Here is a 144,179-nt window from a genome sequence, read left to right on the forward strand (position 1 = left end):
GTATTTGTCTGCAGACACAGTACTCTGTGTGATCTCCAGCTATCAGCTGTGTGAGCCAAAGATGGCCTCATTTGAAGCAAGGAGGTTTTCCATTTGCACAAAAGGTTGGTGAATTCCCCCTCCCATATGTAGAACAGATCATTTTGTGTGCAGTTAAATACAAACTGGATTCTGGACAATAGGTATAAATATTAAAGCATAATTAAAACTACTACCATATTAAAATATAGTTAACCTTAAAACACTTTGAAACATCTGGTAAAAGACTACTGATAATTTACCTCAAAAACAGGGAGGGAAGCAATGTATCTAGTCCCAAATCCCTTGCCTTTAGCAGGTTATCAGCTGCTGAAAAGCTGCTAAAACAAAGAAGTGATTGCCTGCCAGCAAAAGCATAATTAGAAGGCAGCCATCCTAGCCTCTTTTGATAAGAGTTCCAAAGCCTGGAAACTGTTGCAGGAAAGATCCATCCTGTGTCCTTATGAGGGTAGCAGGTACCACAATAAGGGCCCTCCTGAAGATCTTAAAGCATAGGCTTTGAGATCTGTATGGGAGAAAGCAGCCATTCAGACAAGGCTTTGTTTGTGTTTATATTAAAAACGTTTATGTAAAATATGTTCTGTCAGCCCTGATTGCAACATAAGTACCTGGAAAGACTAACCATCTTTCTCTCAATATTCAAACCTTTGTCACATTTCATGCATTAATGAAACAAAGAAAGGTTACCACTAGAGCTATTAGGCATCAGGACAGCAGTTTCCCCTCAGTAAAAGAACAGGGAATGAGGGTGGGGGTGTAGCATAGTGATCGGTCCTCCTCAGTTGGCAGCTTTCAGTCTTGGGTGGCCACACAGTGATGGAGAAAACACTGGCTGGCTATTTTTAAGTCAGTGGAAATTCTTTCTTCCCCACATCCTGACAGCACATATTTGGTGGGGGGGGGGGTACAGTACTTCCTTGTCAAAGTACAACAATGCTGCCCTCTAGTGGCACACTGGTCATGTAGTTAATACGGAAGTTTAATTCTCCTCTGCCATTACCAAACATAGCGTATTGCTGGTCACCTGAATGTTCTTGTGTGCTTCTTACGAGGACGCTTCTTGTATATTCTGAAGTTATGTGGTACCAAGGAACAAAATTGGCATAAACATTCACCAACTATACATGCTTATTCAGACTGCATGTGGGACAGACATACAGAAGAATGTACATGTAGTTGTCACCAGCAACATACGGTTGAAAGTAATCTCTGAATAAAAGTATTCTTATTTGTCTGGGCCGGGTGCCATCGCCCTCCTAGGACAGCTACATTTTCTCTGGCTCTGTTCCAGGGTTTTTAGCAACAACCTCTTCCTGTGCCAATAAAACTTCCACATTCAATATTATGGTTTGTTTCAAACTAAAGGGACGTGGTGGCGCTGTGGGCTAAACCGCAGAAGCCTGTGCTGCAGGGTCAGAAGACCAAGCAGTCGTAAGATCAAATCCATGCGACGGAGTGAGCTCCCGTCGCTTGTCCCAGCTCCCGCCAACCTAGCGGTTCGAAAGCATGCAAATACAAGTAAATAAATAGGGACCACTTCGGTGGGAAGGTAACAGCGTTCCGTGTCTAAGTCGCACTGGCCATATGACCACGGAAGATTGTCTTCGGACAAACGCTGGCTCTATGGCTTGGAAACGGGGATGACCACCGCCCCCTAGAGTCGAACACGACTGGACAAAAATTGTCAAGGGGAACCTTTACCTTTACCTTTCAAACTATTGATAAAAGTGCAGAGAGAGCCACTGGGATTGCTTTTAGGCGTTTCTGCATGCAAGGCAAATGCTCTGCTACTGAGCTATGGCCTGTCCCCTTGGACCACAGCCTCAGCTAGGGGCCTGGGACAACTGATTTGTGCCCTGAGTCAGATTGAAATTTGCTGGAGCCCTAAATGAGATCATGATACCTCATAATATGAGGCCCTAAACAGTAATGTACTTAGCCAATACATCCATTTGGTAATATGCATTCCTCCAAAAGAAAAAAAAGACTATGTACATTCCAAGACTGTGCTCCCTCCTTTGTTTTGTTCTTCCCTACTCTCTGCTTGATCTCTATTACCTTCCTACACCATCATTAGGCTTGCTACATTATCAGTTGGCTGGGTGTTGGCTGGATTTTAAACAAGCCACCCAGTGCCTGTTTAGTCTCTCAGATTCTGAGGGTTTTTCCCCCTCTTTTTAATATAAGTCTCTAGCCAGTGGTTCCCAACCTTGGGTCCCCAGATATTCTTCGACTAAAACTCCCAGAAGCCTTCACCATTAGCTGTGCTGGCTAGGATTTCTGGGAGCTGTAGTCCAAGAATGCCTAGGGATCCAAGGTTGGGAGCCACTGCATCTTGCCTGTACAGAACCAGAAACATAAGACAAAACATACATGTAAGTAGCCAATGAGTGACACTAGGCATAAGTAAGAGCAGCAAATAGGTAAGTAAACCAAAGATTATGGGTAAATGTTATCATTGTGAGAATGTCTAATCCTTGTAGAGCTGCTTACAAACAGATAATCCTGAGCAATGAATGCTGACTGGGGAGTTATGGGAGATGTAGTCAAAAAGGAACTTTTCCAAACTATATATATGGATCTTACTGCATTTCCTGTTTTGGCTGGATATTAGTCAATGACTTTTGAGATTCTACACTTCTGCTTCTGTGATTCTGTCAGTTTGATTCTGAGACCTTCCAGAAATGTAAATTCTATTTTCTGTTCCATGGGCTTCTGGGAGTTTAGCTAGGAATTTAGTTAGTGCTACACAGAGAAACAGAAGGGGCAAAAGCATGGGGTGGGAGAGAGAGTAAAAATTATTTTAATTGTTCAAAAAACCTCTGGTTTATGAATGTGGGATATTGTGCTTCTGCAGCCAGGAAATGGCCCAATATTGCTGCACAATATTGGGCCTGCGTTCCCAGCAGGAAAAAAGATGCCAAGCTCTACACAGCAAACGGCAGCTTCAGTGTTGATAACACCAATGGCAGCAGTCAAGGTGGTCTACAGTGGTGGTCCCCAACCTTTTGGAACTGTGGACAAGTTGGGGGGGCACCCCTGCACTCATGACGTGTGGCATATTTGCTGGTGGGCATGGAGCGCTTCTATGCATGCATGGATGGGTGTGGTGCGCTTGTGGGGTGCACATGCCCACAAGCATGCCACACCCACCTGCAAGTGCGCCATGCCTGTCCACGCCCACACCTTCCACACCATGTAACGGGGAGGCGGGAGATCCATCTCCGTGGCCCCATCCTGCGAAGCTCAAGGACCGGCACGGGCTGTGGACTGGTGGTTGGGGACCCTGGTCTACAGAATACCCTCTTCTGCTCATTCACACTTGTTGGAAAACAACTCTGACAATTGCTTTATGTTTGAGTGAAAGGTGGGTAACTGATGAAAAAAAGGAGTCAGCTACTGGGATTTTCCCTTGTGTGGTGTGGCTTTGTGAATGGGAGTGGTGCTGGGGGACACCTGTTCAACAGCTTGACCATTTGCCTGTAGAGTGTCTCAGGGTGGCATAATTCCCCATACAATTTCTCATATACGTGAAAAACCTGAAAGAGGCTGTCCAGAATTTTGTGGTCTGGTACCATCAGTATACTGATGACACCCAACTCCATCTGCTTTTTACGATTTCCCAGGAGGCCCTTTGTGCAAATGTCCCCAAATCTGGCACAGAGCAAGAGCAGACCTCTGCTACATCCGTGGCAAATTTGGTGCTGATCTAAGGTCTGTAGTTAGAATTTTTTTGTTTGGGAGTTAGGATAGGTTTCATAGTTAGAATCAGTTAATCGAAATAGTTAGGTTTCACAGTTAAATTTTTTTTGTTTGGGACACTTCTACTTTTTGATTTGCTTTACAGAATGTTGAATGCGGCCAATGCATGATATATTGGTACCCTAATTAAAAGTCTGTGCTTGTTAACATTATTTAGCACAGAGGTCTCCAAACTACGGTCTGCGGGCCACATCCAGACCACCTTGCCTTATCTAGCCAGGTGTGCATGCATCTTCCTGAAAAATGTGAGCATATATGATGAGGCCCTCCCACTGAAAAGTTTGGAGACTGCTGGTTTAGCATATGATTGTTGTGAATATAAAATTTCTGGAGAGATGAAAAAATATTAAGTAAATTGCCATGTCCTTTGTTAAGAACCAACTCAATATGTATCGTCTTTAGTGTACAACACTTTGAATGGCTTACTTAAATATATATCCTACTAAAATCCTTACTGTTACTGTTACATGCCATCAAGTCAGAACTAACTGATAATGACCGTGATGGGGGTTTAAACGTAAGTGAGATATATAAGGAATGGTTTTACCAGTCCCACACCTCCAGTGAGTTTCCATGGCTGAGTGAGAATTTAAAAAGTATACTTTCAAGCTCCATGAATCTCATTCCATGCTACAGTATGACTCATAGCAGTGAAACAAAATGGCAGTAGGCATAGGGACTTAGAAAGGATGTACCACATTGGGTTGGAACTTGCTTCTGTGTTAAGTCAAAGATAACTAAAATGTTTTTATGCTATTTTCTAGTAATAATGAAATATTTGATCTGTAACTGAAGAAAATGACAGATTGTATTTTCCCGGTTTCTGCAATTTCTCCTCAGTTCCCCTTGCATTTCCCCCCTGAAAAACAGATGACAGCATGGCAGTCGGGATTTCTGTGGATTCTCATGGCTCTAGAGCAGTGATCCAGAACTCCCAGTCCATGGCCCAGTGCTGGTCCATGGACTTCCTTGAACTGGGACAAGGATCTCTGCCCCTGCACGCACGCACGCACGCACGCACGACTTGTGGAGGAGCGTGTTGGAGTCACAAAGGGGTGTGTTGCGGTCACCAAAGGGCGTGTTGCACTTGCACACGTGCACGCAAGCGCGACACCCCCCTGCAAGCGCAGGGGTGCCCCCCAGCACACAGAGCTCACACCACCTAACCGGTCCATGGTCCCAAAAAAGTTGGGGACTGCTACTCTAGAGGGTGAGGTTTTTTCCCCTGACAGAATGACCGTGATCTCACAAGTACAGTGGTGCCTCAACTTACAAATGTCCCGACAAATGACCATTTCGAGTTATTTGCAGCTCTGGCTGCAAAATTTTGCTTTGACTTGCAGCCGGAGCTTCCAGTTACAAACAGAAAAAGGCAGGGAAAAAAGGCAGGGAATTCAAATTGCTAACTGTTAGTAGGCAAAGAGCTCTTTGAGCTTCTTTGTAGCTCTTTCACCCCAGCAGTTAGAGTGAGTGTGATCAGAGGAGGTTTGGGACTGCCTGGTAAGGTAAGGTGCTGCTTTCTGCTTTTAAAAAACTGTTCTGGGTGGGTTTTGCAGTGTGGTTTTGGGCTGGGTGGTAAGATTATGTTTCTATGCTGTGATGGGTCTTGCAGGGTTTGTTTTTTTTGGTTGCTGTTTTTCCCATTTCCGATGGGTCTTGCACTGTTTGCTTTCTGGGTCCCCCCCCCATTTCAAATGGGTCTCGCAGGGTTCGTTTGCTTTTTGGGGTTTTATTTCCCATTTCCGATGGTTCTTGTGGGATTTGTTTGCTTTTTGGGTTCCTCCCCATTTCCGATGGGTCTTGCGGGGTTTGTTTGCTTTTTGGGTTTTCCCCCTATTTCCGATGGGTCTTGCAGGGCTTGTTTGCTTTTGGTTTTTTTCCCCCATTTCCAATGGGTCTTGTGGGGTTTGTTTGCTTTCTGCTTTGCTTTTTTTGCATTTCCGATGGGTCTTGCATGGTTTGTTTGCTTTCTCCCCTCCTTCGGCTGGAATGGATTAATCGCGTTTCCAATGAGTCTTACAATGTTGTGGTTTTTCTGGGTGATTAATTGCATTTCAATGCATTCCTAATGGGAAATGGTGCTTCGACTTACAACCATTTTGAGTTACGACTGGAGTTCCAGAACCAATTAAGTTCGTAAGTTGAGGCACCACTGTAAATCATAAGTCCACATTTGGCAAAATGTCATTATTTATATACACAAGAAATGTAGTGTACAAGTTGCTTTGGCTGGGTCTCCTCTTTCCATTTTCTGCTGAAACTGCCTTGTACAGTATATTTGGCTGAGAGGTTGGCCCAAGAACATTAAATAAACTTTGTGACTAAGGAGATCTGAATTAGGGTCTCGCTGTTCCAAATCCAACATCACACTCTGCTCAGATCACTAGTTGCTGTATGAATGGTGTCGAGGCTGAAATACCCAGGTAGACAAACAATGCAGCAATTAATGTCCTTAACCTGCACAATATAGAAAAACCCGTATTATTTTATATAATGCTCTATTATGCAAAGACTACCTAACATTATGTTAACCAAGCTGCCTGGATCTGGAGAACTAGCGTTCGGCAAGCCAATCAATTCTTGCCGTCTTGTTTTTGCGATCCATTCTGCTCACTTTCCCATCTTTTTTCCTCCTTCCGTAGGCGGAGATGGTAGTAACCACTTTTCCGATTTCTGCAGTTGCGTGACGAAACATCATCAGACCCTGCTTCTCCAACAGGGACTGCAATGACGTGGGCGAACTTCATTTGTCAAACTGGCCCGCCGCTGTGACAAGCACGGAAACCCTGCCAGAAGACGGGGGGGGGGGGAGAGAGGGAGAGAAAGAGAGCGAACTAGCCAGCTTTCCCTCTTCGCGCCAGCAGTATCCACATCCCGGGCTTTCACTCCCAATTTTCTGCTCCACTTCTGTTGTCGGCGCGCTCGCGCTCGTCCCCGCCCCCACGTACCCGCCCAGCCTGTTCCGGCTGCCGCCTCACAGCGCCCCCTGGCGCCCATCCGCCCGAAAACTCGCCGTCGCCCAGCGCTCCGCAGGCAAGGCGGGTTGGGGGGGGGGTGTTGTTTTTCCGGCGTCCATTTTAGGCACGCTGTGGGGCCGAGGAGGGGGCCGCCACTGCTGCTTGTTTAGGGAGGGCCGGCAGCGTTGCTGGCAGTGACCTACGTCGAGGCCCAAGCTGGAGCCCTTGTTGCGCGGGGCCAGTGTGTGACGCCGCTAACCTGCGTCCTCCTTCCTTCCCGAGTCTGGCCCGGGTCTTGTCCTGAGGGAGAAAGAGTTCGCAGCGGGCAGAGATGGGCGCCGGTGGCCCCGCCGCCGCCTCTCGGAAGCCCTCCTCTTCGCCTCGCCGCTCCTGAGCCTGCTCTTCCTATCCGTCCCGGTCTTTCTCACAGGCGACCCCGATGGAGAGCCCGGCGGCGGCGGCGGCGGTGGCTGGGCCGCCCGTCACCCTGATCATCAAAGCGCCCAACCAGAAGTACACCGACCAGACGATCAGCTGCTTCCTCGACTGGACCGTGGGCAAGCTAAAGTGCCACCTCTCCAGAGTGTACCCCAGCAAGCCGGTGAGCCCCGCGACCCCCTTTCCCAGGCACTCGATCCCCTCCCCCGAGGACCGGAGGCTGAGGGGCAGCCAGCTGCCTTTCCTCTGCCCGGCTGGTTGGGGGGGGGGTGGTCTCAGAGCCCTACTAGAGGCCTCCCGGGTGGTCATCTTTGCCTCCTCCCTCCCTCCGACCCGGGCCTAGAGAAGGCCACTTCCGAAATGCTGTTCCCCTTTTGTTTTTCTTGGCCTGCTTTATTTAACTGGCCCGCCTGACACACGCAAACCGGGCAAGAGACTTGACACCTCCAACCCCCCCCCCCCAATCTTTGTACTTAGGAAGGCCTCCGTTGCGAAAGGTCTGCATTGAAGGCACGGCAAAATAAAAACGCTGTACACAGTACAGCCACTATTGTAAATACTTCCCATATGTCTCCGTCTTGTAATAGTAATTCTCGAGAAAATGAAGCCCTGAGGTTCTTCTAATCTGAAACCATAGCAAACAAGTAGGCCTTCTTTTTCTTTCTTCTCGTGGCAAAATCTCACTTCTCCACGGTGTACTCTCTCCAGCAATGAGATTGCCATTGAGGCCCTGGCCTTCAGAGACCAGCCCCTCTGCCCTAACTCTTGCTGCTAAGCTTGTGTATCCTTTCTTTTTTAAGTGGCAGTTACAGGTCTGTAAGGTGTCCCTGTAAGTTACTGCCTTTGCATGACATTATACTAAATACTGTAACTTCTCTCTCCCACTCTTACACATATAGACATCTTTGTCATTCTTTCAGAATTCTAGTTCACCAGTTAAAAAGTGAAGGCTATGTCCAAAGATATCTACATCTGTGCCTGAAATGTTTCAACTTAAAAATCCAGTGTGAATGCAACACTTGCATGTTCACAAATATGTTTTGTATATGTACATTTATCAGAAAGTTGAGATTTCCTGCAGGTTATGTTGCTTGGATATACAGTTGGCAACAGGCTCAGGTTTGATTCTGCACATTGTGCAGAATAGTCCCGAAGCATTGGTATAATCAAGAGATTATATTAGACTGCAGATAACCATTTGAGTGGCACTGGGATAAGCCAGTGACACTTTCCTGAGTGTAACACCTCACTGAACTGTCCTTGTAAGAATCCTTCATTTTTCTCTCTTTTGAAAATCTTAACTTTACTAATCAAAGCAAGGAATGCTTTAACTGTCACATCACATCCTGCTGTAGTATATATGACATATATAATATACAGTTGTGTTCAAAATTATTCAACCCCCACTGAAATTGAATGTTTTGGCCATTTTGACATTGATTTTGATCATTCAGTCATCTTGCTTACATTTACATGAAAGAGGCACTTGTGGGTCAGAGAAATATAACCTTAAGTTTATAATGAAATAACCACAAATGTCTTTTCTGTGCTCACATCATTATTAGTTTTTATTCAACCCCCAAGTGACATTCAATCTTAGTACTTAGTACAACATCCTTTTACAGTTATAACAGCTTTTAAACGTGAAGCATAGCTTGACACAAGTGTCTTGCAGCGATCTACGGGTATCTTCGCCCATTCTTCATGGGCAAAAGCCTCCAGTTCAGTCAAATTCTTAGGCTTGCGCACTGCAACTGCTTTCTTTAAGTCCCACCAGAGGTTCTCAATCGGATTTAAGTCTGGTGACTGCGATGGCCACTCCAAAATGTTCCAGCCTTTCCTCTGCAACCATGCTCTAGTGGACTTGGAGGTATGCTTGGGATCATTGTCCTGTTGAAAGGTCCAACGTCTCCCAAGCCTCAGGTGTGTGACGGACTGCATCACATTTTCATCCAATATCTCCTGGTACTGAAGAGAATTCATGGTACCTTGTACACGCTGAAGCTTCCCTGTACCTGCAGAAGCAAAACAGCCCCAAAGCATTATTGACCCTCCGCCATGCTTCACAGTAGGCAAGGTGTTCTTTTCGTCATATGCCTTGTTCTTCCTCCTCCAAACATAGCGTTGATCCATGGGCCCAAACAGTTCTAATTTTGTTTCATCAGTCCACAGAACACTATCCCACAACTTTTGTGGTTTGCCCACATGACTTTTGGCATACTGCAGTCGATTCTTCTTATTCTTGGGAGACAGCAAGGGGGTGCGCCTGGGGGTTCTGGCATGGAGACCTTCATTACGCAGTGTGCGCCTTATTGTCTGAGCTGAAACTTCTATACCCACATCTGACAAATCTTTTTTCAGTTCCTCAGCAGTCACACGGGGACTTTTCACCACTCTACGCTTTAGGTAGCGCACAGCAGTCGAAGTCAGCATCTTCTTTCTTCCACGACCAGGTAGCATTTCAACAGTGCCCTTTGCCTTGAATTTGTGAATGATGCTTCCTATGGTGTCTCTTGGTATGTTTAACTTCTTTGCAATCTTCTTATAGCCATTGCCCTTCCTGTGAAGACAAATCACCTCTTCTCTTGTCTTCCTGGACCATTCTCTTGACTTCACCATGTTTGTAACCACACCAGTAAATGTCTAGAAGGAGCTGAGTATCACAGTCATTTTAAAGCTGCCTAATTGGTGCTTATTATGCTTGATTGGTGCTCGGTGACATCCACAGGTGTTTTCAATACCTGATCGAAAACACCTGAATGAACCTCTCTTCTTCAGAGTGGTAGTCTTTAAGGGATTGAATAATTGTGGCAATGAAGAAACCACAAAAGAAACATTTACTACTGTATTACATAAACAATTGATGTTATTTTAGTTGCATTTGGTTCTTTAAAACGTCTTTATAGGATTTCATTCTGAATACAATTCCAAATGTACACTATAGTCCCTAAACCCCTTTACAGCATTGGGGGTTGAATAATTTTGAACACAACTGTATATGACATTGTATATATTAGCATAGGCACCTGCTCCTTATTGTCTGTACTAAAATCTTGACTCTACAAGAAGCTGAATACCTTACCCCTGATATCTCTCTCTCTATCCTGACACTTCATTGGTCACACTCCACTATTACTGTCAAATGTGAATGTAAAAGCGAATGTCAAATATTTTTAGTTCTTAACAGATTACACACACATCTTCATACAGTTCTACTTGCTCTGTAAAGAAATAAGATAAAGAAATAAGATCCTTTGACATTGTGGAGTGGAAGGACGGTGGGTTTAACCTAAACCAAGAAAGGAAGCTAGTTTTTACACATCTGAAATGTTCAGTATTTTTCAGTTAAATTTTATATAGCACACAGTGATCAAAATCCTGTTGCTTAGCATAGTGAATTGCACTAGAGTAGGCTTATTGAATTAATGGAGATTTAATGAGTCAACTGTTGATTCAAATGGGCCCACTCTATAACTGCAGTTATGCTAAGGTATATAGCAGAGCAGGCCCATTTGAATGACATAGTTGTAGAGCGGAAAAAAGTGTTACACCAAAACAAAACAAAAAACTAGTAGCACAAAACTTCAAAATAATTACAGTGGTGCCTCGCACAGCGAGGTTAATCCGTTCCGGATTAACCCTCGCTGTGTGAAACATCGCTGTACAGAAGTAAAAAGGCCATTGAAACGCAGAACGAGGGCGCGAAAATGGCTGCGATCAGCTGTCCGGCGGGTCCAAAATGGCTGCCGGAACAGCCGAAAGGGGCCGGGGCGCAGCGTTTTCGCGCCCTTGGTAAGCAAGGGGAGCGCGCAAAAATGCTGCCGGAAGCTCCGAAATGGCTGCGCGCAGCGTTTTCGCGCCCTCCCCTTGCTTACCAAGGGCGCGAAAATGCTGCGCCCCGGCCCCTTTCGGCTGTTCCGGCGGCCATTTTGAAGCCGTGGAACAGCTGATTGTCGGGTCGCAAAGCGAAGGTCGGTAAGCGAGCAGCTTACCGACCTTCGCTCTGCGATTTCCCGCCTATAAAAAAATGGCCTCGTAGAGCGAATTCATCGCTCTACGAGGCGCCCGTTCTGCGAGGCACCACTGTATATCAAAAGTGCTCCCTGCCCCAGGACCATTAGAGATATAACAGATTCTCCTCCAAAGAAGTATAGGACTTCAGTGTGCATATACATTCATGATGATTTTTGGAACTGTATCATGGCTAAAAGTAATATGGTCACTAGTTGTATATTTGTAGATTAAATGTAAACGTCGAACTTTAATAGATAAAGTGTTCTTTAAATATAAACTATGGGTGGTAGGAATTCAAGTTAATTCTTCTTCATCTCCAAATGTTGTTTGCAATTTTAATACGGTACAGCTGGGGGGGAAAAGATGAATTCTTCCTTTGTTCCATCTCTTTAGTCTACAAAGGATCAGAGGCTGGTGTATTCTGGCAGATTGCTTCCTGATCACCTGCAGTTGAAAGATATTCTCAGAAAAGTAAGCCTTATTTTAACAATGCAGAATTGCTGCTTATAAAACCCTCCACAAATGTTGAAGAAATCTCTATAAAATCCTTTAAAGTACACTGACTATTACTGTGGTAGAATGGAGTAGTTCAAATATGTGCAACTGTTTAAAGAAAAATTAATAAAATATATTTTGTTGTAGTGTAAAAATTAAACGTTAATTATCTGCATGGCGACAATCATGGTTATGAGGTTGTGGCTACTGTATTGAGCATGTCTGCAAACTGGAAATAGGCTTACATTATAAATTAAGGAAAGGGACAATAAGGCTGAGGAGGGCAACATAACTGACTACTTGCTTCTTATCAGTTGGCTGAAGAACAGCTCACTTTGGATCGGGGGAAAAACATGCAAGTGGTCATGAAAGGAAGATGTGCCCTGTTTCCCCGAAAATAAGACCTAACCTGAAAATAAGTCCTAGTATGATTTTTCAGGATGCTTGTAATATAAGCCCTACCTCAAGAATAAGCCCCAGTTAAGTGAAACCCTGCCCTCCATCATTGTGCAGCAACCAGAAGAAGATGACATGACTATTTGAATAAATGTAGATTGTTGTACATGAAAAAAATATAAAACATCCCCTGAAAATAAGCTTTAATGCGTTTTTTGGAGCAAAAATTAATATAAGACCCTGTCTTATTTTTGGGGAAACACGGTATATAATTTAATATGGACATTTATAAAACATAATTGGGAGCATTTGGAACTTCATGTTGAAGATTGATCTGAATGGAGGGAATTCTATGCTGGGAGAAAACCTATAGTATGTTAACTGTGTCCTAGAAAAAAAACTTTTATTCTGCAAAGATCATCATAAAGCAGATCCTTTTATATCCATAGAACAGCAGTACTTATCTTACACTGACCAAAATTCTGTTGTGCAACTATGCACGTGCAACTTGAGGTTGTGTATGGTAGCAGCATAAGTGCTGTAGTGGAAGTGCTATCCCCAGAGTACTTCTGCTGTTACATTGGGCAGTTGGTCATGTCTGGGACATGTGACTGAGTAATTCCAAAGCACAATTACTTGTTAAGCGTAATGCCCAGCTCATTTACACTGGTGTAACTTTACATTGCATCAGCATGAACAGGATACTGGCCGGTGTGTTCATGTTGAATTCGAGCATATCCCTTCATTCGTAGATAGTCTGAAGATAATAGGATGGCCAAAAACATGGCTGAAGCTGTGTTTTAGAATTTCTGTGAGTATGAAAGGAGTATACAAAAACTGCTTTTCTGAATATTATTTGACACAGTAGTATAGTTTGAAAAGTTTTGTCTGCAGAGTTTAAGCAGACATATTCTAGGAAAAGAAGACTGCCTTGAGGCATTGAAGACTTTTGGAAGGAGCAGTTTATGCACACAGTTTCTTCTTGAACTCTTTAGATAGAAAACTTATGCTGTAGATAAATGTGTGGAACGATCCTCACTGTTAGAAAAGAGACACTAGATGTCATGTTAGAAGAGTTTGGAGGGGTTACTTTGAAAGCTTTGTTTTCTTACAGGCAAACAAAAAAATTGCAAAAAAGTCGTGTTTGTGATACAGTTTCTTACACTCAAGTAGGCTTCATGTTGCCTGATAAGGCTAGGGGGTACTCTGAACTCATGAGACAGTTCTCAGAGCTGATACACAGGGGGAGCCCTTGTTTATATTTATGGTGTTACACTTAAGGAGAAGAATTATATAAGGTTGTCTGAATATGCAATCCTTTCACAAACAGTAACAATTAGAGATGGGGGTATTTGTATATGAATATCTCCCCACAGGTGCAGATAACCTGTGGGCCGGACTGACCACTCACAATTTCACCGCTGCGGCGGACTCCAGACTCCCTTCCTATCACTCTGGAGTTTGCAATGAATTTGCCACTCTTCAGCCTGGGAGAGAGGCTCGTCATCCTGCCTTCTGCCAGGAGTGGCTAATCCATTGCAAGCTATGGAGCTATAGGAAGATAGTCTGGAGCCCATGACAGTGGCAGAATTTTGAGTTTGCGATGGATTAGCCAGTCCTGGCAGGAGGCAGGATGACAAGCCTCTCTGCCAGGTGGAAGAGTGGCTAATCCACAGTGAGCTCAAGAGCAATAGGAAGGGGGTCTGGAGTCCATGGCAGCGACGGAATTGTGGGTGGTCATTATCTGCACCTGTGGGGGGATATTTGTATACAAATACCCCCAGCTCTAGTAACAATTATTACAGCAGTATTGTGAGTCAGTCAGTAGTCATTATGTGAAATAAATGAGTGGTTTTGGCAGTTTTGAATATCTTTGTCTCCTGTGTATTATGACATGCTGGTGTCATTCAAGAATACAATATGGTATTCATATTGTATTCCTGAACGACTAGTGGAAAGAAGGGGTTCTATGATATGAAAATTGGTAATCTGGATAGATAGGAGGGCCTGGCATGGGGTCACGAAGAGTCGGACACGACTGAATGACTAAACGAACGAATCTGGATTGGGGCTAAACTGAAGCATTGCAGGCAAGTGTCGGTCATATTCTAGGTATTAGCCTCACTCTACAGCTGAGTTCACAATGTTGGTTGGTGGTTTAGAAGTGCACAAATACTCCTGAGACACACAGGCATTGAGAAGCAGTCATTCCAAATTCCATACTAAATTATGCAATCTAGGGGAATGCCCCGCATGGATAGGAAGTAATATCTTACACTCTGACCACTGTCCTGAGCTTTGTGCTGCAGTTTGATCTCTGAAATGCTATTTAGTTGGAATTCCTGTGCGGTATGTGGAAGATGACGTATATGCACAAATGCAAGTGTTGATTTCAGATGCTGAGAGCAAAGCTCAGATGAGTAATAGAAAGGATCTTTGGCTTGGGGGAATTCCTAATGACTAAAGCATCCCTCTGTTCCTACAGAGGAGGCTGATATTTAAGGATATGTTTATACATTTTAACAAGAGAATTGTATTTTGGCAGTAAATGAAGTTATATTATTCTGCTTCAGAAAAAAAAGTATACTTGAGCACAAGTTGAACAGGAGCATCTGTGGCATTCATCTATAATTGTATGGTTTCTGACAGAAAACCTGCTGAAATAACTCATTTTTATTTTAGCAAGATGAATATCATATGGTTCATCTAGTATGTTCTTCACGTACACCTCCGAGTTCTCCAAAACCTGACAGCATTAGAGAAAACCATGATTCATCACCCTCTAGTAGCATCTCGGTGAGTTGTCTTTGTGTAAGATGTAATCATTTGGAGCTCTGTAAACAAATACTGCTTTAGTTTATAAATCCTGACAGTAATACTTCCATTACTACTTATTTCAGTACATGTTACAGATTATGGTCTAAGTAGAGTTGCTGGTCTCAACGAGAGCAGACACATTGGCTGAAATACTGTTGCTTAGCATAGTAAGTTGATGTAGAGTAGGCCTATTAAATTGGTGAAGTTTTGGAGAGTTAATGCCTCTAAATCCCATTAATTCAGATGGGTCTGTTTTAGCATAATACGTCTCAACTAAAGTAGACCCATTTGTATCAGTGGAAGAAGTTGGAGAAGTTGACTCACCAAATCACAATTGATTCAGTGGACCTATTCTAGTTCAACTCACTATGCTGAGCAACTGGACTTCGGCCATTTGTTGTAACTCAGCACTTAACTGAATCAAGTTGATTCAGTGTGTCTGTGCTAGTTGGACTGAGCAATTGGATTCAGGCTTATAATGACTTTTAGAATGATAGTAGCAGGCAAGGGAGAGAGAACTTGTGAATGTCATGGTATAGGCAGAGACTACTTTGTTCTTTATTTGTTATATTCAAAACAATCACATTGTTAGTTTTGGAGCTGTGATTTTGTTTTTCAGTTCAGTGTTTGACTTCTGAATAGTGACAAATCTAGTCCAGTAAGTGTTGTGTGTAGGAAGAAAAAAACATGTATATTATTAGTCAGAGTAAGGTTTTCTGGCTTCAGATGTAACTAGAATCCAGGGTGGATTGGTAGTGCGGGATAGGATACTGATTTTTAAAAAACTCATTCAAAATATTTTTTAGCATAAAATGTGAAAATCTTTCTACATTGGATGGGAATTAATAATCACATTTTATTTTAAGAGTTCAGAATGTTCAAGGTCAACAACTCCTCCCTCATCTCAAGAACCATTACATACAAACGTGAGCAGTAGCTCCAGTGGTGTCAGACATCGTAACCTTCCACAAGCACAAAGCAATCCAATGCAAAGCCATCCATTCTCATATGTGATGCAAGGGTAAGTATAAAATACTGTAAAATGTAAATAATATACAAAATGTAGATAATTTTATTAATTTTATTATTGTTTGAGTTTTATGTAATCATTGCTTTATTTTTAATAAGTGTTGAAAGGTTATGTTTGGCGGCTGAAACATTAAAGTAGTGAATAGCAATCAAGTTAGAAAAAATGCCCTTGGATAGAAATGTGCCCCCAAAAGATGCTGAGGCTAAACACCTGGGTGTCATTAGTTACAATGAGCATATGTAATAGAGTTTGAAATTTGTAGGAGGAAGGAGCTTATATTATTGTGTTCTTCTATGTTTTATATGATTCATTTCTTTTTCATTATTTCTGTCATGTTCTTGGAATCCTGGGTTGAGTGATATTCTAATTATCTAGTGCTTTCATCACCATCTGATAGACACCCATTTAAAGACTTATTTGTTCCATCTTAGTTTATATAAACACCACATATCAAAGGCAGTGATTCAATAAATGTTTTTTGTTCATTTTGTACCAGACTGGGGGGAAAAAGAAAGAAAGACAAAAATGTTTTTGCTTCTTTGAGAGAGCGGGGGGGGGGGGGGATTTGAACTTTGTTGGAATTGGTGTTGCATTGTCTTCTTCCTTTTTATCTTTTCATCAATTTGATTTAATTTTAGACATCTATGTTCTTTGCTTGCATTTTTCTATGGCAGATTTCAGATTGATAATGAGGAGGGATTGTCTGGAAATATTCTGGTGTACTCTGGTTTGTAATTGGGAAAATACTCTTTGAGAAAAATTTGAACAGCTGCGATTCTTAGGAAATAGATCCCATTCAATAATGTCAATCTGACATTTCTGTCAAAGCCTAAAAATGTAGAAAAATATTTTTTGCCAGTGTACCGTCTTAAAAATTATGAGAATATTGAGGATCCTTTAACATATGTTCTAATCTAAGTGACAAAATTTGTCAGTTTGCAAAGTATGTCAAAATGCTACTGTTGTGTTCTATATGGCCCAGAATCCTGTACCCTTTTGACTCTTGCATAAAGGAAACCAGATAAATCTTTGCTGCTTACTGACATGCTGTTTGCATTATCTGGGCATATGCTCCATTGTGCAGTTAGGTACACACCCAACAATGCAACCAAACCTCTTTAATGAGTAGTGATTTTGTGCTTATATGTTTTTCCTTACTCAAGTATAAATTGGCAATAGGATTCTGGCTATGGTTGTAAAAGAAATTGATACAGTACTTCAAAGCTTTATTGAAATTAAAACTGACATAAAAAAACAAAAATGGCTTTGTTTTGTTATCCAGTCTATGAAACCACATTCTTTAGTTCTCAAGCTAATTAATCTCAAATAAGTACCTGATTCAGTACACATGTGCAACACTGCATATTTCCTTCGTATAGATGGATTTAATTTTGTAAATAAATGTTAGTACATCTTATTATTATTATTATTATTATTATTATTATTATTATTATTATTATTATTATTATTATTATTATTATTATTATTATTATTATTATTATTATTATTATTATTATTATTATTATTATTACCACCACCGCCATCATCATCATCATATTTGCAAATTTATATTCCCTGGTAGCTGTGAGAATTCCTTAAAGGGGCCTTCCTCTCTATTGTATTGTGCTGCATATTCCCCAAAGTTTAAAAAAATGGCCTTAGATAATCTGAGCAAGGACCATGCTATAACAGATTATGTCATCCTTTAATGTGTTTCTAAGGTGACAGGCATTTTTTCTATGCAAGGAAAAATATTTTAAGTCTCTGCAGGTAACATAAAGGAGATCAGCCATGTTTCTGTTATTTGTATGACAGAATTTTTGTTACCTCTATTTTCCCTTAATTCCTTCATCTTTCTCCAAGTCCCTTACTCTTAGTACATAGATGAATCAGCAAGGTCTCCTGTGACATCCTGCAGCAGCCAATTTTCTTCTGAGATTGAATTGTGGTCTGATGCAATACAGTTGCATCAACTCATGTTGTTGATACTGTAAATAGTCTGTGTTGTTGCCATTGAAGATAACATAGGCTATTTCCATTCTGAAGGATCTTTCCAATATACTCAATATACTCTGCAAGCAGTATATCATGTTAGTGCCTTCTAAAATTGTTTTAGTACACAACTTTGTTAACTGAATATTTTTTGCTGGACAAGTTGCTGTAGATTTAAAACATTTTAAATTAGTGTAACATCACACACAGAGTGATTATCTTAATATACTTATTTGTCAGTTTCTTCTATTGCAAAGTGGTACAACAGGATAACTGGTACTAGACAAGGAATTTTTTTTATAAAAGAGTCCTACTCCTAGAAGTTTCCTAGAATTTCTCCAGGCAGAATTATGGAAGTTGCAGCCAAAAAAGAAAGTTCAGAGACTAGCTTTTTTCATATCCATCAGTTACTGTATCACCATGTTTCTCTGTTTGGAACAAAACGGAAACTGTCTAATGCAATGCTTCATGAGGGAGGGGATAGTCCCACTGCACAGTAGGTTCTGTAGAAGGGGCTGGAGTCTATCTGGTACAATAAGGCACAGTAAGTACAGTAAGATCCCCTTATCCACGGGATCAGTATCCACTGATTCACTTACCGTGGTCTGAAAATTTTAAAAACATGAAAAGAAAAAATCCAGAACAATTTAATTTATTTATTTATTTGATTTTTACCCCGCCCCTCTAGACAACGTACTATCATATGTACTATCAGAACTAGCTACTGGAGAGAGACCATGCTATGAATACTTGCTAATGAAGAATACATAGCATAATCTCTGGCACCCTCTAGCCCCCAGTTCTGTTAATGCATATGAAAATAATGTTTTTCTGGTTTTCCTTTTACCATGCTATATGTGTGTGTTTGCTATTATTCACAGTTTTCAGTATCCATGGGGGCATGGAACAAATCCCCAGTGGATAAGGGTATCCTACTGTAGTACTTTAGGCAAGATTATATGAGGCCCACATCTTAAGCATACATAAAAGCTGTCTTGAGTGCAGCCCTCTGCTCTGAAGGAAAATGGCAGTGAATGACTATGTGAGTACTTTCATTCCCAGAGTCAACCGTGATACTTTGAAAGAAATAGATAAATGACATTTTGTAGAGATCTTTCCTCTAGGAAACCTGTATTGGTATTGTTGTTGGACTTGTTGCAATACTAGACTTCTGCATGGTTACAAATTACTTAGAATAGGATTTTCAAAATAAAAAATTCTACAGTAAACTGAGGGATATAAAACCACCAGAAAGATCCATGAGGCAAAAATGCTATATGTAAAGCAGTCTAATTACATTATGTCAATTAAGTGAGAACCAATCATGTAATCTGCCCCAATTCTCTTTAGCAATGTAGGTAACCAATTTTCTGGGCAAGAGGTGCCAGCTGGAATTCCGGTGTATCCTTCTTTCAGCCCTCTACAGATGATATGGTGGCAACAGATGTATGTGCGTCAATATTATATGCAATAGTAAGTACAAATGGTGATTTAATTCACTTATTTTAGTTGGTATTAAAATAGCAGGGTGGTGACTAAGACACATAATACTTATGGTTATTCATCATCACCATAGGTCATGACGACTACAGTTAATGGGAGATTCAGGCCAAAACATTTGTAAGGGTGCGACCACATTAGTGAAAAAATGTGGAAAATACTACGTGTTTGGGATAGGCAGATAATGCATTTTTAATGACCACATGACACAAAAGCAAATGTGAATCAGCCGGAGTCTCTCCCTACCCCACATCTGTAGTTTTTGCCTCCACCTTTGGGATTTCTATTTATTATTTTTTTACCATCAGATCCACTTGTATCAGTTCAGGTGGTGTGATAGCTTGAAATAATGCAGAAAAGTGTGATTCTTTGGTCTCTGCTTTTCCCTTTTAGGCAGAATATGCCAATTTTTTTTAATAGCATGATGCATGTGCTGTTATGGTAGGGCATCTAGATGATAACTACAATTAAGAGAAAGAAGAGGAAATGAGAAGAGGAAATTGCCACACTGCCCTTGTTTATAGCTTATTAAGTAGTTCTGTAGCTGAGCTATGGTAACAAGCTGAAAACAAGGCTGTTCTGCATTGCAGCTTCACAGCAATTGAATTTGCATTTCTCTCTGTGTATAGTTGCACTCTTAAGAGTAGACTTCTCAAATCCTGCTTGTTTCTACTTTAAAATGAAGGGATGTTTGTAGCTTCTATGTTACTATGTTCATCATTTCAGGAATGTAATTTGATCAACTCAGGCTTTATTGGCTAAGGTTGATGGGAACTGCATTCCACCAAAATATGGAAGACAAGTTGCTCATGCCAGGTGGAGGTCTTTCTTACCAGGTTTTTTTACATATAATTCATTATGTGTGATGAAGTTTTTAATGTATAATGATCATGAGTAACCTTATTTATACAGGATATATCAACTGATAATTGTAAAGTCTATTTGAAAATATGCATGAAAATAGTTTTTCAGACACTCTTAAATATTTATATTACAGTCAAGCTGCAGTTTCAGCCCAGGCAGTACCCAGCACTGAATCGGCTAGTCCTCCAGCTCCACAGCCCACAAATTCTGAGCGTGCACCAGCAAATGAGCCCCCAGTAGCACCAAATGTAATCCCACAAGAGAACAGACCTGCAAATCAGAATGTCCAGATGAATGCTCAAGGAGGTCCAGTAATGAATGAGGAGGACTTCAATCGAGATTGGCTAGACTGGATGTATACATTCTCCAGAGCTGCTATTCTCCTTAGCATTGTATATTTTTATTCCTCTTTCAGTCGGTTTGTGATGGTGATGGGAGCCATGTTATTAGTTTATCTGTAAGTAAATGCTACTTATTTACATACAGAAGTTATTTGTAAATTGAAAATATTTCAGAATAGGGCTGTTTGAAGACTTCCCTAATCTGCACCTTGCAGATCAATGCATAGATTTGAAGGATGTAGGTGGATTAGTCCACAGTTCTACTTAGTTTGACAATTAATTGTTCCATTGATTTCTCTAAGTCTACATTAATTATAATTACAGTGGTGCCTCACTTGACGATAATTCGTTCCATTCAAATCGCTGTTAAGCAAAATCCTCGTCAAGTGAAATTAAAAAACCCATTGAAATGCATTGAAAACCAGTTCAGTGCATTCCAATGGGAGAAATACCTGCTCGTTTTGCGAAGATCCTCCATAGGGCGGCCATTTTCCGGTGCCTGTAAAGCGAGGAATCTGTCCTAAAGCACAGTGGGGAGCCATTTTGCACAGCGGACAGTCATTTTAGAGCGGCCGATCAGCTGTTTTAAAATCGTTGTCTAGCGAAGAATCGGTTCCCAGAGCAGGAGACCGATCATCGTTAAGCGATTTGCAATCGCAAAAACTTCATCGTAAAGCGGTTTTGTCATTTAACAAGGCACCACTGTAGATCTGAATTTAGGTCTTTGTGAAGAGAGTATCAGTTACACAATCAGTTTAATAATGGTGCTATTTAGGTTTTTTTTGGCCAGTACTATTGTCTGTTTATCTAAATGAAAATAGAACATTTCAGTGTTTCTGCATTCTTTTATGAAGAAATACCATTGAACATTATTTTAATGAGATAAAGTCTACTGGTACGTTTTCATTAGTCAACTTAAAACATATTTGGGAACAATGGCAGTGCAGTAGTGACTCACAAGACATAATTACATGAAGTTTAATTGATCTTTAAAGAGAAGAACTGACAGAAGTATTTGGTTTCTATGAGTACTTATCCTTTGCTGATTGCAAGAACATTCTATCAATAGTTCAGTGTGTTTCACAAGAGTAGGATCTTAAACAGCTTTCTTAAAATTCCTACAAGTTTTCTTAAACCATGCAGTTTTGTATGAGATCAGATTGGAATCTCTCTTGTTAATCTCAATTTAGTGAATACAGGCATCTGTTTTGGGCAGTTCTTTTCAATTAATTTTGTGCATGTGTGTGTTGTTAGACACCAAGCTGGGTGGTTCCCATTCAGGCAAGAAGCAGTCCAGCAGCCTGCAGCAAACAATGTGGACATGAATCATGATGGGCAAAATGTAAATAATGCTGGACTTGAAGAGATGGTAAGTGAATGCAAGAGCAGAAGTGGTTTACAGTTTAGGATGTGCTTACTGCTGTTAATTAAAATTGAAGTCCTTAGGTTAAGTGGTGAATGTGGGTTCTGATTAGAGATGGGCATGAACCAGGGTGGTTTTTGGCTACCCATGAACCACGAACTACCCTGAACCCCAGGGAAAAAAAACTGGTTCAGGGGTTTTCTGGTTCATGCCTGGTGGAGAGGAACCTAATGTTTCCATCCCTCTGCATTGTCTCTGAAGATGGTGGCGACGAAGGAAGAAGGCAGCAGGACCTGATAGGGAAGCACAGGGGGCATCTGTTTTGCCTAAGTAAAATGAAGCTCCAAGAGAAAAAGGTTCAGTATTTCATTTCATTTCTGCAAAATAGCTTGCACAAACTGAACCATAAACCAGATGGGCAGGATATAAATCAAATAAATAAATCAAATAAATAAAATATACTAAGCAACAGGACTTTGAATAATGTATTTTCCATCTTGAAGCAATGGGTTTGTTGTCCTGTGCCTTGTTATATTTATTTGTCTAGTCATATCATCCTCCAATGCAGTACAGGCAGTTACTTCCTCCAGGTTGCCAGTTTTATCATTCCTTAAGAATGTTCAAGCTGTTCTAGCACCATGATGGTTTCTGCTTCTTCAGTGCTGATATTGTAGCAAATAAATAAGCCTACTTTATTTTTATTTATTTATTTATTTATTATTAGATTTTTATCCCGCACCTTCTAGACAAAGTCTACTCAGGGCGGCTTACATAAAATCATTCATAAGACAATATACATATACAGTTAAAACAACAATTTAAATTAACAAGACTAACATTGGTCAAGATGGGAAGAAATAAAACAAAAAAGAAAAATCAAGTATTTATAGGAGGGAAGGCCTGCTTAAAGAGCCAGGTCTTTAATTGGCTCTTAAAAACACCCAGCGAGGGTGTCAGGCGAATCTCTGATGGCAATCTGTTCCAAAGTCGAGGGGCCACTGCCGAGAAGGCCCGATTTCTTGTTCTTTCTTTTCGGACCTCTCTCGGCGTTAGGCCCCTCAACTGTCTTTCCTGGCTGTGACGAGCGACTTTAGTAGATCTAGATGGGAGAAGGGGTTCTGCTAAGTATTGAGGTCCTAAACCGTTTAGGGCTTTATAGGTCATCATTAACACTTTGAAATCAATGTGGAATCGAATGGGCAGCCAATGCAATGCAGCCTAAATGGGAGAGATGTGCTGGTATTTTCTCGCTCCACTAAGTAGTCTGGCTGCCACATTCTGCACCATTTGAAGCTTCTACATCAATCTCAAAGGTAGCCCCACATAGAGCGCATTGCAGTGGTCTAATCTTGAGATTACAAGCGCATGGACCAGAGTGGCGAGGGCTCCACCATCAAGATAGGTGGGGTATAAAATAAATAAATAAAGATAGGGATTCAGCTGGGCAATCCGCCACAGATGGTAATAAGCGGAGTGGACCACCTGAGTTTCCATGGTGATTGCCGGGTCCAGATTTACCCCCAAGCTGTGAACCTCACTCTTCATGGCGAGAGTCACCCCTCAAAAGATAGGGAGTTTCCCAAGCCGCTAATGGAGGGGCCATCCACCCTCAAGACCTCCGTCTTGTCCGGGTTCAGCCTCAACCCATTCTCCTGCATCAATTGCAGTAGGGCCTCCAGACAACGCTGAAGAGACAGAACGGCATCCACTGAAGTAGGTGAAAAGGAGATGTAGAGCTGCGTGTCGTCAGCTTATTGATGGCACGAAGCCCCACGCCCCCTGATAACTCCACCCAGTGGCCTCATATAGATGTTAAACAGCATTGGGGAGATGATCGACCCCTGCAGAACCCCACAATTGAGACTCCACGGGGCCGAAACACTCTCCCCAAGCTGTACTCTCTGAGGATGGTCCTCCAAGAAGGATTGAAGCCAGGCAAGAGCCAGACCACCGATTCCCAGCTCGGGGAACCTCCCCAGGAGGATACCGTGGTCGATGGTATCGAAGGCGGCTGAGATGTCAAGGAGGACAAACAAGGACATTTTTCGCCTGTCAGCCTCCCTCAATAGGTCATCCAACAGTGCGACCACTGCCGTTTCTGTGCCACAGCGCGGCCTGAAGCCCGACTGGAAGGGATCCAGTTCATTGGTTTCATCCAAAAGAGCCTGAAGCTGTTCAGCCACCCCCCTCTCCACCACTTTATTGAGGAAGGAAACATTGGCGACAGGCCTATAATTGCCAATATCGTCGGCCACCAAATTAGGTTTCTTCCTAATGGGCCTAATGTGTGTGTCTCCTTGAGGGCAAGAGGGACCTTGCCGTCCTGGAGAGACCCATTAATTATCGCTGTAGCCCATTCTGTTGTTATAGGCCTGGCTGCTTTGATTAGCCAGGACGGGCAAGGGTCAAGAGAGGAAGTGGTGGCCCGACAGCGATCAAGCGCTTAACGAGAGAATTTATTTTAGGAGAGGAGTGTGTTTTAAGTAGGCCCCTCCCAAACTATAACCATTTATTAACAATCACCAGTGGTAGACCAAATTTTTTGGTGAAATAATCCAAGCTTCTCTGAGCTAGATTGTGACATAAACCCATCCTTTTGAAAGCTCTTCTCTTCAGAATAGATAGAATATTGGCAATATGTGCCAGTTTTAAGTTTCTATATCCATACTATATACTGCTTGGAGAATAGAGTGAAGATACTATATATCTTGCAGGCAGTGGCACTGTATAATAAATCCTTTAATATTGTAAGTGTCTTGGATTTCATTACTTAAGATCTTTTTGTTGTTTTTAAGGAGCGTCTTATGGATGACGGGATTGATGAAGACAGTGGAGAAGATGCCATTGATGTCAATGCAGAACAACATCCAGGATTTATGGCTTCTGCTTGGTCCTTCATCACCACCTTCTTTACATCCCTCATCCCTGAAGGGCCTCCACAAGTTGGCAACTAATAAAAGAGGAACCACCAGCAGAGAAATAGTAGAGCAGCTATGCTTTGACTCTTGGGGGTGTTTTAAATACAGTGCAATTTCAAAAAAGATTTATAATGTAAACTTTCTGATAATGATGTATAAAAATGTGTATTGTTTCCTTTTCAGCTTTCTCTTGCTTACCAATATTTTCAGCAAATGTGAACTACAAAATACTTTTTAAAAACTTCTTTGAAGAAGAAAATGTTAAAATATTGGTCTTCCATGTTTTTGTTTTAATTATGTTAACACTGAAACAAAAGCTTGTAGTTTGTATGTAATGTCATCTCTTTAAAAAGCTGTTAAATTACAGATGTCATGAATAGTATTTCAGAAACAAGAGCCTTCATACTAAAATGGAACCTGTGTAGGAATCTTTGTATGTGTGTGTGTTTTAAAACTTACTTAAAACCAAATTGACACCACAGTTTTAAGACTGTGGTAACACAGCTGTCCCAGTGACATGCATCTCCCTCCACCCCACGTCAAGCACACTTATAATAAGCAGCTCTTCAAAGGGGATAGCCAGTGATGGGGCACACTGCAAGCAGTTTAATACATGCTTTATCTTTTAAAAAAACATGCTGGGAAGTGCGGACACATGTGACTACTTTTTTTAATTTAAAAAACTATAGCAAAAAGAATATACCTTCTTTTGAATCCTTTGGTATTTCTCTACATTGCAGTTGGTGACTTGAGCAGGTCTGGGGACCTGTCCCCCAGTTGCTATGGAGCATATGCTCACTGAATATTTGTTCTGTTTTTTAAACTGAAATACTGTAACTAGAGGTTTATTTCTGTGTTTTGTTTTGCCTTTTCGTCCAAACCTGCATACATTTTCACTAAAGCTGCCTTGACTTTACAGAACTGATTTTTCTGGTTTTGCATTAATATGGATAATTTTTAATGAGTGTGGTCTCTTGCTGGTACTGGAATGTATCGACACATTGGACACCATAAGCCTTATGGTCACTGTTCTTTGTGGAAAGGCTGGGAGCCTGCAACTAAAGTAACTAAGGTATCGGGGATTTGGATTGTGTGATATACCTTTTAATTGCTATTGCTGTGATTGGGACTGTCAACAGCACTTTTTTGTTTTGTTTTGTTGGTATTAAAGGCTCCCAAATGATCCCCCAGGTTGAAAGGAATCCTGAGGGAACCCTGGAGCCTGGGTGTGAAATAGGAAGCTGAATGAGCAATAAAGCCCATGGCTGATGGCACTGTCAGCTTGTAGCAGCGTAACTTTAGTCAAGGAATTTGGCCTAAATGTATAGCTTAGTATCGGATATTGTGGATAACTATCAACAGAGGTTGGTAAATTAGAGAAAGTTTATGAAAATGGAATCTTGATATAAAGTACAATGAAAAATTGGAAGAATGTGATAGGTGTATCCTAAAGAAGAGGTGGAGGATGTTGATAGAGCTGACAGTTCCAGATTCTTAAAAGAGTTCCATGAGAAACTGTAACTTTATACTTTTACAATTAAGATCTCGAAGTATAAATTCCCGTGTAGTCAAAATATTATCAATACAAAACATCATGTCAGGCCTGGAGGAACTTCAATGTTTGCAGTTCAAAAAAATCTTCAGAGGGAGAAAACCTGAAGCAAGGATAACCTAAAATAGCCTCAGTGAGTATAACATGCTGACAGATTACTATGTAAAACAAATGACAATACTAATAGAAGTATTCTAGAAGAGGGTGTGTAGGTGGTGGAAACCACAGGATATTTTATTATATTGCACCTTGTTGCATCCAGAGGGCACAGCAGTAAGTTGCCAATGCCTAGAATATAGATTATCCTGGAATTCCTCAGCAAGTAGAAATTTGATGAACACATGTTTGAAAGTACATGTATCGTACCTTTTGCTACTGTGACTTTTCTGATGAGGGCACACTCAACACCAAACCTGTGTTTGCTGGCTTTATTTGTGAGGTCACTTACCCTTCTCTTGGATCTGCCATCTTTCTAAATGACCAATTTACATGTAACTGACAAAATCCATCTCTGGATTCCTCACCATCTTTTATCCCCTTCATAGAAGCCATTGTGAATTGTCCATCATATTGAGGAAGCACCACTGAGGTGAAAAAGGGCTTAAATATTACTTTGATTTAGGTCAACCCTCATGGAATGAATTTTCTTCTTAAGTTGCATTTGGGGGAAATAAAATACATCATATGTTCCTGTAGAAGGTGAGTAGCTAAATATATAGAGTTATCAAGAAAGCACTGCAAGAGAAAAGGATTAAGCATCCTCTCTAAGCATCACTCCCATAGGCTGCTTTGATCTAGCCTATGCCACATCTGGGTTTGGCAATGTATGAAGAGTGAATATCATATATGCCACTAGATGGAGCAATGGGCACATATATCACCAGTGAAAAAGGACACTGAATGCAAAAATAAGTAATACCTTTATAGAGCACTGCGTGGGACGTGGTGGCGCTGTGGGCTAAACCGCAGAAGCCTATGCTGCAGGGTCAGAAGACCAAGCAGTCGTAAGATCGAATCCACGCGACGGAGTGAGTGCCCGTTGCTTGTCCCAGCTCCCGCCAACCTAGCGGTTCGAAAACATGCAAATGCGAGTAGATAAATAGGTACCATCTCGGTGGGAAGGTAAACAGCGTTCCGTGTCTAAATCACACTGGCCATGTGACCACGGAAAGATTGTCTTCGGACAAACGCTGGCTCTATGGCTTGAAGAGTGGGATGAGCGCCGCCCCCTAGAGTCGGACACGACTGGACAAAAATTGTCAAGGGGAACCTTTACCTTTACCTTTATAGAGCACTAAAAATCATCATAACATTCATGAGCTTTCCTAGATTAAAACACCACTTCAGGTTTGTACCAGTGTGAAGAACTTAAGGTCCAAATGCTCATGGCATGATGGGGTTTGCCCAGCACTTTGCTCTTAAACGTAAACTCCAAAAAGTTCTTGGCAGAGTGGAAATTGCCAGGCATGTCTCTCTTGGATGTAATTCCAGAGACTGGTTGCTGTTTTATGGTTACAGCTTAGACAATTCGTGGATTGAGTGTAACAACCCAATTCTCCAAACAGAAGCACAGGCCATGAATGGAAGATTTTATTCTCTGTAGATGTTTTTAATGATCAGGAGAGTGAAATACTGGTGGTGGTGATCAGTTCTTGTGAACAAAGAAGAGAAAATCAGGAAGAAAACATGCAAAGGTGTTCAATGCTCAAATTTTCTTTAGCCACTTCAAATACCACTTTTTATTTTTAATTCACTAGAGGTTTGCCCAGATGTTTCAAGTGAAATGAAAATTATTACTAAACTAAAAGGTTGTTTCATACTCAAAATCCTGTCTTGATTGTTCATATCTTAGTAAACTAAATTTCTGTAAGTTGGTTGAGAATTGCTAACACTTATTTTCCCCAGGATGCTTGAAAGAGAATGAATATGAGGAAACAGACTGCAGTTACATCTTGTAGAGCAGTGGTTCTTAACCTTTGTTACTCGGATGTTTTTGAACTGCAACTCCCAGAAACCCCAGCCAGCACAGCTGGTGCTGAAGGCTTCTGGGAGTTGCAGTCCAAAACTCCTGAGTAACCCAAGGTTAAGAACCAGTGTTGTAGAGCATTAGTAACTGGCAGTGTATGTGTCTGAAAAGGGAGAATCATCTATATTTCATTATTGAAACGGGCTGTATATAATTAGCTTAATATTGGGGGACCTGCAGTCTGCAAGTCCTTTTCAAATGGACTTCAGGTGTCTCTTGGCCCACTCCAGCTTCTAACCATACGGCAATTCCACTAATTTTTCTTAGGCTGTGTCCACACTGGCATATAGATATATGAATTGCTGGTAGCATGGTTTAGATTGGAAAAAATGACTGTGCCCACACATGTTGCTACTCAGAACGATCTATCCTTCCCCTTTAAGAGCTATTGCACACCTTTCTGGCACAGGGCTAGGGCATTTTTTTTTTTTTTTTTTGGCACAATTCATTGTGATCCAAAAAACGAAGTACCTTTCACCGAAATTACACTGGGGTGACATTAACTGCAGTGATAACCCTGTGTCATAATAGGTGGAGTGTGGCATTGAAATGGATAGAGGGACATCCCCCCCCCTTTTATTATGTTTCTCTTCTGTTTCATTTTTTTAAAAAAAAACAATTACAAATGTTGCTGACAAACTGTAGATGTTAGTTACATTCTACTTAATGATTTGCTGAATCGGTTTGGAAGATGCAGTAATACCGAACTGAGATTGTTCCCGTCAATATCATGATTGTTCTGTTGCTCTTTAATTAGTGTGTTCCCGTTGTTACTAATGCTGGCGTAATCGTATCCCACAATACTTATTTGTGGAAACTTGTAAGTAATGGCCTGAAATATAATAGTACCATGCTAGGCAGATACATTTATTCATCAAAAAGCATATACTGTATGTGAGTACAGGAATGCTCTATCCACTATTGGGTGTGCCTCCCAACAGGCCATATTAAAAAGGCTCTATTCCTCTGAGTTGCTGCTAATTAGAAGAGAGATAAAGCATCCCCCTTCCAATACAGTAGTAATGCAAAAGGTATATAAATGAAACATAGTACTGCTAGAGAATGATGGTATTGTCTGGTTTACCTGATCCTAAGGCATCTGTGACCAACATAATCAAGATGAAGGCACATTCTGTGGATTGTTTTTCTATTTTAAGCATTCATCTAATATAATCCAGCTATTTTATTAGTAGAAGTCAGGGTTCCATTAACAAGTACAAATGGATATGTTCTTCATCTCTTACTTGATCTAATTCCCCCTATCTTTTAGTTATTTTAATGTAATAAATTCTGATGTGTTAAATATGAAGAATCACTTGGAGAGCTTGACTTGGTGTAGCACTAATTACAGTTAGTATCTGTGCTTCCAATTGTACCTGTGCTTGATAGTTTTAAGGCTCAAACTAGACATTACTAGAAAATGCATATTCCCTGCAGTTAATTTATTTTCCCACTACTTAGAGAGTTCCTTAGAAACATTTGAGTTTTCTCAGAAATGCTTATCTAGCCACAGCAGTGAAACTTTAGATTAAGTCCATGCTTACTTTCCAGTAATGAGTCACAAAATGAAGCACACTAGATGCAAGATATGGAGGTGAGGAAAATCTTGTACAGTGAGAGAGCCCCTTTTCTAAAAATGTTGAAATATATTGTCTACATTTGACCTTCAGCTACAAAAGACTTCAGGGAGATTTAGTATTTTGTCTTCATTTGGAACATAACTGAAACCTTGTATCACAAAACTGCTTTATGATAATTTGGCATCTATGCTAACAAACTTACAAAGTAAGTTTTGAGAGATTCTTTTTAAAAGAACAAAATTAATCAATCAGTCATGGTGTATGTTTGTATACTTATGCTGACAGACAGTTACAGAATTCTTGCACTGAAAAGTACCATAATTTTTGTGAAGGTAGGAGAACTTTTCAATTAAACATCAAAATGCTTAAGCCAGGCAACACAATTGGTCTTAAGTGATAGAATTCTTGACCACAGACATGGATAAGAATAGACAAAGAAACATAGGAGACAAGAAGGATGTAAAAATGCCATCATGAACTTTTGTGTCTGGAGAGAACCTCTAATCTAATGAGAATGGATTTTGTTGAAGAGATTGTGCAACTGCAATTAATTATTCATGGCAGCGACATCATTAGGATTTCATTTTGTTTAAAGGCCTCTAAATGACTTAGAAAATTGGGTTAAGTTGAAGAAGAGTTTTCAGGAAAAGGATGGGAAAAGCTTTTCACTGTATTGACTTTAATATTTTCCAATATAGGAAATAGACACATTATTCTTCAACTCTTAAAATCCATACTTTTAATCTGGATTTAAATTTGATCAACAGATCCAGGCAAAGTGGAAGTTATGATGGAGATTTTGCTAAACAGTTTGGGAATAATTAAAACAACACAATCCTAGGTCAGTTCTGGATGTTTTTCTTATCTCTTAAAAGTAGGAATAGTTTTGTTCCCTTAATGCAAAGAATTTTTGGATCAGCTATGAGAAGCAAAGCAAAAAGCAAGTGAAGCATGCAAGACACATCGGAAATGGGGAAAAAGCAAAGCACCAAAAAACAAACACCCCCCCATCGGAAAGGGGGGAAAACTCCAAAAAACAAGCAAACCCCTCAAGACCCATTGGAAATGGGGGGGAACCAAAAAAACAAACAACCCCCCCAAGACCCATCACAGCACAGAAACATAACCCCACCAGCCCAAAACCACTCTGCAAAACCCATCCAGAACAGTTTTTTAAAAGCAGAAAGTAGCACCTTACCTTACCAGGCAGTCTGAAGCCTCCTCTGATCCCACACTCTCTAACTGCTGGGGTGAAAGAGCTACAAAGAAGCAGCCTCTTCACCCACCAGAAGTTAGCAATTTGAATTTCCCATCATTTTTACCTGCCTTTTTCTTGTAGTAACTCGAAGCTCCGCCCACAAGTCAAAGCAAAATTTTGCAGCCGGAGCTGGTTGTAACTCAAAATGGTTGTAAGTTGGGAGGTTAGTAAGTTGAGGCACCACTGTATTTGACTTGGAATAAGAAATCATGGTCTTGTTCAAAAAAGTAATTTCTGCGTTGTTCAGTACAACCTCAAGATGTTGTTTGGTTTTATTATCCCAACCTGCAATATTGTGTGACAGTAATTTTAATGGAATTCTTCGAGACTCATGACAACCCTTCCATGCTCTTTGAGGAGGGTGGAATTTAACAGCCATAATTTCAACACATTGCTAGATCTTTTGAATCTAATTTAAGGGCCAAAGCAGATATCAGATCCACCCTCATAAAATAAAAATAGCTCACCCTAAAAAACAGCACAGTGACTATGTTGTAACCAATGAGGTTAATCTGAGGTGCAATTATTGCTAATTAAAAACTTTCCCCAAAATATATTATGCTAGTTTGAGTGCCAAGTATTGCTGTGCTCCAGAAGAGACATTTTTAGAGGCATGGATGTGTGAGCCTGGGGACCATGCTGGAGTCTGCTTGTTTAAAATGTCTGGCTTCTTCTCTCCTCCACTCCCATTTTCTCTCAATTGTTTGTTTATTCATTTCCTTGTAGTTCCCTCTGCTAATTCACGGACATCATTCAGAAACAGATTTAAACTGAAGCAGACAATCTCCAGTTCTGGCTGTCATTCGGACAAGTGGGTTTGTTTAAAATGGGCTGTTTGCAAAATCCTTCGAACGGCCAGAATGCACGTCTCTGTTTCTTCATTTCAAAGCATGTGGACGGGCGAGAATTCTCATTAATGGAAGACACTCACGTGCTACTGGGGTTGCCAAGTCAGCAGCAGCCCGTTCCCTGAGATTTCAAGATTAAAACGGCAAGTCCTGGGGCAGCCCCTAGTGTTGTCACAGAGGCTGGGCAGGCAAGAGTTGTAAGGGGGCAGAATATTCTTCTGGGCCAGTTGAATATAACAGAAGGAGAATCTAGATATTTGGGTTAATATACCAGCTAACCAGGGAATATGGCAACCTGCAGCCTGGAAAGTAACAACATTTTCAACTGCCAGCCAGGTGGAAAAATATATCCAGCAACTTGGTTTCCTCCATTCTCACTAGTGCTTACATCGGGTTGCCTTACCTAGAGCACACATGTCACGTAGGGAATTTTTCCAGGCCCAGTACTGTCACTGGGCTCATTGGCAGCCCACAGGGAAGTTCCCCCTACTCCAGCCCATATGCCACTGCTGCCATGGCTTGTGTGACAAGAAGTCTCAAGAGCTGCAGTTCTGGTGCCCTTCTAGTCTATTGCTTCAAATGGAACAACAAGTTGCCTTGGGTCCCTTTTTAAGGAGAAAAATGGGCAAACAAACAGACAAACAAACAAACAAGGGCAGCAACCCACTAGCTTTGTCCCTAATCAACTCCACTTGCTTCTGGCTATTTAGTGTGGCAATATTTTTGAAGTACAACACACACACAAATGCTTTCAAGCTGAGTTAGTGAGCCTGGCATCAACTGGAATGGCTTGCCCAGTCTTAGTTTGAAGTCACCCCACAACAAAAAGTATACTTTTCTGCCTCCAGTGCTGCTCGCCCTGAGAAGTGTCTCCCCAGCTATAGAAGTCCAAGTCCAAGACTCCAGCTGGCATAATAAGATGATGCAACCTTATGTGCCAGTGATGGCAGAACCATGAGACACAATTACAGGTCTGAAAAACATTCCCAATAGGACATACATGTAATGACATTCTGGAATATTTGGACTGCAGTATATCAGGAGGCAATAGAGACTTTCTAGTCATAAATGATCACATGCAGGAAGCTTCCATTTTGAGTTCCATGCTTCTGCTGAATAATATGTCACATTCTCTTTTAGGGCCTAACTTGCTGGTGTGTTTTGAGTATTGAAGTACATTTTTTTTTATAATGTGATTTTGATGTGCTAACCAGGGATGGGAGAATATGCAGAGAAGTGGCAGGTAATGTGTGTATTATGCTTAATCCCTCCCTTCATTTTCTTTTCCTCACAAATATTGTTGGGTTCCCTGATTAAGAGATTGGTGCAGTGGTTAAACTGCAGTATTGCAGTCAAGACTCTGCTCAGGACCCGAGTTTGATCCTGACAGGCTCAGGATTGACTCAGCCTTCCATCCTTTCATGTTCAGTAAATTGATTATCCAGTTTGTGGGAGGGGGGTGGCGGCAATGTGTAGCCTGCATAATTAAATCGTAAATCTGCAGAGAGTGCCTTAAATGCTATGGGGTAGTATATAAGCAGCACACTTTCCTTTCCTTTCCCTCAACCATTTAGGATAAATTGTTGGAAGGAGAGGTTGTAGGCAAAAGCCCCTGAGGATCAGAAAAAGAACTGAGTAAGGCCCTTTATCCCTGCAGTCTGCCTCCAGCAAATAGGCACTCTAGCCTCTGTCTCTGTTTTTTTCGCAGTAGAAACTCTGATTTCAGCTACAGAGTGTGTGAATCTATGGACCTAAGTTTGGACAGAAGTATTGCATAAAATGGTTGAATACCATTGCTGATGTTTTACCTAGAATTACAGTTTTTGATAAGGGGTTACACTGCTAAGTGACAGTCCAAGTGGCTAATGAGATGGCAAAGCTTTTCCTGGATGCAGCTGGAAGATTGGTTACGTAGGTGAATGTTCTCTCATTTTTGCAAGGAAGTACTGTATATATATCCTTAGTTGCTTGCAGGATGTTCTGAGCTGAGAAGAAGAGTAAGGAAGAGGTGGGGAAAGATGCTTTTTTGGACTACAGCTCTGAGAATCCAAAATGGGCAGTGATTGTGTTGACTGTACATTTCTTAGTCCAGAAAGGTAAATGGTCTCTTCTCCAGAGCAAGATTGGAGGATTGCCCCGAATATACCTACATCCTCCTCAAATGAAGGGTCCTGCCTGTGCATAGTAGCACATGTGTTGTCCCCTTTCCCCTTATCATGTTCATGAAATTACAAAGACAATGGGCTATGGGGATGGGCAAGATCCCACTCTTCCTCTCAGCGGGATGTTTGTTTGAACATTCCTTATATTAACTAGAGTTGTGACATTGGAGGAGAAAAAGAAAAAACATTCTAGTTACAGTAGGTAGTAGATTTCTCTATGTTGCAGTGATGCCATTGCAATTATTTTTATTCCTCTGTGCACAATTATTCAAAGACAAATTACATTCTTGATTCTTCTTGGTCTCCTGTTTTCTGTGTCAAACATCCCTCGTTAACGGTGCTCATTTCCTTTGTTTTATTAATGAAAGAAATTGACGGGTTCTTGGACAGGCATCTGCAAATACTGGAAATTTTGGATGTTGTTGTTCTTGCTTGCCACATACCCTCCACGGGAATCCTTTATACAGTTTATACATTTTACAGCTCTGTGTTTGAGGCTCAGAAAGAATCCTTGCCCTTGAAGCCAAATGCTCGGCTTTCAACACCATTTCCGTCCGACCAAAGGGAGGGTGGGATTCCCAGCCTCAGGCAGATTTCACAGCTCTCATCTGAAATGAAACACAACGTCTGGGGACAAGGACCATCCTCCACAAACATTGGTAGGAAATGTTTTCCGTGTTAGCTCAGCTTGTGACCACACTGGGAGAATTTGTTTTCACACCAAAGAGATGACTGATTTCTCTGTTTGGGGGAGGAAAACCTATGACTGATGGTAGAGATGGAAAACTCTGTCCTGGCAGAGGCTATAGTCAAGAGTACTGATACTGAAAAGTACAACAGTAATGTTAAACATATGTCATTGACAAAATCCCTCTTGCCGTTCCTTTTCTGTTTTTATACAAATTCTTTTAAAGATGTAGGTTATGATCCAACTTGAACCACACACAACTATTTTCATGCAACAAATAATGCTCCCTGGACATAGAACAGAAATATATATTTGTGCACACTGAAAGAGTTATCTAACCACATTATCCAGTTAATGTTGGTGTCATGCATTATTGTAGTTGCAAATGCATATCTCGATGTGCCCTTTCATTGTAGTCAATGTGTGTATGACTCTACTTTAGCACCTGCACATCCATTGCTGAATCAGGGCCAATTGAATTGGAATATCTCTCAATTTATCAGGAACAGGAAAGAGGTTGACTAGGAGACAGCAGGGATGTTGGCAAGTCTCTGGGTCTGAATCCCAAGTCTGAGTCTGAGTCTTTGGTACCAAGTCCTGAGACTCAAGTCCGAGTCCCTATTAAAAACAAGCTCTTTTCCCCAGAAAAACGGGATGGGGTAAGTGGGTTCCAAGTCATGAGTCGAGTCTGAGTCATTTTAAAAAAGCAAAGAAACTGAAGTCAAAGCACTGGTGTGACTTAGGTCTGACTTGACAGCGAGTCCCACTGCTTGAGTTCCTATCCCTGGGAGACAGTGGGCGTCCCAGTCTTTGATGCTCCATCGCATTCCGGTTTTAAAAGCTTCCTTTCTTTTGGCAACTTTTGACAACTTTGGCTTTAGTTGGAAATTCATAGGATTTTACCGCTTATGAACATTCTTATTTTTTTCTTATTTGGAATGTAGTTCGATGTTTGTACTGAATGTTGGAATCTCCTCCCTTGTCCATGCCTAAGGTAATGGCCATGACTTGCTTAAAAAATAACTGCAAGCACAGCCCCCAATTTCTTAGGCTTGTTTCCTTTGGATCTAATGCCTCTTGTATTTCAATAAGGCTTATGATTATTTAGGCTCATTTTCTGTTTTCAACTCTTCCCAGTTTCAGATTAGTCCTGTCATTCTCAGGCAAGTGGTTTGGCAGAAAAGTACTTGAAGGCTTCCACAGAGAAGGTAGCCCACCCTGATTTTACATAATTTGCTTTCTCGCCTCCTTCCCATTAATCTATACCTGGCACTTCTACCACATCTTTGCACAGGTAATAATTAAAGAACAGGTAGGTAAAATGATAAAATTTATAATTTAAATTATGACAGCATATACCAAGATCCAGGTCTATCGAGCCTGTGTCCTGAGTATACTCCTGTCCTGCAGTGAGTCCTGGACCCTTCCTGCATAGCAGGAGAGGAAGTTAAACATATTTCCTATGTGTTGATTCCAATGCATTTTTGGTATCACCTGGCAGGACAAAGTTCCAAATAGAGTAGTCCTAGAATGAGCTGGAATTTTTAGCATGTATACTTTACTGAAACAGTGACATGAACGCTGGCTTGGGCATGTTGTGAGAATGGCTGATGGCTGGATTCCAAAAGATCTCCTGTATGGAGAATTAGTGCAGGGAAATTGCCTCAGAGGGAAACCTCAGCTGCGATACAAGGATATCTGCAAGCGGGATCTGAAGGCCTTAGGAATGGACCTCAACAGATGGGAAACCTTGACGTCTGAGTGTTCAGCCTGGAGGCAGGTGTTGCATTACGGCCTCTCCCAATTTGAAGAGACCCTTGTCCAGCCAGCTGAGGCAAAGAGGCAGTCCCAAAACCAGCAAAACCAGGGAGCTGGACAGGGACAGATTGTATTTGTCTTCAGTGTGGAAGGGATTGTCACTCTCAAATTGGCCTTCTCAGCCACACTAGACACTGTTCCAAGTCCTCTATTCAGAGCACATTGCCATAGTCTCTCAAGACTGAAGGAAGCCTACTATGTATGTGTGTGTGTGTGCAAGCTTTGAACAGTTGACTAAGTGGAAAAAATGGTCCCCACACCCACAGAATTTGCCAACCCAGTAGTAAAGGATTTTATCCTGAAATATAGCAAAACACTTGGATGGGTGGGTGGGGGTAAAGCAGCAATAGTGAGGGGAAAGGACCTGGGAGTTTTGGGGATTAGCAATGGAGCCCTTTTTGTGGGCTTTGCCAAATGCCCACTAATTCCAGCCATGCAACTGGCTCCCTTTTAGATCATGGTGGCTTTTGGAAACTCTCAGTGAGTCCCCTCAAGGTACACATCTAGCTAGAAAAGGAGGAGGGAGCGACAGGATTCATGAGACAGATGGCTTCACTGCATAGGTATCAGCAGTGGGATCCAAACAGATGGAAATAGAAAATGCATCCGCTCATCAGAGGATAGGTTACTGATTCCCCCCTCCCCTTTGACTAGGGTAGATTTTCATATGGAGTGAAAGGCTGCCAAAGAGTGGAAGAAGGGTGGAAAAGTGGAACAATGTGTGTGGTCCTCAGGCCAGATTCCAACATATGGAGCCTGGGCTTGCTGTGAACAATGCCTGTATGCGCCAAACACATCCAAGACACTGCTATGAATGCAGTGTCATATCTGGGTGCTGAAAATGGAGTTGTTCTAACAGTTTACCTGATATCTTTTCAATGCCTGCTGGAAAGATTCTTTTGTGGCTGTGCAGAAAATGGCTTTGAAATGGCTCTCCAAGCTGAAAACCAATCTCATCTGAAACTGTGTTTTGCTTCTTTGTGGAAAATATGCAAGGTCATCAGCTGCAGATGGTTTTGTCAGCGATACATAAATCATTCAGAGTTTGCTTAATATCTGGCTGAAATTCACTTAAAAAGAGAACATGAACCAACTTACTTTAACGATTGAAAAATTTCAGTGAGCCAGGGGTCAGTTATGAAGGTTTCTAAATAAAGAGGTCTGAAACCAGAGTAACGATTAGGTGCGGTTCTACATTATACCCAAAACGTTTTGCATAAAGGATAGAAGGTTCATTCAATACTTCATAAGTAAAATGAATGGAGAAAAGTACATGTGGGAAAACAATCCCTGAAATAATCGCCTTGTCTAGTTATCCCTTGTGTTTGCAGGGTCCTGCTGCCCATACAGAACTCTTCAGCTCTTGAAAGTTCTCCCCCATTCAGTGTAATGGAGACAGACTGGTTTCCTTCCATGTTTTCCTTGGTCACATGTGCAAGGTTGTTTTATCTTCAAAGAAATGGGAGAAGCAGGCTTAGATAAGAGCTCCATATGCACATAAAATCCTACAGCAGATCTGGATGTGGTAAGAAGTCAGTGACAGTAGCTTTGTGTTATAAGTTTTAATTTTGTTTTTCATTTGTAATTGGAATTTTTATTTAATTAATTTAATTTTTCACATACATTCTTATCAACAATTTTAGTGGGGCTGACAAAAGAATAGTGATCTGGCTAAGGAACCCCTAAGGAAGCACCAATTAAGTATCCAGGTAGTATTCCAGCCTGCGAGATAGGCTATATTGGCATTTCCATTTTCACAGCACAGAGCTGAAGCTAAAAGGTAGCTATAAGCATTATCCAGAAAATTCATGACTGAGTAGGATTTCTCCTTCAGTTTCCAGATTCAAGTTAAAATGCTTTAGCTACCTTGGACAAAGTTGAATCAAAACATTAGTCTGAAAAGCAAATATAGAAGTAGTAAATATTTAAATCCGTGTAAGATAGAAAAGGCAGTCCAGTACACTCGACTCCAGAATCTAGAAGATAATGTAACAGAAAGATCTTCACACAACTTGCTAGTTGTTGACTTAAGAGGGAATTCCATTGAGCCAATGGGTCTTAACAGTGAAGTGAAGAATTATGTGAGACTTACTTTTGAGTTAGCAGGCCTAGGATTGTGCACACTGTGTTCCAGCAGATGTTCATGTCACATCCCACTTCATTTCTGAAATCCTGAGATGGCCTTCGGCAAACAAATGACCTCTCAGCCCAGCAGGCCATCTGCAATCTAAGAACAAAAATGCTGACGTATCTGAGGGGGTTGTAGTAAAGATTATTCAGATAATATATATGAATTAGCCTGAACACTCATAAATGATATATAAATATGAAGTATTATGATGATCAGCAAATTTAAACCAATTTGCAATTTACGTAATTTCCAGTTAAATTAATGTATCTCCAAAACAAGTGTCTTTAGGATCTAGTTGTTATAGAGGATATGCTTGACTGGACTAAGTTTTGCCTACAAGATTAGAAATGACTTGAACTCTAGGTAACAGAAGCTGAAGTACTTAAATTCCCACTTTCTACATTAACATAACTAAATCAATTTCAATCCAGATAGATAGTCAGCTCAGTAGCTAATGACCAAATGAAACAAGCTGAATAACTGTGGTCTTTTATATAATCTCACACAATTATATTACCTCCCAATTACTTTTTTGACCTTTTAAGGACTGCACTTCCCCTAAAACACACACTATCTGCAATCCTGAATGTCCTTCTAATGCATAATGTACTGAATAAATCAATAGATCAGGAAGAGTGAGTATCTGACTTGTAAATTCTGTTTGTAATACCCAGTTCAATGAAAGATACACTACTTGTTTCAGTGATTTTTCCTCTTGTGCATAAATGCTCACATTAAAATATAGTTAAAATAGTTAGTCTTTAAGGTGCCACATGTTTTTGTCTTTTTTGTTTTGTTTTGTTTCTTTGGATTTTGCTTGATATGCTTGCACAGACTACCTCCTCTAAAACTCTTCCTCTAAAAAAATCAGCATTGATGCCTGTCTTTATATTCCATACTCTCGACTCAGCTGGTCTATTTTTCCAAAATGTTTAACTGAGAAGAGATTTATATTTTTAAAGATTATTTGGTTGGAAAGTTTTAAATAAACACAGGGAGATTAACACCTGACACCCTTAAAATTTATTTTATTTTTAAGCTGCATAGAAAAACTCATTCAATATGAGTGATTTAAATTTATGGATATGGAAAATGCTTATTGAAAATGTATGTGGGTGTAGCGTTCACTGCTTGTTATGCAAAATAAGTCATGTATTATTCATGTACTAGGCAAATGTAGTGGTGAGGCGGAGCCAAGAGAGAGGTTAAAAGGCGGAGCCTGAGAAGAGTCGTCAATCAGTCAGAGAGTGAGTTGGTGTGAGTCAGGGAGAGATAGATAGATAGAGAGTTAGTCAGAAGAGAGAGTTAGAGACTGGTTAAGATAAATAGATAGAGAAGGTGGAAATTATATGGCAAGAGAATAGTATGTACATCTGAAGAACTTCTGTGATTAATAAATTGGCTTCACTTTAATAAATAAGTTTTGTTTGCATTCAAAATACAAGTGTCTGATCAAACATCATTATTTTGTGGATTGAGGTAATCCACAGGTGGCAGTGAAAGGAAAACACAACTGGAGACTTTGTGAGGGCAAAAAACGTAAGTGCCTCAAGGAGGTGAATGTCACAATGGGTGTCCAGTGGTGGGATCCAAAAGAATCCAGTCAAGCCAGAGTTAAAAGTGAATTTTGTTTGAGTCAAAGGTACCTTTTAGTCTGTGGTAAAGAAGTAGGTTATCTGCTAGTGCTTTAGTGGTAAAGCTTAGTGGTGGGGCTTCTGATCCCACATCTGGGGGGACTAAACATAGTGAACCACTCTGAAGGGAAAGTTCCTTTTGAGGTTACCTCAGGATTTGAACAGACCCAGTGGGCTAGTTTAAAATCCAAGGCTCTGAGAGTTAAGGGAGCGCTTGTGGATAAAAAGCAGAAGCCAGGGTCAGAACAGTCTGAGGTGAAAGGAACATAAAAAGCAGAGGCTTGAAAACAGAATTTGTTTTTAATCTGGAGGCAAAAAGGTTGTCTCTGACCAAGAAAAGTCATGGCTGGCATGGTGCCAGAAAAAGTGTAGCCATCTTTAGCTGCCAAGTGAGAACTACATAGTAGCCCAGAAAAACACTGGGAAAAGAAAACGACAGTGGAAAAGTGTTTTAAAAAGAGGCCTGACTAACTCTGCAATAGAAACCAGCTCTTATCAAAGAAGTATACATACTTATGTCAACCAAAAGAATTAAAAAGCTAAGAATGGAGGTAATTGACCCTCAAGAGGCACAAAGTTTACCTCAGGAAGTGGAGGGAAATGGAGACTCTCTAGCTATGGAATGGGAGGAGACTCATGAGGGTGCCTCAGGGAGAGAAGGTGTTCTAAGCTCACCAGATTTTGAGAAATGGAAGCTGGAATATGAATTTAAATCGAAGGAGCTAGCTATGAGAAATCAATTAGAATTGGAAAAAGCCAGGGCAAAGGAGAGAGCAGAGGCCAGACAAATAGAATTAAGAGAGAGAGAAATGACATTTGAGCAGGAAAAAATCCAAATAGAGATGAGAGAAAAAGCTGAGCAAGAAAACAAATGGAGTTGGAGTTAAAACAAATGGAATTTCAAATGGAAATGAAAAGATTAGAATTGGCTGCTCAAAACAATAATAGTAATAACAATCACTTCTCCAGTGAGGGAAACCTCTCAAAAATCAGCTTAAAGAAATTTCCCCAATATAGAAAAGGAGACTGCCCTGAATCTTTCCTCACATCATTTGAAAGGGCATGCTGGGACTTTAATGTTAAGAATGATGAAAGGATGATGGTTTTGAGATCCCAAATAAGTGGAGATTTAGCTGAGCTGTATTCTCAGATGCCTCTGGAGCAAGCTAGAGATTTTGAAGCATATAGAAAAATTGTATTTTCTAGATTTGGCATCAGTGCAAAACACCTGTGGAGAAAATTTCATTCCCTGACCAAAAAGCCTGAAGAATCTTATTCCCAGATAGGAGCTAAACTTCTTCAATGTTTGGACAAATAGATGGAATGTGAGAATGTCACTTCTCTAGAGCAAATGAAAAATGTGATTGGGTTGGAACAATTTTATTCTATTTTGCCTGGGGAATTGCGTTATTTAGTTAAGAACAAAAATCCTAAAAATTTATTAGAAGCAGGTGAAACAATAGATTACATTGGGCAGATTAGAGACTACAGGTTCTCTGAAATAAATTTTAACAGGCAAATTCGGACCATGTCACATTCCCAGGAGGTCTCAACAGGCAAAAGTCCAATATTGGAAGTCCAGAAGATGCAAAGCAGATACCACAATGCCAAAGCCAAAACACAAACCATAGTCAGACTCCAAAGCCAAGGGTCCAGAGAACAAGGTCCAAGATAAGCAGGAGTGTGGATGCAAGCCAGAGTGTTGACTTGTTGATTCCACAACTTCCAAGCCTTCTAGGTGCAGATTATATAGCACAAACAGCCATCAAACTCCTAGAAGTCTTCCATCCTGTTAAAACTCAGGACTGGTTGACTTGATGTTCCTGTGGGAAGCATTCATGCAATTCTCTGACCTCCGTGTCACGAGTCTTTGCCAAAGTTTAGCTCTCACTCTGGCTACTGGGTGGGGGAGAATCTGGTGGTGAATCAGCTGTCTGTGCTTCTAATTGCCCAGCATTTTCCTCAGCTGTAATTAACCCCTCAGATTCCAGATCTTCTTTAGCTGAACTCATGACATACCACCATAAGAAACCCTTTAATAAAAATTACGTCAGCAAAGCACCAGGGAAAGAAGGCCAGAGTGGCGCCTCACCTAAATTGCCTAGTCCTAGTCCACTGAAATGAATGAACCCTATGGAACAGTTTAATAGATCGCCTTGGAGTGAGCGAAGAAGACAGTGCTGTAACTGTGGAGAGTTCAGTCATTTACAGTTCAATTGTATGAAAAATAAACTTAATGTTGGGAAGAATGATGGTCAGACCAAGAACGTATACTGCTGGAAAACTACAGAAGCTACTGAAAGCAGTAACCAAGGTTCTGTCTCCATGGAAACCGGCACAACAGAAAATTCTGATCTGCCACTAGCCCAGGTCATGCATTGTTTTCTAATAAAGGCAGAAGATATTTTAATACATAACCCTGGTGAGAGGATTCTTATTAATGAAAAGTCTTATGTAGCACTGGTTGATATTTGTTCTAACGTAACCCTGTGTCATCCTGAGGTGATTCCTAAAGAGCAAATTCTCCCAAACCAGACTGTTACCATCAAGGGAATAAGTTCTACTCCAATGATTTTACCCATCGCTAAAGTGAAAATAAACTATAGAGATTGGATCGGAAATTGGTATGTGGCAATTTCTGATCAAATTCCTGCACCTTGTTTAATTGGTCTATATCTAACTAAACATGTGCAGAGTGCTTTTGAAGTAACAGGTTCCCTGAGAGTGCAGTTAACAATCCCTAAGGGAAAAATGGAATCCCAAACCTCTGAATCAAACCAGGGATGCCCCAAGTTAGAATAGAACCATGAGGTAACCAAAATGGCTAATGAGGTTATTGTGAAAACCCCTAATGATCCTTCCTGTATTGAGGAACAGATGGAAGATAGTACTTTGAATGATTGTACTACAAAAGTTAGAAAGAATCCCATTCCACTGACCCTTGAATACCCAGAGAAGTCTGTAACCGATAAAGACATGAAATATAGGGTTTACATTTGATAGAGCATGTTAAGAGTGCTTTTGTACTTACATACTCACAAGGGGGCCAGGAATCACCCACTGCAGCAGAAATGGATACAGTAGAAGAGGGAAGCCTGGAGGGAAAAAGTATCTTTGGAAGTCAGCCTAATTATCATCCAGGAACTGATCTTACTTTTCTAAAGAATTCAAATAAAAATAGTTTGGCTCAGGAGCAGATGGAGGAAATTAGTTTGGTAGGTTGCTTTGAAGCAACCACCAGTACAGCCACTTTATTATCTCCTGGATGCCCTGAAAGGTCCTGCAAGGATAAGGAGAATTTATATAGAAAAAAGTCCTTAGAAGTGGCAGAGCCAAGCTTGGGATGTACTCATGAAAAACAAAAAGGCTTGTATGAGGCCCAGGAAAGAGTATTCTGTCCTGAGGACCAAGTAGTAGAACTGAGAATTATAGAGGGGAGAAAATTGCTTTCGGCAGGGGTGGAACAAGTGGTCCTTAAATCCTTGCAAGGCAACCCCCTATCTAGCGTATCACTGAATAAAGAAATAGAATCAGCTAACATATTCAATGCAATGAAAACAAACCAATTCTTGATTGCACTTAAGAGAAACTTGCATGAGAATATTAAAGTGACCCATGATAGTGGTCCCCCACATAGGGAAAACCTTGTAATGAAAGTACCTGTGGGTGAATGTGTGAGTGAGGAGGAAGGCGTAAGCCCTGCTGTCTTAAAGAGGGATGCATCCAGAGGTGTTCGTGAGGAGGAGAGGGAACTGCCTACCCTTTCCCCAGCTGAGAAAGTGAAGCCCCAAGTCAGACTTAAAGCAGACGTCACTAACAAACGACAAGCAGAGGACATCCAGTGGACAACCGAGTGGCCGATGACCTCCAGTTGACGGAAGAGAACCCGGAAGAAGGAGCCAGTGATCATCAGAGGGACCCCTGAGTGCCAGCAGTCGTGTTTCCAGCTGAAGGCAGCAGTAATGACCGGACCAGTCCACGGCACACCTGACTACAACAGGAAGGTGAAAGACTTGGACTTTGCAAACCACGGAGTAAAAGGGACTCAGATCGTGCCTCAAAAGCCAAATGACTGATGGAGGTGATAAACAAAATTAGTAATGTATAATACATGTTCTGTTTGTAAATAGTGATGAAAAATTGAATATTGATGGACAGAAACGTGGAGAATGATTCAAGGACTTTTAAAATAAACCTGAATGGACTATTGATTAACTGATTAATTATCTATGATAAAGTTTCCTGATTATGGTATGGTTATGTAAGGTTGAAATATTAAATGTAGTAAGTATAAATGATAAGGTAAAGTATATTATTGAATTGTATTGGAATGTTTAGTGTATTAAGATATTGTGATGGCTATATAGCCTGTTGTTTTGCTTGCAGAATGTTGCCAGAGGGTAAGTAGAGTTTGATTCAATGATGCACGTTTGTCTGTGATGTACAACGTGTTTCCCCTCCCAAACAAACATATTTAAGGTGGGATGTATGTAGCGTTCATCCCTTGTTATGCAAAATAAGTCATGTATTATTCATATACTAGGCAAATGTGGTGGAGAGGCGGAGCCAAGAGAGAGGTTAAAAGGCGGAGCCTGAGAGGAGGAGTCAGTCAGTCAGAGAGTGAGTTGGTGTGAGTCAGAGGCAGTTAGTCAGAGTCAGAGTGTCAGGGAGAGAGAGAGAGTTAGAAGAGATAGAGATAAGAGTTAGAGACTGGTTAAGATAAGTAGATAGAGAAGGTGGAAATTATATGGCAAGAGAAGAGTATGTACATCTGAAGAACTTCTGTGATTAATAAATTGGCTTCACTTCAATAAATAAGTTTTATTTGCATTCACAATACAAGTGTCTGATCAAACTTCATTATTTTATGGAGTGAGGTAATCCACAGGTGGCACTGAAAGGAAAACACAACTGGAGCCTTTGTGATGGCACAGAACGTACGTGCCTCAAGGAGGTGAATGTCACAGTGGGTTCAGAGGAATTCTGATATCTTGGCTCCTGAGGGAGCTGAATTTAAGCTGAACTGCTCAATTCCACAATGGCATTTTAATGGTTTTTATGGTTTAGGCAAACTGTATGATGATCAGAATAGTTTTATATGGAGGGTATATGACAGGTCATGAGGACAAAATCCATGCAATGAGGACAAAATCCATGCATAGTCAAGCTGGTGAACTGGCTGACCTCTATATAGCAGTTCCTGAAATGTCAGAAATCAGCTGTGTGTTGCTGAGGATTCCAAAGCATATTTATGATTACTCTGTTAAATGCATCATTCTTGCTTTGCAGGTTTCACTACTTAATTTACTTTTCATGTACCAAATCTAGCAAGCAACGATGCACAGTAAGATGGTCTTGGCATCTGCTACACAACAGTTAAAATCCTTTCCTTTCTTTGAAGTAGGGATGTGCACCAGCACCAGAATTTGGATTAGGAATTTGGATTTAGAATTGGGAATTTCAGCCCTTTTGATTCAGAATTTGGAATTTTAAGAATTCAGATTTCCAGGTATCTGGAACTCTGTTACAGTCAATATCAATATTATATTGTTGTTATTTTCCCTTTAAAAACACCCAAACAGCTAAAACATTTTAAAGGATTTCTCTGTGTTTCCTCACACCTCCCCAGTGATTGTACTGAACAAATAGCGTGCACACCAACAGCCAACAGTACCTAGGTATCAGTAAGTGTTTGTAACGGGCATACTGACTGAACCCTGAAGAGTGGAAATGCAAGCAGGAAATGCCAGCGGCATTGGGGAAGCAGAGGACAGGTGCATTGCAGAGTGGGCAAAATACACCAGGCAGCACTGGCGGGCAGATTAGAGCAGCAGATACTCTGCGATGGGTGGGAATCATGCTAACAGCAAGGGGCAACGCACAGTTGAATAAGTGAACACATTCTTGGATTAGCAACTGGAAGAATGTGAGCAGAGCATGCCATTCTCTCCTAGTTCAAAGGGACTTCAGGGAAGCTCTGTAATCATACATTGAGCTTAGAGAAAATGTTTTTCTATAGATCTAGGTTCCAGGCATGAGCATTATGGACTGACAATGTCCCTTGCCTGAGAGAACACTCTTTCACTGGGCATGCTAGTTGGTGAGCAAGACTGCAGTCCTATTGCCACTTTGGCCAGATCTCCCCAAACAGACACCTTCTCAGCCCAATGAGACAAGGGATTATATTTGGTGTGCCCTGCAAAGCACCCTGAACTACTAGGTTGACAGTATAAGCCAGACAATGTACCCCTTTCATCTTCCCAGGCTGCAGTGCTGCCACCACATTTGCCCCCTTGTCTGTGACTAACAGACCTTGCCTTTCTGCGGTTAGACTCCATTGCTGCCGCGTGTCCCTCAGAGCCTCCGGAATATTGTGAGCTGTGGGGCTGCCCTCCATCACAGCCACATTCAACAGAGTCTACTCTTATGTGTTGCCTTATGCCCGATGTCTTCATCTCTCACCAGTGGCCTGTTAGGGAGAGAGAGGCATGTTTTGCACCCTGGCTGCACTAAATGTAAAATGTACCACTTGTACGCTCATCAACAGCTGCTGTACCAGTTGCCTTACATTCAAAGAGAAATCTGGCACCATTCTGTGGCTAAGGGTTGTTTGAAATGACAATTGGTAATGGAGTACTAGTTCTGCCACAAACCTATAGAAACCAGTGTCCTCCATCAGAGAGAATATCTGGTCATCTGGCAAGGAAAAATTAGAGTTTTGCTTTCTAATCTATAGGAGTGAGACTCTATTAAAATTACTATTACAGATATTAATGTTAAATTTAGATCTGTATATATTTGGAACTCTCTGAATATGGTATCATTTGTTGAATTCCAAATATTTCCAAATCTGTATGCACATCCCTACTTTGAATACTGCTTGAACTGGGACCAGTCCATCCCTATTGTCACTACTGAATTTTGTGTGTGTGTGTGTGTGTGTGTGTGTGTGTGTGTGTGTGTGTGTGTGTGTGTGTGTTTGTGTGTGTGTGTGTGTGTGTGTGTGTGTGTGTGTGTGTGTGTGTGTGTAGACCTATGGGGGCTCCCTACAAATATAATGAGTGGCAAGTCCCATGACTTTAAAAAGCCCGTATAACACAAACATTATGTGCATGAAAATATAGTAATTCAATTGTATAGCATCTGGCAAAAAGAACCAGGCATTGCATACAAAATCATATGTACAAACAAATTACTGGCTTGTAGCCAAATCTTGTACTGTACTTTCATGCTTTGACTAATATAAACAGATATGGTTAGAATCTGTAAACTGAAAAACTCAATCAAGGGCTTAAAATTTTGGGGGCATTTTCAACATTTCCATGGCAAATCCAAAATAGAAAAAAACTCTGTGCTGCCTACTTCCCTTGTTGATACCCTAAGCACATACTTATTTTGCTTAATAATAGTTAATGCGGGGCTGTATGTATGTACATGTGTACATGCATGCGCGCACTCTCTCTCTCTCTCCAGGTGTATATTTGAGAAGAAAACAAAAGGATAAGACTGCAGGTTTTCTTGGCGGGGGAGGGGAGAGTGAGACTGAACAAAACAAAGGAAGCTGAGCTGAGCTGTATTCTGCAAAAATCCTCAGATGTGGGTGGTCCCCAGTAACTTAGTCAGAGAGCATAGCCTTCTTCTTCTGATAAGCCTGTAAATATATCACAAAAATGGCACAAATCTCTAGTGATCTAAACAAGAAAAAGTGCTAGCACTGCCACTATTCCAGAAAAATACTAGGGCAGATTATAAAGTAGTCACTCTACAGGCACCTCGAAAACATTGCGGTAATAACTAGAAGACTCCGCTTTGTTGTTTAGCAGGGAGGCTATAGGGTATAGGCTCTGTACATATCACTGGGAGTAACTGTCACTGGACAATGCAATGCAGAATTCCAAGAAAAAATGCCATGGAGGGATAATGTATTCTATGGTGTATTTTAAAATACCAATTAATTACATAAATAGAAACAAATCAAGCTACTAATCATGAGTAAAATTTGCAGGATTATGCTCGGTTTTACTCATCCTGAGAACAAGAGGAAGAACTGCTTACGCTCATGTTAAGTGGGCCTGTGCTTCCAAGGCACAAAGGCGCTTTATCTACCTTTGCATTGAGATTTACCTTAGTTATATATTTTCTACACCATTCTCGTGTTTCTGCTGAGTCAGCATCCTGATGGCTTCTGTTTGCATTTTAGCCAATAGTTTCTTCCTTCTTTCACCTTTCATGCTATGCTCCTTGGTTTCTTTCCCACTCTGCTCTATAACCTTGTTCTGCAGCTGTGCTCCCTTTCCCCCTCAGATCAATCCACTTCAATAGTTAAAGCCACAAAGTGGGTCATTTAGCCTGGCAGAGTGAAAGCTCTGATGGCAGCTCAATCACTTTAATCTTTTAAACATACTCCTTAAATTAACCTCCAGTAAAATATTGCAGTACTGTAATTAGGTGGTTTACATTTTAAATGCTTCTCCTTTTTATGTACAGTACTTTCCCTCCATAATACTGAAGCAAGCAAACCAACTGGATTTCTGCTGTCTTTATAGACAACAATTCTTACAATCAGGAGGCTACAGTTGCAAAAATGGAAGAATGTTGGAGACCTGTGCATGCTGGGGAAATGAGGCTGTGTGTAATATTGGGGGACAGGCCTGGCCCTCTGGGATGTTCAGAACAAGGCATTGGCTCACCTTTTTAGAGATATAGATTGGAGAGGCCCTTCCTGACCCATCATTTGAGGCAGGAGTCCCACCTTGCCTCAATCCATCATTTTGCCACTTCTCTGGTTTCTGAGGTCATCATAACCATAAGAGATGCATATTTATCATGACTGTAGTATTTGCATTTGATGCCCAGTACCACTTGGCATGTTTGACTGAATTTCTAAGGCATTAATTCCAGGAAATGGATGAAATACCTGTTGCAATAATCAAAGCAGAAAAGAGCTCACTCTGGTACTATAGATAGGAAGTATACATTCTATAATTAAAAGATTTTCTTATTAAGGACACATAGCCCTTATACAAAATTTAGCAACCATATTTATTGCTATTGAGATAGGGAAGTTGACAAAAAGATAATTTTGTAATTATCATGTGTTTTGCTTTATATAATGTTAACGATTTTGTAAACAATGTTTTACATATAATTTTTGTTATGTTAGGTCTCTTTGACCACTCCTTAGTAGTGGGAATACATGGTAAAATAACAGCAACAACAATTATTGTTATTATTATTTGGAAAGACCCAGTGGCTTATTACCTGCATTGTGCCTCCTATTAATGCATTTGTATCTTTATTCAACTTGTTGATCCCAGGTTTCAGGACAATTCAGACTTAAAGCACATGTTGGGGCTGAGTGCAATTCAACTCTTGAGCCGGATGTGTTTTGAATATCAGTAGTCATGAACCTCCATGAGCAAAGCACACCACTGCTAGAAACTGAACTGAATCATGAACTGAAAATTAAAACTAGCTGCAGTTCTAAGCATGCTTTCTGCTTACTAAAAAAGAGTAAAAAAGACTTAAAAACAAATTCACCTTGCTGATTAAATGCAAATTTGTTTAATTGCCTAAGCAGTATAATCTATGAATTAAATAAATCAAAGCTTACAAAGCCTTAAAAGAACACAAATGAGTACAGCTTCATTATGAAACATTTAACTAACTTTGCTCTATTTCTTCTTGAAGTTAAGTAGAATTCAGAATATGCTGTATGAATACTGTTTTGCATATATTTCGAAATATAGCTGAGGAAAGGAAAAAATGTCTCCCACTTATATAGCTTAATCAGTGTTTACACAGTTTTACCAGGGCAGGCTAGTATCATCCGCCCAAGGCAAAATGTTAACTCAGTGAATTAAATATGGAGTCATTCCAATTGCTAGCTGAAGAGCAATGATCCCCTTTTGGCCTCCACAACCACTGTGGAAAATCAAATGAAAAGAAGACCCTCCAGCCTGATCGAATTAAACAGTGGTTCTTAACCTTGGGTTACTCAGGTGTTTTTGAACTGCAACTCCCAGAAACCCTAGCCAGCACAGCTGGTGTTGAAGGCTTCTGGAAGTTGCAGTCCAAAAACACCTGAGTAACCCAAGGTTAAGAACCACTGGAATTAAACACTGTTGAAAGGCTTCTAGTTTTTCTAGTATGAAAATGCCACTTGGCAGACAATTTCATGTTAACAAATGTTCAAAGAGCTAAGGTTCTGCTCCTTTCTGTATATCCTGAACAGAGGTTAGAACTAAATGCTTGATTTTAATCAGTTTGCCAATTAACGGGACAACACATTTAAAATATTAGACCAATGTAAATAAATATGTTGAAGTTGAGAAACTACTGGAACATAAAATGCAGTTTAAGTTGAATCAGAAGAAATTTTAAACTTCTTTACAATCCTTGATTATTGTTTAAGGCATCAGATCACTAAGATCCTCTCAGTTGCAGTCACTTGCTGTGGCTGAAATGAAGATCAGTTTGGGGCAGCAGTGGTGGTCCCAGAAGCATCAATGTGATGCCACTAAGGGCACAGTTACACGGCTGATTGGTATCGATTTCAGCTCCAATGCATTTTAAATCGATTTACAGTCATGCTATTTTTATATCACTGTGTGTGTTCACTTTGGAAATTACTACTCCAATATGAAGTAGGGGCATAAAACTACTCTGGGAAACTACATGTGAGGTTTTACATCATTTCATTAATCAGCATTAGAGATGGGCCCAAACTTTTGTAGTTACTGGCATGTAGGGACATGTAGAACTATTATAATAATCAGTACAAAGAAATAGAAGAGAACAAAGGAAAAAAAGGAAAAACAAGAGATATCTTCCAGAAGATCCAAAAAATTAAAGGGGCACTTAAACCGAGATTGAGGACATTGAAATAACAATAGGGGAATATGTTATCTGAGCCACATAAATTGAAGAGCAGATGGAAACAATATACTGAAGCAAAATACAGAAGAGAGAGAGAGAGAGAGAGAAATGACAGATTTGTAATGGTTGTTGTGGGTTTTTCAGGCTCCTTGGCTGTGTTCTGAAGGTTCTTCTTCCTAACGTTTCACCAGTCTCTGTAGCCAGCATCTTCAGAGGACAGGAGTAGCACTCTGTGCTCTGGTGCAGTTTGTTTGGGAGTTGAGTATTTATAGCTGTGGTATCAGCTTTTGTCTTTTTCAGGAGATGGGTGACAGATTCCTTCAGAGAGGAATCATGTGATGAAAAACCTGCAGTTTTACAAACTGAAATGAAAGCTCCTCCAAAGCACTTGGAAGAAATAAATCCTCCAGAACAGAACAGATATGGATTGAACCCCTTTAGACTACAGAATCCACCAGTGTGACTATGTGAAATAAAATGGAAAACAAAACAATGGTTCACAGACAGGAAACATTCAATCTACATTCCAATTTCAAAGAAAGAAGATTCCTAAAAGTGTAGTTGCACTAAGCTCTTACACAAACAAAGTGATGCTCAAGATTTTGCAATAAAGACTTTTGCTATATGTAAAGCAAGAACAGGCCCAATGTTCAGACTAGATTTAGGAAAGACATTAGACATCATATTGCAGATACACATTTGTGCTAGAGTGTGCCACAAAATCTTAGAAAAAAATCACTTGATGCTTTACAGGGCAGAATCCTATTACTGTTTGCATAAGATTTGCTTAACTTACCATAGTTAATTGTAGCTAATTGATGAGATGTCAGGGTGTCTGCTCATTTGCCCAGCAGTACAACTAAGCTGTGCCTGGTTTGTTATCAGTTACTAACAATTAGTTATCAAAAATTATGCAATGTATTTTTTAAATCACATTGATTTTTTAATCACTATTTAGATTTTTTCCCCTTGTTTTTCTGGCTTATTACTATACAACTGATAGAGATTGGCAGCTTTCCTTCACCCCTCTCCCACTTACCTTCTATCTGGCAAAGCTGGTTCACAATTTCATAGTGATTTATCTGACTATACAGATGCTGTTCTACACTAGAGTTTAGATTTTTTTTCCATGAACCAGCACAGCTGTCTATGCTGTTCAGGCCTTCTCTGTCACTTCTGTGCTTTAGTCTTGTCACCAGCTCTGGGCCAGTTTTGCCAGTAGATGGAGCGAGACAGACATTTCAGGCAACAGAGACCAGTAGTAGTGGTGGGGAGCAAGGACATGCAGCAAGGAGCTGAAGAAGACCATGTGGCCAACTTGATGTGCCCTAACATAGCCTGCAGTCGACAAGAGACACTGTGCTATTGGTAGTGTCAAAAGAAGACATCTGATTGGCTTCTCTGTGTAGAATGAGAGATATTGTGCCCTTTTGTGTGTTGGCAGGACAAAGTTGTGAGCTGGTTTTGGATGTCAGTAGCAAGCTGAACTCCAGAATGTTCTGTTTCCAGCAAGGTTCCTTTTCGCTGTTGCTATGCTTGCAGATTCAATGGAATGCATTGTTCCCAAATCCTGATTTCCAGCCTTCTCATCATTATTTTAATTGCAGTTTCCATCTTTGCCATATAAGAGGGGCAGCAGGTTCAACTGGCCACCTGGATGCCTTTTGACAAATGGAAACTCTTAAATCTTGGCTGAGTTGGGAATTAAAATATATGAATACAAGGCCTGGATCTGGTCCAGTCATATTGCTCACCCAGCAGGCCACTGTGCATGCATTCTGACTTCTTGCTTACATTTATATTGCATTGACATATATGATTAATAAAATAATAAATATGTTTTGGGGGCTATAGACCAGTGAAAAGCACTAGGTGCTACATTGTTTAGAGGGTACAGTTTGATATCGATGAAAAGAGGTATAAACGCAAGAGAACAAAGGCAAGAGAGACGGTCTCACAGAGACTCTCTTGAGAGTCTAGTATGCATCCCCTGCAGGGAGAAAGGTAGCAAATGAATGAATGAATGAATGAATGAATGAATGAATGAATGAATGAATGAATGAATGAATATTGCAGGCCCGGGAAAGAGAAATATTTAAATTGTATGAATCTGAGTTTTAGTTGTGTGATTTTTGAAGCTCTGCCTCTTGACACAGTGCTGTGTTGATCAACGCATGATAACAGATAGCTTGTCCCTTTGAGTCACATGATCCCACATTTGCAGTGACCCCGTCAATTTGAGAAACATTGCCCTCCACACAATCTTCTGCTCCATTCTCCTAAACAGAGCTCACAAAGGAAAAACTGTAATAACAATTTGTCAAGAAATGTATGAAGTTCTTCCCTCTTTGTTTTGACTTGTAAGACATTACTTCTAAGGAAATTGACTTATTTACAAACAACATCAGAGGGGAAAGACTTTGATAAATTCCTTAAAGACAGACTCTTTAGCTCTTTAGCAGAACAACTGAATTTTGGTACCACTGTGAACTTTCTTTTCCTGAGAATAACTATCTTTCTGAAAGTTACACAGAACAAAGCAAAACAAAACACAGTGAATTAGATGCAAGAGAACAGTTAGGTAGCCATACAGATACGCCCCCATCACCCTCCATGTAAGGCAAATAAACAACTGCCCGGATTTGCCTCTGTGAGCTAGTCTGTCGGCTCCATTCAAGGCATGAAAATATAAACCTATGCATGATGATTCAGCAGAACACTTCACCATGTCTATGACTTTATAGGATGTGAGAAAATATTGTTATTGCTGCTATATTCCCCTCCATCTCTTGTGTATGTGGTGTTCTTTGTATTGAAAAATAATTCCTCATTATTATCCTGTTACATCTGTTGTCTTAAAAACAAAGTATCCCTTCCTGCATGTTGAAATACTTTAACTGTCTTCTTCTGTATTCTCATAGCACTGAGTTGGTACAGCTGAAGGGAAAAAAACTTTTATAGGTTTATAACTAACTCTGTCCTTCTGTCAGCAAAATGGACACAATCCAGGGATTCAAATCCCTCTCCTTCCTGCACCCTCCCAATCTGCTCTGGAGGATTAGAGGACTTCCCAGAGGACATTTGTGAATTGTGCAAGTGGAGAGCAGGGGTGGGAAGAGCATTGCTGTTTGTTGATGCACGGCTTTCGGTCAGAAGACTGATGTCATTCTTGATATCCTGCCCAAGCTCCAGAACGTGGCATGGTCATTTGCGGTGTAACAGCCGCAAGTACCTGGTGATGTTCCTACCAACCTAGGGCATACCGGGAACGTCAAAGACCTCAACCCCAAAGTTACCAGCCGCCACCCCTTAGACATGTGGGCAGGCAGCACCTGGACCAACAGATCTGCAGGCAGGACTGCAAAACCGAGCTGTCTCTTTACTGCACCTGACTTCTCTGTCATTGACCAGTCAGGCCATCTGCCCCCCCCCAAAAAAGGATGGAGGCCTCTGGCCCATCCTTGATTTTGGAGGCCTGAATTCTTCTATTACCCTATGTAGATTCCGTATGGCTTTCTTGGACTCTCTTATTCACATGTTACGTCCAGAGAGTTGGTTGGAGGCGTGTTTTCATGATGGCATCCAGTCAAGCCATCAGCACGTTCTCAGGTTTTCAGCGGGGGGAATGACTGTTTACCCATAGCTGGATAACTGGCTCCTGGCCGCTGAGTCCAAGTCACAAGCTGGTAAACACATGTCCTTGACACTGTCCCTTTGTCAGTATTAGGACTGAAGGTCAACATAGAGAAGTTGACTTTGCAGCCTACACAGTGTGTAGATTGTATTAATGAGACTTTCTTGAAGCAGGGTTTTTCTTCCCTGATGACAAGTCTGTGAAATTGCTTGCTTTCTTATGCTCCTTTTTTCTTCAGGCGCTTGCTTCCCTGTCCTACAGGTCCAGCAACTCCTGGGGCTAATGGCATCTACCACAGCCATGGGACAGCATGCTCAACTGAGCATGTGTTCCCTTCAAGCCTGGTTTCTCCCACTTTTTCAGATATCTTGTGACCACCCATCCACATTGCTTCAGGTGACTCTAGAACTCACTGCACAACTGGACTGGTGGGGATCCCCCCACAACCTATGCATAGGGAGACCCTTTGGTTTCTTGACCCTGTTGGTTCAGTCAGTGGTGGATGCCTGCCCACCGGGCGGGCATGCATGTCTGCGCCACCACGTTGCCCTTGGCCGCTGGTAGCTGGCCTTCATATCATTGTGCTGGAGCTCCTGGCAAACACCAAGGCCTTTTGGGCCTCTGAGCCCCTACTCCAGGGTCGGGTGGTCCAGGTCACATCAGACAATACCATAGCAGTTTATTATATACACAAGCAGGGCGGCACTCATTCGTTACACCTTCTTGTTCTCACCATCAACTTTTCAGAATAGTGTTATGCTTGCCACATTTGTCCAGTGACTCTACATTTCGCAGGCAGAAATGATTCTGTGGCAGTCCATCTCAGCAGACCACGGTTCTGCTCTCACGAGCAAGATCTCAATGATGCTATCTTTCGCTGCCTCTGTCATCGATGGGAAACTCCAGACATAGACGTTTTGCATTCTGATTAAACAAGAAGTGTGCCATGTTTGGCTCCTGAGCTGGCATCGGCCGCAGCTCCCTAGGGGATGCTTTCCTGATGAATTGGTCATGGGGCCTCCTTTACAGGTTTCCACTTTTCTCCCTTCTTGAAACGACTGTTGTTTGTGTCCACCATGAGTGTGCAAACATCATGCTTGGTTGCCTAGCTTGCCATGGTTTTTGATCCTGCTCCCCTGAGCTGCGAAATACATCAGGCTGCACCTGGTCCCTCATCTGCTTTCTTGGGAAGAGGATCGGATATTTCATCCAGACCTTGAGTCCCCCTACCTGTCTGCATGGAGTCTTCCCCAACTGTAACAGACATGCTCAATCATGCTTGCAAACCTTCTACCATCTTGACCTACTCCTATAATGGGTAGGTGTTCTGTCACTTTTTATCAAGATGACATTTGCCTACTAGGCAAATGTCTCTGGACGCACTCCTTCAGTTTCTCCTTCACCTGTTTTGCCTGGGAACTGGCCCGTTCTACCTGCAAGCTGTTTCTCCAAGGCCTGGAGAATATGCACCCTGTCTATAGACCACTAACACCTCAGTGGTCTCTCCAATCAATTCTTTGGCGGCTTATGAGGCCTCCCTTCAAACCCTTGGTGTCAACATCACTCCGTTTGCTGCCTTTCTCCTGGCAATAACCTTGGCTTGCAGGACTGGAGGACTGGCTACACTAAGAGCGGGTCCTCCTTTCTGTAAAGTAACTTTACAGCCAAGCTTTACCTTCTTGCCTAAAGGTATTTTCTGCCTTCCATCTGAACCAGCCAGCTGTCCTTCCTGTCTTCTTTCCCACGTCATCTTCACTGCTTGAGACAGCTCCACACGCTCTAGACATGAAGCATGCTCTGTTGCATTATGTGCATAGCACAACCACTTTTTTTGCCTCACAGCATCTCTGTCACCTTTGCTGGCTCCTCCTTCGGAGCATCGGTTTCTTCTCAGACCATCTCTAGATTGTTAGTCGAGACCATCCATCTTCCCTATGATTTGGCAGAGACTCCTCTTCCAAAGTCAGTGAGACCTCACTCTACTAGAGCTGTGGCATCCTCAACAGGCTTTCTCCATGGAGTGGACATCACAGATGTCTGCCATGCTGCCACATACACCACTCCGCCTATCCTCATCTCGCTCTACTGCCTGGATGTCCGGCCGAAGGCTGAGGTAGCTCAAGCTGTCCTGGCTTCTGCACTTTCGTGCTGTCCCTTCTCCTGGTTGGTCAGCTTGCCAGTCACCCATCACCTGTGTATTCACTCAGGCCACGAAGGAGAAAGTTACCTGTAACTCTTTTTCTTCGAGTGGTCCTCTGTGAATTCACACAATCCCATGGATTGGATATCACACTCCAGTTCTTCAGAAAAAGAGGCACAGGCCATGCATGCACACACACACCCATTTGGTCTTTCTTTGAAATGGCCATGTCTCTGCTTGGCCAGGGAAGGGTCTATAAAGTATATTGTGGCCCATAAAGGTATTGCCTACTCTTGCATTTGTATTGACCACACGGCTCCCTGATCTTATACAGGAATGCTGCAAACCTCTGTACAACAGAGCACTACAGGTTTCAAACAAGATTGCAATCTCTAAAAAGAAAATGACACCCTTCCTCTCATTAGGAAACTCTTACTGATGTTCCAATAACTCATTGACATAAATTAAAAGTGAAAGGGAGAAGGAGAAGTTTTAAATCTGTGTATTTCTTTTGCAATCTTGCTGGTCAGATTGCAGTGACTAAAGATCGGGTGATTGGCTTTGCTCTGTGCTAAAAGATTGTTTCCTTCAAACCCGCACTCTAATTTCCTCTCTTGTAATTGTCTCTTCCACATGGTTACACCAATGTGCAGAGCATGCGGCCATATGATGTGCTTATGGCACTGGACAGTCTCGGTGTTTACAATCACATGGCAGGGCTTTAAATCCCATGTTTTGGAACAGTCAGATCTTAATGTGGCTTGGCAGCGAAGGCAAAAGCCTCCTTGCGGACAAATGATCCCCAGAGTACACAAAAATTAGCTGAAGCTCTGGCAAGATTATCTTGTTCAGAAAGGCAACAAGAGGTTCTAATTATAAAAAAGGTTTTTTTTATTCAGAGGGGCTTTGGATGGCCGTGGTGGGGAGGTACATTAGCCCGAAGAGAAGAGGGAGGGAGGGAGAGTTAGTTTGATTCATCACATGTACCAAGTCTCACAGTGAGATTAGAAAGGACACTAATTTAAAACAGGAACCGACTGAGCTACAAATATTATTTCTTTTTTACTCCAGTGGAGTTATACATTTTATGTCAATAAAAAGCTGTCTTAGCTGTGCTAGGATAGCTGCACTTAACAACAGCACCCCACAACTCAACCCCTTACAACCCCCACTTTTGTAATTAGATCCCCCCCAACATATCTGTTTCATCTTGGGGAGGTGCTGAGAAATTTCTGTTTGAAAGATTCAGTCCCTGTCCTCTCTCAGAATGATAATCTTGGGAAAAGGGAAAAGCCATCAAAATTGTTGAAGCAAAAGGCATTGATGTGCTTTCAGTACCAATCAGAGAAGTTAACTTTCCAGATGTGTGAGACTCCAATTACCATAATCCCCAGACAACTTGTGTTTCTTGTGCCCTGGCCACTTTATGCATCATGGCCAGCAGCTATGATGGCTACAACATCTGGGGAATTGCAGTAGAAAAACAAACAAATTGTGTACATTTTCTAAGCTCTGGTCCATAGAGAAAAAAGCTCCTTGCATCAGAAACTATTAAAACCCCTCTATCTGAACACAGCAGAGTGAGAAATGTGAGCTTGGAGAAGATAATATATATAAAATATATATATTATATAAATACACCTTGCTTCTTTCTTAAGATTAGCGTATCAGATTGATGCCATTTCCTGAAGAATTTTAAAAAGATTTATATTACACCCTTTTTCTTTTGAGGAGACAACTCAGGAAACCTGGGTTCAATCCGCCACTCAAGTTGTGAAACTCATTGTGTAACCTTGGACGAGTCACATACTGTTGGCTTCACCTACTTCACATGTAGAGAGGAGAACTACACACTGTTCTGAGCTCATTGGAAGAAAGATGGGATATAAATGTGACAAATAAGAAATATAGCTGGCTGGACAGCTCAGTGAGTTAGGTCTCTGATGGGGGGGTAGTGTTATCCCCCACTGTGCCCCCCCATGTGGCTTTGGGCAAGCTGCACAGTCCCAGGATGCCCCCAGAAGAAGGGAATGGCAAACCACGTCTGAGTATTTTCTACTTAACCCCCCCCTCAAAAAAGAGTCACCATAAGTTGGAATTAACTTGATAGCACATGATTAAATTAAATAATAAATATAACAGACAATGATAATTAAGGACTGGTCTCTCAAGGCATATTAGAGCAATGGCAATTGGCTTGAGTGCATATGTGAGAGATGTATCGAACATGCTTTGTTCTCACTTTAGTTTAACTGCTACATCACAGTGTCTTCAGCAGTGGCTTTTGCTGGCTGATTTTTTGTTAACTTGAGCTGTAAACGGCTTGTTGCTGTTTTGCAAATGTAAGTCTCTCATGGGATATAAAATATCTCCATAGTGCAAAATTTATGATGCAAAGGATGCATTGCCAGAATACCTTGACTAATATCCTTCCCAGTATCTCTTGCCCCACCTGTCTCCGATAAAAGGTGCACTGCTTTGTAAATCATTCCTAGAACTGGGGAGAAGAAACATAGGGTTTTCCATATTGAGGCTACTTTCCTACCTGGGAGTAAGTTCCATGAGTTCTATGAGTAAGTTCCATACATATGGTTACTTAAGAAACTAAAATGCTTCACAAGAATGCTATAATTTGCTCCACACTTGAATGCGCTGAACTCTTCAGACCCAATTGAACTGTGTCACAGACCCCATTCCATATAAAATGAAAAGTAATTGGAGTGGTCAGTGGGGTCTACATTGCTACGTTATATCTGTTTCAAAACCCGAATGTTAACTAGTTTCTCTCTAGAGCAGGACCACTGGGGAAGCTCCAAAGAAGTCCAACTCTCTGCCCACCCCTGGCTCCCTGCAAGCCTTCTGCTGTGTCTGTTTGTTTGCAGAGAGCTTGTATTAATACACCATGCTGACTGAGACTAAGCAAACTAATAGACTCTTTCAGCACCTCCATCGCACCGCCTGCTGTGGTAATCATTCAACAGCCATGGCTCGCTGCAAACAGCAGCACTAAACTCGCCTTTCAATTACTGGTTTATTATTCTAAGATGTCTTGAGAGGTGAGTGGTGATAACCACATGCCAATACGGCAAGGAGCTCTGTGTGAAGTTCCTCGTGGGACATTGCCAACACAAACAGAGGTCCAAGCAGGTCTCTTAAACTGGTGACTGACAACCTCGCTTAAAACCGCCATCCCTGAAAGGGAAATACCACCGGTTCCAAGCAGGGAATTATTTTGGAATTGCGGGAGAGCTCAAGATACAACCTTGGATTTTTCATCCTCTGAGCTGGGTTTTAAGGTCAGGAGGAAGGTGTGATAGCTTCAAAGGAAACAATCGAGTTGGGTTGTGCTAGGACAACACTTCACCACACCTCTTGGAAGGATGTCACAGGGACACTTCTCAGGGGAGGGAACACTAGGTTGGGTGTCATGAATTTCTGTTTCCTTCATATGAAAAGTAGCAGACTAATCCAAATTCAGGGACACAATTTTCCAACATGCTTTTTAAGGCTCCGTGAATGATGCTGTGTTGCTGACTTCCTCACACTCTTTGGATTACATTTGGAAGCTGATGTCTTGATTATCCTAGAAGATAGACATCATGTGGGGTCTTTTGGAGGGCACAGAGTGCATATGGGAAGAGGGGGCCCACACAGTGTGCTAAGTGTGCTTTATCAGCACTCCTTGCCCAGCAAAACATATACAGGGAGATAATTTTAATACATGTTCGTATCTTATCAGAAAGCTGGTGGAGCAGGGGAATGAAAAAAACAACAACCCATAGCTCAAGGGTGGAGGACATGGTTTGAATGCAGAATGCTATAGACTCCGTTGCTGGTGTCTCCTGTTAAAACGGTTGGGTAGGTCACAGATGCCAGAGCAGACAGTGTGGCTGGATTAGATGTGAATAGCTTGGCCTATTCATTTAGACCCAAGAGAAGTGTTCAAGGCTGCTATCAATTAGTAATGTAATGAATATTTTTAAAAGGAACAAAAGTCAGTAGCTTTGCTTGTCTTCTTACACTAGGATTCCCCATTGAAACTCCCCTCCCTGCATGATTTCTCACGGTTGCCACAAGAAGCCACATCTACACGTTTTTGCTTTTTCTTTACTGTGCAGGAAACATAAAACACGGTGCAAAATCAAGCAGTTCCTCTGCAACTCCATTGGATTGTTGTGCATGATAGGGGGATAGTCTGCAAAAGAGAGAGGTCCCTGCAGGAAAAATCTGGCTTCAAAAAGATTTTTTTTAAAAAAAAAAAATTCCCATGGAATACAAGACTCTGGGACATTCACACCCCTATTCACATTAACATTAACAGAATGAAAACAAAATATCAATGAAAACAATATACAATACAAGCAAATAAATTAAAACCCTGTTGTGGAGTTACAGCAACAGAAGGGAAATTTCTGTAACTGATGGCATAACCACAGAGATGTTTATCCTTAGATGATGTGACCTTATTTGAACCACACCCTAGCATTCAATTTGCTGCCATGGTTCACACAGAAATGTTCATTTATCCCTGGAAAGTTTGTTTCACGTGTCCACATGTCACACAGCCCCCCTTCTCCCTCACCCTTCTCTGCTGTTAGCATTTCTTTCTTGCCCACTCAGTTGGCTGCCTCCTTTTTTAATGTTTTGCAAGTGAAATATACTGAACTGGCAAGACATGGTAACCATTTGAATTAGCATTTATCAATTTAGCTAAGCTATAATGCTAAACTAGGAGAATTTTTTTACATGAAATGCAATTTAAAAATGGAATTGCAGTTGTAGTCCTTATTAGAGCAAGCAGAAAGCACCCTAAAGGTGTAGGGTTCACTCCTAAACTGTGTGTCATCAGGGATTTTATCTGATACGCCCAACAACTGTAAAGGACCAGTATACATATTCACACAAGCCGAAAGCTAGAGAAAATAATATGAGTGGAAATGCTACCTATCTCTCTCTCTCTCTCTTTCTCTCTCTCTCTCTTGGCTGAACAAGATATACGTACCACAAACTCATATGAAAACATTAGATCTAATTATGATTAGTGCTAATATAATGTACTGACAGAATAAATATACAGTATAAAGGAACAGAAATAGCAAAAGGAAAGAAGCACAGCACAAACAGCAGGACAAATGTCTATCTAGTTGCTCCCTCACAGTGTCTAATTTCCATTAATTAAGGAGGCTCTGGAAGTGGGAACTCTTAATTAGTGGCAACTTGCTGCTGGAAGTTACACCATTTCTCTTCCAGCAATGTAACTATTTAACAAGATTTTGGTCAGTATGGAAAGCACAGCCATGAAAGACACAGTTGACACCCAGACAGTTAAACCTCTTTTATCAGCAGACCAACTTGTGAACTGAAATGTATTTTCCTGCTGGTGGAGGGACAACAGAGACAGAGAGAGACAACACAACCTCCCTCAGCAAGGAGTCCCAGTGTCTGGGAATGGACACCAAGAAGACCCTTTCCTATATTACTTGCTGTGTCTCTGATGATGGCAGGACTCAGAGAAGGAACCAGCATAAAGCAGTTTATGCTGGGCTTGGCGTGCCATCTTGGCAATTACAAGTTTAACTGTCTGATAAATGATAAGCTATACTCACTCCTCATAACCTCTATAGACCTGGGAGGGGACATAATCCATCTACTGTTACAGAAGACATAACTATTTAGTTATAGTTGGTTGTCAAGCATGAAACTGCACATGCTATATCACAAAGTGCTTTAGCAAGACTATTCATTTCAGAAATGGTTTGGTATGGAGATACGGCGAGCTGCCTTTGGTCAAGCATGCCAAGGAGAGAGCCAAAGTTTCCTTGGAGGTACAAAACCAATTATATTTGCTTTTTCTGAGCCACGGCAATTAATTTGGTGAGAATTCCATCTATTTTTGATGAATGAAGAGAAAACCAGCATATCCTCCTAGGCTTGATCTCCTAGGGTCAGATACTGTATTGCTTTGGGAGAGGTTTGGACTGATACATTTCTATTAGACCTTGGGCTCAAGTTTAGTTATACTTGAATACAAAAAAAATCAATATGATTTTGTTAGTCGTGATTTATCCCATGGACCTCACTGGATCACTTCTATACCTGATTAAATCTGGAGAACCCCCTATTAACTTCATTCATTTATTAGCATCTCCTTCCACTCATAACCAGTCAATCATGGGATATGAATATTCTTAAAATAGCATCCAGCCTATTTCAAATAATTGGCATCTTTCAACATAAAGGAAATTTCTACTTACTCTCCCTGAGGCAATCTCATTCATTACAAGATAAGGAATGTAATGCAAGTAATAAAATTAGTTAATTTGCAATGCTTCCTTTGCTAAAAGGGACTGTTCCACTCCCTCTGTCTGGAGGGTGGCATATTCTTAGTGAGCAGCTTTATGTTTGGTTGTATAAATTCCTTCTTATATTTTGGATAAGATTTGCATGAAGAAATGCAATAGGATACTGAACTGGTCCAACCAAGCTGCTTTTTTGATTGACCTCAGTAATAGCTAATTATTTTGTGGACTAAAATCAGATAGCACACTTTTCTCTTTCTACATAGCCAAATATTTTTTATTATTACTATTATTATTTTCAGTGGATAAGAATTACCACCTGTGGGGAGAATTTGTGATGTATTTTTACTTCAGTCACTGATTGGCATAATAGTATACTTAGATGGCAATCATGATTATTGCTTTATTGACTTCAAATAGTCTTAACTGATGGTGGGCGGCTCTTTGGGTTATAATTTTAAAATGTTGTAAGCCAGTGCCACTATATTTTGGGGTCCTATCCCTCATTTTGCTGAGGGAGATCTGCTCCAAAGACAGAATCAGCCTGAGAAATGTTGCTGCCTGAGACAAAGGACTAAATAGTGGTCTCTCTTGATTTCACTTGCAGAAGGTGACTGTACTATCAGTAGAATCTTACTTCAAAGCTTGCAATGGGATAGGGTCCTCTATGACTCTTGAGGAGCAGCAAGGTGCTTCAGTGTGTGTAGGGCAGGTTGTGTAGCACATACTGAGCTGTTCAATGAGTGAAAGACCAGAGGGATCACTGCTGCACCTCACTATCTGCCTCCTGAGACAGTTGCCTCATTCTCTCTAATGGTAAGGACAGCTCTCTCCAAACTATCTCCTCTTGTGAGACGACCTAATTCTGACACATTAGGAGTCACAGATCAATATAATCACATTTAGTATATTTAGGATATTGCATTCAGTATGCTGTCCAACTAGAGTTGTTTACAAACTTTAAAAAGGAAAGTCGATAAAACCACCAATTAAAAAATAATAATAAATATTACAACATAAACAAATTTAACAGCCAGAATAGAATCGAGATATTAAAAAGTACTTAAATGCTAAGGCATTAAAAAGGTATTTAAGAACTTTAATGCTACTGGGAAAGGTTGAAGGAACTGGGCATTAGTTGGGAATAAAGGAGAGCATGAAGCAAACCATGAAGCAACACACCCACCCCTTGAATCGAGCCATTTCGTGGTTCGTTTCGGAGTGGTACAGGGAAACATACCTGCCCAAAATGAAGCAAAATGCTGAACTGTTATCAGCATTGGTCATTTGTATATTGGATATTCCACATCCAATTGTCACCACGTATGGCCCGACTTTTGGGCTCACTCTCCTCCCCACTACTTTCAAGTTTGGCAAAGATTGGCTTCGGGATATCGGAGTTATAGCCCTCCAAAACAGGTCCCCCTAGGAAAATACTCTTTAGAGCACTTTCCTGGGAAACCTGATTTGGGGGGCAATCACTTGAACCTCCCAAATCCAATCATTACCAATCTAGGAGGAAGTGGGGAGGAGAGTCAGTCAAAGACACTTTGTGAGCTTGGCATCTCTAACTCATGTGGGAGACGTTCTACAGCTCCTGGAATTCCCAAATCACACAGACCACAAAATCCTTTGTTTTATCTGAAAGTTCATGGTTCATATTTCATGAATAGCAACAAACCACAAACTATCATGAACCACTTTTTCCCCAGTTCACTCCCATCTCTAGCTGGGAGCATAGAAGATTAAGGGAACACACGTTTTCTCTCTTCCAATATCTGAAGCCTTGCTCATCATACAGATAATGGAGCCATGGTTTTTAAGGCCCTGCCCAGCTCCATTATTCTTGGATCCTATCTATCTCTGGCACTATGGATTCCATCTAGGCTTAACCTTATTTTCTGTAATATTTCCAAAACTAATAAAACTTGACAAACAATACACCACAACTAAAGTAACAGTTTTGGGGTTAGTTGAACATACAGGAGCTCATTGAAATCAATGGCTTACTCTGGCTTAGCCTATCTGCAATACAAACCGTGTTGTCATATGGTGGCAATACATTGCCACCATATGAAAATACATTGTATTGTCGTAGTTATGGATGTTGCACAATCATTCCCAAGATGATGCAAGCTATGATGCACTGAAATGTCTTTTGTAGCAGCAGCAACAGTACTACCAGGCAGTAGCATTCTGCAATACCTGTGTATAATCAAATATGTTGAACAGATGGAGCTCAGTTAAGTTGGAAGCCCAAGCTTTTTCTTGTCAAACTGAAAATCAACAGCGGCCTGATATAATCTGAAGAGGTTATAGAAATATCTGCTGAAATAAATTTACCTTTGAGCGATCAATGTATAGTTCATTCTTTATCTCAAAAGCTTATTAGCAATGTAAGAAAAATAAATCAGAGCTAAACACTAATTTCAGATGTAGTAGACTTTTCTTCCTTCAAAAACATCAATCCTACAAAGAGGAATGTGCGTTTAGAGCTGAACCATATCCAAACCACTGAGAAAATATCCTTGCCAATATAAATGGATTTTGATAACTTGCATTTGACTTTGTCAGAGAACTAACCAAAGCCTTATATATATATATGTAAAGACCCGTGAACTTTATTGACTTTATTCACACATAGAATTGTTAAGATAACTACAGTAAAATTAAGCTTAAAGTACTAATAGAGAAAGGGGTAAATACAAGGAGTTGGATGAAAAAGATGAAAGGTAAAAATATTATAAAGGAAATTTTGGGGGAAGAAGAGGTTATATCTTGGCTAAATATACTCCAAGTTGGACAACAGAGTGGACTACAAAGGTAGAAGAAATTAGAAAATTGACAAAATTTGAGGAGATGAGGTTCAAGAGGAAGGAAACAAAAGAAAGGGCACAGTTAGTATAATTTACAAGATTTTAACACATGTTGGATCTGAAAAAACTAAGATGAAAAAACAGTGGTAGGGAGATTTAGAGGGAGAGGTCAAAGGGGAGGAATGGAACAAATTATGGTCACAAGGAATAATGAATAATATTTCTATAAAGGTAAAAGAAAATTGTTATAAGGTTGCATGGAGATGGTACTTTACTCCAGTAAGGTTGAATATAATATATAAAAATGTGCCATTTCAATGTTGGAGATGTAAAAAGGAAAAAGGGACCTATATGTATATGTGGTGGACTTGTGAAATAAGAATGGGCACTGATTTTTAAAGAAATTAGAGAAATTATTGGATATAATATTCAGATATCACCAATTATTGCCCTCTTAAATATAATTAAGATTGGCCATCTTAAAAAAGAACAAAAAGCATTAATAATTATAATGGTCACAGTAGTGTGGTGGTAGATACTGCTTTATACTATTTATTTATTTATTTATTTATTTATTTATTTATTTATTTATTTATTTATTTATTTATTTATTTATTTATTTATTTATTTATTTATTTATTTATCCCACCTTTCTCTTTAAAAATGACCCAAGGCAGCGTACATGAGAAAAAAGACAACATTTAAAAGCTAAAAACAGCAAGTATACAAAATTTTAAGAAGAATTAAACAAGTTTTATTTTAAAAGCAATAAATAAAGTCAATACTATACTAATGCCATTATTGAAGTTAAAGGCTGGTTTGGCAAACAAAGTGGAGTGCGAGCACCACATTGTCCTTGGGAAATTATTTGATTTACCTCTGGTCGTGTCAAGGCATCCTAGCTACTAGAAGAGTATGATGCAAGCAGCCCTTTGGATCTTTGTCTTCCTCTTTGACAAGTCATGGCAGAGAAGGAGATCTGACTGTTAGAAGGAGAATCTGTAGTGCCACCCAACTGCTTTCAGCATTGTTTATGTACTTACTGTAGTTGGCTGAGCATGCATAGAAAGAATGAAACCTGGATGACATGAACAACTGAAGATGACAACAACAACGTTATCCCGACACCAAATGTGGTGGCTGCCCAGCATAGGAACTGTACTTACTTGCCTTCACCATCTGTGATGTCCAAGACAGACTCATCTAAGCTGGTGTCCTCCAGATTTGTTTGGCTACAGTGACAACCATGTTTACTGGCTAGCATGCTGCCTTGGTATGTTGATGCAGCACAACACATCTGGAAGAGGTAAGCTTGGAGAAGGCTGATCTAAGACAATTTGTTCCCCTGGTGTCATTTTTCTTTGAATAAATTCATTTGAGTTTCATTCTGGCTATGGGACCCGAGGTGACACATGTTCTTCATTGGAAAACTGTGTGGATGAATTATTCTATGCTGATTCTTTTTGCTACTGCTGGACAACTGTTGTGCTCCAAATGTTGTTGGATTACAATTTCTATCCACCCTATTGAGGCATGGCAAAGGTGGGGGATTCTGGGAGTTGCACTTCAACTCCATTTAGAGGGTCATAGTTACCCATGCTTTCCTTAGAGCAGTGGTGGTGAACCTTTTTGGGCCCGAGTGCCCAAACTGGGGAAAAAACAACAACCCAGTGGGCAGCATGCCACGGTGGTGGCGCAACCAGAAGTGGCAGCGGAAGGGGGAATCCCGGGCCCGGAGGTGCCTCGAGACCCCACTCCAGATGTGCCGCCAGTGCCAGCTGCTCTGGATCCTGGCCCCGCCACCTGTCGAAGCGCCAACACCATGGCTGCAACCGCCTCCTGAGGTTTGGCTGTAGAGGTGGGGAGTAGTGATCCGGTGACTTTTGGCTTGCGTGCCTGCAGAAAGGGTTCTGTGTGCCAGCTGTGACACGCGTGCCATAGGTTTGCAATTGCTGCTTTAGAGCTATCAATGGCTTTTGATATAGCATCAAACACAATTCTGCCAGCAGTGCTAGATATCTGACCAACAGGTTGGGACCAATCCACTTGTTCTTAGCAGAATGTATTTGGTATTAATATATTCGTTCTGTATGAAGGTGCTGAGAGAAGTCAACAGCTAGCTGCTATCAATAAGATGGGGACACGGTTCTACTTGTTATTAATTGGATATACAGAAGCGGCTGTCTTTGAACCAGTTAGCAGTTGCCAAGAGGGTAATGACAGAATAGCTGAAACTGAATACGAAACAGACAGAGCTAATGCTGGCAGTGAGTCCATGGCTCTGGAAGCAGAAATTCAGCTTGCAACAAACACAGTGGCAGTCATTCCATGAGGCAGTGCCGGCTCTACCATAAGGCTCAATGAGACAGCTGACTCATACTGTATTCCTGCAGGTGGGGAGTGACTGGCACTGTGCAAAACAGAGCCTTCCCTGAATCACCTACGCTTTCTAGATATGAAAACTAAGTCTTTGGATCTCAGTGAAAAATAAAGTTTCCATACTTCCAGACACTTGTAAGAAACAAACCTTCATTTACACATTTGGAAGGCTCACAGAAGTGATGGGAGAAATTTGTACATAAACAATGTGCACATTTAGAATTGTGGCCAGCAAAGAATGTGTACATGCAAGAATGTTTTTATCAATTTTAAAAATATACTAGATTAAAAACAGGATGAAAGAATGGAGAAAAATGGAATGAGAGGGTAGATTGATGACAACATTTGAAGACATTATTAAAAAAGGGAGGAGATGGAAAGTAATTAAAATTAGAAAAGAGATACTAATTGCAACATATAAGAAGTTGATAAAGGATGAATATGAAGTAATTGGTCTTAAAGAGGTATAGCAAGGAGATTTAAAGATATTTAAAGAGATAACCCAAATTATAGGTATTGATATACAAAGGTGTCCAATGATAGCTTTGTTAAATATGGAAATAACCAATTAGAATGGGAAAAAAGGAAGGAATTATCATTATGGCAACAATGACAAGATCGATATTTGCAAGGAATTGGAAGAATAATATTCAATTTAATATGGAGGTGGGGAACACTTGTATTATGAGTTTTGATTTGAATTTCAGTTTATGATTCTGTTCTTAGTTTTCTTTTCCTTTTCTGTCTTTTTATTTGTTATATCATTGTTTATTATAAAAATCAAATGAAATATATACAGTACTAGGCAAAATATATAAACAAATGCGCACATTCAGAAAGATGCAAATAGACTTAAAACACACATGGTTACCTGGAGACAGAGGTTTTCAAATCCCTTTTGCTTCTTTGAAGTGTGGTAAAGCTAGATAGTAAGAGGTTGATAAGGAAGTTAAATCTTTTAAAAAGTGTATTAAGGCAGCAGATATGCTATGCACTGCATCACTTTTTAAAAAATTAAAGATAAATGGGAACTTCTTTCCAGATTTGGGGGGAGACATGAGAGAGCAACAAGGGGGAGTTTTGTTTGCTTTTGTTGACCAGGTCTTGACCAGAAGAGAAAAGCAAGCACCCCTCCTGCCCCCTCCAGTCTCTCCCTGTTTCCAGAAGGAAATTTACATTTAACTTCCTGAAAGTGAGGCAGTGCAGGAAAAGGTAGGGAAGGGGAATGTCATTGATTGAAAGGGGGACACATTGGAGTGATCTGAAGACCTGTCTGGACACTTTTCATGGAAGAGAAATGATCAATCAGTGTGAATGGAAAGATCGCTTAAATCAGTGGTCCCCAACCTTGGGCCTCCAGATGTTCTTGGACTTCAATTCCCATAAATCCTGGCCAGCAGAGGTGGTGGTGAAGGCTTCTGGGAGTTGTAGTCCAAGAACATCTGGAGGCCCAAGGTCCACTGGCTTAAATGACAGATAAAACAGATTTCACTAAAGCTAAGAACCTTTTAACCACAAAGTAGACTACTTCAACTCCCCCTCCACACACACCCCATCGGGTGTGCCCTTACTTGAAGGCTGGAAAGCGAAGGAAGGAAAGGAAGAGAAAACTTCCCTGTATATCACACATATAGCACTGTAACTAAGGTCACTTTTGCAAGCTTTTATTAGCACAGAATATATTCAGGGCCTTGTTGCATTTTTCCTACTACTTTGTTTACATTTCTTCCCTATGTTCTTGTGCCTGCCTAGGATCAATGCAGCTCAGCAGCCAAGAACAACAACAACAACAACATGTTGCTAAGTCAGTTGTGACTCATGGTGACCTGTGCCATGGTTTTCTAGGAAGAGAGTAGCCAGAAGTGGTTTTCCATTCTCTTCTTCTGGGGGTGTTCTAGGACTGTGACCCTCTGGCTCAGCAGCCAGTTACTCAGTTCACCGAGTTAGATAGCCAGCTAGCTCAGCCAACAGGAGATCATAATTGTTCTGCTTCCCTTACTGTGCCATTGCCATGCCTGTCTCAGCTACAACTTTCGAGTAGGTCAGCCAAGTACTGCCAGAGGTCTCGTCCATGTGTTGCCTTGAGTTTTAGAATCAGAAACCAATAGCCAGCTAGAACAAACAAATCTTATGTTACCTACAATTCTTGTACATAAATGCTAGGTCCTCTAATTATCTTTCTGTAGATCAAACTCAGCTAAGATATCTCAATAAAGAGATCTTTCACATGGACTTTGTGGAACTGTCTATCATGATGGTGTGAATTAGGCTGCAAAATCCTGATGTCTCCTTAACCATCTTCAACTATGTTCAGATGTTATCACCATGAAGTGAATGTTTGGGTGATTTGCAAGAGTTTCTGACTCCCAGCTGTCTAACAGCAACAGCAAAAAAGGTCACTTATAACCACCAGTAGCTTAAATTATATTTTATTATTAGCTTGGGGTATTGTTATCCTGGAGTATGCAAAGCAGAAAGCTCTTAGTTTTAAAAATAAAGGTTTTGATGCAGAGTTTTTGAATTCTGCTTTTTGCAGCAGGATCCTGTTGGTAGATTTAGGGATCCTATCAAAACCAAAGTACATCCCACAAGCAAGAAATCTGCCCACACTTTTTGTAGTGCAATACATTCTGTATTTATGGGTCTCTATCCAACCTACAAATTTAAAATGATTTCCATGCAACCTGAAAAGAAAAGAGTCAAGTTATTTGTATCCAAGGTGGTCATGGCTGGCCAAAAGCAAAATAGTTAAACCATCCAGATAGTCACATGCCTGAAGAAGGCTATTGGGAAAAAGGGAACCATCCCATCAATTTGGAGAGATTCAAAGCAGCCTAGATACTGCCTCTGGCTGCTGCAGTCAGCCAAAGTATTATGTTGCTTGCCTTGTCAGCAAATATGTGTGAGAGACACACACAGAGAGAAAGGATAGTTCCCCACCCCCTATCTACATGCATATTGAATGATCCCCTTCCAGTTCTTCAGCAGTCTACCCAGCACCCATAACCTGGGGAACTCTGCCATTTAATCCATTCCCCTGCTGCCTCCTTTGGGGGGCCTGCTTGTTATGCAGCCAGCATTCACTCAACATAATGGTTGCTACCTGCCAATGTGCTTTGAGGGATATTGTTAGCATTAAATTTGCCATTTACATTTTCATGTTTGACATAATTGAGGAATGAATGCTCTTATGAAAATTAAACTTGTGGTCCTCCTGGGCTGCTGTAACCCTGTTAAAATGTAATGCGATTCCTGATGCGTCTTCTTTAGGTTTTTATTAAATAGAATATCAGTATGACTAATTCCCCTGGTCTAAAATGTAAGCTGGGAAGCAGCATTATTGATAGGCCTGAGTACAAATGGCCCTCTATACTCAGCCTCTAATGGCCTAATAATGCATTATACTGGAATCAGAAATACTTTGAGTTGTAGTGCTTATTGCCATTATTGAAAACACCTGGATGCTCCATTCATCAAGGTTACATTGAAATGGGGCCATTTGTTTATTAGTCTGTCAGTAAACATCTTTATTTAGTTTCGTGTTCCACCACTTCGGGTAACATTTGGAGAGGGGAGCATGATTGTACAGGGCCTTATTTTTTGTGGTTTCCCAAGATTGGTTGTTCTTGAGAAAGAAAGATAATGAAAAGTTTAGAATTTAGATGTAGCTTCATAAAGAAAATATATGCCCCTGTTCCTGAAGAGCAATTTTTTTTAAAGGACACTAATTGGGGCCAGTCTTTTGGCAGATCTTCCTTGCATCAAATCCCAAACATGCAGTAGTATCATTCTAGTACTATATCAATACTACATACTATTAGTGTGTGCTACAGAGTGTAGACAACTTGCTTTTCAATGCTCTGGGGGTTGCTGTGAACCCAGTCAGCTGAACTGGGAATTTGAGGAATTGGTGCCTTCTGTGTTTTCACCAAATGTCATATGGGAGTAGAATGAACTTTCACCTTCTCTGGGAAGTTTTGAAAACTAGCTATGCTACCGTTCTCAGATTACATATGCTTGAATGGGGAAAAATTGTTATCAAATGAAATGCTTCCTTAATTAAATCTTCAGTCGTATGAACATTTTATGTCCCACAGTGTACCCCCCCCAGGTTGTAAATTATTGCTGCAAGAGAGTGCATCAACAATCTTTTGCTGGCAGAGCAAATGAACATTCTATAAAGCAATTCTAAAAATGGGGACAACACAAACAAAATTGCAACTTTTAAGGTGAGCTTCAAATCAGCACAAAATGTGGCACATTTGTAGCAGATACCCTTCTCTTGCTCTATGCCAAATTTGGGGATATTTAGATAAAGGATTTTTGAGTTACAATTTTTTAAAAAGTAAAACTGTTTTACCCATCTGTTTAGAAATATTTTATACTAATTGTCCCCAGACTGAATACACCAGTCTTGTTTATCTTGATAGAAAATGGACGGCCCCACTCAATTTTTTTATTTGGAAAGAATCCAGGTTACAGGGGCTGAAATATTGATCCTCAAAAAAGGCCTTTCAAAAGGAAAACCAGCTACTTTGTCAAAAGACTGAACACATGTGGTGCAGACTAGCTAGCAGAAGATTCGTAAAATGAAATTTATACATTAATAGGAAGAGAAGGGAGATATTTAGAGAAAAAGGTTTCAGAAACAGCATGAAAAGAAATATTTTCTTTGACGTTAAAAAACACAAACAGCTTTGCTTTAAGAAAAGTAATGGAATGACAGTCCTTCAGAAAGGAGGATATTTTGCCATGTACCTTCAGTAAACATACTCTCAGAGTTTCTGAGACCAGTCTCCTCACATACCTTTTCAAAGGGGAACTCAGCTCTATATCTGGGGCAATCTGAACTTTTGATCTTGTAGGTCAGAATACAATTATCTGACTCTTAGCTAACTTTTTAACTTCTTCCTGGGCAAGCAAACTTATTGTAATCACGCCTGCAATGAGTTTTTGTGTCTGGTTGTAAAAATAAGGCACAAAAATAATATTAATATTTTTAAATATATATTTAGAAAACATTATTATGAAATATATTTTAAAAAGAATACAGAATAAATATTCAGAAGCTCACTTGTTTAAGGTGTGAAATTACTATTTTTTGCTTTGTGACCTTACTTGATGTTAGCAGAGCTTTGGTGCCTATATTCTGTTATAGTCTCCATTCCACCCATTCTGTCACTCTACAACGATTTAAACCTTGGCAATTAAAAAAAACTTCAAATATGTTATGTGCCATCAAATCACTTCTAATGTTTGGTGACTTGATGGCACATAACATCTTTGGAGATGTTAATGACCTCCCAAATGCTCTATCATTAACAGCTGTCTCAGCTCTTGCAAACTTACAACATCTCATGTTAGTTTGGTCTCTCTACTGCTTTCTCCATCAGCAATACTGTCTTTTCCAGTAAGTTCTGCTCAGGTCTTGCAAACTAACAGCTATGGATTCTTTTGTTGAGTCAACTCTTCTCATGTTAGGTCTTCCTCTTTTCACACTAACCCCCCTCCACTTTTTCCAGCAATATTGCCTTTTCTGGTCAGTTCTATATTCTTATTACATGCACAATGTATGATAGTCTCAATGTATTTATTTTTGCTCTACTGAGAGTTCAGACTTGACTTAATACCTACTTATTTATCTTTCTGGTTGTCTGTGGTCGTCTGTGTAAGGCAATCTTCTAATGACTTGATTCTTTCCCCCTGTGTTTCTTAATTGTCTGTATTTTACATTGCATTGATAATTTTGACCTTAAAATGTCCCATTTTAAAGCTGCTTATTTTTCTACAGTAGCCACTAGGTGGTGCTACTATCTTGCCAGTCACAAAGTAGGAAAAAAGAAAAGATATAGATATCGCCTCCTCTGTTGAATTATAATGTGATTTGTTGGATTCCATGTGTCTAGATCACTAATAATGGAATGATAAGCATGATGGAAGGAATAGAGTAATTTAGTTTAAATGAACAACTCATGGCTGCACAAATGGCCACCTTAAAAATTCCTCTCATTGTTCAGAGTACAAAGTAAAATGCATGTAATTCATAAAGGCAACTGCAGTGACAGAACACAATTAAAATTAATTGCATGACAATGTTTTCAATTGCCTTGCATTCTCACTGATTTCAGAAGAAGAGGGTGTTCAGGAGAAATTTAGAAGCTGAGTATTTAAAGCCCTAATTAAGACGTGGGAGATTCAAAGTCCATTTTCTCCACAATTCCATTTGGCAAAACCCTAAAAGGGTTTCTAAAATTCAGGGAACAGACAATATTTCTAATTGTCCTAAATACTGGACAATAATGTTTGTAATTATTCAAGGAATTGACATTAAGATTAATGCAAAGGACTACCAATGAGCAAGATGAACAGAGGTATATAGGCGGCTTAAAAGGTGTTGTTACGTCATTATAATCTAAAAATGGATGCTGCTTAGATAAGGCAGGCAATGACATCTGGAACGTAAAACCTAGCAGGTTATTAGGGATATGAGATAGTTAGATCTGTTCCAGAGCAAATGGTGACTATTGATGACATTTTTGTACAATAATGGAACTTGCAGTCCTTTGTCCAGTTGTCAGAGTCACTGGCCATTCAACGGTGTATCATGTTATCACATACTCTCTCACCCATCTGTAGTAACCCCTCCACAATATGCTACACCTATTCGAGACAGCAATGCTTTTATCTCATGCGCCTTGGGTGGTAGGCTTCTGCTTTTGTACAGAGAGCAATCTGTCTTAAAATAGCTACCCCACAGCAACAAGAGGATACACAACAAGGATACAAAGGCAGGGACCAGGCTTGGCAGCCAACCCAGATGCCACTCTGTCCTCATATCTACTCTGGCAATGGTATCTCGAGACCTGACAGTATTTAGTTCCCTCACAGCGTTAGTGTTTCATTCACTTGCCAGCTTCCAATGTGATATATCCCATCTTCTGTCAGCAGTGTCCTTCTGCGCTCTGCCCAGGATGTACAAGCTTTATACCAAGGCAGGGGCTCCCAGATGGGGGAAGCGATGAGGATACACTTCCAGCCAGAGACCTAATGAGGATTTTAAAAAGAGAAAGTGAAGGACACCAGTCTGTCCTCAATTATTTCACATCAGAGAAGTCTTTTCTGCAATCAGGCAACAAGGAAGTAATTTGGGAAGCAGGTGAACAAAATCAAGACATTAACAGGCTAATGACTTTATTAATGACCAAATCTGACAAAAAGGGTAGCAAATACAAACTCTCAAACTGGGTGTTATTAAACAAAATTAGCCAAAGCAAGCATTTTTCAGAAATGTAGAACAGATTAAAGTGTCCTTTTAATCAGGTTGCTTGCCCCTCCAGGTCCAAGTACATTGGAGACCAATCTAATCCCCCCCTCAAACATAAACTGGGACCTGTTTAGCTTATCAGCTACAGCTGGAGTGCAACTAGTTAGAAATAGCTAATTGCTGATAATGAATTAATTTTGCCCAAAAATGAAGATGTCAATATATTACATCATGGCTGCAACTGGGCATGTGACAATCTTTATATAAATGAAATCAGAGTTATTTGTGCATTTGTGGGGTCCTTGCAGGATGGGGCAAAGAGCCACTGATTGCCCATGAGGTGGAGCAACACCCCCATGTATCTCTTGTATTACAGCTGGCATTTACCTATTGCAATTGGAAGTGGAGAAAGAGAAAGAGAAATGGAGGAAGGTGATAGAGTATGCTTTTTAACCTTGGAAATGAGTATTTCTTGTCTTTCCTGCTGCTAATTAACCTATTAAATGGCCAAAGCTTTGTGGTGGCAGTAGGGCTAATTTCAGATTAAGAGAACGTGAAGGGTGGGAGCATAGGGAAGGGATGAAAAGTCTAGAGTAGCAGGCTCCATGCACTGTGTGGCTCAGAAATCATCAAATACAAATGTGTCCACTGCTCTTTTGAAGTCCCTTCCTTCCTTTGTTGTGGCTATCATAGGAAACTGATCTGGGGGGAGGAATGACCAGCTAAGAGATGAACCTCCATATCACCGGCATGGTAAAAAGCTTTTAAAATACATTTCTTCCTCTTGAAGACTTTTTGTAAATCTTCGACAGGAAAGATAAGGATTGTGTATATTTAGTTAAATTCTCTAAGGACTGTGTTGTTTTAAAACTGAAAACTACTTTTGCTTTCAGGTCTGATAACAGAACAGGTTTGGAAATCTCTACTTCATCAGAACATTCAAATTAAAAAACAAATGCACCAATGAACAAGTGGTGATCAGAAAGGGAAAGTTTTATTTTAAAAATAAATTACTTAATTAGCACTGATAACATTCTTACACCTGCTCAATATATTGCTATACACAATGAAGCAAAAACTTCTGAAAATATGTGATTCTTAATTTTTAAAATTTATTTTAAATTTATTTATCCATTTGTTTTGTAATTTGAAAATAAGACAAGGGACGCAGGTCTGGGGAAACATAGGAGGTTCACAGTTTTATACAACACCAAGCTGTGTCATAACAAGGGACTGGAAAAGTATGGCAATTTCAACCTCATCCCCTGAGGTGGACATGTGCTCACATCATTCTTATTCTGTTTGTATATATTTTTATACAGAAAAAAAGCTGATCTTTACGAATACACAAATTCATGAATGTACTGTGACCCCAATAATACAGTTTATTGTTTGCTGATGCATGAATTTGTAAGATGTGTTTGGACTGAAAGTTTGAAATCCAACTACATTTAAAATCATAATAATCATAGATTCAATTTGTACTTCACTCTTTCTCAGGAGAGTTCAGAGCAGCTAGCGGTCTGCATGAACACAAACAAATATCTAAAAATTGACAGATTACAAATATCTAATATAATAAATTACAAATGTAAAATCGGAAGTGAGTTGCAAGAAAATCAGTAGGAAAACATTCCTCGCTGGTTCAGTGCTCTGTCATCCACTCCAGCAATCACCTTATGCTGCTGTAAGGTGAACAATAGTAATGCTGGGACCCTGTGCACTCCCATCAGGAAAGCTGAAAAGCAAAGCAATGTATATGTGTGTGTATTATGTGCCACTGAGTTGCATCTGACTTGTGACCTTAATAGGGTTTTCAAAGTATTTGAGATATCTAATGAGTGTTTTTACCAGTGAGAGGGGATTTGAACCCAGCTCTCCTATCACTTTATTCACCCCCTCTTTTAAAGCAATGTATGCTATCATCTAAAGTGCAACTCTTGAAAGACTATCACAACCTCTAGGCTTCACTCATTGTTCCACATAAATGCGCTACAACTTTCAATATGCTGTCACTTATGACATACTAAAATCTGCTCCGGGGGGCTCGGCGGAAAGGCTGGCCATGCGCTCCGGGCCGGAGAGGCTGGCGAGGGGGCGAGCCGGCGCTCGGCTTCCCCATGCCGGCCTTCCGCCCCTACTAAAATAAAATTTGCAAAAATACACAAACATCTACTCCAAATACAATCTTTCCTGTAGGTGGCTCTATGTCATTGCAAAATGTAAGAGTGGGATCCATAAATGTATCAAGTACAGATTTTGCTCTCTTTGGCTTGTCTAAAATCATCTTTGCAATTGCTAAAGTCTCACACCAAATGTGATCTTTAGGAATAATAATTGCATACCCTCAAGTCCATTCCGACTTATGGCGACTCTCCCCAGGGTTTTCTAGATACAGAATACACGGAACTGGTTTACTTTTCTTCTGGGTGTGTCCTGGGACTGTGCGGCTTGCCCGGGGCTACACAGGCTGACTCTACTTGTAGGAGGCATAGTGGGAAATTGAAGTCCCAACCTCTGGCTCCGCAGCCAGATACCTAAAGTAAAGCTATATGTAATGTGTATGCACAAACTTGAAAACTGAGGGCTTACTGACAATACTGACAATAAAATCCACTGCAAAAATGACTTAAATGTTAGCATACACATGAGGTACATGTATAAACAGAGAAGTGTGGTGGGGGGGCAGGTTTTTCCAACTTATGGCAACCTTTTCCAGGATTTTTTAGGGTACAGAATACAGTACTCCGAAGTAGTCTACCATTCTCTTCTTCTGGGGGTGTCCTGGGACTGTGCAGCTTGCCCAAGACCACACAGGCTGGCTTCTCTCTCTGGAGGCACAGCGGAGAATCAAACTCCCAACCTCTCGCTCCACAACCAGAGACTTAAACCTCTGAGCTATCCAGCCAGCAATGCAATCTTGACTGGTTTCAAAATATGTGGTGTAAGACTTCTAGAGCTATAAGAAGAGGAAGCCAGGGAGGCAAAATATTCTTTTGTGCAAACCTGAAGATAATGGCAGGATGATTTCCAGCTGTGTGCAGAACTTAAATTTACGTCACTTAATTAAGCAGTTAGAGGTGTGCATGAACTGAAAAAAAATTGTGTTTCATGATGGTTCGTGGTTAAGCAGAAACAATGAACCATGAACCACCACAAACCCTTGGGAAAATGAAATGGTTTGTGGATTGTTTTTCTGGTCTGTGCCTGGGGGGAGTCTACCTGCTCCCATCACCTCTGCCTTTTCCTTTGCCTCTGCCTCTCTCACTATGGCGGCATGCTCCGAGGTAGCAGCAGCAGTCTCCTGGCAGGGAAGCCCTCTGCCTCTGAGGGTGACACTCACAGTGGAGGCAGCAGTAGTGGCAGGAGCAGGTATGCAGAGGGAACGAGGACAGTAGGAAGGGGGCTGGCAAGCAAAGGGGGAAACGTCTGCCATTTCATTTTGCTTTGGCAAAACGGGAACCCTGAACTGGGTTGTGAAATGAACCAGCCCGGTTTGTTGGGTTTTTTTGTTTGTTTGTGGTTCATTTCATGCCCATCTCTACTCATAGTTGTTCTTGCTATGAATTTATTTCTAAAGTGCTTAAAATTTAAAAGGCAATGTACTAGGGAAAAAAAGAAGAGAATCCCTGCTGACATGGGTATAAGCTAAATAAAATGAATGCAAGAGGGTAAAATATGGCAGAAGATGTGAACTAACTCCACTGAAAAGTGTTTGAGGCTGCAGCAAGCGAATTGAAAATTGGTCTGTAGTGGTGGGTCTAATGACAGGTACGGCAAATTTCCACATGCAGATAATCACAAGGCGATCATTCCTCTGTGAGCCATATAGTTGACAGAAATTTGGTCACATCTTTTAGCAGATGTACTGAAATCAGTGGACTTCAATAAATCATGATTGATGTTAGCCTCATTGATTTCCGTGGCTAAAATCCAGAATCCAAACTAGAGTAGGCCCATTGAGGCAGTGGAAATTTGACAAGTCAACTCTTCCTCCATAAAGTCCACTGATTCAATGGGCCTACTCCATTTGCAACTCACACTGGATTTCAGCAATTGTGGCTGCTCTACAGTAAGTATGACTGCACCTGTATCGAACCTATTGTCTGTAAGGTTTCAGAGACTATGATTATCTTTTGATTTTCATGAGGGAATTAGATAATGCAACCAAGAATCACGTTTTTCTCTGTTTTGATGAAAGTATTTTTCTCATTATAGCCACAAAATCATTTGGCTACAAACCTGGAAATTATTATATAGTTAGGTTCAAATTTGTCTTACTCTTCATTCCTGTTATGCCAACTTTAAAAAAAGCATTTATTTTCTTATTTCATAAAATAGAATCCAGGGCATATGAGACATAAAGGCTGCAAATAATACTAAATACGTACGGGTGCAACACTATGCCTACTTACCTTCAAGAAACCTCTACAGAATTCACTGCAGCTCGCATATAAGCAGGAATGCAGAAGATAGCTCTGTCCATTGTGGTCAGTTCACAAGCACCATCATCTTATTTACTAAGTGCATATATCTAGGGAATGTATAGAATTAAAAGCAACCCAAGCCCTGCCCCTCAAATAACAGCAGCCTTCCCTAACGTAGTGTCCTTCAGTCATTTTGCACTTCAGCACCCAACAGACTCAGCAAAACCAAGGTTCACAGAGTAAATTGTCATCCAAAAAATCTGGGGAACACCAGATTATGGGAGGCTGGTTTACAATCTCATGTGCATCATTGTGTTCTTGTACTCTTCGGAATAAATATTTAGCATTGTGATGCCAAAGTGTTTTCAGATTTGCGTAACAGACACTGGTCCTATATTCATGTATCTTTTTTTATCACTCTCCTATTCATCAAGTGATGACCTGCATGTGTGAAGCAGCCATTATCAAGAAAACATTGAGTTCATCTGATGTCCTTTCAGAGCAAAACTTTTTGTTTTGGAGGTTGTGGGGGCATCTTATAAGAATTATTGAATTATGAGGAATGAAATACACAAATGTATTCTGTTTTGACCACAGGGCCAGTAATACTATTTCTAAGTTCAGTAAGAGAACCAAGATGTCTCACAAAACCCAAATATTAATTCTTGATTTTACTCAAATTTAATCTGCTAAAATGAAGTTTCTGGCTCCAAATAATTAGTTCTGTGTACTGTATATACTCAAGTATAAGCTGACATGAATATAAGCCAAGGCACCCAATTTTACCAACAAACAACAACAACAAAAACAACAACAACAATAAAAACAACAACAAAAACAGCAAACACCACCACTGGGAAAACTTATTGACTCAAGTATAAGCCGAGGATGGAAAATGCAGCAGCTACTAGTAAATTTCAAAAATAAAAATAGATACCAATAAAATTACATTAATTGAGGCATCAGTAGGTTAAATGTTTTTGAAGATACTGTCCTTCTGAGCTGTGAGATACACTTCACTTCCTGCGGAGGGAGGACTCATACCGGATGCTGCGCTTATCTACTGCTCTACTGCTGCTAACAAGATGGAGGGAGACGAAGGATGGAGGAGGAAGGTGGGAGGAGGAAGGTGGGTACATAGAATATGCAGAAGGAGAATGAGAGTGTTCTGGAAGCAGAAATGCAGTGTACTTAACCTGGGTCATCAAACCACCCACAGAGGCTGCAGGCGCCTGTAGATGAGTGGGGGAGTCCAGAGAACACTTGCACTGCAGAGGAGAACATGTAATTTTAACACTGACTCGAGTATAAGCCGAGGGGGTGCTTTTTCAGTAAAAAGATTTGCTGAAAAACTAGGCTTATACTCGAGTATATATAATACAGTACTTGATGGAGATTTGTGTTTATTGCATGGCAGCACCCTGTGTCATGTGGCAAACACAGATGACTTTTAAAAGCAAATTCTGACATGGCAGAGCCAGCAAATATGTGGGCTACAGACATTATGAAAGTTTCCCATCAGCCTCAGCTGGCCTGCCTAAGGGTAAGAGATTATGGGAGCTGCAGCTGTATTTCCAAACTCATATTCACAAACTATAATACAGTATTCTGTTCTATTGCTGCTACAATTTCAGCAACTGTCCAATGGTCAAAGAGTGGAAGAAAAATACAAATAAATAAGGTATGATCTAGACTGAGTGCTCACTGGAAGGACAGATCCTGAAGCTGAGGCTCCAGTACTTTGGCCATCTCATGAGAAGAGAAGACTCCTTGGAAAAGACCTTGATGTTGGGAAAGTGTGAAGGCAAGAGGAGAAGGGGACGACAGAGGATGAGATGGTTGGACAGTGTCATCGAAGCAACCAAGATGAATTTGACACAACTACGGGAGGCAGTGGAAGATAGGAGGGCCTGGCGTGCTCTGGTCCATGGGGTCACGAAGAGTCGGACACGACTAAACGACTAGACGATGAGACTGAGATGTGTGTAACCAGAGCAGTGGAAAAAGATTTCTCCATTCTCCTTGGAAATGCCATAGAAGCAGCTGAGGCTTTCTGCTGAGTTGGGTATGGGGCATGGCACAGAGAGGATGGCCTAAAATTGGGCAGAGAAATATTCTCAGTGATTGAAGATCTGTGAATTGAAGTTCCCTCCATCACATTTCCAGGGATATATTCTTTCCCACGGAGCACAGTGCATCCCAATTTTCAAAGTCTCTAAACTTTTAACGTAATAATGGAGAGGGGCTAAGGAGCCTGCTGTGGTGAGGAGTGGATGGGAAATTCTCCGCAAACCCAGTTATGTGGTGTCTAAATTCTGAATCCAACTCACAACGTTTAGACCAGTTCTACTACAACCATCCACTTCATAAAGTATTCATGAGAGGAGAATCGGGCCTTATTAAGCACATGCTCAGAGCAACCAACAAGCTGCAATTTCAAATAATAGCTTTTTGTTATAAAGAATCCTCCCCTCCCCTTTTGATTATTTGAAAGGCCAAACTAGATATAGTGGAGGCCAAAATATCATTAAAAAACAAACCCAAAGTCTACCACTAATTAACTTCTTCCTCAAAATAAATTGAAAGTGCTCCTTTATCAGAAAAGGGAGAGAGAGAGAAATTGTATCCCATGAGAATACCAAGAAATCGATTTTTCTGCTTGAGATTATGCGGCCTAGCTATATAGGCTTAAGACTTTTAATTTGCTTACCCCATAGATAGACTGGTTCAGCTCTATATATCTTACAATCAATGAAAAACAGTTTACCTAAAACTTAGGTCCATTTTAAAATAATTCCATTAACCAGTAATAAAGGCCTTCTATTAAGATGATTACTACAGAGTTTTGAGCAAAGAGGGTAAGATATGGTATTTTATTTCTTAGTGTGGATGCTATAGGAGTTCTTTCAAAAAACGAAATGGGAACAAAAACATATTGGGGACTAAATTAAATTTTTCTTGAACCTTTCTTATTGAAATATAGTTGATGTCATTCTTTTTGAAGGGGAATAGAAGCTCTTGCACCACTATGAATCTGTTGGAATATAACAGTTTTGCTTGGGCTGCATAATTTCTACAAAAGTTACAAGTGAATTACTACTATTACCTGACTAAATTTAGCTTCTAGGAATAATTGGAATTTACTACAAACATCTGGAGTGTTCTAGGAACAACTGGGGCATTTTTTTATTTTTATTTTTTGCTAAACCTAAGTGATTGTAAACTTGATCTGTTCCTTGAATTGGAGACCACATAGAACTTGAATATGTGATAGCTGAAATCCTGAACCATACCTATGCATGCATACCACAAAGCTGTGGAAGCAGTAGAGAAAACCTAGGCAGAGTAGAAATAACACCCAAAAAGCACTTTTGCAGACCTGTCGCAATGTCAACCATGCAATTAGTTGCACAATCCAGCTGCACAATGCTGGATGCCTGTGTGTAACATTCCAAACGTTTCTGCAGGCAGAACTTTATGCTATGCAAGCCTGAATAGGATTTCAGCCTATGTGGTACACGTCTAATAAATAAATATTTTTAAAACATTGATTATTATTCTGAAAGCCCCAAATGGCATATCTTAATCTTACAAGTGTACCTTCTTTTATGTAACTCTTCTCATTCTTTGAGATATAGGAGTGAGGTTCTGCTCTGTGTAACTATTTTTGTGAAGTAAAATCTACTTGTGGGTGATATTAGTGGTAGGGTCAGTTCTGCATGGTATTCGTGTGATAAACTGTATTGGTGCAAAGTCTTCTACAGTGATAACTACAAAGAACCTTGTTGCACCTTGAAGAGTAAAGCAGAAAAATGGCAATGGATCTGCTGTGAATTCGCACCTGGGAGGTCTGGTCCCCCTCCCTTCTTGGTTTTTCCACCAGTTTCGCACTAATGTGCTAAGTCCATGGTTGTAGTAATATTTTTCACAACACATTTTTTATAACAGTGACACTGCCCAGATGTATGGTGGTAGGCGAAACAAGGGAAGGAGAGTAAGCAGGGCAGAATTAGGACAGACAACATCAGCAAAAAGGGGACGGCAAGAAGGGATGTAGTGATATATCAGGGAAAAATTGGAACTCTCAGTGTATCAAGAAACATCCAAAAATCCTTTTAGATGATCCTTTTAGAACGTGTAAAATGAGATATCAGTAACAATAGCAACAACATTATTAAAAATAATAAAAATAAAGCCTAGGAAACAACCTGGAACAACACCATCGTGTGTGGAAAAGTCCATTATTCATACAAAACAGAAGAGTTGATCTTGTGTTGTAGAAAACTGAGAAATTATCTTTGTCAATTTGGTGCTGTTCTACTGTACATTTGACCTTAATCAGTTCCCCCCACTTTCTGTAGTCACTTCACATGTGAGGTTTTTATACATTTATTTCCTGTACTATCTTTAAGGTGTATTGAATCTGTCTTCTATACTTGAGGAAGATATGGAGTGGAATGGAGAAAGTGCAAAGAATTTATTCACCTCAACGCATAATGTTATTCTTTAGTGGTAGGCCCATTAGAGGCCCCTATTTACTACAGGCACTGCGTGTTTTATAATGGCCTGAAAACATCATCATCACCATTATCATTTATAGAATGCTTCACATTTTCAGACTGTTTCCCACAGAACTAATGCCTTTTTTAAGCCTCAAAAAAGAGAGAATGTCTGTTTTATAGCTCATTCATATTATTTATTGCTATTGTTCTTTAAACTAGCATATTGTGTCAACTATACATAATATTTGAAGCAATATGAGCCAACAATTGAAATCTTAATGGTTTACATTAAGCTATGCAAATCTATGCATATTGCCCCAGAATTAAGTCACTAAGTCTATTCTTAAGTAAGTATACAGACAGGACAGATTTAGTAAGTAATTCAAGGTCACATATGTTTGTTGTTGGTATTATAATGACATATCCATCTCAGGATCTCTAGAGATTCACTCTAGCAATAAAAATGACTCTCTGTCATTTAATTTTGCTATGCCCCCTAAGAGATTCAACCCCTGCTGAACTAACTTAGGGGAGTTAGGCTATTTGAACTGTGAAGGACACTGTTTTCTGGCATTGGTTTTGATGGCAGGGAGCAATCTGATGATTCCCATATGAGCTTTCCAACTTTGAAGTTTTAAACTATTTCTCCCTTTTCAAGTTCCATTTTCCACTGTGCCTGTTTGAGGTTGCTAAAATATTGATTCTCTCTTGCTGCAGCTATGGATCTTCCTCAGTGCTGTGTATCTCTCCTAGGGCTCAGACTTGCAACCAGAAGTGAAAAAGTTTCTACTCTAAATAGGGGTGGAGATGAATTTTTCATTCCTTGTCGTTTGGGTGACTGGAAATTCACAATGTGGTCTCCTCGGACTGAGCTCAAGACATTTTGTTGCTTGAGGCAACAAAAAACAGCACGCTCAGCCCTCCTTCCGTCAAAGTACCTGGGGCAGTAAATCCCTCAAGTGCCTCTCTTATACTCTGGTAGTAAAAAATTAACCATAATAAGTTAAATTATAAAGATGAGACATGCAAAATAAGCTGCCTGAGGTGGCTGCATCCCTCTGCTCAGAATGGCCATGTTTGCTGTGGACTTCTCAGATATATAATTTTAAAAAGTAACTTTCTTTGGCTGGCTAATACTATGACAAACATAGTTTCCTGCTTCTGTTTGGTGATACTTTTTCAGAAACCAGGCCAAAACAAGGACGACAAGTAGAGTTTTCATTCAAATGAACTTCAAGTGTGGTCATACCTCCTATATTCTACCACCCGTTGCCTGTCTTATTTGGCCATTCTACCAAGATCTGATGCATTACTAATTTACATGAATTAACTTATTTAGGCTAAATGGCCAGTGGCAACCTGTGGTTCTTTGTAAGCTGTTGGTTTCCCACTTCCAGTTTTCCTAGTCAAAGTGATCAATGGTATGGGATGATGGATGATGGTAGTAATAGTTCATCAGTATCCGAAGGCTCACAAATTCTATGCCCCTTCCATGTGCCCTAGTCACATTTTTGTTGTTATTTAGTCGTTAAGTCATGTCCGACTCTTCATGACCCCATGGACCAGAGCACTCCAAGCCCTCCTGCCTTCCACTGCCTCCCAGAGTTTGGTCAAATTAATGCTGGTAGCTTCAGTGACACTGTCCAACCATCTCATCCTCTGTTGTCCCCTTCTCTTGCCTTCACACTTTCCCAACATCAAGGTCTTTTCCAGGGAGTCTTCTCTGTCACATTTACTGAATTATAAAATTTCCAAATGTAAAAAATCAAGTGCCATAAAACATTTGTGTGCTAAATCTGTCCTGGATTACTTGAAACAGACTTTTAAACCAGGCTGCACTATCTCCACTTGTAATCTTACTAAGTTTTTTTCTTACAATGTTGTTATTATGAGCTGTCAAGTTGCCTCTAACTTTAAATGAATGACCTCCAAAATATCTTGTCATTATCAGTTTTGCTCACCTTACAAGCTCAAGCCTGTTGCATCCTTAATAGAGTCAATCCATCACATATATGGTCTTCCTCTTTTTCTGGTACTGTACCTTCAACTTTTCCTATCATTCTTTTCTATTGTACCCAAAGTATAATAGAGCTGTTGAGGACAGGACATTTTGGAGGTTACTCATTCATAGATGAGCCATTTGTTGGATGTTACTTGATAGTACATGACAAGAGCAACCCAAAGTACAAAAGACTTTGTTTTATCATTTTTGCCTTTAGAGAGACTTCAGGCTTGATTGATCTCAGACCCACTTCCATGATCCAGGACGACAAACACGTACTGTATATTGAAAGCGGATGGCTGCCCACTGTCAAGATGATGTCATTGGGAAAGGCTGGCTTCTTGGAACTTGATCTACACTAGAGATGGGTATGAATCAGAAAAATTGTGATTTGTTTTGTCAAGGTTGATGAATCATGAATAACAAATTTGCATTTTTTCTGATGAATCAATGAATTGATTAATCATGTTTGCCTTTAAAACCCTATAAAATGCCCCCCAGCACCACGAGACACCAAAATTACAGAGAAGATTCCCCTTATTCTCTTCCACATGTCCTACAAGTCTGGTGAAGATTGTGTTTCAGACATCCAAGTAATACACTCACAAATTGGGTCACGCCACAAAACTGCCCTTTAGGAGCTGGCTTGAGGAAACCTAATATTCACTAAGCTAGGAGTAGAGTCAGGGGAAGCTTCTGTGTGATTTTGGTGTCTCCAGCTGCCTGGGGGGGGGACTTTCCTGGGGGGCTCTTTGTGGATGTGTAATTCAGACATCCAAAACCCAATCTCCACCAAACTTGGAGGGAATTGTAGAGGAGAGTCAAGGAAACTTCTCTGCAATTTTGGTATCTTTAGGCACCTGGGGGAACATTTTATAGCCCAATTAATCAATGAATAAAAAAATCATTAAATCCATTGATTCATATTCATTGGGACATTGATTCAAACAAACACAAATCAACAAATTAAAATTTTTTGCAATTCATTTTTCAATTTGTTCCTATCTTTAGGCTGTACTTTATGAAGAAGGATGCTGGCAAAAGATGGTGGAACCCTTTCTGGCCAGAAGGGCTGTAAACAAAATCCATCTAGGCAAGGAGAAGGTATTCCAGAGAATAAGAGACACGAGGTTCTGAGGACAAGAGTGTCAGTGATGAATCAGAAAATGAAGTGGTGGTAAAAGACAATAAGGAAGCAGCTGGAGGGAATAAATAACCCATGGTTTCAAACATCCATGTAGCAATTCATAGAGCATGAGAAGCAAACAAGATGAACCACATCCAAAGTACAAAAGGAACTAGAAGATGTAATTTCAGTTGTTCTTGGAGTACAGGTGAGGTCCCTGAAGACTAGAGGCGGGCAAATGTTGTCCACATTTTCAATATCAGGGGAAATTGATTCAGAAAACTCCTGACCAGACAGCTTATTGGTAACAAGGATAGTTCTAAAACAGATAATTGAACAGTCAATTTGTGTCCATTTAGAAAAAAGTGGTGAATACTAAGAGCTCCATGATTTGGTTCTGCCAGCTCTGCTCCATGGCTTCCATGTACGACCTGATTCTTTGTGTTACTGGGGGGTTAGATTTCCCTGGAGTTCCATCCATTTTAAGAGATTGGTCTTTCCATATTATAATTCTGCAATTCTCTGCTGTTCCTTCAAGATTCACAAATGTTCTTTTAAAAGCCTTTGCCTTGATTTTAATTGTGGGAGCTGAATGGTAGCCAAAGGGTGGATGTGAATTTGGTGTAGTTTTTCACTAATATATTATAATAGTTTTTCACTATTAGCTGCTACTTCTGGGTGCACTGTCTTCTTGGTGGTTGATTTATCAATAGGGGTTGGCTTCAGGCATTTCTGTAGCTTTCACAGAGTGCTATGTGCACTTGTTTTGCATGGGCTGAACTATGTCATGCCAGACTGGTATATTCACTGGCAGAGCAGCAAAGGGCCATGGCTTCAGTTCCTACTGTTTGTGCAGTGTGCGCCAATTGTTTACTGAAAGCTTTCAAAGAGTTGGGGTAGACAGATGGATTTAGCCTGGGAAAGAAAAGACTGAAAGCTGATGTGACAGCCATCTTCATATTTTTGAAGGGCTGTCATATGGAAGGAAGAGCAAGCTTGTTTTCTGCAGCTCTACAGATTAGGACCTGAACTGATGGATTCAAATTACAAGAAAGGAGATTTTGACATAATGTTAGGAAAAAGTTCCTGACAGTAAGAAGGACAATGGAATAGACTGTCAGGAGGTGGTGGAGTCTTTTTCTTCTGATGTTTTTAAACAAAGGCCATTTGTTGGGGTGTACCTGTGAATTTTCTCCTTTGGATTGGATGATCCTGGGAGCACCTTACAACTATATAGTTCTACGATTCAGTGATTCCGATAACTTCATGAAGACGTCTTTGTGAGGCTCAAAACTGCTGTAGAAGTGCCTCAAATTAGTTTGGGAAAGTTTATAAACCTCTCACATTGGTTGATGTATCCATACCTCCTAACCTAAAGTTTTATCTTGGGGTGTCAGTAAAAAAAACAAAAAACTACAAAACTACAAATGCTGCAATTCAGGAACACTGATATTTTTGGCAGAACAAATATGCACATCATAAATGAATGGTATCACCCCTTTGCTGTACTTGAGATGCAGCATCGTTTCTTAGTGTCCTAGGGCAACAGCTGAGGCCGTTACAGTATTCACCACATGCAGCTGTGGTGGAGGCAGACTGCAGCTCTGCCCATGAGCAAGTTATATATATAATAGGATAGGCCAGGTTGCTTCTGAACCATGGAAGTGTGCCAATGCAAGCATGGCATTAAAGCATCTGGACCATGCAATATTGGTGCATGTGAGTGAGTGCGTGTGATATCGCTTCAGTGAGAAAAACCCGACAGAAATCCTTTTGCTGCATTTATGAATATTCTGGCTTCAGTTGTATTCTTATCCACCATTTCCCTTCCATCCTGCATTTCAGACAGCCAGATAAGAAAGTAGAGGGCAGCATTAGCAGCTCCGTCTCCTTTCCCCTTTGGCCCTCGCGTCCTCCTCCCTCAGCTCCACACCTCTCTGTCGGCTGGTTGCTTCTAAAAGGATTAATTAGGAAGATGTGAGCAGGGGTTGGAACGTCAAAAAACAATCGTCACTTTCCTATCTGACCCCTATCACCAGCTGCAGAATTAACAAATTGAATGTCGTCAGCAAACAGGAGTTGCAGATGATATGAAGTTCATTACTAGCAGTGCAGGGCTTGTTGTTCAAAGCCCATTTTAAACAACTCTTGCTGATTAAATTCCTCACAGGGACCCTTGCCAGACGCTGTTAGAAAATATGGACATCTAACAAGTCTCTTTCTCTCTCTCTTTTTAACATGTGCCAATTATTTGTCTCCTATCTGCAGGTGCTGGCAGGGATCAGTGCTTTGGCCTCCCTGTCTACAGTCTTATCCATTTGGCGCCTGATGTAGCGCTCTCACATTACCAGCAGTGGGGTTCTGGTTTTGACGGAGAAAAGCCCTGAGTATAACTCTCTTCTCCCCACACCTCTCCCCTCCCCACACGTTCCTTTCACCTTCCCATTCCCACAGCTCTCTTAAAAGTGCCCCAAAGTGACAAGAGCAGACCCTTGGTTATCCTGTCAAAGATGTTACAAAGGCAGCCACATAACTGGAGAAAGGGGAAAACCTTGTTTTAATGGCATACAAACATTCTCTTTTTTTAAATTTTCTTTTCTTTCCTTTCCCTTCCTTTTCATTGCAGTTTGGCTTGAGCTTTGGAAACTTTCTTTCTTTCTTTCTTTCTTTCTTTCTTTCTTTCTTTCTTTCTTTCTTTCTTTCTTTCTTTCTTTCTTTCTTTCTTTCTTTCTTTCTTTCTTTCTTTCTTTCTTTCTTTATATTCTGCTCTGGGAACCTTGTTGTTGCAGTTTCAGATTCATGGGCTGACCAAGAGAAAAGGCCAAACCATATGTTTCATTAATGTGTGGTTATATTTAACACAGATAATGTTAAAAGTTCACATGGCATCTTCAGGATGGCCCAGAGGCAGGGAGGCATTGCCCTTCCTATGTAAATAGCAGCTTCAGAGGAAGGATTGATTTCAAGACCTTCCTCAGCATCAGAGGAAAGGGTGATATTCCGCTCTGTACTCACTGTGGTCCTTGTAATTGCCAACACCTTGCCCCCCAGTAGATGATTTCCAAAACACACATATTAAATGCAACAATGCATATCGTAAAATGTGCTGTTCATCTGAAATGGGAAGTGGGAGACCTGTAGTTGGTGCTTAGAAGTATATTTCCCTCCTCCTTTCTGCCCCTTGGTAATATTTACTACTACTTGGCATGGGTAGTGACATCATTGGGCTTTAGGTTTCTTTGTTTCTGCAGGTAGTAGCCAATGAGGTCAACCACAGACAGAGTAACTGGCAGTATGTTGATGATATATGCCATGTTTTTTCTGTTACTTGCTAGACATTAAGGCAGAAAAGAGGAGGCGGCAGGACCAGCCCTGCCATTAAGGAAAATGAGGTAGCAGTGTCATGGAGTAGGTCCTGTGGCATAGCTGCAAACAACAGAAGGGCAGGTACTGCAAGTGCCATGCAGTCTCCCTGCAGCCAGACTGAGGGATGTCATCATGTTGCCCTTTGCCTTAGGGCAGCATGAGAAACCTCCAAAGATTGAGGGGCCACACTCACCTATCTTTGGGCCTTGGAGGGCTGGCTCTGCTCCACTGATCTTCACCTCCTCAGATTTTCATATGAAAATGGGTGATTTCTTTTTTAATGATAAAGACCCCTTGCACAAACTAGTGGCCTTAAAAAAATACATTTGGTGGGGAGGTTAGTGGAGGACCCCAGACTTAGTGGAAAGTTGGAAGCCTAATGGTTTGGTCTGGCCCTAGAGGAGGAGATCCTGAGCTACTGTTTTCAGTTACAACCCCACATCCCCTGTCAGGTTTAGTTAGGTTTTTACAGCCCAATCCAATCCAGATGAGCTCAGTGTAATTTACTTCCAAGTAAGTATGCTTCAGATTTCAGACTGATTATTGGATGAATGATGAGAAAAATACAATTGGACGCTCGGGTAAAACCTAGTAGAAATAGTGAACATTTAGGGAAATCTAGGTGCTGGACCTTGTCTCTCATGGGTTTTTGGTTTCAAAAGCCCAAATTGACTTTTTAAATTGTTCTTTTGTTCAGTTTTCTCCTTTACCCTTTGATTAAACCACTTAATTCTAGAAACTAGATCAGCTGAGGGAATTTAATCATATAGTTGTGCTTTTCCACGGCAGAAAATGCCTTACAGTTTGAATGACTCCATAGTCTAATGAAGGGCTGCTTCACATAACTATTCCTGCTGCTTGATAATATATAACTTCATTGTCTGGGGCCTGATGACTCTCAGCTCAATCCGTGAAGAACTGACATAGCTGAAAAATATTGTGTGCATCTGAAACTTTGGTTGTGATGGAAGTTCCTTCTGCGATGATTCATCTAGGGTGGCTTCAGACAGAAACAGATGCTACAGATAACCCATAATTACAGCTAAAATCATATTAGTGCTGGAGAAACACTATTCAGGCACTTCTGTATTTAAGAAATCAGATTTCAAAGGAAACCCATGCATAAGTCCTGAAGAAGAAGAATCAAAGCAACCAAGCTATTTTGCAAAATCCTGGAGGTGAGAGAAATTCCTTCTGATTATGAATTATCTCTAATGGCACTGAGTGATGAGTACATAGGAGGGGACTGGCCCATTGTAACCTACCATAAGGAACAGCACTAGACTTAAATATATGGAAGTATATCCTGTCATGTGCACGCCAAATATGCACCACACTTAAGGAAAATATTAGAAGAGCCATAAACCTGTTGCTACTCTGCATCTCTACGCTCTTTTCCACATGACAGTGTGATATTACTAAACAGTGCATCTCACCTAGAAATTAGAAAAATTAATTTGCTTGACTATAGCTCCCTGAATCCCCCATCTTGCGTAGGATGGTTCAAGAACAGGAATGTCTTCAAACACTGGTTTCACCATTCTGCCACTGCCAGGTAGGTCGGAAAGACTCATAGTGCAATGATGTAATGGCACTTGGTTGTTTGTGTTGGACTTTACAAAGAAGGGAATAAAGAAGCACCAAGTAGTAGTGGCATCTTCATGGCTCTTAAAATATCTCGTTACTATCTGAAACAGACCAGCCATGTAGGGCACATTCTTTCTAAGTTAATTAGCACTGGGAAGTACTTCCAACACTTTCATAAGTTCATTAGCTTGACTTTTGATGCAAAGTCTTTTGCTTTGATATCATACACTCCATCACTGGCTCAAATACAGGACCTCAGCTACTAAATCAAACAAAAATTCTCAACAATATTTTGAATACCACAGATTATAATTATATCTAAGGTCTGGCAAAGAGACTATACTGGAGAGGCTTAGGTTGCATTTTCAACAGAAGTAGGTTACAGTGCTCCCCCTTTAATGTTACAATCTGAAACCATGGAGCATCATAATTTTAAAAAATACTTTATGAATATGATTGAATCAGTCCTAAGATTCCATTTTCTTAATGTTGCTACTGTTGTGCGGTGTGGAATAGAAGGCAAAAGCTACATGTTTCACATGTACAGACTCTGTCTCCTCTTTCTCTCAATTTTCAAAATATACAGATGTGTCCTTGATGGAAGGAAACATTATTTTTAAAAACAGATTCTCTCCTTATTATAACAGCAAGCGGAGAAATAAAATGTGATTACTTCATGAGTCGTTATTTCACAGATAGGACCATACTGATGCTGTTAATAAACAAATAGGCTAGGCTGGAAATTCTGCACCAAAGAGACATCTCTGGGTTTCCAATAATCTTTCTGTTTCAGTGCAGACACCGTTAGAAGATAGGTATCAATAGTAGGTGGTTATTTGCTAATCCTACAGTCTAAAATGAAAACATGCTCCCAAACAAGTATTTGTAAAAACAACACTCCAAAGATAGAAGACTGTTTTTCCGTTCTTGTTCAGACAATATAAATGTACCCGATTCTATTAAGTGTTCTTTATGAACTGTGACAGAAAGTGCAATAAAACTAATGTTGGGACTTGGGTCTTCAGCAGGATGCATCTTGATTGAAGAGGGCACCAAGGAAAGTACTGTATTCCGTAGCTGAACAAAACCCCTAACAGAGTTAGCAGGCAGTAAAAGTGTAATTAATGTCATGCAGTATAAAGATTTACCATTTTCTGCAAGAACTCACCCAGCCCTGCCCTTAAGGAGGTTTCTTTGTGCCAGTCAGCAACATGATGTACATTATTTACATGATATAGCTTTGTTTCCCAAACAGCAGGTCAATTTGTTTGTTTGCTTACTTGCTTGCTTGTTTGTTTAATTTATAACAGCCCTTTATCCTGCCAAAGGGACACAAGATGCCTTACAAAGAATTTAATTAGCAAGTAGCAAAATTATTTAAAATATAAAATTGAAATATTAAACAATAATTGAATATAACAATAGTCAAAAAATACTAAATTAACCCCCTTTACAATAATTCAAAAATACATTTAAAAAGAAAAAAGTCAGCTGCTCCCTGGAACTACGTCCTTACCAGCAATGTAATTATTAAAATCCTGTTGGAAAGGAATGCTTGCTCTCTCTCTCTCTCTCTCTCTCTCTCTCTGTCTGTGTGTGTGTGTGTGTGTGTGTGTGTGTGTGTGTGTGTGTGTGTGAGAGAGAGAGAGAGAGAGAGAGAGAGAGTTGCCACCAAAAGGCCAACTCTCATGCGGGCACCAACTGTGCTTATGAGGAACTAAGAGAATGATCAGTTCCTTTACGCTTTGTTTTGGACACCCAAAAACTGACATTCCAGAACAGGATCTTGAGGCCATTCAAACCTGAGCTCTCTCTCTCTCCCCCACCCCAGTAAAACCTGAGTATATTGAGCTTAAAATGTAGTTTTCCCTAATCTGCTGCCTTTCAAATATGTCGGACTCTTCTATCATGCCACAACTAACCTAGCAGAGATACTAAATTTTCTCCCACTGCCTGGGGGAAATCATTTGGCAGGGACCAGGATGTGGAAGGTTGGCCCAGTCACTTTTGCAATTGCTGAATCTGTCCTCTAAAAACTTATGAGACGTACCTGATCTGAAGAGACTCTGGGGCAGAGGGAGATCATCAGGGCAGTTGAAAAATGGTCTCCCCAGTGGTTTTACAAAAAGGTAATAAAATGACCACTCCACCCTCTCCTGTTGAGACATGTTTGGCTTTTTTTTAAAAGTGACCCAGATATCAGTGTTATATTTCTGATTTGACGTGCTAATATTTGAGTCCCTACCTGTAATTGTGTTTTATTATCATTGTCATGAGAAGTTTTAGATTTTTTAAAAATAAATTTTATTTTTTTACATATAAAACACACACACACACACAAAGCAAAAACAATACAAATAAAATCAAAAAACAAAGACAAAACAAAACCCCACATATATAGGCAGGGGGTAGGCATTTCCATACAGTATTGTCCATTCTTAAAGGTCTGACTGCATCAACCTTATTACTCTATAAGAATTTCAAATATAATCCGTCCTAAGGTTGTACTAATTCTAGTAATTATTTCTCTCACATCCTTGGCTACCAATTATTCCTCAAAATATTCATGCTACCATCATGAAGTTTTAGATTTGATTAACAGGCTTTGGAGGTATTTGATTATATTTTTGTTTTATACTTTCTTTTAAGTTTGTGCAGATCCCATTTTGTTTAGACTTTTTTTTCAATTTTTTTTTCTCTTTCCTTTTGGCTTGTTTAGCTGAAAATGTTTCTGCTCTTTCACCTTCCAAACAGCAACACAAGCAATGTTGCAGAGCTTTGAATTTCTGGTAAAATTCCCTTTTACTACACAGTAGAAATACAGAGATTCACAGAGGAGGACAGCTACAAGTTCCAAAAGTCCATCCTTTTCTCATTAACTGCCACTTAAAGTCTGAAGACATTCATAGGAGAAAGAATAAAAACATTTTTACTTACAATTGGTTGAAATTACAGTATGTTGCCTTCTTTACTGCACACATATTTAGCAATCAAATCAATAGATCAGCAGCAAACAAACAATTGCCACCAACAGACTAAAGAGAGGGAAATAACACTGAGTAGAGAGGCAGGGCTCTCTTTGAATTCAAGGGCTGGAAGGAATGTTTGGTTAGTGCTGGATAAATAATCACCCCAGCCAAGAAATATCTGTTCAAGTGAAATAAACAAACAGGAGATGGCAAGAATAAACATTGACATCCTGGCCGTCAGTGAACTAAAATGAACGGGAATGGGCGAATTCAGTTCAGATGATTATCATATCTACTATTGTGGGCAAGAATCCCATAGAAGAAATGCAGTAGCCCTCATAGACAACAAAAGACTGGGAAAAGCTGTACTGGGATACAATCTCAAAAATGATAGAATGATTTCAATACGAATCCAAGGCAGCCCTTTCAACATCACAGTAATCCAAGTTTTTGCACCAAACACCAATGCTGAAAAGGCTGAAATTGACCAATTCTGTGAAGACTTACAACATGTTCTAGAACTGACACCAAAGAAAGATGTTCTTCTCATTATAGAGGATTGGAATGCTAATGTAGGGAGTCAAGAGATAAAAGGAAAAACAGGAAAGTTTGGCATTAGAGTTCAAAATGAAGTAGGGCAAAGGCTAATAGAGGTTTATCAGGAGAACAAGCTGGTAATCACAAAAACTCTTTTCCAACAACACAAGAGGTGACTCTACACATGGACATCACCAGATGGGCAATACCGAAATCAGATTGATTATATTCTCTGCAGCCAAAGTTGGAGAAGCTCTATACAGTCAGCAAAAACAAGACCTGGAGCTGAATGTGGCTCTGATCATCGGCTTCTTATAGCAAAATTCAAGCTTAAACTGAAGAAAGCAGGAAGCACCACTGGGCTAGTCAGGTATAATCTAAACCAAATCCCTTATGAATACACAATGGAAGTGAAGAACAGATTTAAGGAGCTCATTTTGGTGGACAGAGTGCCGAAAGAACTTTGGATGGAGTCTCGTAACATTGTACAAGAGGCAGCAACGAAAACCATCCCAAAGGAAGGAAATGCAAGAAAGCAAAGTGGCTGTCCAATGAGGCCTTAGAAATAGCAGAGAAGAGAAGGGAAACAAAATGCAAGGGAGATAGGGGAAGTTACAGAAAATTGAATGCAGACTTCCAAAGAATAGCAAGGAGAGACAAGAGGGCCTTCTTCAATGAACAGTACAAAGAAATAGAGGAAAAGAATAGAAAAGGAAAAACCAATTATCATACAATTGCACTCATTTCACACACTAGCAAGGTTATGCTCAAAATCCATGCTAACATGCGTTGGATTATGGAGAAAGCCAGACAGTTCCAGAAAAAACATCTGCTTGATTGACTACACAAAAGTCTTTGACTGTGTGGACCACAAAAAACTATGGCAAGTTCTTAAAGAAATGGAACCTTATCTATCTATATGTGCAACAGGAAGCAATAGAACTGGATATGGAACAACTGATTGGTTTAAAATTGGGAAAGGAGTATGACAAGGCTGTATATTGTCTCCCTGCTTATTTAACTTATATGCAGAATACATGATGAGAAAGTCTGGAGTGGATGAATCTCAAACTGGAATTAAAAATCCCAGAAGAAATATCAACAACCTCAGATATGCAGATGATACCACTCTGATGGCAGAAAGGAGGACTTAAAGAACCTCTTAATGAGGGTGAAAGAGGAGAGTGCAAAAATAGTCTGAAGCTGAACATAAAAGAAAAACTAAGATCATGGCCACTGGTCCCATCACCTCTTGGCCTATTTGCCTCCTGGCAAACAGAAGGCAACTAGAATATGGAGGCAGTGACAGATTTTACTTTTTTGTTCTCCATGATCACTGTAGATGGTGACAGCAGCCATGAAACCAAAAGACGCCTGCTTTTTGGGAGGAAAACAATGACAAATCTAGACAGCATCTTAAAAAGCAGAGACCTCACCTTGCCAACAAATATCCACATAGTTAAAACTATGGGTTTTCCAGTAGTGATGTATGGAAGTGAGAGCTGGACCAGAAAGAAGGCTGACCGCCAAAGAATTTATGCTTTTGAATTGTGGTGCTGGAGGAGATTCTCGAGAGTCCCCTGGACTGCAAGAACAAACCTATTCATTCTGAAGGAAATCAACCCTGAGTGCTCACTGGAAGGACAGATCATGAAGCTGAGGCTCCAAGGCTCCAATACTTTGGCCATCTGATGAGAAGACTCCCTGGAAAAGACCCTGATTTTGGGAAAGTGTGAAGGCAAGAGGAGAAGGGGACGACAGAGGACCAGATTGTTGGACAGTGTCACCGAATCTACCAACATGAATTTGACCAAACTCCAGGAGGCAGTGGAAGACAGGAGGGCCTGGCGTGCTCTGGTCCATGGGGTCATGAAGAGTTGGATACAACTTAATGAGTAAACAACAACAAAAAGCATGTGAGGTTGTAAATAAAACCTGAACAAGCAAAACATCAGCAAAAATATATGTATTCAGAAAGGTGACATCACTGCAATGCATTCACCTGGTGTATGGATTGGTTTGATAAGGCTGCCACAGCCATTCTAGATGTGGAAAGCATGTGAAAATAGGTTTGTTATAATTTTCTATTTTATCGCAAATAAATATGAGGAGAACCTGGATTATGAAGAACTGCTAGATCAAGGGCTAGGAGTCTGATTCCCTGCTATGCATTCTTGACAAGGGCTAGACTTGATCATCCATTAGGTCCCTTCCAGCTCTGCAGTTTTAAGAGTATTGTATGAACTGCTAGAATCCAACCCTGCTCAGTGGTTTAAGTCTGTGGCTGCAGAACCAGAGATTGGGTGTTTGGATCTCCACTGTTAGGGGTTAGACTTGATGACCCATAGGTTCCCTTCCAGCTCTGCAGTTCTGATGATTGTTGTTGTTGTTGTTGTTGTTGTTGTTGTTGTTGTTGTTGTTGTTGTTGTTGTTGTTGTTGTTGTTGTTGTTGTTGTTGTTGTTGTTGTCAGGTTGATCATTGACTCTTGATCTGAATTTGGGGGCAGGACCATCTTCCTTACCTGAGTTTCAAGTCTCGTCCTCTGTGTTTTCACTCAGCTTCTTTATAGATACTGCTCTATATACCACAGACAGCTGTGCTTAATTGAATGGGTGTGCTTCTCTTGTTATCACGTAGAGTCAAGCTCAGTGGCAGCAGGCCACAGTGCACATGGCACAGCTAGAAACACGGCACAGCAAAGCTGCTGTGCTATCGGTGACTATCAAATTAATTTGCAGTTTGATTTTCCATCTGACAGTGCCTTGCCTTGAACTGACATCCTCAGGGGGTGGCAGCTGTAAGTGGCCATTTGCATCAAACAATCTCCCAGTCACTTTTGATTATGAGGACCACTTTCTCTTCCCGTTAATGAATTGCTCATGTCTGTGAGATTACCACTACTCGTTTTGTTTTGGCTTAAATCATGAGTCCGTTGGGTACAGCTTTTTGCTTCCATGTTATGCAGTAATACTCAGAAGCAGGTCCTGGTAAATGAACTTAAGTCCATAGAGCTGAACACAGCAAAAGGCTAAATGCTGCACACATTTGCTCTGAAGAGCCAAGGTGGGGAGAAAGCGGGAGAGGAAATTGGGAGGTACAGATTCAAATTTCATTTCAGCCATGAAACTTGGCTGAGTGGCAAAGCCAGTCAGTCTCAGGCTAGCTTACCTCATATGGTTGTTGTGAAAAGCTTGGAGAACATTTTGGGACTAACCTTCAAGAATAAGTCAGCCAGGGCAGCCAGTAGCCCTGCTGACTGCCAGATTCTCAGACCTACCATTCAAAAAAAAAAAAAATTAGTTTTTCCACATTCTGTGGAGAACCACATATTCCACTTTGAACTCCTTGACAGAAGGCAAAAATATAAAGGCAATAATATACTGTATAGAATAAGCAAAATACCCAACTGAGATTGAGAGGATGGCTCAATATATTCCTCTAACAGGATGGGAAGCATTTTGCTCTGCTATCAGCTGAACCCACTACACTGTCTGTTTTTTGTTTTTATAAACCTGAAGAACCTGTGAATGTGGAGTCAGTTCCAATGATGGGCCCAGCATCTGCCACAGCGATAGCTCTAGGTTTTTGTTTTGTTTGTTTTTTTTCTGAAGAAGGGGGCTCTTGGGCAAACTGCTCTCATTTGGCGACCTCCCTGGATTGGACTATTCATAGTAGTCATACTGGTACAAGGATTCTGGTAATTATGTCCCAACCTCCAAAAGGAACATTTTAAAATTCTGGCATTCATTTAGCTTTCCTCCTAGGCAATGTCTACCTCTTTATTGTTGCAGAGTTTTGATTTTCTGGTTAAATTCCTCTAGCTACACAGCAGAGCAAAATACTTTCAAGTTCCCCAGAGTAGTCTGCCCCCTCATCATTAACGGGCACTTAAAGTCTCAATAACTCACTCTGAGACATTTGTAATAAAAAGAATAAAATGTTTCATTACTTACAATTGAATAGATCAAACAGCAAACTGACAAAAATGACTGCTTTCAACAACATTCAATGGATTCAAGAGCAGGAAAGGGACACAATGCAGAGAGGCAGGGCCCTCTTTGAATTCAGAGGCAGGGAAGGAATAATTGGTTAGTGCTGATTAGACTGACAGTCACCCCAGCTCAGAAAGGTTCCTGTCAGCCAAACCTACTAAAGGCTGCACAAGAGGTTGTAAAAACTCCAGGAGTTACCTGGGGTGGAAGACAAAGAAAATGGAGGGAGCTGGTCCTTCTTGCTCCCATCACTGCACTTTCAGTTCCTCAAACAGGGCAGCCCTCCAAAGGAAAAGGAGTATCATGAAAGCCTAGGAGCTTGAGAGTCTGGCACAGGGCCTCCTGCTGAGCAACAGGCCATTGTTGTTGTTGTTTAGTCATTGTGTCTGACTCTTCGTGACCCCATGGACTAGAGCACGCCAGGCCATTCTGTCTTCCACTGCCTCCCAGATTTTGGTCAAATTCATGGTAGCTTTGATGACACTGTCCAACCATGTCGTCCTCTGTCGTCCCCTTCTCCTCTTGCCTTCACACTTTCCCAACACCAGGGTTTTTTCCAGGGAATTTTCTCTTCTCATCAGATGGCCAAAGTACTGGAGCCTCAGCTTCAGGATCTGTTCTTCCAGTGAGCACTTGGGGTTGATTTCCTTCAAAATGGATAGGTTTATCTCCTTGCAGCCCAGGTGACTCTCAAGAGCCTCCTCCAGCACCACAGTTCAAAAGCATCAGTTCTTTGGTAGTCAGCCTTCTTTATGGTCTAGCTCTCACTTCCATACATCACTACTGGAAGCCGCCTAGAGTGGTCGCATAGACCAGATGGGCGGGATAAAAATCAAATAAATAAATAAATAAAATACTGGGAAAAAAACATAGCTTTGACTATGCGGACCTTTGTCGGCAAGGTGAGGTCTCTGCTTTTTAAGATGCTGTCTAGGTTTGTCATCGCTTTCCTCTCAAGAAGCAGGCATCTTTTAGTTTCATGGCTGCTGTCTCCACCTGCAGTTATCATGGAGCCCAAGAAAGTAAAATCTGTCACTTCCTCCATATTCTATTTGCCTTCTATTTGCCAGGGGGCAAATAGGCCAGGAGGTGATGGGACCAGTGGCCATGATCTTAGGGGTTTTTTTTTTATGTTGAGCTTCAGACCATTTTGTGCACTCTCCTCTTTCACCCTCATTAAGAGGTTCTTTAAGTCCTCCTCCCTTTCTGCCATCAGAGTTGTATCATCTGCATATCTGAGGTTGCTGATATTTCTTCTGAGATTTTTAATTCCGGCTTGGGATTCATCCACTCCAGCCTTTTGCATGATGTATTCTACATATAAGTTATCGTATTTTTCGCTCCATAAGACACATTTGACGATAAGACGCAGCTAATTATGGAGCGAAAAATATGGTACATTGTAGGCAAAAAGGCAGGGGAAAAGGAAGGCAGATTCAAATTTCCCACCCTTTCCCCTGCCTTTTTGCCTTCACGGCAGCGGGGACTATCAGGAGGTCTCCAATGGCTTCCCCCAAGCCATCAGAGACCTCCTGGTGGTCCCTCACCACCACGATCCGACCCCCAGGAGGTCTCCAAGGCCTTTCCACCGACATCAGAGGGAGCCCTTGCAGACCTCCAAAGGCAAAAAGGCTGGGGGAAAGGGCCTGAAATTTGAATTTCCCGTCCTTTCCCCCTGCCTTTTTGCCTTCGGAGGTTTGAAAGGGCTTCCTCCGATGTCGGGGGGGGGAAGCCCTTGAAGCCCTCCAAAGGTGCCGATCGCCACTGCATGGACCCCCAGGGAGGTGTCCCAGGGCTTGCCCGCCACCATGTGAGACCTCCCTGGGGGTCCCCGTGGCGGCAATCAGTAGCTTCGGAGGGCTTCAAGGGCTTTCCCCCTGTCATCAGAGGAAGCCCTTGCAGAAGTGTATTCGCTTCATAAGATGCACAAACTTTTCACCCCACTTTTTTTGGGGGGGGAAGTGCGTCTTATGGAGCGAAAAATATGGTAAATTTGCAGGGAGACAATATACAGCCTTGTCGTACTCCTTTCCCAATTTTGAACCAATCAGTTGTTCCATATCCAGTTCTAATTGTGCTTCCTGTCCCACGTATAGATTTCTCAGGAGATAGATAAGGTGGTCAGGCATTCCCATTTCTTTAAGAACTTGCCGTGATTTGATGTGCTCCACACAGTCAAAGGCTTTGATGTTTTTCTGGAATTCTCTGGCTTTCTCCATAATCCAGCACTAGTTCCTCTGCCCCTTTGAAATCCACCTTGTATTTCTGGGAGTTCTCGGTCCACATACTGCTGAAGCCTGCCTTGGAGGATTTTGAGCGTAACCTTGCTAGCATGTGAAATGAGTTCAACTGTTCGGCAGTTGGAGCATTCTTTGGCACTGCCCTTCTTTGGGATTGGGATGTAGACTGATCTTTTCCAATCCTCTGCAAAGCAAAAGCAAAAGCAAAGCATGCTGCTTATATACCGCCCCATAGCGCTTCAAGCACTCTCTGGGCGGTTTACAATTTAATTATGCAGGCTACACGTTGCCCCCCCAGCAAGCTGGGTACTCATTTTACCGACCTCGGAAGGATGGAAGGCTGAGTCAACCTTGAGCCGGCTACCTGGGATTTGGACCCCAGGTCGTGAGCACAGTTTTAGCTGCAGTACAGCGGTTTAACCACTGTGCCACGAGGCTCTGGTCACTGCTGAGTTTTCCAAACTTGCTGCATATTGAGTGTAGCATCTTAACAGATTTTAATATTTTAAATAGTTCAATTGGAATGCCATCACCTCCACTGGCCTTGTTGTTAACCATGCTTTCTAAGACCCATTTGACTTCATTCTCCAGGATGTCTGGCTCAAGGTCAGTAACCGCTCTATCTGGGTTGTCCGGGATCTTTCTGGTATAATTCCTCTGTGTATTCTTGCCAGCTCTTCTTGATGTCTTCTGCTTCTGTTAGGTCCCTGCCATTCTTGTCCTTTATCATGTCCATCTTTGCAGCTACTGCTGCTGGCACATACTGCTGAGACAAGTGGCAATTGTCAATGATTTTTTTTCTCTCTCTCTCAAAAAAAGAGCAATACAGTAGTTTTGTATGAGTTTAGGCCTGTTGTATCATACCTGGCACGTGAACTGAAGCAAGTTTTCTTCAAAGCAAAATATGTTTTTCATATTACATGCAGTTTCCTGTGGCGATCATGACTTGCCTTCAGTTTGTACCTGAGGTGGAATTTGAATTGAGGACTTCCTGGCTCACAGCCCACATGCATAGCTATTCACAGCATTAGTTCATACTAGAAATCTTGCTGTGACAAACCTGATTATGAGAATAGGTTTCAGCCTTAACTGTAGCAGGAATTAAGGAAGATTAAGTCCATATAATGCCTTTCCAACAATATGACTTATTGATCCCATGTAGTAGCAATAAGTGTAGAGATTGGTTACTTGTGTTTCTATATTGCACCAAATAGCTGGGGGGGGGGGGCGATTATCCTCAGAGATCTATAGGCAAGTTCTTCTATCAGCCACATGGGAAAATGTTGCACATCATCTGATTGCATGCTGATTAATATCTAAGTCTTGCCAATATATATGGAAGCTTTATTGGTTTTCTAAAATCTGCTGCTAAACCTCAGCTGCCTTTTGAAATCAAGTAAGCACAGCAATGAACATAATAAAAAGATGGTATAAAGACCATATATTAATAATAAATTGTACTAGTTAAAATAGGCCCCGCACCAATGTACACAGTTACTTTTTATGTTTTTATTTATATTTTTATTTTTTATTCTCCTAAAGGATCCAAGGTGGCCTACAGTACGCATATTAAAAAAAACAAAGTTAAAAGCTAGGATAATAAATTATTATAACATTAAAAAACAAATATTAAAACTTATCAAAAAGAGCAATATTAAAAACACAAGTAAAACAACTGATTACAATAAGCCCCTTTAAAAATCCTCTTGGTAAACCAGTCATTTAAAGGAAAAGCCTGCCTAAAGAGAAAGGCCTTTCCCTGCTTGCGAAAGGGCACAAAGATGGGGCCAGTCTAGCTTCCCTTGGGAGGGAGTCCCAGAGTCTGGGAGCAGCAACAGAGAAGGCCTTCTCCTGTGTCCCCACCAAGTGCACCTATGAAGGTGGTGGGACCGAGAGAAAGGCTTCTCCTGATGAACTTAAAGTCCTGGCAGGCTCATAGAGGGAGACACAGTCTTTTTTAATATCTTGGACCCAAGCCATTTAGGGTTTTACTGGTTAAAACCAGCACTTTGAACTGCAGTTAGAAACCGATCAGCAGCCAGTGGAGCTACTGTAACAGGGAAGTTATATGTTCCCTGGAACTAGCCTCAGTTAACAATCTAGCCTTCTCCCTTGTGGCCCTTCCCCTGTGTAATGATTTCTACAAGCTCCCAGTGTGGGCTATTTTCATTATTCTCCTGATTGCTAACATTTTCAGTTAGCTATGGTTATAATGAATTGCTTTTATGGATGGAAAAGAATTTCATTGAATTTGACAGTCTTGATGAAAGTAGCATTTATACCTCTCCTGAGACTTGTTGAGGGGAAAAATATATCTCACTTGAAGAATTTGTACATTTTCAAGATTTTGTGGTATTTTGGAGGGGAAAACAACATATACAAAACTATGTGCACATTTTTAAAGCAAGTGGCTAAAATGTGTTCAATTCAAAAATATGCCTAATATTTTAATCAATGGAGGGAAATGTCTAACTTACGCAGAATGTGAAATTGAGCTAAAATGCACAAATAACTACAAGGCCTGCACACGGGTCTCCTGATCCATTTTGGAAGGCCTATTTGGCCTGGAACGATTTATGCCCCATAGAACTCAATTTGTTCTTGTGGCATGAATAAATTTGTAAACCTGTAATTGCACTGGAAAACCAAAAGACCTAAGAAGGAAAAGGAAACTTGCTAAATTTCAAGCAGCTAGGGTCAAGGGTTTGCATACTAGGAACAATTAAAGAAATCTGCTGTATTAAAAAAAAAAGCTGGCTGAAGAGATTTTTGTCTCATTTAAATTGTTTTGTGCTCCAGAGACAAGTACATTTGTAAACTCACTTTGCTTCACCCTGGAACAAAATCTGACCATTCTGTTTAAAGCCACAACTCATACGAAATCTGCCCAAATTAGGCTGATTCAATTTGGAATTTGTGACTTGTCCAAATTTTAGTTCTAATAAATATGCACATTCAGAAAAAATATGGAAAAAGAATATCCATACATTTGAGTGGGGAAAGGGGAAAAAATTCTTGCAACACAATTTGAAATAAGGAAAGGAAGAAAATCCAGGTGGGATTTGGAGATATACAAGGAAATCAAGGCAGAAATTCTCATATTCCTAAATAGAGTTAATGAATTATTATATTGTCTCATCTTTGCTTTATTATTATTACTTAATAACACAGATAAAAATGGTTTCATTGTGTCTTGCTTTTTTTGTAAACCACTTTGGGTTTGTTCTTTTTTTAATGAAAAACAAGAAATTCTTAAATAAATATTATTACAAAAGTGTATCATAAACATATTGTACTGACTTACTAAACTCAGAGGAAAGAATTCTCAAGGAAGGTGTGCATGACAGTGCAGGAAACCTGGGGTTGTATTCAGACATACATGTGAGCCCAAGCCTCTTGTGGACCCACAGGTTTTTGGATGTTCTGAAGTTCTTTGTGGGTATGGGTCACATGTATTCCTGTACTGTAGGTGTTTTCTTTTCACATCAGTTTGCAAAGGGTTATAGTATCTAACCTCAAGCAGCAACATGGGCAGGAGCGATATCATGGCCTCATTTCACTGTACTGAAGTACAAGACAGGTCTTTTTTTGCTTAACCCCCTGTTTCCCTTTACCAGGTTGTCACCAATTGCAGGTAATATCTGCATGATGCATTGGACATTTAACCATAAGAATCTGTCAAAGAAATTCCATATAATATTTTATTTTATTTTATTACTGTTCATTGCCTTTTGCTTGAATTGGGAGGGGAATGGGGTGGGGCTCTGCTAGAAGGTTTTATCCCGTCAAACCTCCACTTGGACCCTGCCTGGTTCAGTGAATCTAAAGGGACCTTCACCCAGTGTTATCAACCACTTGTAACCCTCCCTTGTTTCTCCCACTGCTGCTTCTGTCTTAATTGTTAAGGGGAATAGACTGAATAGCTGTGAAGTGTCTTCTGACTCCTAGTGTGATAAAAGCCTGAAGCTGCCCTAAACTATCCTTTACACATGATGCCGGGAAGCCAAGTATTTTCAATACAGAAAATTGGTCATGTGGTTGATTACAGCATCTGCAATGTCTTATTAGAAAGACCAAACAACCTGTAGGTCTAGCGGCAAGGGAAGCAAGTGTTAAAAGTGATTTAACTTAGGGTGTCCGCATGCTCCCCTTTATGTGGGGACAGTCCTCTGCTTGGAGGGCAAGTTCAGTTTAAAGGTAAAGAACCCAAAGGAAGGGAAGAGCAGAAGCTTTGAAGTTGCCACTTGACATTTAACACCTGGGCCACAGTCGTCTTGACGGGCACACATGCCAATATGCATTTTGTTAATAGTGTAGCAGTATTTTTTTAAAACTGCATTTGTGCAAATAAATATTTTGACAATGCATTTCTTCTCTATTCGTGATGCATATCCTATTTTGTCCTGTGCGTCTTCACTCAACTGCCAGCCCCAGCGGGGTTGATTTTCCAGACGTCTGTTGAAGATTGCATCCTTTGTTGCCCACCCCTGCATTCCAAGATGACCTCTCTCTTCCGATTCTTCTTTTTATCTTCTTCACATCACCAACAAGAGCCTCTAATTTAACTCTACACTGATTCCTGGTTGTTGCAATTTCGCAGTTCATTCCATGCTAATGCTCTGGCTCACTGAGGGGGTGCTTCTCTTTAACTTCAAGCATGTGGAGAAGGAGGGGATTTGTTCCCTATGATTTAATCTGTGATAGGATTAAAGTGGAATTGCTGCCTTTTTTTAAGTGTCCCCTTCCTCCTTTCCCTCCCCCATCTCTCCAATTACAACACTAATTTCAGTAATGGAGCATTAATAGAGTAATGGGCTGGCGAAGCCAGCCTGAAGGAACTGTAATGCTCAGCACAAATTGAGTAAATAAACCATATATTAGATTTCTAAACAATACTTTTAGTCTTGTCCCTAGGGAACAGAGTTGTCAAGACTTACTTAAGTCAGCCCTACAAAGTGTATGCAAAAAGAACCCTCCCTTCATATAAGCAGGTGGGGGCGGGGACACAGAGACTTAAAGCAAGGATGGAGCTCTTTCGTACATGTGTATCCTGATGATCCAGAGAGAGAAAATGAAGTGACAGGGATGGCCTTATGACTCTGGCTCAATTTATTTAACACTAACATTACAGATGCTTGGTTTTCATTTTGTGCCTCAATAAAAAAAAAGTATTTGCAAAGAAGGGATTAAAATTTGGTATGGAGAAATGCAAGCCAAGTGGAGGGGTTGATGTCACTGGAACTTTGCACGGCCCTCTGTCCTTACTGCTGCCGTGAGGGCCTTTTCGCCCCACTGTGCCTTGGTCTTACTGACTTGGTCTATTTGTCTCACCTATCCAAGCATGCAAAGGATAACCAGATTGGGGAGACAGGGTACCAACACACCTTGGCTCTTTAACTCTGGGTGTGTAACAGCCACCCTCAAACCTAAAAGAGTGGTTGCTACTTTACTTTAAAACTCTGCTGCCACCAACTTATCCTTAAAAATCAATAGAAGGACAAGTGTCACTTTGAAAACAAAAACTGGTTTATTGATTACAGGAAATAAAAATAGTAAATCACTGGTAAAGAATCAATTAGTCAATCACTGTTCTTAAATCACTGGCTCACACAGACTATTTCTCACTGACAGGCTCTCTCACTCACTTTAACTAACAAACTCTCATCTCAAACTATCTCTATCTCTCAAAACTCCATACACACCCCTTTATATCCCAGCTCCTCCCCCTTTAGCACCACCTTCCGTCCCCTCATTGGCTGCTGTTCCACTGCCCAGCTGTGATGGATAGGTGAGGGCAGGGCTGGACGTTACAGGGTGCTTGTTTGGAATAGGCCTGGAGGAAGAGGAAAAGTGAATGGGCAGCTGTAACAGTGGCAAGGAAGAGATAAGGCCCACTCACCTGAAAGCCTCCCTTACTACAAACCTTAAATCTTACACAGGAATATGGCTGCTGCTATCAGTTATCATGGCTGGGTTCAGTGTTTCAGAACTTCACTGAGAGACTATGGTTATCTTTGCTTTGCAAGTAGGGTTGCCAGATACATTGGTACCAAAAGGAGGACATGGAAAGACAAAAAGGAGGACAAAGGAGGACATATTGAATGTTTCATTTGAATCGTTCCAGATTCAACCCACAATCAATACAATTTTATTGCAATTGCTGCCAATAAACGTCTCTTACTGAACTGACCAAGAAACAGTCATGTTAAAAAATAAAAATAAATTCAATTGAGGCTTTTTTCAAAATACAAAAAAACCCCATTATTTAAAGAACTAATTGTACACTTATTACATTATAATCTTTATTAATTACACAACATATTTCTCAGAGGAGCCAACTTTTCACAGAAGATCTTCATTAGCAATCACATATGCATAAAACTGTTCACAAGTAATATTCTTCAAACTGTACTTTGTGAGAATGATGCCTTTTACAGAGTCAACTAAGAGTCTGTTCCTTTCCTTCATCCATTGAGCATTAATCAAGGAGAACACTCTTTCTACATTGCCATTGTGCCCAGGAATACAGAAGAATAATTCACAAATTTTAAGTAACTCTGAAAAGCAACTTGCATTTGGGCAACTTTGGAAAAATAAACTCCAAAAGGTTCCTTTTTTCATGGTTTTATGAAGTCAAATCTCTCTCTCTCACATACACACGCACCCTCTCCCTAAATTTTCTACAATCTTACCTTTAAACAAGCACTATGAAGCCACCTGTCGCTCTCTCGCACCTTCCTTCCCTCCTTAACTGGAGTTTTTCCTCCTGCTTGCAGTCACCTCCAGTGGAAGCAGTCATTCACAAGCTGGATTGACTGCCCGGGGGTTGTTCTACAGCTGTAACCAATCAAGCCGCCTTATCTCTGATCTCTGAAAGAATGGATGTACAAGTGCCCGTAACCAAAGAAGGTAGCAGAGAGAGGTGGCTCCCAGTTGGAGGTTTGGCTGCAGGGGATGGTGGTGAAGATACAAAAGCTGGACATTTTAAAGCTTTTTAGTTTTGCCTGCTGGACAGAGGACATTAGCCTGAAAAGGAGGACATGTCCTCCTTTTGCCGGACGTCTGGCAACCCTATTTGCAAGGAACTCAGGGAACTGGGAGCAGTGTCACATTTTATATGGAACAAGGTTGAGAAAGCTGTGCCTTTCTAGAATCCAAATGCTGTTGGCTAGGAGCTCCAGCATCTCTAACCATTGGCCATTCTAGCTACCTAGGACTTCTGGCAGTTAGGCTTGAACAATATATGGAGAACGATTGGTTTTTCACCACTGACACAGAGCTGGAATATGCTAGAGGCCTCATGTGAAGAATATCAACTGGAATCCTCCACCAAAACCTTATGGATATGTTGTCACTTCAGACCAGGTACTGGCTAGGTTTTAAGAATTAGCAACAGGCCATGCCCTGTGCACAGAGGGGACCTCAATTTCCAGCAGTGCTGTGAATCTGCTCCAGACTTTGGATGGCACATTATGGAAATTATCCAAAATGTTGAACCTGTTTTGGGGGATAAGATTCAATACTTTGGATAGCACCTGTAAAATATAAACTAAAACCTGGATTTGCACCCTACCCGAAATTGGAGTCACTTCCCCCACCCTGCCAATGTAAAGGAGGAGTGTGATCTCAAGCACTGTTCTTTCTCTGGTTACATTGAAGAGAGAAGGTGGAAGGAAAGAGGAATATCTCTGGGTTTGCATGTACTCCAGGTCACTAAGGCATCTATTATTGAAAGCACTAGTAGGACTTCAGCTTTAATTTAGCATCCCATATTGTTGCTCTGGAAAACTCCTCCTGTGTTTCTCTCTTATTTTCATCAGGATATCGAAGGCTACCACTGATCCATGAGCAGCAGTTTTGCAGTCCGTGAGATGCCCATTTGCCACCCAATTATGTTAATTGCTATTATCTTAATTAGCAAAATACTTCTTGAAATGCTCAGAGTATTAACCAATAAAAGCAAGCTAATCGAATTGTTGAAGGATGTAACTAAAGTTGTGTCCACATCAGCACTCTTGTTGAATTCCATTCCATTTCACTTTCCCCTTCATGCAGCCCTGGAACTAATCCACAAGCATTTCTAGTACATGCTTTCTCTTCTTGAAATTGCAGGTTCAGGACTTTCACTGTTGCTGGGATTCCACACACCCCCTTTGAATTTGTTAAATTGTAGTCATGCCTCCCACTCCAGATCATATTTTGTGTCACAGAAAGATGCTAGAGGGATGTGAGCATCGGATTCTGAACCTGCTGCATTCTTGGCAACCAGGCGTTTCTTTTCTGCTAGCACGATAAGGCCACAATCCTATAAACCTCTATCATAGAGTAAAGCCCATTGAACTTAGTAGAGCCTACTTCTGAGCTGACATAAATAAAACTGCATTCTTAAATGAAAGTCCCATGCTTATTGTAATGGAGCTAGCAAAACTGTGCTCAGGTTGAGTCTACTATTGTGCTCCCATTATGCCGACCACCAAGCCCCCAGTGCCTAGTTATGACCACCCTGTGAGGCCGGTCAGAGATGAAGGACCAGTTTGGGTCACAATGCTACAGATCTGACTCAGTTGCCAGGGGTACAGAGGATGGGCCTGGAAAGACAGAAGCTGCCCACTGCATGTGTGGCATACATGAAGATGTCGGGTGAGAGGGAGGGCCCTAGGAGGCACACGATAAAATGGGGAGGCACCACAAGGGAGGGAGAAAAAGATGGTGAGAGAAGCACAGGGAAAGGACAGAAGAGATGCACGGAGGGTGAGGAGATGTGGGGGACATGGGGCCCGGCGGCAAGTGGACTGTGGCTTTGTTGATCTGCCTGGTATCAGGCCCCACAGACTATATAGTACTAACCCAGGTGATGACAACCAGCTCACCTCAACCCAGAAGAGAGGATAGTGTTGGAAGTGCCTGTCGTAGCTTCTTCATCATCAAGGGAAGGAGAACAGGTGCCCTTCAGGGTTGTGTGTGGTGGGGTTAGACACATAGATGAGGAGAGCAGACCAGGATATAGATTATGTATGGTCCAGGGAGGGTGAGCGGAACGACTCCTGGTCCTATTGCCCCAGGATGTGGGGAGATTTAGGGTGGAACCAATGGCCAGGAAAGGTCAAGGGACTGCAATGTGTTGGTTTTAAATAAAGATAAGAACACCTCAATTGCCTGGATCCTATGTTGCTCTGCCGAGAGCTCTCCCGTTCATATTGGGCCTGTGGAACACACTTATGCTCATGGAAGTGAACCCCATTGAACTGAACGGACTTTCTTGTACAATCATGTAGGCTGGTGCTGTATGTTAGGCCTAAATTCAATGTGACACTCTAACCAAAATCCTCATGCATAGCTTTGCAAATGGTGTAACTTTTGGAGGCAAATTGCCCCAGGTTAGGATATCACTGTAAACATTATCGGTTGCACACCAAATCATACAGCTTGGTGTGCAACTGATAATATCTATGGTGAGTCCTTAATTTGGGGCAATTTACTTCCAAAGGCTGTGTAATTTGTGTTACACCTGCGAAACCAAGATTTGAGCCATCATTTTAAATTGGGTGTATAATAAACCTATTAGTATTTTGGATTACATCTCTCATAATCCCTCATAATTGGCCATGCCAGCTGTGGCTTTGGAGAGCTGAAGTCTGAAACATTTGGAGTGCCAGGGGTTTCCGACTGCTGGTTTAAACACTGAATGTGTAATAAAATAAAATAAAATAAAATAAAAAGCAGAAACAAACTGTAGCTTCTAGGGAAGGAATTTTAACTGTTTTTCACTTACTGCAATCGTGATCAAAATTACTTCCTTGAACCTGCTATTAAAATACAGTACCTTGTGGAGAATGATTTCATTATACATAATCCCATTGCCCTCCCTACCACTTTGGGAAGGAATATGAATACAGTACATGGCAAGGTTATCCGCGTAATCCAAGATGGAGAGAGCAAACTTCATGTTGCCTTCTCTCCATCACTACAGCTGCCTCTCAACTAATAGCACAGGATCAGAGGAAAACTCGTGCCATGCCTGTGGATGATTAGATGCTACCATTTGGAAGACACTGTGCTGCTATTCAGTCTTTCTGAATGGGTTTTCTGCGGTAAGACCAAAGAAGCAGTAGAGAAACACAGAGGGTTACAAGTAGATGACAGTCTCAGCTAAGTCCCTTGAAAAAAGTACGTAATGAGGCAGAGTGATGGCCCAGTACAACCTGTAAAGAGAAACATTCTGGTTGTGGGTGCAAATATTAGTGGAGCCAGCTAACTGAGGCCATAAACAATGTTAGTGATAGCCTATAATGAGAACTGAAAGTGCATTAATGTTCCAAATGGGTGACCGAAGCAGTCTTCCATGTTTGTGAAAGCAGACATCAAAGGAATCCTATGCTTAAATCCTAAAGACCTATCACTGAAGAATGCAAGTTAATTTGCATAATCTGAAATTGTGCTGTGACACTCAGAGTAGTTACCAATGTCTCTGTTGGGGTCATAGGCTTCTTTTAACATCTGTTTCCCAGAATGCCCCAAGACCAGAATATTTTGATGCCTCCTGAGACAGACGTTCCCCCCCCCCAAAAAAAAAACTCAGAAAAATCATAATAGTACACATTTGCCAATTAGCTGTCCTTTAATAGTGTCAACAAAGTGTTGCACTTCAGGTAGGATGTGGTGTAGACAAAGCTGTGTGAGAAGCATCCATAAATAAGCGCTCCCATGAGTTAGTCTATAGCTTTATTGAATGTACCACATTACTGGATACTGTTGTATAAATGTTATAAATGCCATTTTTGAAACCTCTCTTTTCTGTGCATTGCTTTTCAGCTGAAGACTAAATTATCTAGTCAGCAACACAGGAAAATGCTAGGTACAAGGAGGTTTAGAAGTAGTTTATTAAAAAAGAGTGCAAGGCTGAATAGTAGTAAACACAAGTATCGTTTACACACAAAATACCCCAAACATAAAACAGACCAGAACAAAACAGTGAACTCCTTAAGTGAAACCATATTTTGGAGTCCTTCTTACCTGCAAACTCATTTGGAAATCTCCTTTCAAGATTATGAGCCAAAATAGTCTTTCAACCCATCCAAAGTAATATAGCATTGGAAACATTTTGCTTTTTATCAAATGCAATCAAATAACCTTATATTTGACGCACTGATTCTTGCCTTCCTATCATGAGCTGGGAGACAGCTACCATGTTTTGAACTATGAAAAAAGTTTGTTTTATTTATATGCCATCCGTCCTCCTCATAGCTCAGGGCAAAAAACAATCAAATGAAGATCCACAGATAAAAGCACAAGTATCTAAAAATAGAAATTAGAAATGTCTGCTAAAATACAGTGGAAACAATACAAGCAAGGAGAGCAAAAGACTGATCAAGCACTTGGGTGTTTTCTAAAATCTTGCACAAATAAATATATTTTTGATGGTTGTTGTGGGTTTTTCGGGCTCTTTGGCTGGGTTCTGAAGGTTGTTCTTCCTGATGTCTCGCCAGTCTCTGTGGCCAGCATCTTCAGAGGACTGGAGTACAAACTCTGTTTTTTCAAAAGTTTCCTGCATGGGAAACATTATTCAGACCCACCACAAATATACAACAAATGTTACTGTCAGCAAAGGACAGCAGGGACCCCCTCACCACTACAGGATTATACTGAATACCTTACTATTGTGGCCAGGTATATACTGGAACCACAAAACGCAGCATTCACACCAGAATCAAAGAACATGAGAGACACTGCAGACTAAAACAACTGGAAAAATCAGCAGTAGCTGAGCATGCCCTAAAGCTGGACATGAAATTCTATTTCAAAATACTGAAGTACTGGACAACACCAGCAATCTGTATGTTAAACTGCACAAGGAAGCCATTGAAATCCATAAACATCAGCAGAGCTTCAACAAAAAAGAAGAGAGTCTAAAACTTAACAACGCCTAGCTCCTAGCACTGAAAAATACAGCCTGTAAAAGGTCAGCGAACTCTACCCAGCCACAAGGACCAGGGACCATTGCACAAAAAGGACCAGCTAAAGACACCCATCAACCACACTGACAGATAATCTCTCCTCCTTATCACAACAATACATCCACAACAAAAACATGCTGATCACCCTATTGCCAAAAAAGGACAAAAGCTGTTCCCACAGCTATAAATACTCAACTGTCCAACAAACAGCAACAGAGCATGGACAGAGTTCCTACTCCAGTCCTCTGAAGATGCCGGCCACAGAGACTGGCGAAACGTCAGGAAGAACAACCTTCAGAACATGGCCAAAGGGCCCGAAAAACCCACAACAACTATCAGATACCGGCCCTGAAAGCCTTCAAGAATACAAATATATTTTTAATGGCTATCTGAAAAGCAAGAACTTTGGGATTGTTGGATCTCCAACAAAAGACAGTTTTATAACTAGGATCTCATCACCAAGGAATCCCCGCCACTTACTTGTAAAGGCCCCATAAGGCATCACAAGCAAAGCAGAATTCATCTCAAATCCCAAGTGGCCAGCACCAAGGAAGGGGGTCCTATAATAATATTTGTCTTGGAACATTGGGGGTGGGGAATCTGTACACAAATACTAACACACCTAATTATGCTTAGTGACTCACCAGCAGAAGTTGCAGACATTTCAGAATAGATGTCTGGAAGTTGAGTCATGGCAACTGGAACTCTTTCTTATTAGGTATCATCCAAGTAGAAACATTTCAGCCTAATAAGAAAAAAGTCCAGTTGCCATGACTCAACTTCCAGATAACCTCACCTGGATGAATCTTCACAGATATATTCAGAACAGATGGTATGTCATTCCTCATTGCTTCTGTCAATGCCTGGGTAGCAGCCTTCAAGGGAAATCTCATGGAGACTGCACTGCAGTAATCCAACTGGGAAGTTATTGGAGCATGGACTACTATGGCAGATCTGGTTGTATGGCACTGTTGGAAGAATAGGACAGGTGACTCAATATACCAGTTCTGAGACATTCTTAGATACAGATTCATTTCTTCAAAAAATCTTCAGCTTATGAATGTGGGATATTGTGCTTTTGTATCCACAATTCAAAATGCCAGTAAATGGTGCAATATTGCTGTATAATATCATGCCCACATTGCCAATACGAAAAAGGGTGGCAAGCTTTACATAGCAAAGGACATTCTGAATTTTGAAAACATCAATGGCAGCAGTCAAGATGGTCTATGAGATACCTTCTTGTGCTCACTACCATTAACAGTGTCACCAAGTAAGAAAAAAACTCAGAAGATGTTTCCTTTTTATCAGTTAACCACTTCTCATCCAAACACAAAACAATTGTCATGTCTGTTTTTCAACAAATGAGAATGTTAGTCTATATCTAAAAATATCAGAATGTTAAAACAAGTTGACCAAATTTCACCAACTTTGGCACAGAGCAACATGAGACTGTCTATGTGTACTGTGCTAAATTTTGTGCTGCTCTGCTTTAAAATTACAAGTTTTTGTTTGGGCTGCCCTCATTTTTACAATTGCCTTGCAGAACTTTTTTTTCTTCTACCACACAAAAACATCACTGCACCCTCATGCAGTGATAATAAAGGGATGTGTCTATCTAAGAATAAACTCCATTGAATACAGTGACGCTTATATTGCAGTAAAAATGCAAAGACTCACACCTTCAGTTTTAATGGGATCTGTTCTGTAGCATGATGAAACTTACGATTAATTAACTTTATCTGCATTTTTGTGATGCACAGCCTCATTGGAAGAAATAAGGTTGTGCACAATCAGCAGCACATAATTGTGACAAACCCAGACCTACTGGGATCTGCCACAGTTTCACTAAGCTGCCACCAACCATTCCCTATAAGAAGTCACACAGACCAGGGATGGATTTTCAACAAATAATAGAATAAGGTTTATTTAGAACAACACACAGGGAAAATAAAATGATCAGGTGAATATGATAAAGTAACGTGGCTTAGTCTCATTCATACATGCACACAGTTTGGTTCACACAGAACACTTAACTTGAAGCACAGACCCTGAACCTATCAGTTCTGGCTAACCATACAGACACCTGAACCTATCAGGTTGGTACTGACTGACACACAGTAGTACCCTGTCTGACACACAGACTCCCACACCAGCTTCTTCTTCCCAGCTGCTGCTTCTTCTCTAGTTCTCCACACAAGCTCCACATATATATACAGTACAGCCCCTCCTCCTGATGTCCCGCCTTCCACTCCCCATAGGATGGAACTTTCCCTCCAAACCCATGACAGACAGGTAACATCAGTGCTGTATGTAACACCTCCCCTCTTTATAAGTTGTTTTGTAGGGGGAAAGCTAAAAGTGCTTTTCACCAAAAAACAACCTGGATAAAACACACAAAAACAGTTATACATACAATATCATACTTACTTATACTTACACTCTAAGTTAAACATTTACCATATACATTACATCAAGTTACCTTTATTCATACAAACCAAATTCAAAAAAACCAGGTACATTTAACTTTTTGGTCACCAATATATATACATAGTCCATGTTTCTTTCGCCGTCTTCAATCTTCAGGTCTTCTTGATAAGGCGTCAGCAACACAGTTCACTGACCCTCTGACCACCTTCACTTCAAAGTCATAGTCTTGTAAGTTTAAAGCCCACCTCATAAGTTTACTATTGTGGGTTTTCATTGTCTTTAACCATTGCAGTGGTGAATGGTCAGTGCACAGAACAAAATGTCTTCCCCAGATGTAAGGCTTGGCCTTCTGGATCGCGTAGACTATGGCCAGACACTCCTTCTCCACGGTTGCCAAATGTCTCTCACCTTTCTGGAGTTTCCTACTCAGGTAGGACACTGGATGCTGGTCACCATTCTCATCCTCCTGGCAAAGAACTGCTCCTACCCCGCTGTTAGACGCATCGGTGTAGATGATGAACTCCCGGTCGAAGTCTGGAGCACGCAGCACTGGATAGTTGATGAGCGCCTGCTTCAACCTCTGGAACGCCGCCTCACAGTCGCTGGTCCACGGGATGCGGTCATCAGCCTTCTTCCTCGTCAGATCGGTCAGCGGAGCCGCAATCTCGCTAAACCTCGGGATGAACTTTCTGTAGTAGCCCACCAACCCAAGAAATGATTTGACTTTTTTCTTGGTGTTGGGTCTGGGCCAATCACGAACAGCTTCTATTTTGGCCTCCAGGGGTTTTATCACTCCTCCCCCTACCATGTGACCCAAGTATTTTATTTCTGGGCTACCCAGCTGACACTTGCTCGCCTTTACTGTTAGCCCTGCTGCACTTAACCTTTGCAGCACTAACTCCAGGTGTTTCAGGTGATCTTCCCAGGTATTATTGAAGATCCCTATGTCGTCAATGTAGGCCACAGTAAAGTCACTGAGCCCTGCCAAGGTCTGGTCCATCAGCCTTTGGAATGTGGCTGGTGCATTTCTGAGACCAAAGCTCAGGACTCGAAACTCATAGAGACCAAAAGGGCTGCAAAAGGCAGTCTTTTCTTGATCCCTGGGATCAATTCTTAATTGTCAATATCCCTTTACCAGGTCCAATGATGAGATGAACCGACAACCCCCTATGGTTTCAATCAGGTTGTCTAGCCTGGGCATTGGGTAGGCATCAGGAGTGGTTACGCGGTTTAATTTCCTGTAATCAACACAAAACCTAATGCTCCCATCAGGCTTGTCCACAAGGACTATCGGAGAGGACCAAGGACTAGAAGAGGGGACGATTATGTTCTCCCTAAGCATCTCATCCAGCTCCTTCCGCACCTTGTCCCTATAGGGTCCCGTTACTCGGTATGGGGATACTGCCTGCAGGGGTGCATCCCCTGTGTGGATCCGATGCATCACTCCCTTCACTATCCCCGGCTTGTTGGAAAACACCTGTTGATATTTAATAAGCAGCATTTTTAGTTCTTGCTGCTGGTCTTGGGTGAGTGCAGGACTGATCTTTACCTCCTCTGGGTTGTATTTTACTTCCCCTCTACCCTCCCAGAAGGGTAATTCAGCTTCCTCACTCTCAGCTGCTTTTATCGCAAATAAAACCCTCTGTTCCCCTCTGTAGTAGGGTTTTAGGGCATTCACATGAACCACCCTCCTTGCTTGGTTCTCCTCCTGCTCTATAAGGTAGTTCAGGTCTGACATCTTGGAAATGACCCTATATGGTCCTGCCCATTTGAGCTGCAGTTTGTTCTCTCTGCAGGGCCTAAGCCAAAGCACTTCCTCCCCTGGGTCAAAGTGCCTCTCTCTAGCTTTGTGGTCATACCATGTTTTCTGTCTGACCTTCTGAGCTTGCAGGTCTTCTGCTGCCAGTTCTAGGTTTCTCTTTAGGTCATTCATCAAGGTGTCTATGTATGTCACAACATCTTGTGGGTCATCCTGGGTGATCTGCTCCCAATTTTGTTTGATCAGATCCAGGGGCCCTTTCACCCTTCTCCCAAATAAAAGTTCAAATGGACTGAACCCGGTACTGGCTTGTGGCACTGATCGATACGCAAACAAAAGGGATTGCAGCTTCTGGTCCCAATTGTTTGGATTCTCTGCCAAGTAAGCCCTAATCATGCGCATTAGAGTCCCATTGAACTTCTCAGTTAACCCATTACTTTCAGGGTGATAGGCAGTGGTTTCCTTGTGCTTAATTCCACAGATTTGCCATAAGCGTTTCATGAGCTTCGATGTGAATGATGCTCCCAAATCTGTGATTATTTCTGAGGCAAATCCCATCCTGGACATATACCCCACCAAGGCATCTGCCACTGTGTTAGTTTCAATGTTAGTCAAGGGTATGGCTTCAGGGTACCTCGTGGCATGGTCCACAATGGTGAGAATGAACCTGTTCCCCCTCTTTGTGGCCTTGGGCAAAGGTCCCACAATATCCACCCCTATGCATTTGAACGGAGTGTCAATCACAGGCAAAGGGCACAACTTTGCTTTGGTCCTGTCGCGGTTATTCCCCTGCCTTTGACACACATCACATTGATTACAGAACTCCTTGATCTGTTTCCCTATGTCAGGCCAGTAAAAATTCTGTGTGATTCTCTGCTGTGTTTTGTTCACCCCTAAGTGCGCAGCAAACATGTCAGAGTGCCCCCTTTGTAAGATCATGGGGCGATACTTTTCAGGTACCACTAGCTGACTTCTGATCCCATCTCCCCCTTTTGAGATATTCCTCAGGGTCTCTCTATACAAAATCCCCTTTTTCTCTAGAAATCTCACTGGGGTTTCAGGTGCTAGCTGGGCGTCAGTCACCTGTTCAAAACACTTTTGGAGAGTGGCGTCTGCCTTTTGCTCTTGTCCAAATCTGCTGTCTGTGGTTAAGGTTTCCACCACAGCTTCTGAACTCCCCTCTGCTTCCGTCTCTGGCTCATCATTACCCCCCTGAACTGTCCCCGTGATGACTTGTGAACGTGTAATCACTAGCACCCTTTTCACATGTTCAGCCAGGTCATTTCCCACGAGCACGGCTGCTGGCAGAGTCGATGAAATCGCTAGCCGCCAAACTCCCCTCCAGCCTTGAAAGTTCACAGGTACCTCCGCTACTGGCAGTGAGATCACCTGCCCCTCAATCCCTGCCACCTTCATGCTCTCATTTGGGATTACATACTCCCTAGGAATAATATCTGGATGGCACAGGGTCACCTGGGAACAAGTGTCCCGCAGCCCCCGATACTGATGGTCAAGTATTCCTACGTCCACCCCTGCTGTTTCAAACAACTGAGAATCTGTTCTCACGAGCAAGCATCGCTTGACCTCCACAAGAGGACCATTTTCCTCAGCCTGATCAGCAGATGTAACTGTTCCAGATTGAGTAGCCATGGCAACAGGCTCCCTCAGTGACAATGAGCCTGGCTCTTTCTGGACACAGAACACAGCTTTTGGCTTGGTTCCACTCGAATCCTGAGGCACAATTCCTTTTAGCTGCTTTAATTTCTCACACTCTGAGATTAGATGGCCCTTTCCCTGACAGAAATAACATTTTCTGCTATATTTTGAGTCTTTCTCATCTTGCTTTGGTTTTCCCTCCAAAATCTGAGGTCTTGGTTTCATGTCTGAGGGCTTCCCTTCACCATGGGCCCCTCCCCCTTGCTGGCTTTTCCCTGGTCCCTGAGAGTACTTGCTGTAGGTTTCTTTAGGTTTCCCCATCGCTTTCCCCTCACCCAAGGGCTTTCTTATTTGGGAAATAAAATCTGCGATCTCGGCTGCTTCTGCCACAGATTTCGGTTTCCTTTCCCTCACCTGGAATTTCAGTTCCCCATGCAGGACTGAATAGAACTGTTCCAGCGCTATCAAGTCTTTGAGCTGCTGAAAGGTCTCTGTCCCCTCCTGAGATAGCCATTTCTCTAGCAGCCTCACCAATTGGGCCCCCACTTGGGTAAAAGTCTGCTCTGGTTTCTTGGTGATTGACCTGAATCTTTGCCTCAGCTGTTCCGCATTTATCCCATGTCTTGCAAACACCAGTTTTTTAAACTCTGCAAAATCTTTCATCAGTTCCTGTGGCATCTCTGAATAAACTTCAGCAAGGCTGCCACTGATTAAAGATCGCATAATGGTCATCTTCTCAGTTTCCCTCACTGAGAAGTCCACAAACGCTCTTTCCACTAAGGAAAAGAACACCTCAGGACAATCTCCCTTGTGGTACACAGGGAATTTCTTCAGGTCAGCTTTAGACAATTGGCCTCCCTCAGAATCCCTATTGTTATTATTGTTCTGGTTCATCATTTCCAATTTTCTTAACTCATACGCCATCCTTTCTTTTTCCAGAGCAATTTTCTCTCTCTCTAATCTTTCTTCTCTTTCCAATCTCTCTATTTCAAATTGCCTTCTTTCTCTCTCTAATCTTTCCTCCATTTCCCTCACCCTCAGTTCATGCTGTTGGGCTAGGAACAATTTTCTGAGTTCTGGGTTCTGTTCTCCCGTGCTGTCACCTTGCACTGAGCCAAATTCATCCTCAGAACCTTGGTCTACCTGGGGGTCTTTCACTTCACCCATTTCTGCCATTTGGCTTCGAGTCAAGGGCATAATCCCCCCCCCAGAACAGGCTGCTTTCAAAAGTCAAGCCTCAAAATAAAGCGACCACTTTTTTTTTTCTTTTGCCTCAGAACCAGCTTTCTCTATAGATTGCTGCTGTCCTTCAGCACTAACTTGCAACAGTTGCGAGCTAGAGTCTACCCCCCTCTGCTGGGCCTCTCAGCAGACAAGCTAGCTCACTGCTATTTCACAGTTTTGCCTCAGCTTTTTTCCCGCCAAAAACAGGTTGCCTCAGAGCTCCCTAATCTAGCCCCCAATCTGAGGTTACACTTTCTTCTACTAACTTACCCCCCCGTGAGGTAAGCCTAGAAGATTACCTACGCGCTCTCAGATTGTCCCTGACTAGACCCCCCTTGCTCTGGGCACACTTGCCAAGGCTTTGCTGTACCACTGGACAACTGGACCAGTCGTATCCCACACGCTGGACACCAATCAGTGTGACAAACCCAGACCTACTGGGATCTGCCACAGTTTCACTAAGCTGCCACCAACCATTCCCTATAAGAAGTCACACAGACCAGGGATGGATTTTCAACAAATAATAGAATAAGGTTTATTTAGAACAACACACAGGGAAAATAAAATGATCAGGTGAATAAGATAAAGTAACGTGGCTTAGTCTCATTCATACATGCACACAGTTTGGTTCACACAGAACACTTAACTTGAAGCACAGACCCTGAACCTATCAGTTCTGGCTAACCATACAGACACCTGAACCTATCAGGTTGGTACTGACTGACACACAGTAGTACCCTGTCTGACACACAGACTCCCACACCAGCTTCTTCTTCCCAGCTGCTGCTTCTTCTCTAGTTCTCCACACAAGCTCCACATATATATACAGTACAGCCCCTCCTCCTGATGTCCCGCCTTCCACTCCCCATAGGATGGAACTTTCCCTCCAAACCCATGACAGACAGGTAACATCAGTGCTGTATGTAACAATAATGTCCTGCTTTGCACCGTGGCTAATGGCAACAGACTGCAAGATATGAAGTTGACATGCAGCATAATTAATGCTAGGACATGATGTATCAGTTACATTCTGTCATATGACAGGGACCTCTGTTGCTAGTATAATGAGATTGATCAAACTGACACCACTGAATTAATTGCTCAGTGTTTCTTTTGAGAGCTGAAGCCCTGAAACGCAACAGGTTCTGCTGTGCACTCTGGCCACTGGGCTATTGCACAAAATGAACTTTTATATTGAAACACATTGTTCTTGGGTCCAGTATGTGTGTGTGTATGTGTGTGTGTGTGTGTGTGTGTGTGTGTGTGCGCGCGCTAGTAAAATTTTCGAGTGTCTGCATGCATTGCACTTTCTGGTAAATGGAGGGATTTAGCCTGGATTGAGGTTTAGATATAAGAGACCATCTAAACAGAAAAAGACAAGAAAAAAAATCAAGTTGTACAATTGCTGTTAATAGAACTGAATACAGTGAGACTTACTGGTATTATAAGAATTAGTTGATCTACCTGCCAAGGGACAACTTCCTGGATAACAAGGATTATATATCTTGCATTTCCAGCCTGGGAATCTTGGGCCTACTCTTTAGGTCCTTGAGGCAAATATAATTAAATTAAGACAATTAAGACCAGGTTGATGCTCTCCCTCCCTCTCTCTTTCTGTATCTCTGTGTGTATGTCTGTTCATGCAGGAGGAAGAGTGTGGTGATAGGTGTTAACATCATGGAAATGCTCTGAAAAGTTCCAGGGTGAGGGTTAGACGGTGTAAGGAACAGTTTAATCTTTTCTTTGGCTCCACAAACACTGAAAATGCAGACATACTGACTGCACTACAACCAGTCTAGCAACAGACTAGTGAGTACTTCCAGGGCACCACTTGGATCTAAGATGAAGCAACACATTATGAGTGCAAATGCAGGCTTCACGTGCCTGTTTTTAGCTTGTGATGGTAATGTGAAAGCAGGAATCTGTAATGAAGGATCAGTGGATAGGGGACAAGAAGAAACCCTTTTCTCAAAGGATTCTCTCTATAAATGTCTCTCCCCCCTCCATGCTATTCCTTGCCACGCCCCTCCCCAGTTCTGGCTATAATGTTCAACTTCTGCTTGTCCAAGGTGGAGATGAGATACATGGGAGAAAAACTGAGCTGTACATAGGAAGCTGAGAGGCAGTTGTCCAAACCGACCAGCTCCTAAACACAGCCCCCACTGCTAAATATATAAAAAACAAAACCTTAGAAGAACAGTGTTAATGATTAGGTAGCTGCTACTGAGTTCTTATTGAAACAGAAACAATTAACCCTTTCCTGCTTCTGTTCCCATCTCTGGTCCAACGGCTGGTGGAATTGCGTGCATGAATGTGGGAGTTGGGGGGGGGAATCGGCAAGTTGAGTGTGGGTGGCTTTAAATACTCTGCACTCCCCATTTATGATGATCAAATATAACTTCAGCATGGGGACCTCGGTGACATATAGCTCCATCCATAGGCTACCTTCCAAGTCTTGCATTGTACTAAAGCAAATTGGCTTAATTTGCAACACACAAAAAAATCCCTAATGCTCATCCTCTTCTCTTGTCAAGACTTGTTGGTAGGGCAACAAAATTCCTTGCCCTACCATTCCTTGCAGTTCCTCCCGCATAAGGATGAGATGAATGGGGATTTACATCTTGAGTCTGTACCACTTCAGATTACAGATGGGCAAATGTATTTCTGGTAGCTGCCCTGTAATGAAGAACTCTGCTTGTAAAAAAGAATGGGTGGCCTTACTTATTGCACATATGTTGTGGGTGGGAACAACAACATGTGCTGGATGGGAGGACAGTGTGTTTTACATAGTGTGTACTATAGGCCAGAAGTTTTGACCATTCTGACATGTGTGTGTATTTTAAAGCAGTTTAGAAGTAATTTTTCTCTCAAAGAAATGGGAAAGAGTTACTTTTTAAAAGAACTGCAACTACAACAATAAGGGAGCATTACATACCTTGGAACGATAAAAGTAGTTAACTACTTTTTAAAAGCAGCTTTCCAAGATCTCGGCTGCACCATACGAAAGTCTAGGTTCACTATTATTCCTTAAGATGAATACGAACAACCACCCAAATATTTTGTTTGCCTGCTTTTACTACCCATATGATCCCGTCGATAACTGGCAATTTTTGACAGACTGTCCCACAAAGCAGAATACTTTTGAACAATGGTTTCCTTCTTGTCATAATTGTTCACAGCTTTACATCTTCCCTGCCTTTCCCAGAGAGACAAGAATTTGGAAAGGGAGTTGAGATGAGATCACTGCTGGGTGCAAAAGTGACAGGAAAGCTGGCTACACCATTCAAGGCTTCACAAACACTTTTCCCACGAAGCAGATGTGATATTTTTTCCCTCTCCACAATAGTCCAGAGACATCAGCACTTTGGAGACTGTGCTCAATGGCTGCTGTGGTAAAACCTCAAGAGCACAGATAAGACCCGGAGCCATGGAGCCATCAAAATGTGAATATCTCACGCTAGGTTCACATTCCTGCCAAAAAAAACCAACCAAAACAAACCCAACAATGGCTGGTTATTTTAAGCAAATTTCAAGTATATAACCAGGGATTTTAAGAGCGGAAAATGTACTGCCAAGAAGGGTCTTCTAACTGAATCTACCTGGAACCAAGACATAATTCCTGCTTTCAGGCACATAGGCTGCTACTAATAGACGCTGTCGTCCAGAATGTCTGGGGTGAGGGAGTGACATCAAGTGCCTACCTGACTTTAAACCATTAGATCTAGACCTGCAGAAGACTTTGCCTTTATACAATAACCTTTTAAGTGTTTGAAGAACGCTATTATCTTTTATTTCTGATTGGTTATTATAATGCTTATAGGCCAGTAATTTGAAAATAGAAGCCAGAACCTAGCCAGGCTTTATATTGGGGGTAAGCAATTTGGTGTCAGCTGGATATTCTGGGTTACAAATCCCATAGTTTCTTAATAATGCACATCTGGCTGAAGAGAACGGGAACTGGCGTTCGGAACATATTGAGTGTCTCAGTCACCTAGCTTATACTAATTACCATTTTGTCCCCACTTTCCCCAATGGTCTGGCACATCAGGGCAACTTCTGCAGGATCCGTTTTCTTTGAAGTGTGAACTGCTGGAAACTTCAGATGCACTCACACCCCAGATTTTATCGGATATTGCAATAGTTCTTTTCACAAGGCCTCTTCAAAGTGTTAGGTCAGTAAAATGGGGCTTAGGATCTCTCACAGAATTCTCAGGACTACACCAGGCAACAATACTTAGGATCCATGGCAGTTAATATAGCTGTTCTGTTGGACTTTGGTTACTACTTGGATATTTCTGGGTTCTGTACTTCTCCATCACTGAAGCCTCAGTGAACAAACAAAACAGTCAGAAAGCTAGATAAGAATTTTGCTTCTCTAATAGAGGACAAAATAGCAGAATGAAACTCATGACTTCATCCGGCTATAACTAAGGCTCCAGTCAGACTAGAGAAATGTCCCCCTTCTTTCTCATGTCTTCTGGTTCCTGTGTAGTTGTGCGTTGTGGTCATGTGGCATAGTGATAGTGTTTCATACCTTTTTAACTGTTCTGTCTTTTTTAGGATACATTAAATGTGGTACATTTATCTATACCCCTCAAGTGGGACATAGCCTCTTCCCTTTTTTTTTTCTTTTTTGGCTTTTCACTACCCCCTTCCCCCCCTTTAAAAATGTGTAGGTACATTGCTGTGTTGGCTAAACCCTTTTGCTGGCCCCTTGTGACACCCCATGGCTCCCTGGGATGCTGCTAAACCAGTCAGGAGAAACGCTGAAGCTTCTCTTTGTTTTTTCACTGAGCCAGTGGTGGCGTTGCTGCTGCTGCTCATCCAGCTCTAGCTTTGGCTCCTTTGTGCTTCTTTGCTTCATGTTCTTCCCCGCACCCCTTGCCAATCATCCTGCTCTGCTGCCACTACCATCCTGCTCAGGTGAGCCACGAGTGGAAAAAGTTTGAGAACCACAGCAGTAGGGGGGCTTATGCTCCACATGCTTCCTTTTGGCCTTTCCTATTTTGGGGGGTGAGGATGTCCTACTATTATGCCTGAGATAGCCTCCAACATTCTCCTTCAACTTCCTCCATCGACCCCCTTCTCTCTTTCCCTTTACAACCCTCAAGTATGTCAAGCCATATTTGACAGAACCATACTAACAGGCTGACATTCCACTTTAAAATTGTTTTAAAAAGAAGAAGTTGGATGGAGACATGGATCTACCTGCATGCCAGATGTATAGGAAATAAATTGATTTGGGAGTACACAATCCATGGAATGGAGGTAGTAATGCGCAATGAAAGGCAGAGCAAAAATAGTAGTAGCCTCCTGGCAAGCTGGTTTTGATGGAGAGACCGCACAGAGGGGAAACAAAAGAATCGATAATGGCCTTGCATTGTCTGAACCCAAAAAAAGAGAGTTGAAATTCACAAGGAGGAACTCGGAACCATTGTGCAAGTCTGACCGCAACCTAACTCTAAGGCTGTGATTATCCAGCTAATGACAGTGCCAGCTTCTTTTCCGTATCAACAAGAAGTCAACTAATATTCACTTCTTGCCTTTTCTCATGGAGTTTTGTGACTTGGAGAAATCAAATAAATGTTTTTGAAAAGAAATTCAGCTATAGAGAGTGTTTTATGGAGTGGTATATAAGCAGCAGCACACTCATGTTGCTTGATTACTACAACTGAAGACTTTTAGTGCAAGAAACTTCACCATTTACTTAATCATGTTTAAAACCTTGCTTCTGACACTACAGCATGGAAAGTGTGGAAGACATCACAACCAGAAGGTGTGGCTACACAGGTGTGGCTACACAGAGAAGTAACACTAGATTAAACTGTGTTGCTTCAACATCTTTAAAATTGGGTCCTTGACATTTTGTGCTGCTGAAATTGCTGGAGTCATCTGCACCAATAAGATAAACTGTCCTATTTAAAGAGTCCACATCACTACTGGCAGAGCTGGAGTGCGCAGATTCAGAGCTATTTACAAGAATGAAGCTATTATTTTACTTTCATAGACTAGACAGATAATTTTCTAAAGGCTGATTTAAAAAAAGTTAGACAACTTTGTCTGACTTAAGAAAAATGTAAGAAGAATCAGCAAAACTAATTACGGATAAGAGAGATAAAATGTCAGAAAGAAAGACCACCAAAGGACAAGGGGCTCCCAAAGGAATCTGGACAGGAGCCAGCAGGTAACAAAAGTACAGCTGATTATCACAACTAAATTCCCCTTTGCTTGAACAAATCCTGTTGACACATGCAGGAGTTCTGCCACAGTGAAACTATCACATTTTACCAACTGATTTGGGTGCTGCTGGTACATCTGCTTGAATGGAAAACATTACTGTATTCTTGATGTGGAAAAATAAGTGATAACAGAAAAATCATGATTAAGGGTTGTGCTTCACTCAGAAAGGTGGATTCTCCCCTGCACACTCATGCTGAAATCCTATGCTCATGAGAGCACCCAGGAACCCTAGGAAATGTCAGATCTCTCCTTTAATCCCTGCCCTTTATGTAGAAGCATAACATACATGTTCCTGCAGTTTTGGATCTCTCCCTCTTTTTTAAAGAAACGTAACATTGGTTGTGAGGCTGACTCTCTGCACTTTGAGACTAGAGTCACCATCGAATGCTTCCAAATGTCCAATGAAGGAAAGTCCATTACTTTCCAGGGCAGACAATTCCACTATTATACACCCCTTTCTGTTGCAAAGTTCTTCCTTTATCTTTTTTTTTTTTGTAATTTGAATCTATTACTTTGGGTCCTACCTTCTGGAGCTATGGAAAAGAAGCTTGTTCCATCTCCCACAGGACAACCTTTCAAATAGTTGAAGATGGCTGTCGGGTTGCTTCTCGGTTTTCTTTTCTCTAAGCTAAACCTACCAAGCTCCCTCAGCTGTTTTTCATGGGGTTTGGTTTCCACACCTTTTACGTCCGTCACCCTCCTCTGGACACATTACGGCTTGTTAATATTCTTCATAAACTGTGGTGCCTAGAACTGGACACAGTGAGAGCTGATTAAAGCACAATGGAATGGTACTATTACTTCCCTTGATCTCGGAAGGCAGTAATGGTACTATACTTCCATTCGTGCCTGAGTATTTGTTTGTTTAATACCATTATGTTACATGGTTCTATCACGTTTTGCTTGGGCTCCACTAATACTCCTAGATCCTATTCACATGTAGTATTGCCAGGCTAGCTGTCATCTATCTATCTTATATCTATATAATACAAAACCTTCCCTCTAAGATCTGCAGCAGGTATGAGAGAGGACAATATGATATTCAACTTCATAATTTTCCCATCAGTTCCCTGAATGTTTGATTTCTCATCAACATTTCCATCTCTCTCTCAGGGCCCTTCTGACTTCTTTTGGTTACATATCTGAGCTTGCCATCATATTGCAAGGTAGCCGAGGCTGCTGCACTTGTTTCTCTGTTCTCTAACACGTATGTTTATTGCTCTGCAGCTTCCCTGGCTGTCATACTTCCTGATCTGAAAAAGTCCTATGGAAGGAGTTACCACAAAGTATCTTCCCTTGGCCTCTAATGGAACTGTGGGAAGTTGTTGGAGGGAGGGGGGATTGACAGCTGCCACAAGTATGACTGTATAAAGAAAGAGGGGGCATGCATACAGTGAAAAACAGCTTATGTGCCTTGCCCACCTGATTAGTAAGCTAAGTGCAAGAATCTTGAGCCTCACCCATGGCATTTATCTGAGATTAACTCACCGTTGTTTTTTTTCCCAAATGGGAATTTCATTTCTACCAAATTGAATTAATATAATCAGAATTTCTCATGGGAGGATTTTGGCTTGAGGTTTTATAACCCAATTCCACACAAATACTGTTTGTGGCCCTCATCTCATTGCATGTGACAATCTCCTTGTGAGTCTCATATGTCCGGCTCTAAGTTTGTGTGAAACCCAATCCAGGGGTGTAGCAGGCAGGCATGCCAAGGAAACAGAACAAGTGGGGTTATAAGGATGGCAGTGATGATTTGTGCTTCAATTTTGCAATGTGGAGGTGAGGAAAGTTGGATAGGACCCTACACTACAAGCTTTTTCATCTGTGTCAGTATTTCACCTTCCAGAATGGTACTCCTCAACATACAGCCGTGCATATTATCTGATATCTTTATTATGCAACCAAGTGCATCGTACCACTGCACTTGAGTTGTAATTGTGGAAACATGAGAGAAATTTGAAAGATCACATGAACAAAATTGTATCACTTTGTAACACAAATCATGTCACTGTGTAGTCCTTGGATTACCTCCTGGTTGACTGTAAGATAAAGCCTGACTATTTTTGGTTTCAAAAAATATTTTACATCATTTAACCACATGCAGCAGTTAGATTTTGCTGTATGTTAATAGTAAGGTAGCCTCTGCTCTGCTCCTTCAGACTGAAGAAGTAGATTTAAAGTCTACAAGAACTTATACCAAATAACACTTGCTAGTCTTCAAGATGCCAGAAAACTCCTTGCTGGAAGTTGAGTCATGGCAATTGGACTCATCTTCCAGATATCCTCAACTGGATGACTGAGAATCTTCACAGATATAAAACTCCTTGCTGTTTTCACATTTGGTAAAGTGAGTCAGGATCTGTCCTTCCAGTGAGCACTCAGGGTTGATTTCCTTCAAAATGGATATGTTTGTTCTCTTTGTAGTCCAGGGGACTCTCAAGAGTCTCCTCCAGCACCACAATTCAAAAGCCTTTGACTGTGTGGACCACAACAAACAATGTCAAGTTCTTAAAGAAATGGGAGTGCTTGACCACCTTATCTATCTCCTGAGAAACCTATACATGGGACAGGAAGCAACAGTTAGAACCGGATATGGAACAACTGATTGGTTCAAAATTGGGAAAGGAGTACAACAAGGCTGTATATTGTCTCCCTGCTTATTTAACTTATACGCAGAATACATCATGCGAAAGGCAGGACTGGATGAATCCAAGCCGGAATTAAGATTGCCGGAAGAAATATCAACAACCTCAGATATGCAGATGATACCAGTCTGATGGCAGAAAGTGAGGAGGACTTAAAGAACCTCTTAATGAGGGTGAAAGAGGAGAGTGCAAAAATTGGTCTAAAGCTCAACATCAAAGAAACTAAGATCATGGCCACTGGTCCCATCACCTCCTGGGAAATAGAAGGGGAAGATATGGAGGCAGTGACAGAGTTTACTTTCTTGGGCTCCATGATCACTGCAGATGGTGACAGCAGCCACAAAATTAAAAGACTCCTGCTTCTTGGGAGGAAAGCGATGACAAATCTAGACAGCATCTTAAAAAGCAGAGACATCACCTTGCTGACAAAGGTTTGCATAGTCAAAGCTATGGTTTTTCCAGTAGCGATGTATGGAAATGAGAGCTCGACCATAAAGAAGGCTGACCACCGAAGAATTCATGCTCTTGAATTGTGGTGCTGGAGGAGACTCTTGAGAGTCCCCTGGACTGTAAGGAGAACAAACCTATTCATTTTGAAGGAAATCCACCCTGAGTGCTCACTGGAAGGACATATCCTGAACCTGAGGCTCCAATACTTTGGCCATCTTATGAGAAGAGAAGACTCCCTGGAAAAGACCCTGATGTTAGGAAAGCGTGAAGGCAAGAGGAGAAGGGGATGACAGAGCACGAGATGGTTGGACAGTGTCATCGAAGCTACCAACATGAATTTGACCCAACTCCGGGAGGCAGTGGAAGACAGGAGGGCCTGGCATGCTCTGGTCCATGGGGTCACGAAAAGTCGGACATGACTTAACAACTAAACAACAAAAAGTGAGTCAATTCTCCCAGGCAGCAGATGGTAGAGGGCATCTGAGCCCTGACTTCATTTCCCACTGCTGGCAGACGCACTTGTATGTGTTACACAGCCTGTCTTGCTAACCTCAAGGGTGGTGGAAGATGCTATTCTATCACCACTGGTAAGGATGAACTGGATGCTTCTCTGTGCGGAACTGGGATAGAGGGCGGAAAAATATGTAGAGGCTTTTCTCTCTGTTTGATATTTGTTTGGAGAGGAGGGTTATGATGGTGGACAACGCTAGCCACCGTCAACCTATAACTCCCCCTATATGTTTGGGAAACAGGAAGAAGGGGTTCATTAGTCAGTTAAATGGAGTTTCACTATTTGAATTGCCCCTTCCTCTTATGCCTCTACAGCAGAACTGACTTTTGATCCCCGCCCTCCAAATAATCAACTATTTGCAGATGCTTGTTGTTTATTGAAGCAAGAGGATTGTGAGGTCATGACCAGCTCAATGCAGAAACAGGATTTCTTTAGTGGATATTTTTATTTGCAGGCTGTGCATGGGAAGTGTTGGTTTCCAGTGACATTGCCTACTATTGTTTGTAGATATTTGATGTTGTGTGTTTTTTCTTGTCACAACAATGCAGATATAAGACAAAATGTCACGCTGTGAGATCTAATTTTTCCCCTCTCCTCATCCCACCCTGTCAGAATATACAGTATATATATAGTAGGGAGGGAGATAGCTATAAGAGGGAATGTTGCATTTTAAAAGTTGTTGGAGACAGCAAAGTTATGCTCACTCTCTTTAATACTAACAAACCAAATGCTTATAACTCTTATCAGGCAGTCTCTGCAATGTCTGCATCCCTTCACTAATTTCAACAAACTGTCCTCTGGAGTGGGAAGATTAGCCCCGCATGTATGTTTATTCTCGGTGGAATTATAGCCATGTTCCTGTCAAGTGAGCAAGATATGAAAATAAAATCTTGTTTGTATTTCTTCTTCTCTCTGTCCAGCAATGGCTGAGAGAAACTTTCGGTAATCTGATGTGTAAACACACCCTATACATTTTAAGGGGATTTCATAAGTTTCAAAGGCAGAAGAGTCTTTAATTCCACTTCTCTGGTTTTAATGACCTGTACACAAGAGGCTCTTTAAAAAAAAATCTCTATATATTCCATATAAATAGAAACATTCCAGTTCATAATTGTGCTGTTATATGCAACTCTGTTATGTATTCTGTATGCACACAGAGAGAGTGGGGAAGGGAGAGAGAGAGAGGGAAGGGAGGGAGAGAATTAAACATTTATGCCCCGGCAATCCTGCACCAAGGAAAGCAGAAGTCCCCAATTTGCATTAAATATTTTAACTCACTTAATTCATCTCATTATTGCTAGTCAATGAAATGCATAAGGAAGGACCCATGCAAGTAACTTGCAGTTTGCCTCAAGCAGATCTACTTGGTCCATTCAGCAAACATTGCCCCTACTCTTTCATAAACATATTTACAGCAATATGGGCTAAAGATCGACAGATCTGTCAGGCTCAGTTTTGCTCAGGTTTATCATTTTGCCATTGCTAAGTCCCTTCCCTCCTCCTTCTGCATCAGACTACAATTTTTTTTTGTCAGCGCTAACACTCATATGCATACAGTGCCCATGTTTTCCGAAATGTACAACATTTTGTATTCATTTTTCAAACCATATATATATATTTCTTCAGCAGTCTTTTGGGAGTTTATAAAAAAAAATTGTGCATATTTCTCCAAAGATGTTCATTTCCTCTGTGAACTGTTTCTAATATATGCACTTAGGCATATTGTGTTCTCTGAACTACACTGCAAACCTTGGGGGAATATTGATTTTGAGGTCTAATTGTGTCCCAACTTGTGTTGGGCTCTAGCAACCTGATTGTAAAGCCAGAGGCTGGGAATGTGAATCTCCACTGTAGTTCCTGGGAAAGGCACCAGCCCTGATTACCCCAAGTATTTGTGGCTGACTGGATTACATGTCTGTCCACTTGTGAAGAATTTGGAAGCTCCACAGTGTAAGAATGGCCTACAGAGATTGACTGATAAAAGTGCTTTTCAGTCCTCTACACCTACCAAACTGTATGAGGATTACCATGAATGAGAAGTGAATTAACAGCACATACTTAAATTACTGCTCAGGCCCATGATATATGAAATTAATAAGTTTACATAGAAATACAAACTGAACAAATCGCTCATCCATGCATAAGATCTGCCTACTTGGCTTTAAAGAAACAAAACAAAACAATACCACCTTGCAGTTTTTAGGGGGTACACACTGCCTTTTGACTTCACATTTCAGTTCAAAAAATCCCAGAAAGACCTAGGTGGCTTTTCATAGAGGGGACCATACTTATCTGGATAATCTTGTGTAGCAAGAATGAACCCAGTGTTTCATACTATGCCAAAGTGTCAGTTTGGTTGTAGACAGATTTAGACAGCACTGTGAAAACATGCAAGAGGGTGAAGACATGAAGGAGAATCTTTTTCTGTGGTTGCTTCTAGGCCAGGATGGTCTCTGTTGGAATTCTGTTCGCATCATTGCATGCTGTCTGAAGTTTGTTTGACTGGGACCGACTTCTTTGGGCTGAGATGGTTGTTCTCCCAGGCTTTGAATTCGAAGAAAGCCACACCTCTCTGCTAAGAGTTCCTTTCTCTTTCTTTCCTCAGTTGGTGGTGCTGTTGTTTGTTTGATGTTGATCTGCTCAGTTGGTTGCCTAGTATGTGTGTAGTAAAGAAAGCAGCATACACAAGTCAGTAATTTCAAGCAACTGTAAGCAAAGAAACATTTTTATTCTTTCTCCTACAAATGTCTCAGAGTGCGTTATAGAAAGTTTACGTGCCAGTTAGTAAGAAATGAATAAATTCTATGCTTAATAACTTTTTAATATTGTAATTTATTGTGTTTTAAAGCTATGTTTACTTTAAAATATTTTGTGAGCCACTTTGAGTCCTTTCATTAAAAGAAAGGTGGAATGTAAATAAAATGAACGAAATGAATAAAATAATGAGTATAGCAGAAACAGTTACAGCTGCTTAATTTGTGGTGCTTTGAAGACCTTGGCTTGGATCATAAGAAAAGTTGAAGTAGTTCATGGAAGGAACGTTTCACATCCCCTGCTCTCGCTTGAAGCCACCTGCTAACTTTATCAATGAACAATGCACATCACTGAGTGTGCTAGGCCACAGTGGTCGACTAATGATTTATACATACACATTGAAAGAGCCTTGAAAGAAACAGCTGCTTTCATGTCACTTTGATACTAACCTGCTCTTGTAAACACTTGCTCGTCACGTTATGCATAGTTGGCTGGCGCCTTATGTCCCACCCAAAAAAGGAGGGCACACAGGTTTCAACAAAATGTGCATGTGCTCACTTTATATACTAATTTAGAAGGGATATTATACTATAAATATATCTCTGCAGGCATTTCTATGATATTACTATCTCTCACCATAATGGGGAAGAGGGCACACCTTCTTAGGCTGGTATTCAGATGCCTTCAATGACTTTGTACTACCTTCTTGTGTTTCTTTACCTTTAAACCAAACTTGGGGCAGATGGCCATTCAAACTGAGGATGCCCTCAAATAGGGGTCTATCCTCTATTAAATAAGACTTGTGGCTGCCTTAGAGAGGGACACTCTCCTTTCTTGCCATTCAAGAGACAAGCACTCTCTCTCCAGGTTAAAGCCCAAGTTTTGAAATCTGGTAGATGAACATCTCCTGATAAGATCTTTGCACAGCTTTTTAGACGCAGGAGTTACTCCTGGAAAACAGTATGGGAAACATAGGAAAATAAAAGGCAAAGCTTGTGTCATTGTTTTTTAGATGCACAGCTAAAAGGGAGCAGGAAATCCAGAGTGGCTCAATGCACTAATGGATCCCCCATCTGCTTTCTGACAGTAAAACTTTGGTGCCATAAGTCTGAACACAGAAGAGACTCACAAGCCACAGCTATGGAGAAGTCACAGCTGCTTTTTATGGTGCAATGGACAGCCTCATGCCAGGACACCAATCATTAAGAAAGCTTGCAAGTCAAACTTTCTCCAGGAAGAAAAGCTGCTGAAAGATCTGTGATTATTAATGAGAGCTTTCTTTTTCCTTCATTTTGCTTTATCATTGATGGAAAGGAAGCTTGTAGCCAGCGTGGTGCATGGCAGGGATCTGTCAGGATGATGTCATAGTGAAAGGGAACAGAACTTGATTGTATGTCATGCATACAGGCAATCTCACTGCATTGGTCCAGAGTGGCTCCTTTATCAATTAGGTAATGTCTGACCCAAAAGAGTTCATTTGTTTTGCTTGATGGTGTTGATATGTTAGCAAACAATTTTAAAAGAGCTCGAAGTCCTTTTTGTTTTTCTGAACTACCAGTCGCTTAAACTGAACAAAGAGATGGAAGGTTGGATCTACACTTTGTCTAACTACAGAAGAGGCTCCTTGAAATAAACTTCAAACCCACAGATTATAATTGGTCTCCCCTAAAGAGGAAAAATTCAATGCCAAGCCATTGAGAACCATGCAGTCTGTCTACTTCAGAAGCTGGGAAAGGGTAACTCTGTAGGACTACAACTCCTATTGTCCTTGCCATTGGCAATGCTGGCTAGGGCTGAAGGGAGCCCAGCCACATCTAAAGGACCACACTTTGCCCACCCTGTTCTGCTCCAATCAAAGGTTTGGATCCTTAGGACTCACACATGAACTTGCTCGACCCTTTGAGTGCTACTTATCTCCCAACAGCAAATGCAAAAGTAACCACATCTGATATGCACTGAGGATCTATAGGCCTTGGCCACAGTGCACTTCAAAAGATTTGTCTCAGTAACAGTTACTCACATGACTTCTGTTTCTCAGGGTGGGGAAACTCATCACATAGGAACCACACATATACACTGAGATCACTTTGGGGAGTTAACTACTTTGGAATTGGTATCCAGTTTTTAAAAAAATAATAATACTCTACATTTGGCATGCACATTGTCTCTGGACAATAAGAGTATTGAGTGATTATGGGGTGGAGAAAGGTGCGGCTATTCAGTCCCAGGGTGAAGCAACACCATGATGGACGCCATTTGGCATGTGTAGGGTTAAACACAGAGGAGGGATTCAGCAGGTTCGCACCTATTCTATAGAACCGCTTCCTAAATGTACTATTGGTTCTTAGAACTGTTCGCTGGCCTGAGATGAATGAAGGAGGAGGGGCCAGGTGACCAGTTACGAGCGGGGGGAGGGGGGCGCAATTAGCTGCCTCCCTTCCTGCGCCACACTGAGCCGTCTGAGGTGGGGTGTGGGTGAGAGAGATAAAGCCCTGGAAAGAGCAGAGGCGTCAATGGGGGAAAGGGGGGAGAAAGAGTCCTTGATGTCACTGGAGGAAAGCTCATGGCCTCGAGGCAGAGAGGGGGGTGATTGACAAGGCATGAGGGCAGGACACAGAGGGAAAACGTTTTGGGGTGAGACCGCTTCAGTTAAACACCCAACCGTCCTCATTTTACTATGATTTTTTTTCAAATTAAAGGTACCACATAAGACTGTTGCTTATGTGGTACCTTTTTTTTTAAATGTCCTGGGCATTTATTTATTTATTTATTTATTTATTTATTTATTTATTTATTTATTTATTTATTTATTTATTTATTTATTTATCAATCATTAGGACATAGAACCTGTTGTTAATTTATTTGAATCCCACCACTGGTTAAACAGATGGTTAACTATTTGACTTAAGGAAAGGAAAAATCAAAATTAATAGAGCAGATGATAAAGAGAAAGATTGCCATCCCTTTTTTGCATTCTGGAATATGTCATTTTCTTTGTTCCCTCACTCTGCTTAGATAACTAAACTTTGCTGAAATAGTATTATTATAGTATCAGGCTTGTGTGTCTGTGTTATTGTGGAAAGAAGACTGTTGCATGGGCTTTGAGTGGATCTAGCACACAATTGGGCACTGTGTAACCTCCTCAGGTCATAGCTGTTTGTGTGTCCCTTCCCCATTTGTAGGAATATTCTCTTTTTAAAATGAAAATGCATAGATAACCTATATACATTTTATTCAGGTGCAGAGTGGATTGGAGGGCTTCTGCGTACAGCTGCTATGCAAATTATAATGGAGAATAACCTGGTACACAACAGTCCAATGCATAGAAAAAAATGTAGGACAAAACACTAAATGAACACAACAAAAATACTCGTACCAGATAAAATGTGAGAAAAGTTGAGCCCACCTTCATATCCATATGGTTTAACTATAGTCTAATCTGTAAAACATTACAGTTAATCCACAAAAGAAGGGAAATTATTCTCTACTAAGATGCACTCATAATGTTGAAGGGGTAACTGAAGAAGCTGGGCTTCTTGAAGAGTTAAGAGATGTCTGCTTGGCCTATCATGAACCTATGTAGTTCTACTTCTTGCAAATTAATTTGCTTTTGTTTTATGTTTTAATTTCAGGGATAAATACAGGTTTCACTGGCAAATCTGAACAAGGGCTTTGAAACATGCCTGGAGGGAAAACTTTGTAATTGCATTTCTCTTGATGTATTATTTGACCCTTAGTTATACCTTGTTATTGAGAAAAGGCATTGGTTATGAGTAATTAGTTGTTTGTAACCTAACTGCTTCCAACCTCTGCTCACAGGCTAAGCAGGCTGTCAATAGTGTATATTTTCAGTGAACTACATGATGCTGTACTGACATTCAGATGATACAAATACAAGGCAAAAGTAGAACAGGAAGGCATTCATAGCTGGAACAGAATATCTCTGACAAAAGTGGTGTTCTGGGATCTGATCCTGTTGGCATAACACATCAGTAAATCAGGACTAGGTTATTCCGACCAGTGGAGTTAAGCACTGTAACAGCAGGAAGAGAGATCTGGCCCAGGAAGACTTCAGTTGCCAAAACACAAGTGATGTGTTCACGTCTGCTGAAGGCCCTTTTTTTTATCCCCCCAAAAACAGAACAGTTCTGCAAAGCCCCTTTAAGTCCTTGGTATGTTAAACTGATATTAAATGAAACCCAGCCATTGCAGCAGCGGAAAGGAAAAATACTGCTGAAAGAAAATGGTATTTATTGGTTATCCCGTACATAACATCCCCCTTGCCTTTGGCAGCCCCCTTTTCTGCTCTATCCTCAGTCTGAGAGCTAAGTTTAATGTGTGGGGAAACCACATGAGAATCACCTTAGAAGTGGCCAGGATGTTGTGCTAATTTTGTGTGCGTGCAGGCCTAGTGGAAAGCTGTAGACTCTGTAACCCATTGAGCCAGAGAAGAGCAAGAGAGTCAGTGAATGAGTGAGTTCATGGAACTGCTGAGTGGAGAAAATGCAGCTGAGACCAAAATTGATTTAGGAGCTTTTCTTAAGTAAAAAAAAAAAATTCATCACCAAAGAGGTTTCTTCAAAGAGCCTTTTGAGTACCTCTGTGTTTATATATCGCCATTTGCTTGACCTAGGTTGCCAATACTTATAGTAATGGGCTTTTAAAAATTTTTTATATTTGCTCCCCTTTGCCTGACATACATATGGAAGTTGACTTGAGAATAAGCCTCATCAGAACCATTGGTGATAAGCTGTGGAAATTTGTTCTAATATAAAGAGGGACAATATTCTTGCAAGGAATCGCTTTGCCACGGATTAAAGAGTGACAAATATAGGTCAAGGATGCCCCTCATAATCTATTGAGTGGAGTGCTTTGGGACTAGAGTCTTTTGAAATAAAGAACTGTATAATATGATAAAATGAAATAAATTGCATTGCAGGACAAATCATGTGGAAGAACTCGGACACTCTGGCTACAGTCCAGCATGGAACTAGATATATTCAGGCCCATAGATTTCAGTTGGCTTAGGGACACCTAAATCTGTAGCAAATGGCAGACAATGAGTCATGTTTAGGCTGAGAAGATGCTGAGGAGAAAAAGGCTGCTGTGGCCAGTGGTGCAATCAGGGTAATAAGACTTCAGGGCAGAAGACCTTTTGAAGCAGGGGTGGGTGATAGGTAGCCTACAGGCCGCATGCTGCTTCCAGGAGCCCAAACAAAGCCCAAGCAAGTCAGCACTCTTGCACCCCAATATCTGTCTGTCTCATTATGGATACATAATAATATAATATAATTGTGTGCTGTCAAGTACAATGTATGGTGACCCTTTCCATGTAGAATACACAGAAGTGTTTTACCATTCCCTCTTTTGACTGGGGTGGTGGTGCTCTGGGACTTTTCTACAGGGAAGCACAGGCGGGAGTTGAACTTCCAGCCTCTGGCTCCACATCAGATACCTTTCTCACTGAGCTATTAAGCCAGTGATATATTTTAGCAAATCAAGAAAATACACTAGTAATATTGGCACTGTATGACACAAGCAGAACAAAGTCTGTCTGTCTGTCTGTCTGTCTGTCCGAACCAATATCTATCTATCTAAACCACACCCTCATTTTTTTTAATGTGGTCACTAGAAAGCAACAGGGGCTTTTTTTCTCTAAGATAAACATGAGTGGCAGTTGCAAGACTGGATTCAGGTCTTCAAAGTCCAGGGATGGGAGGATGTGAACCCCCTGAATCCTCTGGAGGTTGCATCACTGAATTAAAACAATAAATGTTAACATCTGAAGGGGGTGGAGATATACCCAAAGGGTCCAATAAGTCCATTAATTCCAGAGTCTGAAAGTACCTCATTGCATCACTGGCTGTCTCTTTAGTGCTTGTTCAAAAAATGGAATTTTAGAAGGTGCAGCTTTTCTTATCCATACATGAAAAAATGCATTTGCTAAAATCCCCTCTACTATGCAACATAAGGAGCTGCCTTATAACAGAATCAGATAATTGTTCTGTCTCATTCAGTATTGTCTGTGCTAATTCACCTTGGGAGTTTTTCATAGAAAGCATATAAGCTCTACCATTGAGATATAGTAATTTCCCTTAAATGTATTAAAGATATATTTCTTTAGGAACTCTGATTGCTGAGGCATTATGCCTGCCAAGAGGGAAAATATTCTAAAAGCAAGAAATACACATTTTGTTTAATATGTAATTTGACCCCAAAACAAATACTCAGCACTGGCTTCTAATTTGCTGCAATGTTATCCTGGTTGGGTAGAATTATATTGGCTTCCCCTTTCTTTCAGCTGTGGTGTTTCAGCTCCCATCCCATGCTTTTCTGCTTCTTCCATTCATTTCAGTGGGTTTGTCAAGAGATAGTGCTGAGGGTGGCCTTCCCCAACTTAATGCCCTCTATGTGTGTCAGATTACAGCCCTTTATCCCCAGCCCAGCAGGACCATCCATCACATTGACTAGAGGTGATGGAAATTATACTTCAATATATTTGGAGGTTCATAAGTTGGGGAAGGCAGCCTTCAGTGTTATATCCTTCATAAACTGTATTCCTAGCTTTACCTGACATCAAATACTTCACAGAGGCCTTTGATGGCAACCTCACATGAATTTCCCTCTTGTTCTGCCCTTCCTATTACTGGTTGATGTCTTTGTCTTGTGATGCCAGAGATGATTTATTTTTGTATTTTATTTTCATTGTTACTGTTTGATTTATTGCTTTTTGTTTGATCTCATCATTTGTCAACTGCCCAGAATAGTGCTTTACAGTAACTGGGCAGTATCAGAGTTGAAGAAATAAAATAAAATAAACAGTCAATTACATAAACACTGGACTTTTTTGGGTTGATTGCTTGTGTTAAAATAATATTTTTTAGAAGTTTATTTAAATTCTGTTGATGAGCAAAATAACTTCATAAGCCCTTTTGCCATTGGGATTTGTCCACAACAGGGATGGGATTATTAATTAAAAGGAAAAACACGAAAGTGCCTTTTCTTTTGTTTTCATGTTCTCCCACTGATTTCCAGAAGAGTCTCTAAAACACATCTGGTTCATAATAACAAAAGAGGGAAACAGAAAAGTTACATGTTCTTTTGTGTTTCCCTTTTTAATTTAACCTTTCTTTTACACTTTGTGAGTCAAATCACCCAGGAATTTTTTTCATCCAATAGCATAATAAGGTGCTGCTAACAGCCAAACAGAATGTCCAGAAGAGGAGGAGAGGGAGTTTTGAATCTGTAAAAGGGCCTGGAGCTGAGTGGATTGCTCTTTCTTGGTTTCAGTCATTCTTGGTGCACATGTGAGTTCCTGAAGCTCTCAGTCTTGTGCTGACTGACTGACAGCCTACCAACTCTATCTATCTTGGATCCTTTCCAATCCTCCTTGATATATATAAAATGTTGGTGGGGAATTTCGCTCCATTTCCTTGGATTATTTTAGCTGCTGCTGGGAAGCCTGCCTGCACCAGCATGCCCCCTTGGGATTATTTCTTAACACACCCACCCACCAATGTTTACAAATAGGGCATTTTTATTCATTTGCAGAATCCCCCTCTTTGGTACTTTCCTTCCTTGGATGATTTTTGCTGCCTGTCTGAAAGAAGAGAAGAGAAGGCAGCAGGTGGTCAGGTGGAGAGAAATCTCCTCATATTCTAGTCATTTTGATTTGGAAGGAGGCTTTGATTGTGTTTTTTGATTGATTGATTGATTGATTGATTGATTGATTGATTGATTGATTGATTGATTGAATGAATAAATGAATGAATGAATGAATGAATGAATGAATGGGTTGCCTTTCTTAGCTTTTTTGCTTTTCTGGGTCTTTTGGGACAGGGAATGGTGTGTGTCATTTAGGTTGCTATTTCCTCCCACCCCAGTGTTCTGGGGGTGCTTTCCATGTCTGATTGCTTTTTAAAAATTCTTTCTTGGTTAATTCACTGTGTATTTATTCTGTTGAAGATGTATATTTTGATGGGTTTGGGGGGAATTGTTTTGCTGGGCTATGGTTGTTTTTGATTGTACTAATGCTTGATTTTGGATTAGACTCCCTGTTACATTGCCTCCACTTTTTGGACAAGTTTTTATGGGTTCTTAAGAGTGGTTTTGGACTAGTGCCGGGTAACATAAATGGGGGGGAATGAAACAACCAAACGGAGGCAGTCACTTTTATGTTAAATGAAAGGACCCATGCAAAAGAAACACAAAAATGAAAGAGGTGCCCTCAAAAGGACTCAAAATAAAACAAAAATGGAGTTTTTGCCATGCCTATCCCTAGTCCACAAACCGTGCTCCAATCATACATTCCATTCATCAGAACATGGACAATTTTAATTTCTGTGGGGTGTGTTTCTGTGTTGACCTTGAAAGGCTGAGGTTTGTAACACTTTTCCCATTGCTTTTGCCACATGGATGTCTGTGTCTCTATGGTACTTGTGCCTCCTTGGTCTATGCCCTGTTTTTTTTAATGGGCTTTTTTAAAAAAAGCTTATATTTATATCTTGCTGGTTGTGTTGCCAAGGAGCCCTGAAAGAAAGCAGAGCTGAGATAACTTCTAATCCACCTTTCTGTGATAATGTGGCGCAAGTGAAAAAAGCCAGGGTTCCATTCTCTACATTGTGGTAAGACTAGGGGCCTTCAATAGACACTGGAGACTGGATCAGGGAGTGGGGAAGGTTCCTGAGGACAGTGCTGTAGTGGAAGCAAAGAATATTTTCTAGAGCATCATAGGTTTTTTTTTTTAAAGAAATAGAAATGGTCCAGTGTGGTCAGGCCAATTGTCTATCAAAGTATGAAGGGCAGTAAATAATGTTCAGTGTTGAAACAGAAATGATGGTCCTTTTGGTGCAAAAGGATATGGATAACCATAGACAGACCTAAATGAATGTGGTGCTCTGTAATGTTACTTAATTCCTTAACTATTCTGGTGTTATGCTCCGAAAGAGAGGACAGGTTTTTACTCAGAGTTAGGTCACAGTAGCACACAGGAAATGCTAAAGTAGAAACCGTAGCAGGACCAGAAAAACTAGAGTTAAGTAATCAGCCCTATGTATGATGGTAAGCCGGCAAGCCAATCTTTTCCATCTCTCTGTCAGCCTTGCCTGCCTTATAGTAGTTGTAAAGGGAGTACAGAAGGCAGAGAAAGCATAGAAGTCATGACTAAAGCTTCCAGTGACTTAATGATGCTTGTAATATGTTAACATTGATTAGAGCAGAAGTCCCTAAAAAGACTTCAGGATTTTAGGTGAAAGCTTCATTCTGCACTGTGCTTGTTAAGAAGGATTCTCCAATCCAGACAAATAATTGCTACAATTTAGTGTAGCATGTCACATATCTCATCATAAAAGAAGTCGCATATGAGTATAAGTGACTTGTGTGATGGTTTTATTTATTGTCAAGGTGGTAACTGCTGATGGGCTATTGCAAGGCCCTTGCTCTCTGTTCTTAGGTTTCTAACCTTAATTTTGAACTCTTCATCTTTAAACTTGATTTGGATCAAGCAGCCCTCCAAACGGACATCTTTAAACTGAGGACTGTTTGAAACGGTCCCTCCTCACCAAAGGCTGCTGAGAAAACTCCACAGTCAGGGGATAAGAGGGATCCTCTTTTGGATTCAGAATTGGTTGAGAACCAGGAAACAGAGAGTAGGTGTCAATGGGCAATTTTCACAATGGGGAGAGGTGAAAAGTGGTGTGTTCCAGGGATCTGTCCTGGGACCGGTGCTTTTCAACTTGTTCATAAATGACCTGGAGACAGGAATAAGCAGTG

At 41.0% G+C, this 144,179-nt stretch overlaps 1 protein-coding gene, 1 long non-coding RNA gene and 1 pseudogene across 3 annotated transcripts; 2 read left to right on the forward strand and 1 right to left on the reverse strand.

Moving 5' to 3' along the window:
• The first annotated feature begins 6,779 nt into the window (after positions 1–6,779).
• On the forward strand, positions 6,780–25,337 carry HERPUD2 (HERPUD family member 2). Of its 2 annotated transcripts, XM_020788168.3 has the most exons (8): positions 6,780–7,359; positions 11,604–11,681; positions 14,784–14,897; positions 15,785–15,939; positions 19,291–19,413; positions 20,438–20,761; positions 21,900–22,014; positions 24,804–25,337. In XM_020788168.3, exons 1-8 carry the CDS (start codon positions 7,198–7,200, stop codon positions 24,960–24,962), a joined length of 1,230 nt encoding a protein of 409 aa, XP_020643827.3. In that variant the 5' UTR covers positions 6,780–7,197; the 3' UTR covers positions 24,963–25,337. The 2 variants fall into 2 exon arrangements, with proteins under 2 accessions (XP_020643827.3, XP_020643828.3); XM_020788169.3 differs by lacking the exon at positions 11,604–11,681 and having other exon boundaries at positions 7,064–7,359.
• Positions 25,338–31,814: 6,477 nt separating this feature from the next.
• Positions 31,815–31,966, forward strand: LOC140701554 (U4 spliceosomal RNA; annotated as a pseudogene).
• Positions 31,967–36,100: 4,134 nt separating this feature from the next.
• On the reverse strand, positions 36,101–96,404 carry LOC110076218 (uncharacterized). The gene is made up of 3 exons (XR_012088452.2): positions 95,981–96,404; positions 38,951–39,085; positions 36,101–38,307 (listed from the first exon to the last, which is right to left on the reverse strand). It is a non-coding gene; the product is annotated as an uncharacterized LOC110076218 (long non-coding RNA).
• Between the last annotated feature and the right edge of the window lie 47,775 nt (positions 96,405–144,179).

Source organism: Pogona vitticeps, chromosome 6 (assembly GCF_051106095.1).
Source record: "Pogona vitticeps strain Pit_001003342236 chromosome 6, PviZW2.1, whole genome shotgun sequence".
Lineage (NCBI taxonomy): Eukaryota > Metazoa > Chordata > Lepidosauria > Squamata > Agamidae > Pogona > Pogona vitticeps.

Excerpts from the sequence above, each read along its gene's own strand:
- HERPUD2 (XM_020788168.3), top strand. The coding sequence starts at position 7,198 with ATGGAGAGCCCGGCGGCGGCGGCGGCGGTGGCTGGGCCGCCCGTCACC. Across the intron at positions 15,940-19,290 it reads TTCTCATATGTGATGCAAGG|CAATGTAGGTAACCAATTTT; the intron begins GTAAGTATAAAA and ends AATTCTCTTTAG. Across the intron at positions 19,414-20,437 it reads CGTCAATATTATATGCAATA|TCAAGCTGCAGTTTCAGCCC; the intron begins GTAAGTACAAAT and ends TTTATATTACAG.